We start from the raw sequence: 144,179 nt of genomic DNA on the forward strand, positions 1-144,179 counted from the left end.
TTGGATTTTGCTTCGTGTTAGCGCGTAACGGCTAATATTTGGAGAAGTGTCTTTCCACATTCACCAACGGTGTTACGTCGTTGACGGCATCGAGTGCGATAACAATGATGTTGCGACCAGCGCCTGGGCTCAAAAAGAAGTGGCGTTCTTTTGATCCTCAAAAGGGTCATCGGACGGCTGCCGGCCTATATCCGCCTTGCATCGTGCTTTTGTCCTTTTTAGCCGGGAAGTGGGGCGCCGTGCCGTGAGTTGCCACATAAGCCGCCTCACGAGGCGACAAGTGTTTACGTGGTAGCAACACCCTCCTTGAAAGAGAGAGCAGTTGCCGCCGCCAATCGCCCCGCTAAATGAGCGAGCAGTTTGTCAGACTCTTTGAGCTACTGTGGCAGCCCTTTCGATGTATGCTGATTCATATGATTTATTGATATGCCGGATTTAACGTCCCCAAACCACTATATTATGAGATACGTCATAGTGCAGTGCTTCGGAAATTTTGACCACCTGGGCTGTTTGAACGAGCTCCCAAATCTGAGCCCACGGGCATACAGCATTTTCACCTCCATCGAAAATGCAGCCACCGCAGCGGGGATTCGATCCCGCGACATGCTAGTCAGCAGCCGAGTACTTGAGCCACTAGACTGCTACGGCGAGGTTTTTTTTATTTATGCTGTTGTGAGCTTGGCACTCCTCGCCCAGCAGCACACACATGACAAGGAAAAGCCACGTTGGTGCCACATTACAGTGCAGTGACCACGCCTCCGTAGTGGTCGCGTAATTCAATGTCACCTTCGCAGGTAGTGTGTGCCCCGTGATTGGACACTGCAATATGCCTCCGTTCCCTGATCTAGGGATCTGAGCATAATAATAAGCCATTCGACTTATTTTAAGGGAGCTCATTATGTACATGGTGTAAATAAACCCTCTTTTGAGTTCACCTACCTTCTTCCTCGATGTATTCATCCTCGATATCCGGTGCCTGCAAAGGCTGGCCGCAACAACTGAATGGCAGCGTTGGGATGAGACTCAGCGACGAAGAACGACATGGACCGGAAATCAGCCGAAAACTCTAGCCTTGGAATTCGGGGCGACCGCATCAGCGTACCACGACCGCACGTAATTGGATGAGGGCCTGGCTTTGCGCTTGAGTTATATCGAGTCTATAGCCTAAACACGTTAGAAAATAGATGTGACGAACAACTGCCTAGCCACTGTGGTACTTATCTGAGCCCCAGAGCAGCATTCGGTGATTATCTGAGCTACTAGGTAAAGCAGAAAAGCTTAGACAATTCAGTAGGAAAACGTGTGTGAGTTTTGCAGTAGTTTTACCGTACGTTGCGGGAAAGCTTTGGGATGTTGAAAAGTGCAGAAGAGGGCGAAAGAAGAGGGGGAAAAACTGACAGCTTTGCCGCAAAGGCGAAGCAGTGAACGCAATAGCAACAATTTTAAAGGTCACGCGCAGAATGAAAAGCAGATATAAACGTGCCCCACGTTTCTTTACACAAAATACGAACGAAACGTACTCACAGGTGCAGATGCACGCGAATAAGGGTCCCATTTGTTGCTTCGCTGAGTCTGAAAAGTGCGCGCTTTACGCGAATGGAGACTGAAATGATTGCACGGACCTTCGTGCGCCCAGTAATTACAGCAGTATTGTTCTACGTAAACCCCTAGGCTAGTCAAGGCTTACAATCCTCCCCTCCTCGCCACCGCGAGATAAGGGCACGTGAGGGAGCGTCGCTCCCCTTGTTGAAGCTGGGCGAAGTACAGCTTGCCGTTTGAGTTTTGAAGAACGTTCTCCAGTTTAGCTCAGTGGTTAACGGCTCGCTTTTATGACGCAGAGGTCCCGCATTCGATTCCATGCACCGGAGTGCTTTTTTCTAGATTTTTTTCTTTCTTGAGTTTTCGTATATATAGATACGTATACATATACGGTGCATGACACTGACGCGGACGCCGGCGGCAAAATCCACCAGAGAGTGTTTACATAATTGCTATCTCAACAAAAGGTAGATTGATATGTGGCGTTTAACGTCCCAAGACCACCATATGATTATCAGAGACGCCGTAGTGAAGGTCTCCCAAAATTTTGACCACCTGGGGTTCTTGAACATGCATCCAAATCTGACCACACGGGCCTACAAAATTTCTCCCTCCATCGGAAATGCGGCCGCCGCAGCCGGGATTTGATCCAGCGACCTGCGGGTCAGCAGCCGAGTACCTTAGGCACTTGACCACCGCGGCGGGGCAAGCAGGTAAAAAACGGTAGAGGGGCAGTTGATCACGTGAGACTGCTTGTGTGGTTAAGCTTTTGGTCTCCGCTGTAGAATTTGCCGGGCTTCAGTTTCTCCTGACCCAGAATCGAAACTGGTAAGTTTGTGTTTTGTCACTGAAGAGCGAAAGCAGAGTAGCCGTGATAGACCTGACGAGATTGACAAGAGATAACCTGCTAAACTTGTGTTGAGATCTTTGCCTACAATTTGGCGATGGTATGCCTGCATCTCAACTCCGTTAAGTAATTCTCGAAAACAAAAGTAACCAAGAACGTATCGAGTACTGCGGGAATATGTACTTATTTGAACAGGAAAGTACACACAAAGAAAAACAGGAAGAGAGAGAGAAGGTGAAAAAAATAAACAGGAAAATGGACTACAGAGGGTGTATAAAAAGGAAAAAAACACAAAAAGACGATGCAAGTGTTAAACGAGGAGATTGTAAGACCACATCGCACGTTAGATACAAAATAGTAGAGTGGTCAATTTTCAGAGCTGTCTGAAGTCCGACAGTCTGTAGATTGAGAAAAAAAAACTATTTGTACCTAAATCATTTACACTGCGTGGGCAAGACAGCTAACAAAACCAGCGAGAGTGCTGGTGAGCAAGAGGTGCTTGTTGGAGGCTCAGAAATGCACAAAAAAAGAGTGGTGTAGACGGAAGCTGCGGTGCCGAGTGAGCAGTGCGACAAGAACACAGCTCAATTGAAGAAAAGCATTAGCCGTTTGAATGTAGTAAGCCGAACTAAACATTTGTCATCAGAGCCAAAGTGGTGTTGCATGCGTCTGAGCCTTCGGAGGAGGAGAAAAAGAAGCGTACGTTGGGCGATCACGCACACAAATTGAGGGGACCAGCTAGCCTTCCGTCGTTCCATCCAAGGCACTTTCGATGAGGCATGGGAGTGCAATGCCGCTGGCTCACTAGAAGAGGCTGAGCGAGGGCAAGCAAACATGTCACCAGCGAGGAGCTTGGTGGGGTTCGGAGGCGAAGCGATTAGGTTTCGTCATTGTTTCATTCGTTGTTGGCCAAGAAAGACCCACAGGGCATGACCACCGCGCGTTCGTCGGGAAAATAAAACGAGTAGACAGCCGTAAGCGTCAGAAGGTGGTCTCTAGTGAATTTTTTTGTAAATTTGGTTTTGAGGGGTCAAGTTTGTTTGGGCTATAATGTATTCTTTAAATACTTCAGCTACTATATAGTGTTTAGGTAACTAGTTTTATGTTTTTTATGTTCTTTAGGCGTATGTTTTAGATGAGCGCTGTTCGGTTGCGTAACGACACGCATGGTAGCGATTTTAAGGGTTGATACCTACGTAGACGTGAGTAAGAGTGACAGGAAAAGTTGATTACGAGTGGGCACGGGAAATCAAGAACGATTCTTTGAAGGTTTTGAGGGCTCAAGCAAATGTTTTTTTTTCAATTGCAATTATTTGGACACTTTCGCGTGAATTTAGCCGCCGGCATCGGCGTCATGCACCACATGTGTAAACGTATCTCTATATATGAAAACGCAAGGAAGAAAAAAAGCCCGGAAGAAAGAGTCCCACGCGCGGAATCAAACGTAATATCTCTGCGTCGGGAATGTGAGGCGTTAACTACTGAACCACGGAGGGGTACCTCCTTTAACGTTCAAATGGCAAGCTAAATATATCTACCACTCACCTCTGTTGGCGGGCGTTTTGGGGGAAAGGAAACTATCGTGTTTGCAGCATTATCAATAGGATGGTACAATAAGCGCGTGGCGACTATCATCTCTCACGCGTACTTTGGCCCGCGGAGAGGAGGGGAGTGGACGATCTCTCGCCCACCTTTATCTACCGGTGGGGAAGATCATACATCTTGGCTGGCGTTGGGCTTGCACTGGAACGATTCCCTTGTATTTACGGGGTGTACAAAGGTCACTGCAATCGCTGCATAGCCTCCGTTTGCGATAAGGGCGCGCTTTTCAGACACAGCAAAAAACAACTTGGACGTTTATTCGCGTTCATCTGTACCCTTGAGTACGTTTTGTGCGTTATTTGTGGGTGAGAAATGTGGATCACGTTTCAATCTGCTTGCCATTCTGCGCATGACCTTCCAATTTGTTGTTATCGCGTTTATTGCTTTACCTTTGTGGCAAAGCTGTGCCCAATTAGCCGGCGACTGCGCCGGCAGCCTCAAGGAAGCGAAACTGCCTTTAGAGTGACAGCGAGGCTACCCTCATTGACATTGCCGAGAGCGCCGACAGCTCTGATGACGAATACGTGACCGTCATGAGCCAGAAAGCAAAGCGGAGGATGCTCAGGGAATCCATGGACGCATCTGCTGAGAGGGCCCCGCAAAGCCCGCCGAGATACACTGTCCTATTCTTGCTTACGCAACCATCCATCAACATGAGACTACTGAACAGGCAAGCTGTCTCTTCGGAGCTCGAGGCACTGTTGCTGAACAGTATTAAGGATATCAGAGTAAATCACCGAAAAAAAGGTGTAGCAGTGGACGTCGCTCAAGCGCCAGCGTTAGATTCACTGAGCAAAGTCACCATCCTCGGCGGCATAAATGTTCACACTATCATTCCGCTAGGAAATGCAACTACAGGTGTAATATATATGACATCGATGTGACCATCTCTAACGACAATCTGCCGATTCCTATTAAGCCTGCTAATGATGGGCTCCAAATACTACAGGTGTGCCGTCCAGGAAAGTCGAGATGACTGAAGATAGACTTTAAGAGTGATTACCTGCCGACACATGTTAATGTGGGTCATTTCCGACATGCTTTGCGGCCATTTGTCCCTAAGCCACTGTCACACATGTCCCGTTAATTAGGGAGGCAATCGCCGGGCTAATTCCAAGAGCCGAAGTATCGGCCCCCCGAACCGCACCACGAAAGCGTGGACAATTTTAGAAGTGGTCCTTATTGGCGCGCCAGCAGACGCCGGTTGTGGCCCAAAGAACAAGTCAGAGCCGAGAGTTGATAAACAAACAAATTATATTCTCAATAATGGCAGATCGAAAACAATACACAAAAATGCACACTCCACAATAGTTGCATACAATATGTCACCAATCAAACGAATCAATCAACGTACTACACAATACAATCAGCCACACTTGAAACAACGGACACGGACAACAATACGAGCTACAATGCAGTCGCATGCATTGAACAAACAAGACACTTAAAGACTAAAGAGATAGAAAACCTATTCAGTCCAAAGTTCTTGGAACCAAAGTCGAGATGATACTCTTCCGAGAATCACTCACTCAAAGTCCAGCGTTGTTGTCGTTCCGCAGCCCTCGAAGTTTCTCTTCCAGGAAACCTCCCGTCTTCAATTGGCCACTCTTCAAACTTCAACTGCTTCGCCGGAACACGTCGGCTTCACACCCGCAGCTGTTGCCACGGGTCTTCGCTCGATAGCGGTAAACACACGCTCTTGCCTGTAGCCCGAGCCTTCACCCCTCAGGTGGAAATCCTCTTCATCTCCGGCTTCGTCCCTACGGACCAAAACCTTCGCCGACTACACGGCGGAATACCTACGCGCTCTGGCGCTCACTTCCGTCTCCTCCTGCTTTCTCGTCTCGGCCGCTCGATTAAATACCTTCCGCGCCATCTTCCAGAACGTTCTCCTCATTTCGTCGGCGCGATGCGCAGCGAAGGCTGGGGAGAGGCACGAGACCGTTCGACTGCCCTCCCCGGAGGATGATTCAACTCGGTCTGACCCCGCCTCTTTCGTTCTGGAAAAATCGAGCGCTTGCCCGGCCGCCGCTGTGGGGTGAGGAGGTTCATCGCTTCGCCGCTTCCGAGAGGAGAGGCGTCGCGCGCCCTGGGAGCCCTGGATGCTTGTTTTCTTTTTTTTTCTTTTGACCTCGTGGCGTTTCTCCCGCCTGTTGTCGCAAGAATTTGGCGGCGCGCTCATTTTTAGCGCTCGTTCTGTGACACTGCCCCCCACTTTAAGAATATTATCTCATAATATTCAAAACCACACAAACGAGCGCGAAAAGTCACCACACACTCAAAGACTGTAACATGGTCCGTCGCTCATGTCACGTCACATTCACAATAGATCGCTCAATACGATTGGACATTGTAATTCAATTACACAACACGGGAAAACACAACCACAAGCGCATGAGTACAACACTCCACCACACATTCTCAACAATACAAACGTACAAAGTTCTGTCTATACAACAGTTATACAACACTATACATCACATCATCGCACAGAACACTGACTCGCTCGACGTACACTTGAGACACAGGATAACAAGAACATTAACACAACATATGACACTCAGCCCTGCCAAACACATTCTGATTCCACCTCAGCACCTATCCTGTGTACTTCGAGCAGCGCTTGCGCCCCTTTTTTCGGTGCTCGCTCGATCTCTTCTTGTGTTTCCACGTTCTTTTTCGGCGAGCCCTTTCCAACGACGATATCTGAGGCGTCGTCTCAGCCATCGTTGTCTCTTCCGACACCGTTAACGAGTCATTACATTCGACGGGTCCTGTCTGTTTATTTACCCGCTTGATCATGCCTCTACATTTTGCCCGGCTGGCCAACTCCGTCTGCTTTACACTGTCGGTCGGTTGAGGTCGTGCCGACGCAAGTCCAGTTGCTCTGCCCGTGAACTCATTCAACACGATCATCTTCTCATTCGCTGTCTCTCGGGCCGCGGCTTCGCCTCGGGCTCTAGTGAGATCCGTCACGGGATGCTCCTCCACTGCATCTCGCGGCCGCTGTGTTGGCGAGGGCTCTACCTTCGGGTCTTCTCCCAAACATTCTGGATCACTTGGCCCTCGCGCCCCGTCGATGTTTTCGATGACAAGGTCATACAGGGGAGTCGTCATGCATAAAGCAGTAACCTTCCCGCTGAAGTACGGGGTTTCAACCTCAATTTCTGCTTCGGGAAGCAGCCGAACTGTACGATCAATTAGGCAAACCGGTTTCGTTCTGCCTGTCAACTCACTTTCCCGTACCAAATTTCTCCTCACGATAACAGTGGAGCTACCGGTATCTCTTAACACCGTAATCTTTTTGTCCGCAACTTTTCCAGGCAGCGCTGGCATTCCCTTCGTAACACCGGTTGGCTGTTTTGACATTACAGCACCCACAATAGGAATTTTCTCCCCGTTTTTCAACTCTACGAATCCATCAGTGACGGCATTATTATCGGATTTCGGTGCCCCTTGCACACAGGATACCTGGTGAGTTTGACTCACTCCGTTCCGACAAGCATCTGCTTTGTGCCCAGTCTGACCACACTTAAAACATTTTACTGCCGTAGGACTCGTAAAGATTGTTCGACAGTTTTTCGCGCGATGACCCACTCGGTTGCACAAAAAACATCGCGGAATGCTCTCTGGTGCACGCTTCTTTTCTTCGGGAGCCAATTTCTTCGAATCATCGGGGCACTCCTTCTTTACCTTGGCCAAATTAGTGCCACCTTGCGCTTCCAAGAATTGATCAGCCAATTCAAGCATGTCTTCAAGTGAGTCAGCCTTCCTCTCTTTTAAGTACAGTGACAGGCTTGGGTGGCAACTAGTAAGAAATTGTTCTCTAATTAGGAGCTCTCTAAGCTCATCGTACTCCTGTGCTGTCCCTGAAAGTTCAATCCATCTGTCGAAATAATGGCAAAGTCGGGCGGCATACTGCGTAGCCGTCTCACCATCAGCTGGCTTTCCTGTCCGAAATCTGTCCCGGAATCCTTCCACGGTAAATCTAAATCGCTTCAGCAAAGCAGCTTTCACCTTTGCGTAGTTGGCTGCATCGGTCGGCGTCAGCCTACCGTACACACTGAGCGCTTCACCACTCAAGCAGGTACTCAAAGCAGTTGCCCATTGCTGTTCCGGCCAATTCTGGCTCCTCGCAATCGTCTCAAATCTGTGGAGGTACGCGTCTAGGTCGTCCTTCCTTTCATCAAACGCTACGAGCAGCTTGCTTGGGTTCAAGCGGAAGCCGTGATCTTCCCGTTCGCTGCTTTCAACTCTAGCTTGGACGGGAGTTTCCCATCGCTGTTGCAAACGGAGCCGCTCGAGTTCCATCTCGTGCTGCCGCTGCCGCTCCCTTTCCTCTCTTTCTTCTTTCAGCTGTCGCTCCTTTGCCTCTCTTTCTTCCTTCAGCTGTCGCTCCCTCGCCTCTTTTTCTTCTTTCGCCCTTTCAGCTGCCAACCTCTCTCATTCCAACTTAGCTGCTTTTTCTTCCTTGGCCCTCTCTGCTGCCAACCTCTCTCTCTCCACCGCCTCTTTCTCCTTCTGGCTTACCCATTTCCGTAGTTCGGCGCCGGAAAGAACCATCTTCTCACCAAGCGCAACTAACTTTTCGAGATCCATTGTTTCTCGCAACTCGCAAATAAAACCTTGCCGCGTGCAAAAAGTATCTGCCTAAATCAGTCTATCGGAACACTCTCCTGCCCTCGTTATTGAGAACACTGAACAACACACAAAATCGTTCCGGTAGCACTATCAACAACTCGAGGCTCTTTCTCACTACTTTGGACACACTGTGCACCAAAAGGTCCTATGTCGCGGACGCCAGATTAATTGTCACACATGTCCCGTTAATTAGGGAGGCAATCGCCGGGCTAATTCCAAGAGCCGAAGTATCGGCCCCCCGAACCGCACCACGAAAGCGTGGACAATTTTAGAAGTCGTCCTTATTGGCGCGCCAGCAGACGCCAGTTGTGGCCCAAAGAACAAGTCAGAGCCGAGAGTTGATAAACAAACAAATTATATTCTCAATAATGGCAGATCGAAAACAATACACAAAAATGCACACTCCACAATAGTTGCATACAATATGTCACCAATCAAACCAATCAATCAACGTACTACACAATACAATCAGCCACACTTGAAACAACGGACACCGACAACAATACGAGCTACAATGCAGTCGCTTGCATTGAACAACCAAGACACTTAAAGACTAAAGAGATAGAAAACCTATTCAGTCCAAAGTTCTTGGAACCAAAGTCGAGATGATACTCTTCCGAGAATCACTCACTCAAAGTCCAGCGTTGTTGTCGTTCCGCAGCCCTCGAAGTTTCTCTTCCAGGAAACCTCCCGTCTTCAATTGGCCACTCTTCAAACTTCAACTGCTTCGCCGGAACACGTCGGCTTCACACCCGCAGCTGTTGCCACGGGTCTTCGCTCGATAGCGGTAAACACACGCTCTTGCCTGTAGCCCGAGCCTTCACCCCTCAGGTGGAAATCCTCTTCATCTCCGGCTTCGTCCCTACGGACCAAAACCTTCGCCGACTACACGGCGGAATCCCTACGCGCTCTGGCGCTCACTTCCGTCTCCTCCTGCTTTCTCGTCTCGGCCGCTCGATTAAATACCTTCCGCGCCACCTTCCAGAACGTTCTCCTCATTTCGTCGGCGCGATGCGCAGCGAAGGTTGGGGAGAGGCACGAGACCGTTCGACTGCCCTCCCCGGAGGATGATTCAACTCGGTCTTACCCCGCCTCTTTCGTTCTGGAAAAATCGAGCGCTTGCCCGGCCGCCGCTGTGGGGTGAGGAGGTTCATCGCTTCGCCGCTTCCGAGAGGAGAGGCGTCGCGCGCCCGGGGAGCCCTGGATGCTTGTTTTCTTTTTTTTCTTTTGACCTCGCGGCGTTTCTCCCGCCTGTTGTCGCAAGAATTTGGCGGCGCGCTCATTTTTAGCGCTCGTTCTGTGACAGCCACTCTAGTGCCGAAAGTGTCAAAAATTTGGTCATGTGAGCGCCGTCTGTGGAAATCCTACAGCATGTTCTCGTTTTTGTGTATCACACTCTGCCGACAACTGTAAGGCTCATTCCTATATTTGCCCGAATCGCCAAGGGCCCAACGACGCAACATCAAAAGAGTGTCCGAAAATAAGCCAGGAGATTTTGGTTTTGAAGAAAATGGTGAGGGACCGTTCGACTCACCGAGAAGCGGTTGCTGTCGTCAGGCGACATTGTTCTTGTCGCAGACGCTCGTCTAGAAAGCCTGCCCCCAGTATCAAGCCTTCTGTAAAGCCTCCTTTCGTTGAATCAGCCTCACCACCACCGCCGGACAGAAGGAACACGTGCACAGAGAATGCTGCCCCTGAAAAGGAGGCTCTGGAAGAAGCATGACCATCACTTCCAAGGATAACCCCTGCAGAAAACTGGAACGTGCACCGCTACACCACTTTCTGCATCTCGCCACGATGAGGTGACAGAGCGTGACCGTGAAATTTTGACGATGATCAAGTCTCTCATCAATGCCATTCGCACACTTATAGGCAACGCGAACACGCCTACAGCACTATGCGCAGTGCAAGTATTGGATGCCCTGAGTCCAGTGCTTGCCAACTTTGCATAGACAAAATGGCTCGTTCACTGTCTTCATTCCAAGACGAAGTACATAGTGCGACAGTTTTACAGGGGAATACCAGAGGACTTAAATCACGGATCTATTATTTTCTACAATATGTTTTCCGCAACAGATTTTCTATATTAGTAATATGTGAACCAAATTGGTCAAAAGCGATAAAGCTTTCAGGCTACGAAGCCTTCACATCATGGACTTGTGGTGAACCCAGCAAAGTAATTATACATATCCGCACAGATTTAACCAACATTCCACATTGGGTGCAATCCCATAACGTAAATCAATGCGTATGCCTCCGCGTTGCAAAGAAGAATTATCGGTGCATACATCTCACCGTCTGGTCAGTTCGATGGTGAAAGACAACATGACATCTTAACCGCTGCACCTGGACCCGAGATCGTAATTAGTGATTTAAATGCTCATCACTTGCTTTGGGGAAGCACAAATATTGATTCCAGAAGCCGGAAACTTGCTGAATTCGCCTCACGCTACGAGCTTAACGTTATGAATAACGGCAGTCCAACGTTTTTGCGTGGTTCGAGATATAGCAGTTGCTTGGATCTTGCATTGATGTCACGGCGATTCACCCAACAAGTGCGATGATTGACTGATATTGAGACTCACGGCAGTGATCATATTCCAGCGTATCTGAAGGTCACCGGTTTGGAAACTTCCTCCTCATCAACAAACAGAAGAGTTAATTGGACAATGTACAAGACAAAGGTGGAAGAGGCATGCGATGATAGCGCGTGCGGCCTCGAGTAGTTAATGAAAAATGTGATGGAAGAGGTTACGTGCACCTTTAAATACACAACAAAGCGTACAGAGTTTGATATAGAACTTGAACGACTACGAACGATTCTCAGGCGGGCTGAGAGGAGGTACAGGCGCACTAATTCGATTCATGACCTCAGAGACGCTATGCCCCGCCGCGGTGATCTAGTGGCTAAGGTACTCGGCTGCTGACCCGCAGGTCGCGGGTTCGAATCCCGACTGCGGCGGCTGCATTTCTGATGGAGGCGGAAATGTTGTAAGCCCGTGTACTCAGATTTGGGTGCACGTTAAAGATCCCCAGGTGGTCAAAATTTCCGGAGCCCTCCACTACGGCATCTCTCATAATCATATGCTGGTTTTGGACGTTAAGCCCCACATATCAATCAATCATCAGAGACGCTCGACGTCTGCAAAAGAAAATCCAACGTTGAATGGACAAGCTGGAAGACCATCGGTTGAAGAAATTTTGTGAATCACTCAATCCTCGCAAGCCTATGTCCCATATATGGACGGTGCGTGGCATCGGCTCTACTCCACAACAACGTCCATTCAGCACATTGGCTCTCCATCAAGGCCACCTGAAGTTGACGTTGCTGAAGATTTCTGCTTGAGGATTGCGGGCAATGTTGTTACCATGAGGGACGAAGTTCTCGGGGATGTTCCTGTAGCACAAGTTTCTGAACTGAATATGCTTTTCTCACTCGAAGAACTGGATGAAGATCTAGCCACCTGAAGACGTTCATCGTGACCTGAGCCGGACGGTATTACATACGCTGCCTTAGACCATCTTGGAAGACGCGGTCGAGACCAGCTACTAAAATGCTACAACCAGTCATGGAACGATGGTGTCGTTCCAGAACGGTGGAAATCCAGCCGCTTAAAACCAATCCTCAAGCCTGGGAAGCCGCCGCTTGATTTCGCACCATATAGGCCCATTGCGCAATCTAGCTTCGTGGGGAAAATAATGCAAAGAATGGTTCTCACACGCTTCAAGTGGTACCTTGAACGCTATAATATATTCCTAGAGGCCATGGCTGGTTTTCGAAGAGGCCGCTCTTCTATTGATGCTGTCATCTACCTCATCACCTCTGTGCAACAACAAAAATACCTTAAGCGCATCTTGGTTGCAATGTTCCTAGATGTGAAAGGTGCATACGACAACGTAACGCACGATGCCATCCTAGATGCCTTGAATAACAATGGAATAGGTGGCGAAATATTTCGATGGATTCGGAGCTACCTACAGAGGAGATACTTCTTCGTGCTTACTACGGAAGGCCGCACCGTTGATCATTACACCACTCATGGCGTTCCACAATGCGGGGTTCTCAGCCCTACGTTGTTTAACCTCACGATCATTGGCCTTGTACAAAGTCTACCTCGATCAGTCAATATCTCTACATACGCTGATGATATATGTAGCTGGGCTTCAGCAGTGACATGACCCCAGGTACGCGCACGGCTCCAAAAAGCAGCGAGAATAAGGTCGGCGTACCTCCATGCTCGAGGCCTCACTAATTCCACCGAGAAGTGCGCCTTAGTCTTTTTTACCCGCAAGCCCATGATCTATTATCCTGTTTCCATCGACAATGTGAACCTTTCGTATACGATACGTCACCGATTCTCGGGCGCCATTATCGACAAAGATCTCTCGTGGAGTGCTCACATCTCGCTCTTGAAGAAGAGGCTCAGCTCTATCACACACGTGATGAGATTTTTCGCTGGTAAAACCTGGGGCACATAAGTGTCATCTATGCTTCAGCTGTACAGAGCGCTCTTCTTGGAATATTTGCGGTATAGCACGCCCGTGCTTTCCAACGCCGGAAAAACTAACATCAGGATCCTGCAAAGCATTCAAGGCCAAGTCTTCCGCACATGCTTGGGGCTACCTCAATGCGCTAATACGTTAGCAACAATTGGTGTTGCTAAAGACCATCCGATCACGACATATATAACTGTCGACACACTCCTGGCACATATCCGTCACATAACCAGGGTGCCTCACCACAACCTTGCTAGCTTGCTACTAGAACAACCAAAGGCCGCGTTTTCCAAAGTTGTTGCGGCTAACCAGAATTCCATCGCGTGGAGATTCTCGCCCTCAACCATACCACTATCTCCAGAGAGGTGCATGAAAAGACCCACTGTGCACCTTGAAGTGCCTGGGATAGCTACAAAGGCAAACCTGTCATCTGCAGCCCTCAAGCAGATCTCATTGGACCTTTCGCATTTGTCTTTATGCTAACCAAATTCGTGTTTACATTGACGGTTCGGTCTCGGGAAGTTCAACAGGTGCCTTTGTCATACCATCTCGATTGATCACCGTCAAATTCAAAACATCACACGTCACGACATCTACGGGATCTGAGCTAGCCGTTCTTCGAGCCGCTGTGGAGATTGTTACGCAAGAATCCCCTAGTAGATGGGCCATAGTCTGCGACTCCAAAGCAGCCCTTCAATGCGTGCGAAGTCTACGACACGAAAAGTACTACCAGATGGTGTATCGTATTAATGAAATTTGTCATGGCGTCGCTGATCAAGGACACGACATTCTTTTACAATGGTTGCCGGGCCACTGTGGCATCAGTGGTAACCACCTCACCGACAATGCTGCCCGATGTGCCCATGATGAAGCGCCCACGCTGTTAATACCCTTGTGAAGAGTAGACGAGGCTAGAAAACTTCGTCACATCGCGCGTAATGCCACGCTTGCGCTCTGGAATTCTCCACTGGACTCCAATCATCGCCCTAATAACCTTAAGTCATTACTCCAAAAACCACTGCCATCCAAGATTTCTCGACGTGACGCTACAATGCTGTGCCGGCTGTGGACTGGGGTAGCGTTTACTAAGTCATTCAGCCATCGCACTGGCATGGCAGATTCATCCATGTGTGAAAGCTGCAACTGTATAGAGAATATTAAACATCTCTTGTGCCACTGTGTCCAATTTGATGAAGATCGCCGGACTCTCCAGTGTGCCTTAAAAAGACTCGATGACCGGCCATTTAATGAAGCAAAGATCTTAGGAGCCTGGTCACGCATCACCTCAGCACAGAAAGCCACACGAGCCCTCCTGAGATACTTGACAGCAACTTCATTGAGTAACCGCCTGATAAACTCGGCATTGTGTGTGTTATGTGACATGTGTCTATCCTTCTCTCTTTTTTCACTCCCCTCTCCCCTTCCCCATGTGTAGGGTAGCAGACTGGACGCATAGCCTGGTTAACCTCCCTACCTTTCCTACAATTCTTCTTTCTTCTCTCTGACGCCTTTTTGTTAATGTAGTGTTTTATTGGCATATGCCTGGTGTGGATGTAAGCAAAGTTATTTCTTTAGTATACGTGTACGTTTTAAAATAATGGTAACCGCTAGGAAGAGTTAATAAGTAGTTAATCCACTCAGGAGCAGTATATGTATGACTGCGAGCGTGTAATGTGGATGTTCTTGGTGCTGGTGCAGCACGACCGTTATTTCTTCGTCGGCACACGGGAAATTGATGACTAGCTATAGTAGAACAAAAGTTTTGGGACCAAAGGATAACGTGAAGTGAAAATACTTGTTTATGAGAATGAGGACTAGTAGACTTATAGGGGATTACTCACACTGGCACTCAGTTATATTACGGGGAGCACATAAATTTGAAGTTCATTTTCTTGAAAGCAGTTTAAAGCGCCACTCACCAGGTTTGACAATTTTGACCTGACAAGCGCAATGCGTAGACGAGGCGTTGATGATCACGTTTGCCAAAATTTGCAACGATACGCGCCGCGGAAATGGGTCAAATTTCAAGATGAACGCTGCTCCCCCTCCCCTCTGCTGGCGCATGCCTAGAGAATGAGGGCATGACGTGGGCGTATGAATGACCCTACGTACACGGCAATGCAATGATGTTGGTACTCTACGTAGACGACTATGCTCTGACGTTGTCAGTAGTATACCACGTGACATAACAAAGATTATTTAACACAACATGCATAGTTTATGTTTTTGTTGCTTTGAGGGATTAATAAAAATTGCAATAAATAATGAGGCGCAATAATAATTGTGTGCGTTTTCTTCCATTTTACCCGTGAAATGCTTATTGATTGATTTCTGGCATTTAATATTTCAAAACCACCATATGATAATGAGAGACGCCGTAGTGGAGGCCTCCGGAAATTTTGACCACCTGGGGTTTTTAACGTGCACCAAAATTTGAGCACATGGGCCTACAACATTTCCGCCTCCATCAGAAATGCAGCCGCCGCAGCCGGAATTCGAAGCCGCGACCTGCGGTTCAACAGCCGAGTACCTTAGCCACTAGACCACCGCGGCGGGGCGCCCGTGAAATGCTGTGAAATGCTACGAGATGTGGGGCTAATGTGCCAGGGTTTCGCATGCGTTCGTGTTCCCGCGCTCAGCGCATCGAGCAGACGACCGCCGTGGAATGCCCCTACGCGTTCACGCACTCATTGTGCTCACCTACTCTACCGCGTCTAAGCCAGTGTTTCCAAACGATCCAACAGAAACAGGCAGAAGACCACAAAAAAAGAAACGCTGATCAGCAAAGCAACGCTATTCGCGTGCTCGGGGGTTAGACTTGTTTGAGCACGTTATGGGCGCGTCACCTCTTGGTCAGATGCCGGAGAGGATGGGGATGAGATTTGCCTGGCGCGGAGGAGCGGCAAGGGTTTTGAGCTCGCCTCCTCTCATCCTCGTTTCGCGCAGCTTCAAAAAACCTGTTTTCTCCGCTCATGGTCACCCGATTTGAAACGTTTTTGTGGCAAAATATTCCTCATCGGACACCCAACAACTTCCACTGTCTAACTGAAATTCGGTATGGGGCCTGGTGAGTGGCCCTTTAACAGAAAGAATAATCTCGAATCGAGATTGGGAGCTTCGGCGAAAGCTCAGAGATACGTTGCGATTGCTGAATTGTGTTTAATTATACTGCTTAAGGAAGGGTGGTTAGATGATTTTCAGGCTCAATACGTCTCAGCCAGGGCAGGCCGCTGTCTCATGTCTGTAGTTGCGTGTATGCAAGACTATTCCCAGAAAGAGAGAAACGAGGCACGAGCAGGATAGTCCATGGCTGGGGGTCATCGGCAATGGCCTGAAAGATGCCACCAAACAATTACGCTTCGGGCGATCTGTATGGCTAGTCACGCTGAAGTCAAGTCTTCCGTCGTGGACGAGCTGCTGCGACCAGCATCGGGGCTTACAGGAGAGTGCCGTTCTTTTGATCCTCAAACGTGTCAACGAATGGCTGCTGGCTTACATGTGTTGTCCATTCAAGCTGGGAAGCATGGCGCTATGCCCTGAGTTGCCGTAAGCCATTTCACGTGACGACGAGAAGGGTATACGAGGTAGCAGCATCTTTCTTAGGAGAGACAGCAGCGGCAGCCGCAAATCACCCTGCTAATTCAGAGTTCGGCCAACCCTTTTGAGCTACTGCGGTGGCCCTTTTGATGTATGACCCCTCATAAAGCGGCACACACATTGCAAGTAAGAGCTACGTTGGTGCCGCATTGCAGTGCAGTGACCACGCCTCATTATTGCACGTGTACTTAACAGTCTCACCCTCGCAGGTTGTTTGTTACCCGTGAATGGACAGTGAAATATGCCCACAATTCCCAACCTAGGGATTTGGGGAGAAGGTACCCTTTATAATGAGCCACCCGGCTCATTCGAAGGGCGCTTGTCATGTACATAATTTAAAGAAAGCCTCTTTTAAGTTCACATCCCTCCTGTATTGACGTCTTCATCGCCGATCTCTGGTGCCAGCAAAGGCCGGTCACCACAACGACTAATAAATGTGCTGCAGTAAGCGGTCCAGAAACACAATGATGTTGACGGTGACTTTGGGGCCTCAATTTTGTGAAACACAGACCAGCGGGACATCGAACTCCTGTGCGCGTTCGCGCCTTAAGCTATGAACCTCTGTCTCCCGTGTTATTCATGTGAGGTGACGTATGCTTGCTTGAGTACAGGCGTAGATTATTGCATCACTCTTGTGCACGCGCTCTGCCATTTTCTGTGATTAATTGACGACACTTTGAAGAAGTGCACTGCACCAGTGTTCATTACGTGCTTGTTGCGCGTGATTCACGGTAAACTTGGTCCTAGTGTAGGTAAAAAAGTACAGCGAGCGCAACGGGAAATCACGATCGTAGCCGTTAATCGTCGCGACGGAGAAGTGTTAATCGTCGTGATGAAGAAACACTCATAATCACTACACAACCTAAGCTCTTCTGTGAGGACACTTTTCACTTTGTTGTTATACTGATGCATATGTCGGAGATCGCAGCCGTATTTTTTTATTGTCTTACTTTATCAGGTAAGTTGATGATAAGATATGCCTAACTGTCAGGCTATTGAAAGTGCAACCTGCATTGTGCTTGTGAACTTTTTCACAACATCTGTCCTCCTACGTTTCTGTGCTTTAGGGATCACCACATTACTTTGGTGTAAACCAAAATCAGAATCGGAGGGTAAGACGATCTCACGGACATTTATCGCTAGTCATGACATCAATATATATTCACAATACCTTCCGTTCATCGTGAAACCTTTTCAACCAAACGTGTGGCCCAACAAAGTTTCATACAATAATACCTAGAGAGGAATCTGGCGCTGCGATTGCTGTACCCCCACGACAATCCTTTGAATGGCTTCGAGTTGAATATTGTTCCTAGCGAACTGTTTACGTATATTTTTCTGCAGATTCAGTTTTTTTCTTGGCACAGCTTGGGTAGTTGGACATGCTGGAAGCGGTTCAAACATGGAAGCAGTACCTTTGTCGATCAAAGAGCCTGAACACCACTGGATATCTTGATGTGCTCTGATATTGGTGATTTAGAAGTTGTATCTGACAGTTTAAGAGAAGCGTCGCGCACTCCCGTCTACGCATGGATGTAGCGTGCAGCAAATAGCATCGAGGTCTTGTTTTTTTTTATAACTGCGCCTTGCCAAAACTTGTTAAAACTGACTGCAAAACAATGGCCAAACTAGTGGATGCACCATGACTCTCCGCTGACTCGACTTCACTACAAAAGGAAAGGTACGTTGTGGGCAAATCACTTGGACACACCTGGGATCGCAACATAAAAAGCGTTGTGTGTTTTTTTATTACTATACTGTCATTTCCACACATAGTTTCCGCGTATTTTCGAGGAAAAAAGAAATTGGTTTGTTTTCAAGTGCTGTAAAATATAATTCATTACATTTTGGTGCCCTAACAGGGAACGTAAGGTCAAAGTTATGCCTACCTGGGTGATGAAACTTTTTCAGGTTTCATTTCAACCTGATGACTAGGCACACGTTTTGAAATAAAGTTTACGTGGGAAAATGAGGTAACTTTCAGTAAGATACAACTACACATCACTTTCTTTTACACTCGAAAAATCAGCGTAGTAAATTTCAAGAGCCATCCACAGCCTGTACCAATAACATTATGCGGCCTGGTGTTGGCCGCTGAAGCGGCGGGACGGGCCTACATCACTTTGCGTCCCCTGTAGCACAACCACTTCTCCCGGGAGAAACTGCTTTCACCGACATTTCTACGCGGCACAGTAGGCCATAAATAACGCGTTTCGTAGCTACAAAAAACAGGTTCAATTCTGAATTGTTATTAGGAGTACCTATTGCACCACATATGTGAATAGTTTGCCTTAGAAGGGTAAATATTTCGTAAAGCATAGGCCTCAATACCCTCCATGAATGCTGTCAGTTTGAATCACCTGAAATGAAAAGGGTCACTGATTCCGTTCATGGGGATGCAATCGCCGGGCACATTCCAAAGGCTTGCGTATCGGTTCACCGAGACGCACAACGAAAGCACGCCCAATTTAAATCTAGGTTCTTTTTCTGCCCAACAACGCCAGTTGTGGTCTGAAGAGCGAGTTAAAAAGCAAGATTTTACGACACAAACAAAACATGTAATCTGAGCAAAGGCATCACACAAACTTACACACTATGCGGATGCGAATTGCCCTCACAAAATTACTTAGAAGGAATTTAAAACAACGGTAACAAGCTTACCTCGCTACAAATGCAATCTCAAGCATCATAAACAGTGCACGAACACCTAGCGGCCGCAAATATTCACACGCGTGTACTCTAAAATCCTTCGGACGTGTCTCGAACATTTCTCTTCAGGAAAACACTGAAAGGCACTCTCGCGCAAGACGTCGTCCCAGCGACACTCTTCAAAAAAAGTGCTCCAGTGGCACCATAATTCGATTCTTCAACATTGACTGACTGCACTATACGACCCACTCACGCCGCTCAAACAAGACAACTTCTTGACCAAGCTCCTCACCCGTCCTACCCAGCTACAGTTTTGATCCTTTCCGCTTTCGCGAACATTCGAAGTGATTGTAGTGCGCGTATCAACTACCTAGGCCAGGGGAAAATCTTTCGTCTCGCCGGTTCGTGCGCGAACAAGGACACCCCTAAAAGAACCCCATTTCGATTTCTCATCTCTACTGGTTGGCTGTCGCGTGTGTAGAAGATAAGGCCAAACCGGGGGCGCCATTTGATGCTCTTCTTGTTTCGTAGCACGCGCCCGTGAAGGGAACGCTTGATAGGGACGCTTAGAGGCGGTGGCAAGCGTCTCCTTCAGTGCTAGTTTGTGGCGAAACTAAGTTCTCTGCTGAGAGTAATACACATCCCTATACGCCTCTCGAAACTGTAGATCATAGGGGATTACGTTGTGTTTCAATGTAGTGTCTTTTTTTTGCGTTCGAGCTGCTCCGCGGCACACAACAGCTTCGCGGCGTCACACCCTGCCACATTCGCGCGCACCGAGGACTCGTGCTCGAACACAGGAAACATGAAGCAATCCACCTGGCACACACGATCGCACACTAAAAAATTGGCAAATCCCGCGTGAAGTGAAAATCGATAGTACGCGAAGCTCGAAGGAAGAAGGTTCATATGTAACTTTAAAATCTGCACAACCTTATGAGGCGGAGGTAATTTACGCCGTATATGACTTCCATGTCATGATTATTATGTTTGGACGTCTCATTTACCTTCGTCATCTGTTCAGGTCACAAAATGCCGAATTTGGTATATGTGGAGCCAGCGAAACCGCCACAAGTGTGCTATGAGCCTGGTACGTTGTTATATTCTTACTTGATACCAATATCATGACTATCATCTTTGATCCAGCCATATACCTTCGTCAGTAAGTGACGTCACATAGCACCAAATAAGTATATGTGCAGCTAGCGAAATGATCGTGAGTGCATCATGAGCGTGACATGTCGTCATGTCTTTACATGACAGGCATGTCATAATTACCATGTTTGGACATGTCATTTATCTTTGTCGTCTGATAGCCTCACGTAATACCAAACTTGATATATGCGAAACTAGTGAAACAGCTGCGAAATCGTCGTGAGCGTGGCATGTACTCATGTTGTTACATGACACGCATCTTATGATTATCATGTTAGCACCAGTCAGACACCTTTGTCGTGCATTCACGTCCTGTATTATCAAGTTGGGTATATGTGAAGCGACAGAAACGGCTGCGAGCGCTTTATGAGTTTAGCATGTAGTCGTGTTTTTACGTAACACCCATGTCATGATTTTCATGTTTGGACGTGTTATATACCTTCGTCATTCGTTCACATCACGTAATACCAAATTTGGTATATATGAACCTAGCGAAACGACCGCGAACGCATCGAAAGCGTCGCATGTAGTCATGTTGTTACAAGACACGTATGTCATGACTATAATGTTTGGACGTGTCAGTTACCTTCGTCGCCTGTTAGCGTCATGTCCTACCAAATTCAGGATGTGTGAAACTAGCAAAACGGCCGCGAGCGCACCACGAGTGTGGTTTGTAGTCATATTGTTACATGACACGCATCTCCTGATTGTTACGCTTGCACCAGTCACATATCTTCATCATTCATTCAGATCCCGTAACACCAAATTAGGTATATGTGAAGCTAGCGAAACGGTCAAGAGCGCATATTGAGTGTGGCATGTAGTCATGTTGTTAGATAACACGCATGTCGTGATTCTAATGCTTGAACGTGTCATTTACCTTTGTCTGTCGTTCGTGACACGTAATACCGAATTTGGTATAGACAACAGCACGCCCATCTCGCACCCAGGCGTCTTTGGCGGTATACTATCACTCCCAGAGATGCCATAATTTGTTTTTAACTGCCAAGGCGCGCCTCGCTAGCATAGCACTGAGTGGCTTTGGGAGTTTCAAAAACAAAAAAAGCGCCTGTTCACGTGGCTTTCTGGGTACCACTGTGCTGTCATCTGATGCGACAACAAACAGCGCAAGAGGAAGAGATTGCCGAGTACTACCTGTGAAGTTCACAGCGCATCGCGGGAATTGCGCGAGTTCGGTGTTTTGCGAGTGCACAGATTTCTGTCTACAACGAAAAACGCTTAGCTCCACTGCCTTCTGATATAATCGTCATTGGTAGGAAAAACTACATGCCCAGTAAAGTGTACGAGTAAGTATACTTATTGCTTACATTCAATCGTGACTCCAACTGATCCATTTTACAGCAGCGATTTGCGTGCAGTATGCCTGTAGTATGCGACACAAAAAAATTATCGTACTTACACACGCCCTTCTGTTTCCTCCGGCGATGAAGATGGCGTCACGTGACATGCCACAACTAGTGGTGTGGCAGTGTAACTACAAAGGATTTCACCAAAAGTGAAGTTCCCGGCAGAAAAACGTAGCGACATCCCGATGTTATCCCACTCCCGATGTTATCCTCTTCCAAGAACCAAACTTCCCACCTTCTTTATTAGGCTACAACAGCGCCTTGGGTGGCTCTCCTACTGTGGAAGCCCTATTTTTGAAACATGCCTAATGTCGATTTTATACCATCAGTAGTGACATCCATCAAGGAAAAATGAAAATAATTCCGCGGGGCTTAAACTGAGAAAGCTTGTTTTTACTAAATGTGTACAGTTCCCCTCGTTCGCGTACGCACTACTTTCACTGCCTTCTCATGGAATTAGGGAGTTTTGGACGGCTTTGTATGGAATGCGGGGATTTTTACGCTCTACATACAGTTTGGGGTTACGTGAAGTCACAGGCCAAAGGAACACGCTTGTGTAACAATATTTGTATCAAGAGATGCATTCTACTCTTGACCCAGAGCACCCCACTCGTATTGGGAACAGTATATCACGTGACACCGGCCCTGACCTCACCTTTGTGCACAATATGGGCCCAGTGGTAGCGCATGGTTTTCTAAAAGAGCACCTTGGCAGCTACCACTATATTGTAGTGACCATTCTACCACCTAATATTTACCGGAGGACCGAGCGGCATTTACGTATTACAGAATGGGTAAACTTCAGGGAACGTCGTCGGAACCCGCCCGAAAGGCAAAGGTACGAGCGATGGCTTCACTCTCTGACTGAATATATAGAACCGACAACGCGCACTTTGTGTACAACCACCGAAACACCTGATATTGACTTATATTTCCTTCATCTTTGGGACGCGCGGAGAGGACTGACGCGGCGATCGAACCACCAACGTCTCCATTGCAAACTAAGGAAAAGATTAGATCAAATTGCGCGAGAATGTCAAGAATATGCAGCAACTTTCACCAGAATTAACTGGCGAGGATTCTCAAACGGTAAAAAAAACATTAGGCACAGCCAAAAAATGACAGTGTGTCCACGGGGCGAATGATAAAGAGTGGAGCGAAGCTGGGTCCGCACACCACTGCCGTGCCACTTCAGCCTACCATTCTCGTACGCTGGGATCTTGTCAGCGCCGCCGCGCAGCTTAAATTCACGCTTCTGCCTCGCGTGCTCGCACATCAAGGTTTGTCTTCGAGCACGGGCCGCAGCCACTTCGCGCGCACGCCGCTCTGCAACCTTGGCAATCCGCTGACCTACTGAATGCGCGCGCGCGCCATCACGGCTCTTATTTTACTCCACCGCGCCACATAGAGTAAGGTGCCACTGACGAACACGCGATCGCCACTGTTTTTGTGGGACGTAATTACTATTTTCTCGCGTGCTCGCACATCGTGGTTGCGTCTTCGATTGATCGATATGGGCGATTTACGTCCTAGAACCACCGTAGTAATATGAAAGACACAGTAGTGGAGGGCTCCGCCAATTTCAACGAGTCGGGTTTCTTTAACGTGCACCCAAATCTGAGTACACGCACCTACATCCTTTCCGCCCCCATCGGAAACGCAGCAGCCGCAGCCGGGATTCGATCCGATGACCAGTGGGTAAGCAGCTGAGTACCTTAAGCGCTAGACCACCACGGCGGGGCATAAAAAGGGGTACCTGCCAGGGAACGAATTCCGTCTTCGAGTGCGTGCCGCCACCGCCCTACGCATACCATACTTTTTATCGGCAAACCGTGAATCGTCCGCTGGTCGCGTCCGTCCGTCACTTAACTCTCTGTCTGTTTGACGCACGGACGGACGGATGGGCACACGAGAGGACGAAAAGACTCATAGACGAACGCAAGAATGGACGGACGCATGGACGCACAAGAGGACGAACGCATGGAAGAGTGGAGCATGAACGAATGCACGAATGCGTGGACGCCGAGGTGGACGCACGGATGGACGGAAGCAAGAACGAATGGACGGCCAGAAGCACGGACGGAATGGTAGGAATTTTGAATGCTTCGCACCACACATCATCATTCACTCCATGGATATGCTGTGATTTTTAATAATTATCATTGTACAAGTAACGTCCCCTAGTATCGTACCACTGGCCTTTTTAGCGTATATGCATTGTGTTACTGCACAACTACCCCCCTCGATGGCCGGTTCAAGAACTAACGAGAGGCGGCTACATACGATTTGGACAGTGCGCTGAGCCCACGCCCTAAGGAAGTCCCAAAACATGGTCGATTGTCGATTCATCGATCCCTCTGAGACGCCCTTACCACGAACAAAAAACATTTGATCAGTTACACGTCTTAATGCTTGATTATCGGGACGACCCCTCGAGACTTCCCAGAGAGTTCGAAAAACATTTTCTTTTGACAGGCACCACACCGCATTACCCTTAGTACCCGCACGTAGGGGAAAGAAATAAATAGTTAGATGCAGATATCACAGTTGGGGAAGTACGGGTAGCGTTACAAGATCTACACCATAGCACGGCACCGGGAGCAGACCACATTTGATTCACGACACACGACACACTCGATTCACGACACAATTCTATCTTTCCCATTCTAAATCGGCGCACTTATTCTGCCAGCGAAACAGGCAAGGACGAAGATAGGACGGAGCTGTTATTTGATTGATTTCGAATTCACCACACACACCAAGCCTGGAAAGCAGGAGTTCTACCGCACAGCCACGCTTAAATCACTCAGCCAGGATTTAAGAGCTCCGATGCTGGAACTGTTGCACAGACTTTCATTCCAAACCAGTTATGCCACAATGTCTTCTAGTCTCCTTTTCATGGAGACCAGCTGGGTATTGAGACGCACTCCGCAAGACCCCAGTAAAGTTTACATGGAATACCCCAACACCATACGACGCCCATGCATTAAACTGAACTGGTTAGAGGTAATTTCCATTCTGCATCGAACCCTTTCCTGCCTGATAGTATATGTGAAACGAAAATACATGTTAAGAAAAATATTTGTGAATAACAATATCGGACGTTAACTTGTGAGGTTTGTGGTGGACAGGTATGCTAAACAAAAAAGGGAGACGTGTGCCTTGTCTCAAACACATCGCTATGAGTTTAATGAGACAATGGTGCCATAGTTATGTGCGTAAATTTGAGTGCAATAACGTCAAATTTGTGCAGTGCAATGCATTTCTCTAAAGATATGTTTAGTTAGTGTTGTATCTTGATAACTTGATATATTTTTGTAAAGACCCATAAAAGCTTCGTTTCACTTGGATTCCCACTTGCGCGTTGAATCTACCCAATTTTCATTATATGGTCACAGGAAAGCATTTTATATTGCCAATGAATTATGGAAAATTTTTGTAGACGCGCCGTCCGTTCAGTGGCATGCTTGGCCGGAAATTGTTCACTAGGTGCAGAGTGCCGTCAGAAGTTTCTTCAGCTTGTAGATGACGGAAGACTTCCAGCTGCAACAGATAAAAACCAGTGGCTCATAAAAGCTAGCATTCTAAAAACGACAGTTTTTGTATTTTTGTGAAGTATACTGTGTGTCCTTGACATTGAACTAGGATAGAAAGCATAGGTTCCTTGGTTGATCAACGTACTTTTATTGCAATTTCGCGGACATCCCCGTTTCTCGGCTTCTCAGCCATTATTTTTGAACATGAAACTAGTATGACATACAGATGCTCTTTCTTTTCGGGAGCCTGATAGAAGCATCATTTTTTTTTCAAAATAAGATTATGCAAATATGTAACATACAGCGTTACTCTCAAGCTAACATAAATAGTCACGTGCTTCTAAAATAGCTGCTTCTGGAATAACATCACTGTCGAGAGTCAAATGCACGTCGTTTAACACACAGCTTTTCTACCAAGAGCGTTTAGACAAGTAATCGTTTGCATTGTGTGGGGCACGAAATAAAGCAGTGAAATAACTGCATTGATGTTTTTCATGACTTTTACTTCTTGCATCCACGTAGCTATACAAAAGAAACGTTACACGGTAATGTGAAAACCTAAATCTAAAATGACTTGCTATTGAGTCTTACGAAACGAATGTACAACAAATAAATGCAGAAAAAAAAGCGACGGGCAGAAAATATCATACGACACACAAAATATTTACGTGTTGTTATGGCGCCTCAGATATGCGCAATGTTTTTTTTAATTGACACTCGCACAACTATGAACGCCAAAACTTGTGCAATATTGGTGGGCGCAGTGAATGGGGTTGGCTGGACGATGCCGTTTGAAGTATCGTTAGGGTGGACAAACAGACAAATGTACAGACAGACAGACAGACAGACAGACAGACAGACAGACAGACCAAAATGTTTTCGTGGAAGCTCCCCAAGAAGGACTATTGTTTAGAAAACGAATTGGCTCAAATCTACATATTATACTGTAATTATTGTCTAAAGACGAGTCTTGCATACGGAGAGAGTGAACAAAACGTTTATTTGATGCTCTGCGCAACAAAATCGGTGAATGGTATTCTGAAGGCGCTGCGTTAGAGTGACTCGAACGTGTATCAGAGGCGAACAAGCGCATCTAGGCACGTTAGACACGAGCGCCATCTGGCAGTTATCTTCGAAAACGAAGGCGTGCGCGACCGCGGAGAAAGATACACACCACTCTCGGAGGTGATAAGGTGTAGAATGCAAAGCGACGGACAGGTGCCACAACCGTGTCGTCGTAGCAAAGCGTTGGAAACACCTTCTTGAGCGTCGCGTGGCACTGTCAGCGCAGCGCGATAAGCGCTTCAGTCCTTAGAGTTACTTGTGTGTGTTTCTTCTAGTATAAATGCAGACATAGAAAACATAGACGTGTTGTTATGGCGCTTCAGATATGCGCAATATTTGCTTTTCTTTTCATTGACAATCGCACAACTATAAAGGCTAAATATTGAGCAATACTGGTGGGCGCTGCGAATAGAGTTGGCCGTTTGGTGCCGTTTGGGGTATCGTTAGGGCGGACAATAGGCAAAAGTACAGGCAGACAGACAGATAAAATTTTGCAGTCGATGGTCTCCAAGAGAGACTATCGTCTTTAAAAAGCAGCATATCCACGGAGTGAGTGATGATATGTTGCGAAGAAGGATGCCTGCGTATGAGGGATTCGCACGAGAGAGAAATCCCCGGAGGAGAGGCCAGGATGCCGTATCACGGCACAACGACGTCACGGGTTACTGTGTCGACGCGACCTATTCGCGGGGATCGTTTCTCCGACAGGCCAAACGATACCCGTGCAGCGGGGGATGTAGTGGAACTTTGGTTGGGTCTCTAGCCAGCTTTTAGCTATCTCTCCTGCAGTGCACGCGGCGGCGGTGGTTGTTCCAAATTACGCTCCGTACTTGCGTGCACCGGGATGGTAAAAAAATGAACGATGAAGCAACTTTTTAAATATGATAGTCTTTCCTGGGGACCTTCGACAGAAAATTTTTGGTCAGTCTGTCTGAGCGTATGTATGTATGTCTGTCTGTATGTCTGTATGTATGTCTGTATGTCTGTCTCTACATCTGTCTGTCCGCCCTAACGATACCTCAAACGGCAACAAACGGCCAACCCCATCCGCAGCGCCCACTAATAATGCTTAAGGTTTAGCGTTCATAGCTGTGCGATTGTCAATTAAAAAGGAAATATTGCGCATATCTGTGGCGCCACAACAATGCTTCGATGTTTTGCATGTCTGCCTTTTTACTAGAACAGGCACACACTAGTAACTCCAAGGAATGTAGCGTTTATCGCACTCTGCTGACAGTGCACCGCGATGCTCAAAAAGGGGTTTCCAATGCTTTGCTACGATGTCACGGTGGTGGCATCTGCATGTCGCTGTGCGTTCTACATCTTATCACCTCCGAGATTTGCGCGCATCTTTTTCTGCGAGCTGCATGCCTTCGTTTTCGAAGATAACTGCCAGATGGCGCTTGCGTCTAACGTGGCTCGATGCGCTCGTTCGCCAACGCTACACGCTCGAGGCAATCTAACGCAGCGCCTCCAGAATACCATACACCAATTTTCTTGCGCAGAACATCAAATAAACGTTTTCTTCACTCTCTCCAGACGCAAGACCAACGTCTTCTGACGACATTTGCGGTGTATGATGCAGATTTGGAACCATTCTTTTTTTCTTTTTCTTGAGGAAGAATAGTCTCGCTTGTGGAACATCTTTTCTGATGACTATGGTAACACAAACCTAAACATTGGTGTGTGGAAGACGATAGTCAAGCAGATGATGGAGCGCTACCTTCTCTATGAAGTGATATTTAGTCAAGTTTTACAGTGGTTATTCTGATAAGAATTGTGACATCGTCTGGTTTTGTTGTTGTTACTGGCCACACCGCGGTGGTCCAGTGACTAAGGTACTCGGCTGCTTACCCGCAGGTCACGGGATCAAATCACGGCTGCGGCGGCTCCATTTCCAATGGAGGCGGAAATGTTGTAGGCCCGTGTGCTCAAATTTCGGTGCACGTTAAAGAACGCCAGGTGGTCGAAACTTCTGGAGCCCTCCACTACAGCGTCTCTCATAATCATATGGTGGTTTTGGGACGTTAAACCCCACATATCAATCAATAAATTGTTTATTTTACTACTGCTGCTACTACTGTGTTCGTTCAGCATGATGGAGATGTCTTAAATTAGAATGAATTTTTAACGGGCCTCTTTATTCAAGATTAGATTAATATAATATTGTATAGGCAGACCTAGAATCCGAGAGCTGCTTTTTATATTCAGAATCATGACCAACTTCGCATTTTACTTTATCGGCTGCACTGATGCATCAGAATCCTAGGCTGAGTTCACGTAGTGAAGACAGAAGTTGTCTTTAATACCTTGTGCTGCGAAATTAGAATGAGACGCTTGTACAGACAATTGCCAAATATTATACGCTAGATTCCTTTCATTCTCTGTTGTTGAAATGAGAGAAATGCTATGATAGCATAATTCCTTCGTTCACAGAAAGCCAACCGACATCGAAAGATACTGAAAATCCTATCTTCTGTCTCAATAGTAGTATTTGACGAGACAAAGAGGCTGTGAGCAATTTAGTAGTCTAAAAAAAAAGAAAAGCCGTTGTCCTTGACGCTGCCCGTAAGGGCGCTTTGGGCGAGTTCATTTTAGCAAAAAAAAAAGAAAAGCTTGTGGGGGTGAGTCAAACCAAAGGTAACGCCGCGTCTGCATTCCACAAAAAAAAGACATAAGCAAGAAAGTTTGTGAAAGCAGCAAAGCGGCAGGGGAAAGGGGGCGGGGAACTGGAACTTCCCTAAAACCACATTAGCACTTTTCTCACCCAAGAAACACTAGCTCTTTCCTCCTTCTTCAGTCAAGACACAACGCAGCTTTGAACCCCCCCTCCCTCCAAGACGAAAGCATGCCTATATCTATGGCTGAGGGGTAAAAAAATACTTCAGTGCTCCAGCTCCATTGTATGGGGGAGGCTCTGGCAACGCTTATCTCCCACACCGTTTGCCTCGTCCGTGTGAGTGAGGGTCATTTGGGGGGGAGCTTATCCTCGCCTGTTGACGTCATTAGGCTCCGCCTTTATTCCTTGTGTATTTCTAACTCGTGTGAATCCCGCTGTACATCCGTCGTGCGATGTGCATCCGTCCGTCCGTCTGTGCATCCATCTGTGCGTTCGTTCAAGCGTCCGTCCGTCCGCATGATTGATTGATATGTGGGGTTTAACGTCCCGAAAACACTATATGATTATGAGAGATGCCGTAGTGGAGGGCTCCGGAAGTTTCGACCACCTGGCGTTCTTTAACGTGCACCCAAATCTGAGCACACGGGCCTACAACATTTCCGCCTCCATCCGAAATGCAGCCGCCGCAGCCGGGATTCGGACATGCGCCCTGCTGGTCAGCAGCCAAGTACCTTAGCCACTAGACCACCGCGGTGGGGCATCCGTCCGTCCACACCTCGATATCCTGCCGACGAGCACAAACTGCAGTGACCTTCTGCAGCCGACGCTCCTCGTCATCGTCATCCATGCTCCGGCATGCAGCATGATCCGGCAAGCACACTTGTGTGCCAACAATCCAGGAAAATGAAAGATAACGGGCGCGCCGGCGGAGCCCCACGCAACCCGTGCAGTAGCCAATCGGAGAGCACCTGCCCCGCCAACGCCATCTAGAGCACCTTTGTAGGCATTCATTCAGCACATCTACTTTATTCACACAAGTTCATCATCATGACTGGTCGTCATCTTCATCTGCAGTGGGAACTTGGCTTGCCTGGGTTCTGTGCCTTGGGTGTGGTCACATCAGAGTGTCTTCTGGACCTAATAAAGGTTGTCTTCACCGTTGCATCACAAGCGGTGCAGTGTGCTCTGCGATCTTCCGTCCTCTACCAGCCTGCTCTACCTCCTGGAGATCCGCTCAGGTCATCGTCTCTTTCAGGTGTACAGTAACAACCGGCGCTTCTGCGTCTACCTCCATGGCACGGGCTACCACGGCCTATCCATCGTGGATTATCCCCGCGCACCATCGTGATCCGCCCACATTCTCCGGACTTCGAGGTGAATATGTGGATGATTGGTTCAACCAGTTAAATCAAGTGAGTTCAACTAACAACTTGGATGATCCTTCCAAGCTTTGCCGCGTTTCTTTCTATATGACAGGCGTAGCGAAAACATGGTTTTTCAATCATAAAACAGACATCACAGACTGGACACATTTCAAGCAGCGATTTCGCCAAATCTTCGGCACCCCGGCGGTTCGTTCAGCCCTCGCGAAGAAGACACTGGACGCTCGCAAGCACCAATGCTGTGAGTCTTACACCTCGTACATAGAGCATGTGCTTGCTCTCTTTCATGGTGTCAGCACGTCCATGTCCGAATGAGAGAGGGTTTGGCATCCATTGAAAGGGATCGGCACGGTCACGTTCAGTGCCGTGGTCATACAAAACCCGTCCACAGTTACAGACGTGGTTGCCACGTGCCAACGCCTAGGAGAATTTGAGTCCAAATGGCTGCCGCCAGACAGCCCTGAAAACATCACCACGACCGATGCCTCATTGCGTGCTATGATCCGGGTGATTACACGGGAAGAGCTGCAATGTTTCGGCCTCTCAGTGACACCGAATCCACATGCCCCGTCCAACACTCTTCTGCGCAACGTTATCAAAACGAGTTGGCGTTCATGACCGGGTCAGCGTATGTAGACTCTCCGGTACCTCGAGTTCAGCCGACGTATGTTTAAGTCCTCGTTGGTTCACCACCCGTGGTACAATCTATGCCTGCACACTCGACACCTGTTCCGCTGGCTTCGATAACTTCGAGTGCATATAACCAGCCCTTTCAACCACCATAGGGGCCACGTCGTCCGAACTGTTATTACTGCAGCCATCGGGGCCACATTGCACGCTTCTGTCGGAAGTGTCAGTAGGACGAGCGTCGTGAATTCAACCACTACGGACGGGATGATGGGACAAGCGGGTCCCATCATCCCGCGGGTCCCATTACCCCTTCACCGCTCCACATACCCGTTGCGACCTGTCTCGCAATTCACCAACCAACGCCCGGAAAACTAACCTATGTAGCGTTTAGAGGAAAAGCTTCATCGAATAAAAAAACACAAAAAACTCCATTGCGTCTATACATTACGATATCTGTTTTAATAGAAGGTGTGCACGTCGATGCTTCAATAGACACTAGTGCTTGTTTATCTGTGATTGGTCGTTCCTTGTGCTCACGTCTGCCACCCCTTAACCACCCCTTAGGATGAACCTACACTGCTCGCTGCTCGAAGGGACACCATTAGACCAGCCGCTATGTGCACTGCTCGTGTTTTTATTGCTGGTCTTCTCCATTTTGAACAATTCGCCGTGTTGAGTTCGTGTGCCCACCAGCTTATTATAGGCTGGGATTTTCTGTCTACGGCAAACGCTTCCATCTGCTGTAGAGAAAATGTTGTTTGTATGATGGAAACTGACTATGCCATTTATGCGGAAGCAAGCCCGTTCGCTTGCTAGCTGCGGGAGATACCGAGCTACCACCTGGTCGTCAGCGAATAGTTACCATCGCTTCTAACGTGATCGACTCTAGTGACGTGTTTGTCTAACCATCTGCACGCTGTCTCGCAGGAGGTATATACCTTGTTTCAGGTCTAGTGTGGTTCCACAATGGCTCCGGACTTCTCTACGCTTGAAATCAGACATCTGAGAAAATTCTCATTTCTAAAGGCAGCACAATGGCTTGCGTTGCCGAATCCAAGCCTGTCTGTTGTGACGCTTATGCCAGCGTGCTCTGACCGTCCTTCTATCAGACGTCCATCATGCGTTTCTGTTCTCGATGCGACTATTAGTCCAGAGCTGACCTCTTCACAGACAGATAAGTTGCTAGCCTTGCTACAAAAGCATAGCAAATTGATGCCCTTTCCTCATTTCTGGTACTCTAATCGATGGTTGTCATGCATCGTATCCAGACCGATGGCACTCGCATCGTACGCCGTCGACCATATCGCGTCTTTTCATCCAAGCGTGAGGCCATTGAAAAAAAATGTAGCCGATATGCTGCAGCAGAGCATCATACGTCCCTCCACGAGTCCTTGGTTATCCCCTGTTGTTTTGGTATGAAAAATAGATGGCTCCGTGCGATTTTGCATAGACTACAGGGCACTCAATAGGATTACCCGCGAGGATGTTTGCCTCATGTCGCGCATAGACGATGCTTTGGATTCACTGCTGGGTGCCGAGTACTTCGTAAGCCTAGACCTGCGTTCGGGTTACTGGCAATTACCCATGCACGAGGACGACAAAAAAATTGTTTTCAACACCAGATGTGCTGTACGACGTTGCAACCACATTAAAGCTCGTATGTCGTCTCTGTTATTTGAAATATTCTACCAACGTATCTCCGGGAATCGCTTTGGTAAGGACCTCGACGAACATGGCAACATAGGAGAGCTCCGGGCATCTGAACGCCCTATGTCCTTCGATATTGACGTGGATGGTGTCCAATAGATTTCGCAGCGAAGAGACAACGCCTGAGGACTTTACTGCCTTGAGCGTTCAAAGGTTTGACTCTCGATGATCTTCTTGTTTTCAAAGCGGTCTTTTAGAAAGGTGATGGCGCCTTCGTACGACTGCTCCATGGCTTGAATGCTGTCGATGGCCTTCAATAACTGTCTAGTCATAAGCCTCTCCAAATAGTGGAACCGTTTGATGTTCGATAGGCTGGGGCTTTCGTGAACCGCGTGCTGAAACATATCTCAGAAAGGTTGCCACTGCGTTAGGCTTCTGTTGAAGTGAAGCAGCTCAAGTTTAGGCAGAAGAGAGCCTACAAGCCTATATATCATCTGATCGCCAAAGGCACGGCTACATGCAGGGACGATACTTTCGTTTGCGATGTTCGTTGCCGCATTGTCGCAGATCCTGGACGTCGACGCCTTCAGCTCCTTCATGTGGTGACTCCGCATCACCAGCGTAGCAGCAGCGTTGTCTTCAAACTCTGCTACGGAGGCATAATCTTTTCAGACTTGGTCGTCGGTGAAGTGTGCTTCGAGTTCTAAGCTGAGCCCCTGCAGGACTTCGTTGCATGCCTTCAGCTGGTCACGCATCACACGAAGATCCGATGAGGCGAACTGGTTGGAGTCGATCAGTTGCCGTGCTTCGTTCCCTAAAGGCGTGTACAGAGCTTGCTGAGCCGTTCGTTTGCATTTGATGCGCTTCGTATTCGTTGCGAGCGAAGTACTTGCGTCGGATCGCCTGAATGGCAGAGTCCCGAGTTTCTAAGCACCATAAAATGTAGAATAAAAGGTATCTTCACCAATACAGTGAGCGAAACAAAGGTTTATTGATTCGTTGATATAAGCATCGCGTTCAACGTCCGGCAAACGCTCGTTCCAGCGCACACCAGCCACGAGCTCCCCTTTCGAGCCCACACTTCGTTGTCCTATTCCTTGAATAACATATTCAACACCTCCCTTCCAACTTTCAGGTGACACTCCGCGTTCTGCATTATTATTGCTCACCATCACACGGTGAATCCCTCAACCTTCACGCACGCAGCAAGACCACCACAACCATTGTGGTGTGTACATCCACTGGAAGCCCTGACAAACATCCCTAGAATTCCAATAAAAAAACAATAGTCAAATGTGGTCCTAAAACAAACAACACTACTATTTCTGCCTGAGGAACACAGTGGACGCATTCACATTCACACGGATGGGTTGGTTACTTCAGCAATCTCAGCAGGCTCAGTGGTACTTTCGGAGAAAGTCGTCAAAACAAAGTTCACAATATTGTATCTGACATCATGAACAGCTGCAGAACTTTGCGCCTTCGGTGCTGCTCCGGAATTCCTAGTTAAAGAACCACCTCAGAAATGGTCAACCTCTTCCCATTCCAAAGCAGCCCTTCAGGGCATTACCTCCTCATATCGTCATGTACCGAATGAACAGATATTCGCTGATATAAAACTGCTTCACCACCGGGCTATAGAAAAGCAGCGTGGTGTAGCGAATCAACGGATGCCAGGCCACTGTGGCATCAACGAAAACAACCATGCGGATTAGGCAGTCCGATCTGCTCATGATAATGCCCCTTGTGCAGCTATTCCGTTATCAAGAACGGCTGCCGCTACACGACTACGATCACTTGCACTAGAAAGACGCTCGCTCAGTGAAATTCGATGGCATAACTATAGTCCGTCTTCATAAATTGGACCCAAATCTACAGCTATATCTTCCATCGGGTCTAACCGGAGCTGAAGAGACGCTTTTGTGCCATGTGTGGCTCGGAGTAACCTTTACGGATGCTTATTGGTTTCAATTGGAAATGGCCAGCAGCCTGACACTCTGGCTGCGCAGAAACAATTTTCTTTCTTCTATGCGAGTGTCCTTGCTTGAATGCGCCAAGAAGAAACATTCGAAAGGTCTAGATAGACTTCACAATCGCACTTGTCGGAAGAGAGTTTTAGGACACTGACCGAGACCGTCCTCAGCACACAAGGCATTGAGAGCTTCTTGCGGGCAAGTGGTCTTAGAGATTTAATAGTGTCATCGATCGCACTGTTGACCTTCTTTCCTTTTTTGCTTTAAAACGGCTGTTTTATGTCATGTTTTATTCCCCTCACCTCGTTCCCCAGCAAAGTGGAACCAGCCGGTTTGAGAACTGGCTAACTTTCCTGCCCTTACTTTTCCCTTCATCCTGCTTCTCCTCATCGACCACTGATTGCGCTGCCTCGGATGTTATGATGTCTTTCAAAACTAGTCCTTTGAGTTTCTTGCTGATAACATGTCGAAGTTAAAAAATCACAATCACTTGCACAGGCTAAGAATGCTCAGCGTTACAAACAACGCTTCTGATGGGAACAGCAAGACAGTGATGCTAGCTTGAGTGGAATGCTTCACTGAAGCCATCTGAGACGAGTAGAATGTGCAAGCTGTGCACTTGATGACAGGGCCGTTCTTCAGATACAGCTGGAAATAGGCCAGGTGTTCTTAAAAGGCTTAAACAGAGCTTTTTTATATCGAGCAGTTGTCATTTGATTTACATTACTTTTTCCCTGTTTTTCCTGTGCGAAACTTCGCAAACGCGTACTTGGACAGCTGGTTCTACTGAAGGCTACATTACTATTGGTGTGGAATATTTAAAGCACGCAGCTTTGCAGAACACCCAGCCACTCACCTGTGATTCGCTCACTTTCTCGTAGTTCTTTAGCACAGCCCAGATGACCGCCTCCGCACAAGGTGGCGTTGTGAGAGAGCCTCGGTAGAAGTAGGACAAAGACGGCTTCTGTGGTAGAAGGTCTGCAAGGGAAGCGAACTGAGACAGCCGCACTTGCCTGTCCGCTTGCTTATTCATTCGACGAATGGCTTTGATGACACTTCCCAGAGCCCGGTTGCCGCGCTTTTCGATCTGCAGCAGTGCCGATATTGAGCCTAAGAAAAAAGCTTCGTAAGAACGGTTTAATTATTAACGGACACATTCTTTCCTCCATGCTGATAATTGGACCAATATAGACATGCTTAGTAGCGTTACTTAAAAAACGTGGCGGAAAACAAAGATCTACAAGAAAAAATTACCAAAAAATTATGCCAAGAAAAAACAGAAAGAACGCCGAAATCGGCACTTCCAGCGCTGCTTGGCCTACTTTCTTTTCTGGTGTTCTTTTTGTCTTGGCTCTTCTCGATTTTAGCCTTGCACCGCATGTTTCATGTAACGAAGACTTGCCCAACATAGTGGGCTGTCGGCACTTAGCCGCGTCAAACCTCAGTGTATATAGGCAACAACAATGGTAACGAGTTGTCCTGCCAACAATGACGCGTGGCCACGTCAAATGACAGATGACGTTGTTAATAGGTCAGATTACCATATCATAATCGGCCAATCGCCGAAAAGCCTACAATAAGATCGAGACCATCAATTACTGGAAAACGGTGCGAGCAAAAGTCACACTTTGCACTGGAAGGGCGAAGCGAGTCCCAGGCACCGGCGTGGCTTAGTGGTACAATACTGGGCTAGCACGTAGCCGACCCGAGTTTGATCCCCATGGTGTGCACAGCAGTGTTTTTCATTTACTCAGTTTTTTTCTTATTTCGTGCAATAATGGTTACGGACACCTGCAGCGGCGGACAACTGCGGCGCCAGGTGTGACACGTGTTGTGATCTCACAACTGATTCCGCTGTAAAAAGGAAAACAGAGAGAGAAGATAAAAACGAAAAAGAACGACCAATAGAAAAATAGAGAATGGAGCAAAAACGCCAGGTCTTCGCGGAAGACGCAGCATGGTCACAGCGAAAGCTAGAAAAGTGGCTTTTCAGAGCATTTTTCGTTGGATAACTGCACCAGACACACTTGCTGAATACCCACAACGGTAGTAATTATATAATTTATGGGTAGTAGGCCAGCACTCGCTATGCTATCCTTCGTCATTCTCCTGATGAGCATGGTATCCCGCAAACGCTTGCAAGGCATTTTGTGGCAATTGTTGATGCAGTAACTGACGGAGATGACGAAATATGCCTGAAGTGGTTATGTGCCACAGTCATCATAGGTGATCAAGAACAAGCTTTTCTAATGGGTTTGAGCATTGAACGAACCGCTCGTTACGCTATTCACATTGTGTGACGCCTGGTTGTTTTTTTTTGCTGTTCTAAAACACTTCGTTACTGACAATAACGCGATTCCTATCGTGATATCAAGCCTGTCTAAGGAAATTTTGCGAACAAGTACGAAACACTGTCATGGCTCAGTGGTAGAAAAGTGGGCTGGCACGCAGTGGACCCGGGCGCGAGGCCCACTGCGTCCTTGGTTTTAAGTTTTTTTTTGTCCTATTTTGTGCGATACTGGTTACGGACGCCATAGGTGGCGACGGACAACTACGGCGCCACGCGTTGCCCGAGCTGTAAACAGGCAAAAAGAGTGCGAAAAAGAACAAAATACATAGTGAGAGAAAGTGTGATAATCACAAGATCAACAGGTGAAGTGCCTCAGACTGGCTGGCCGACGTTTCGATACGAAGACCAATCTTTTTCAAAGGCACCGTGTCATCCTCGGCGTGTTAGTTTTAAAGGGGTTAATGGTGACGTCATCTCTTGATGGTGGCGCATGTTCCTGTTGATTATCGCCGTCTAGAAAGCAAAATACTATCAAGCATAAGAGTGCAGTCCTTGCTTCACTTCAAGTCAGGTGGTAGTAATTCAAAAGTGTTCTCTGAGAGTGTTTCTCTACTCTCTTAGAACAATTTCGAATCGCTACCACCTGGCTTGAAGTGAAGCGAGGACTGCATTCGTCTGCTTGATGCTATTTCGCTTTTCAGACAGCGACCACGATCAGGGACACGCGCCACCACCATGAGATGACGTCACCACTAACCACTTTAAAAGTAACACGCCAAGGATGACATCACGCCTTTGAAAAAAGATAGGTCCTTCAGTTGAAACGTCGGCCAACCTGTCTGAGGCACTTCTTCTGTTCATCTTTTTATTATACCACGACGTTGTTTTCATCTGTCGGCTCCCATCAAGATTTTGGATAGTGAGAGAAGTAAAGATCAAAACACTGTGAAGAAACGCAAATAGAAATAAAAAAACAGGACTTTAGAAAAGAAATAAAAAGTTTGGATAAACATAAACCAGGTAGGATGCCGAGCTCCCCTCTTTTGTAAGGCTTGGCACTACTTGAGGTGAAGATGCCTCATTTTTACTTGTATCCTTACATACCACGCCTAATGAACTGCTCATATGTCTATTTTCAGATTGATATTCATATTCGCTTACTAAGCTGCTATAGAACCTGTCCTGCTAAGTTACGCCGTACAAAAACTCCAGGTAGTGCGTATTTTCAACTGCTTACCTTGAAAAGAACGGCAACAACTAGAAGGCCGTCAGGGTGCTCGTATGCCTCTTCTGTGCTGTCGTATAAAGTGTTGAAGTGTACCAGGTGCATCTAAAACAAGATGGACAAAGAGACAGGGAGCGTAGTTAGGCTAGCGTGAACATAGACGAAAACGAACAGGTATTCGCGATTCCAAATTAGCGCTCGACCCCTAATTGCCACGGCTGGAAACGCCCCTAACAGGTTCACCCTTGAGAGGAAATATGCTGTACCACGTTTCGCGCGTTGAGAAGCCGCTGCACAGTTCCTTCATTCTCGCCACGCCACACGCCCGAGCCCGAAAAGTTGAAAGCAGTGTCCAAGGACCATTGAATTGAGCCCCAACGCGTCAGCGTGGCGGAAAAGATGGCAACTTATTGTTCTGTCCCTTTCCAGAGGGTGCAGACAAAGCGTGACAGAGAACAGCGTAGATGAGAAAGTTGCGCATTAGAAAGAAGGTGATGGGCATTACTGTGGTGTGTTGTTTTGTTCTGAGTTATTCGTTCATGACGAGCTAGTTCTATCGGTGTGCACACAATTATTTAGCGTGTGCATTGATGTCAATATTTGGACATGTAAGCGTGGCATATAGCTCCGTTTATTTTCCGCGTATACTTGGATTCTGCGCAAGTTGTAGTGCTACCCTTTCTCAAATTCGGGTGCTGTAAATTTCCGCCCAAAAAATTCTCGATTTAGTATATGTGTGTATACAAGTGCACAAAAGCATGCGCGAATGTACATATAGAATGGGTGTACCTCAACGAGAAAGACTTCTCGCTACACTACTGTATGTTTCTTCTGCGTGAACTGCGTAGTGAAACCTGAAACATATTTATTATCCACGAACGTACGGTGTTTATGTCTGCGTTGCTCTGCGATCTCTACAGACGCGGTGCTGTGCTCTCATTGAATGCGGCGCACTGACAGTTTAAGTTCGTCAGTATGCTGTTATCACCAGCCGGTGTTCGAAGTGTACCGCCACAACAGATAGCGGGCGCAAGCTGCGTCCGCCAAGCTGGATGTCACGTAATGTTTGTGAGTGTATGTTATTAGCCATCGGAATAACCGGCAGGAGGGTTTGTCGCCCGTACCCTTCAGTGCGCCTGTACGATTCCCTTCTTTCTTTCGCCGACGCTTCACGAATGCGGGCTGTGTCTCGACATATTGTCAGAATCGGGTTTTCGTCAGCTATCTTTGTGTAAAGCAGACGCCGTGTAAAGCAGCGTCTTAAGGAATGGAAAACAAGCCTGAGACTGTGATCTCAGTTCTTCAGCAGCCACTATCGCTGGACTTTGAAAAGACGTCAGAGTGGCCGGAGTGAATCGACCTCTTCGATAATACCGCTTCACCAAAGCCCTCAACGAACGCTCCGGAGAAGCTCCAGGTTGTTGCTGTGTGAGGGCAGCCATAAGATGAGTGGATTAGGCAAGTTTGTGGCTGAAATGCCGTGGAAAGCGGAAACTGTCCGTCAAACTTTGTTGTAAGTACACTAGGTGACGCCCTTTTGAGGCTGCCAGCCTTGGAGGCCTTAGGCATTGTGAAATTTGCCGACTCGCTGACAGCAGATCAGAAGCAATATGAAGTACTTTTTCCGCACGCCGATTGTAGCCAAGGGACAATTCCACGAGAGTACACTATAAGGCTACAGCCTGGGGCTATCCCACATGCCGAAACCGTCCCGCGGAGAGTGCCGATTCCACTCATAGGCAAGTAATAAAAGAGATCGAGACACTAGTGCGCATGGGGATAATTAGAAAAGTAGACGGCCCCACTGAGTGGTGTGCCGGAATCGTGCTGGTCACGAAGCAGTCGGGAGAGCTAAGAGTGTGCGTAGAGCTCACGAAACTAAATAAGTGCGTTGTTCGTTAACGCTTTACGTTGCCTACAATAGACCAAGCTCTGGGATTTCTGGCAGGTGCTAAATGATTCTCCAAGCTTGACGCCTTCTCGGTGTTTTACCAAATTTGTCTAAGTGAGGACTCCGAAGTGCGAACTACGTTCTTGACTTCTTTCGGTGGGCACTGTTTAACCCGACTTCCATTCAGAATAACGTCCGCTCTGGAATAATTTCGGAAAAGAAAGTCCAAAATTCTATGTGGCCTGCCAGGCGTTGTCAACGTCATGGGTGATATTTTAGTGTTCGGCGAAACGAAAGCCCAACAGGATGAACGTCTAATTAAGGTTCTTTCACGCTCAGCTAGTTCCAACGTGACCCTGAAGAAATAAAAATGCGTGTTTGGTGTTAATTATGTGCGATTTCTTGGACATATTTTGAAGGGGAGCGGAATTAGGCCAGATCCAGCTAAGGTCAGTGCTATCAAAAATCTCAGCGCACCGCAAAGTGTCACCGAAGTAAGAAGCTTACTCGGCATGGCCAATTACTTGGGACTCGCCTGCCTTGTTTGGCACACACTACGGCCCCGATGCGGGCTGTTTTACGGCAAAATAGTGAATGGGTTTGGGGGTGCGACCAAAAAATTCTTAAATGACCTGAAAGAGCTAATGTGTTGCAAAGTGTATGTCCATGTATGGCGCAACGCTTCCATCAGTTCTGTCAGCGGACGCCTCCTCTTTCGGATTGGGAGCGGTTCTTTTTCAGATGCAGAAAACGGGTCAACATAGCCAATGGCTTTTGCGTCTCGCTCCCTTACAAATGCTGAGTGACGATACTACCAGGTAGAAAAAGAAGCGCTGGCACTGGCATGGGCTGCCGAAAGATTTGACGAGTACATTCATGACCTCAATGTCGTCTTTCAAACGGATCACAAGCCTTTGGTATCTCTATTGGACCAGCAGGCCATTGACGACATGCCATCCCGAATTCAACGATTCAGGCTAAGCCTTATGTGATATCTGTTCAGTGTCCAGTACGTGCCAGGTAAATCGCTTATCACAGCTGACACACTATCACATTTACCGGTGGCACTCAGAGATGGCGAAAAAACGTCGAGTGTATCAGACGTCACAGCGTATTCTAAGACATGTTTGCTGGAATTTGGAACGGGGGAAATTTTTTTTGCTCCGAAAGAAAGAGTGTCAAATGAGAGACCACATTTGCAAATGGTCGCACAGGCTGTCACAAACCAGTTGGCCCAGAAAACCCACTGTTTCTTCGTTCATGGTTCCATACTGGCACGATAGAGCGTGCCTCAACATCATTGGTGGTCTCTTGTTGAAAGAAACGAGGCTTGTAATCCCGCAACCTTTACGGGCGAAAGTGCTGCGCAAACTGCGCGATGGGCATCAGGGCATCGGTCGATGTCGCAGGGTGGCTAGAGGTTTGGTTTGGTGGCCTGGATTGAGCACCGAACTGGCCCAGTTCGTGAACCAGTGTGATGTTTGCGCACAACATGCGCCGCAACACACTGAGCCCATGATAGCGACCGTGACCCCTTCATTCTCTTGGGAGAAGGTTGGGGTGGATTTATGCGAGATCAAAGATCAGGCCTACCTTTTCGTGGTTGATTATTTTTTGCGCAACCCCGAGATTGATATTCTTCCTTCCACACAATCTGGCGTTGTAATTGAAAGACTGAAAAGCATTTTTCCAAAGCATGGAAACCCCGAGTCCGTTGTGACCGATCATGGTCCTCAGTTTGTAGCCACTGACTTTGAACACTTCGCTAGGGCTTATGGGTTCCGCCATGTCACCGCAAATCCAAGACAACCGCAGTGCAACGCGGAAGTTGAAAGAATGGTTCAGACGATTAAGCACCTCATTTTAAAGTCCAAAGACCCTTACCTCGTACTGTTGGCGACTGCCGGAGTACTTGGAGTGAGTCCTGCGGAAATACTAATGGGTAGGAGACTCAAGACAAGAGTTTCAATGCTACCTCCTCTCCAAAACCCAAGACAAAGCAGCCTGAGAGTAGCAGGGGCCACTGACCAAGAGGTCAGGAAGCGGCAGTGCCATTATTACAACCAGCGCCACCGCGCCAGGCCACTTCCCAAGTTGAAAGTAGGGGACCGGGTGTGGATGACTGACTTGAAACGCAAGGCCACAGCCCTTGCACTAACGTCGCAACCCCGTTCATACGTGGTGCGTACAGACGACGGGGTTGATCTCCGTATTGGTAGGAAGCGCAGCCACTATTACACAGAACACACAACACAATAATAATGTGATATAGTGGCTGCACTTCCTACCAAGATTGATTCATAGCAACTGGCCCAATACAATTGTTCATTGATTTCCGTAGGAACAGGAGAAGGCTTAACCGCCTACCTAGAGAACGTGCAAGCACAGAAACCTTTAAGTTTCCAGTGAATTAAGCGCAGCCAGGCGCTGCACAGTCAGTCAACGGCACTGATATTCACAGTAACCAGGGGTCACTCAACAGTAGTCCAAATGAAACGGGAAACGGGGACATTTCCGCGCAGGCGAGTGCTGCTCCATTGGATGGTAGCACAGGCGAATGCAACAGACGCAGTGCCTCGAACTGGTGACGTAGCCAATGGTGACTTTGCACGCACAGTAACGAGATACGGTATAGTGGTGAAGAAGCCCATAGGGCTTTGTAATGAGGAGTAGCTCTCTGCCGTGTTGTTCTTTTGGCGGAATTGTTTTTGTTTGTGTAATGTATATTTTTTACCTCCGTGGTGCACGTCAATGTGAAATCGGTATGTGCTGTTATCACCCGCCGGTGTTCGAAGTGTACCGCCACAACAGATAGCGTGCTCAAGCTACGTCGGCCAAGCTGTATGTCACGTTATGTTTGTGCATGTATAATATTAACCATTCGGAATAAACGGCAGGGGTTTCTTCGTCCATACCCTTCAGCGCGGCTGTATGATTCCCTTTTTGCTTGCGCCGACACTTCGCGCATGTGGGCTGTGTCTCGACAGTCAGCTCAACAAAAATTTGACGAAGTGCAAAACGCTATAGTCCCAGCTTTTGGAGCGTTCGAGTAGCGGGCGCGTCGCTTGCTTCCTTTACAACTCAGTGCAGCGCCATGTCTGTTGAAGCAGGCTTGTTCCCGAGTCGTTCATTTTCGTTCATTTATCATCATTCTCTAGAACAACCAATCACGAGTTCCTGGAAGCCAAATAAGGTTGATTAAACATGAATTTACCTTGACTATTTATGAGTTTCTTATAGTAATATTAGTTTTACCAAGGTCACACGGCTGATATTTTTGTTCGGGGACAGAGGAAGGGTCAAATACACTGTACATAAGTTTGTGCGTGCGCAGCAGGCTTGAAATGTGTGGTCTTGTGTGCTTGCTTGTGTAGATTACGTTAGCAGTGTTGTATCTTTTACAAAAAAAATAACTACATACGTTGCTCGTTACACAAACAAAAGAAATAAAACGCAGCATATTCACAGAGTGGATGACGAGTGGGGTGAAGCGCATGAGGGTTCTGTCGCTAAAACGTGAACCATCCGCAAATATCGCCCGCTACATGATCAGAGACGTCACAAACACTGTATATATTCATTCAAAAATTTTATTTTTCGGAAGTGGTAGCTACACGTCGCTACCGTTCCCTCTCATTATGGCAGCTTTATGGTCGGTGAGATGGTGGATCTGTGATGGGGCGTACTGGGATGTTTGCAAGGACAAAGTAGTGGGCAGTTTGCAAAGGTGAAACTATAAGCGGCCACGTACACAACAGATTGACACAGTGGGAGAATCTGTGGTTTTCTAATGTGCACCTGGATACAGGTACACGACCATCCTGCATTTTATATTAATACTTCTCAACAGTATTTGCTTTATGGTTGATAGATTGATATGTGGGGTTTAACGTCCCAAAACCACCATATGATTATGAGAGACGCCGTAGTGGAAGGCTCCGGAAATTTCGACCACCTGGGGTTATTTAACGTGCACCCAAATCTGAGCACACGGGCCTACGCCATTTCCGCCTCCATCGGAAATGCAGCCGCCGCAGCCGGGATTTGAACCCGCGACCTGCGGGTCAGCAGCCGAGTACCTTAGCCACTAGACCACCGCGGCGGGGAGTTGCTTTATGGTCAATGAAATGAAATGGAATGGAAGGCGTAGCGGAATGTTTGCAAGGACGAAGTAGTGGGCAGTTTGAGCAGGTGGAACAATAGGTGGTCACGTTCATACAAGGGATGGACAGACCCGCGCCTTTAGGAGCTTCTCTTCTAAAAGGAATGTGTTACTGCTCTAAGTTGCCTACAAAAAAAGGTAACGCGGTACCGTTACCGTTACTGAAAAAAAATGGCAGATCCCACGCACAGTGCGAATCGATTATATGCGAAGCACATCGTTAGGTCGTGGAGGTAGATGATGCCCTACATGACTTCCGTGGCGTGATTATCAAGTTTAGATGTGTCGTTTGCCTTCGTCATTTATTCGCGTCACGTGATACCAAATTTAGTATATGTGGAGCAAGCGAAATGGCTGCGAGCATGCTATAAGCGTGGTATGTTGTTATGTTCTCACGTGTCAAGCCTGTCAAGATTATCATGTTTGCATCAATCATAAATTTTGTCATCCATTGACGTCACGTGAAACCAAATTTGGTATATGTGGAGTTAGCAAAACGGCCGCGAGCGCATCATAAAGCACCCAATATACTCGAACGCAGAGTTTACGCGCGCGCACGCAGCCCGACGGCACTCGGTGCAAAATGCGACATGCTGAATTTCGTGCCGATGCGTTACCCAGACAACACTGCATCTCCCTGTTTTCGCAACAGAAGGACGCCGGACGTGCTGAAACGCGGCATGTGTCAAAGCAACGCAGCGCGGCGCGCGCCTGGGAGTACATGGCAGGACCGGTGCCTGCTTGGCAATGCCGGTGTGACTCGACGACGAAAACGTCGGTGAGCCCGCGCACCACGTCACGTCGAAATGTATCGGCGCCTTGACTGTGGCATGTAGTCACGTTCTCATGAGACACGCATCTCATGATTATCATGTTTACACCAGTTACAGTCCTTCGTCATCCACTGGCGTCATGTAATATGAAATTTAGCATATGTAAAGCTAGAGAAACGGCCGCGAGCGCATCATGAGTGTGGCATGTAGTCATGATAATACATGACACGCATCTCATGTTTATCATGTTTGCACCATTATCATACCTTCGTCATCCATTAACGTCCCGTAATACAAATTTTGGTATAAGTGAGGCTAGTGAAACGGCCGCCAGCGCATCATGATCGTGGCATGTAGTCATGTTCTTACATGACACTCATCTCCTCAATATCATTTTCGCATGACTCACATACCTTCTCCATCTATACATGTACCGTAATAGCAAAATCGGTATATGGAACGCTAGTGAAACGCCCACGTGTGCATCGTGAGCTTGGCACGTCATGTTGTTATATAATATGCATGTTATGATTTTGATGTTAGGGTCTGTCACTTGTGTTCGCCATGCAGTCTTGTCATACCATACCAGTTTTGCAACATGCCATGTGAACGAAACCACCGCAAGAGCTGCAGCAGCATGAAGTGTAAATTATGACATTCATGACATTCATGTCATGATTTTCATGTTTTGACTAGTCAAGTCTGTTCTTCATATATACAGTCATGTTATGCCATTCCAAGTTCGGTATCAATACAATTATTGAAACGGCTAAGAGAGCTAAAAGTCGTAGGCGGCTAGATAGATAGATCGATAGATCGATCGATAGATAGATAGATAGATAGATAGATAGATAGATAGATAGACAGATAGATAGATAGATAGATAGATAGATAGATAGATAGATAGATAGATAGATAGATAGATAGATAGATAGATAGATAGATAGACAGACAGATAGATAGATAGATAGATAGATAGATAGATAGATAGATAGATAGATAGATAGATAGATAGATAGATAGATAGATAGATAGATAGATAGATAGATAAATACGCGCAATGTCACCGAAGTTCGCTAAAAATGCTTTGAATTTAAAAAAGTAATTGACGTTAGCTCTGCCGGTACAAAGCAATGATATGTTTTAATGTATTTGTACAGCAACCTGCATTAATACTTTATATCTCGAATATATTGACACACCTCGATGGGCGCATGAAGAGGACGAGGTCGAAGCGGTCTGGCTCACGAGCAGCTCGGTCTCCGGTTTCTGGCTCTGAGCTGTACCTATCACAACCATTTCCTGTAAATAAACGCGTTCCATCGTCACAGTTGTGGTGGAAGGTGCTGGGTAAGCCAGCTACTGTCAAGCGAGACCGGAGAGCAGCCGTCTACTAACGACGGAACCGCAAGAGCACGAGCTTCGCCGCAGCCGTCGACTAGCGGGCTTGCCACCACTACCTCAAGATATGAACTTGGACGGAGACATCCAGCAGCCGGTCGCGAGGGCGCCGTCTTTCCACTACCGAGAGCCACGCACATTTACAGGAAAACCTGGCGATGACGTTGAAGAATGGCTCAGCCACTATCAACGGGTGAGCCGAGCCAATGGCTGGAATGCGGCCAGCCAGTTGTCCCACGTGGGTCTATTTCTCGACTGCAGTGCTTTAGTGTGGTTCGAGAATCACGAAGACACCTTGACAACATGGGACCAGTTTATGGAGGAGATCAAGAAGTGCTTTGGCGACCCTGCGACGAAGAAGAAACGTGCAGAGCAAATGTTGTCGCAGAGAGCTCAAGCTTATGGTGAGACATGCAGAACCTACATTGAGGAGGTACTGAAACTGTGCAAGTGTGTGGACGCCAACATGACGGAAGAGGACAAGGTGGGCCACATTCTCAAAGGAATTGCGGAAGACGTCTACCACTTCCTTATCGGCAAGGAGAGTCTTGAGTCTGTGGCCGATGTGATTGGGCACTGCCGAACGTTTGAGGCCCTGAAGACTCGCCGCATCACTACGAAGTTCGGACGCCTGGCCAATGTTACGACCGTCGCCACTGTCGATGTGTGCCAAGACTCCGTGCCTACCGACCTTTCGTCAACGATTCGCCTCATTGTACGTGAGGAACTTCGTCGTCACCTTTACGCGCCCTTGAACGCCCGAGAACCACCGTGCGATGCACCGTCCACAAGTATCAATGCTACGAGTTTCGAGGAGCGCAGCTATCCCAACCGCGGTCCTCAGCTAAGGGCTCCACCACCGACGTCTTCTTATGTAGAGCCGCCTTATGCTCCCCACAGTCGTTACGGCTACAACAGCCATCCACCTCCTTTTGCGTCTCAGTGGGAACAGAGCGCCGCGTACCCTCAACATCCAGCGACGTTCCCTATGCCCCGTGAACGGCCCGTCTGCTACCAGTGCGGTGTTCGTGGACATATCGCCCGATTTTGCCCAATGCGACGTAATCCACGTTCGACATTCCCTCAGAGATCCGCGACGTTTGCACAACGAAGCCAACGGCCTGACTACACCTACTGGCCCCCCAACCCAACTGACGAGCGGCACGCCTACCAGCCGATCAACCGGAGTGATTCGCCCGGATCTGTGCGCAGCTTAACGCCGCCCACCACCCGTCCACCTCGGTCACCATCTCCACGGCGCCGGTCACGAATTTCGTCTCCGCCACCGGGAAACTAGCCAGCGCGGCCGACGGAGGTGAGGTCGCTGGACGTACCGATTTTCATCAAAGAATGCCTCCACCAGTTTCTATGCTTCAGAATAAGGTTTAAGAGTACTGAACGCTGGGCGAGTTGGTAAATCATCACTACAAAACTGCGCGAAAAATCGACAAGCTTCGTGTGCTTGTGTGTGTGCCTTCTCTGTTTCTTGTCGATTTTTCGCGCAGTTTTGTAGTGAGAATAAGGTTCATGTACTTGTTGACGACGTTCCCACGATGGCATTGATAGACACTGGCGCAAGTGTTTCCGTGATGAGTTTAGTTTTTAAGCAACGACTGGGCCGTAAGGTTATGTTTCACTGGGACAAACCTGCCACATTTCGGGCAGTGAGCGGCGCATTCTTGCGTCCTGTCGGCGTCTGCACTGCGTCTGTTAGTGTTGCCGGTAAAACGTTCAAGGCGGAATTCACAGTACTGGCTCAATCAACGCACGACGTTATACTTGGCATAGACTTTTTGCGAGAGTGTCGTGCGACCGTGGATTGTGGAGCAGGTGAGGTTCTGTTGTCTACTCTCGCCCAGCAGCCTGATTGTGAGAAAGGTAACCTCACTGTAGCTAAAGATGTACTTCTGCCAGCGTGGTCCACGGCCAGCGTACAAGTGACCACTTCGGAAACCAACTCGAGTTTGAATTCACGTGACATAGTGATTGAGCCGTTGCCGGTAGCTTGTCTCAAGAAAAACATCTTTGTACCACGATGCATTGTATCTCTCGCAGACGAGACGGCTCAATTATGGGTGATAAACAGCTCACCCGAGTCGGTTGTACTACCGGCTGGTATGCGCCTTGCCCTGTTCGAAAAGCAGAGCAGCACCTGCATTGGAGCTTTAAGCGATCTTGAAAAGGCGGGTCCGGAGACTTCTGGTATGGAAGCTGAATTTTCAAAAATGGTTAGCAAGTCCATTTCCTCGCAGAAGCGCAAAGACCTGGTTGCACTGCTGGCGAGACATGCTAAAGTATTTGATTTTGCACGGAAGGTGCCTAGGGCTCAGATACCGACCACGCGCGCTCGTCACAAGATCGATACTGGCTCTGCTCATCCTCTCCGACAAAAGCCCTATCGCGTGTCCGTGTCCGAACGCAAAGTTATTGCTGAACAAGTTGGCGAGATGCTAGCCACTGGTGTAATTCAAGAATCGTCAAGTCCGTGGGCTGCACCTGTTATTTTGGTAAAGAAAAAAGACGGGTCCTGGAGGTTCTGTGTTGATTATCGGCGTCTCAATTCTATAACCAAGAAGGACGTGTACCCCCTCCCCCGCATTGATGACGTAATTGACTGCCTTCATTCAGCTTCCTACTTTTCTTCGGTAGACTTGCGATCCGGGTATTGGCAGATTCCCATGGATCCAGTTGATAAAGAGAAGACGGCTTTTGTAACGCCAGACGGTCTATTTGAATTTAATGTTATGCCGTTCGGCTTGTGTAATGCTCCGGCAACATTTGAACGCTATATGGATACCGTCTTGAGAGGCCTTAAATGGGAAATTTGTTTATGTTACCTGGACGATGTGGTTATTTTTGGACGAACTTTTGAGGAACATAATCATCGCCTTGACGTTGTTCTAACATGTTTGGAGAAAGCCGCCTTGACACTGAACTCAAAAAAATGTCGTTTCGGTGAACGGCAAACACTGGTTTTAGGACACCTTGTGGACAAAGCTGGTGTTAGGCCGGACCCGCAGAAAGTGGACGCCGTCAGCAAGTTCAAGCAGCCACAGTCTATCCGCGAGCTGCGAAGCTTTCTGGGCCTATGCTCTTATTTTCGCCGCTTTGTGCCTAATTTTGCTGAAAAGGCCCAGCCACTGACTGACTTGCTGCGCAAGGACGTCCCTTTCCACTGGACACCAAATTGTGAGTCAGCGTTTAAGCAACTCAAGTTCGCTCTCACTTCCGGGCCAATACTATGCCACCTCGATCCCTCTGCTTCCACGGAAATCCACACCGATGCCAGTGGAGTTGGTCTCGGCGCGGTGCTTATTCAACGACACAACAATGCTGAACACGTCGTCGCCTATGCAAGCCGGTCCCTGAGCAAGGCAGAGCGTAATTATACGGTTACCGAACTGGAGTGCCTCGCCGTCGTTTTCGCCGTACACAAGTTTCGCCCCTACATCTACGGTCGTCGTTTCTCAGTCATCACCGATCATCACTCTCTTTGCTGGTTGGTGAGCCTACGTGATCCATCTGGTCGACTTGCGCGATGGGCCATACGGTTACAAGAATTTGACTTCACGGTCCGCTACAAGAGCGGTAATCGCCACGCAGACGCTGACTGCCTGTCACGGCTTCCTCTACCAACGACCGAGTGTGAAGCTGATAATTTTGACGATTTTATCACAGCTATCGACTCTCATTTTCCTGACATCGCGGCTTTCCGGACAGCACAGCACGAGGATCATTGCTTAGATCACCTGTTTGCCTCCGCGAATGACCCTGCCAGTTCAAGCTCTTTTGTAGTTCATGACGCCGTCCTTTACAAGAAGAATTATTCTGGCCAAGGCGCCCGTCTGCTTCTGGTAGTTCCACGCACTCTACGTCCCCAAATTTTTCGGTTCTGCCATGACAACGCAACCAGTGGGCACATGGGCTTCGCCAGAACGTTTCATCGCATCCAGCAAAGGTTTTACTGGCCCAAGATGCGACGCGACACAGAAAAATACGTAGCGGGTTGCGAACAATGTCAACGTCACAAGCGTCCCACGACTACATCACCCGGACTTCTCCATCCCGTACCACCTCCTAGCTCTCCCTTCGAGATTGTTGGTGTCGACCTTCTAGGTCCGTTTCCGCGTTCAGCCAGTGCCAATCGATGGGTCATCGTGTGCGTCGACCACCTGACGCGCTACGCAGAAACTGCGGCTATACCTACTGCAACAGCCTTTCACGTGTCGCAGTTTATGCTTCGGCATATCATTCTACGTCATGGCCCTCCACGAGTCGTCATTAGCGACCGGGGACGTCAGTTCGTCGCTGACGTCGTTGAAGAGATCCTACGCCTGTCTGCCAGCCAATTCCGCCACGCAACCCCGTATCACCCCCAGACGAATGGCCTCGTAGAGCGGACCAACAGGACGCTAACGAACATGTTGTCAATTTATGTTGATGCCAAGCACAAAAACTGGGACGAAGTACTGCCCTATATCACATACGCCTACAACACCGCGAAGCACGAGACGACAGGGTACGCGCCCTTTTTCCTGCTCTACGCCCGCTCCCCTCGCAGTTGTCTCGACACCATTCTGCCTTTTACGTTAGATGTGGAAACATCGGTTGCCGAGTCACTATGCCGCGCTGAAGAAGCCCGTCGTGTCGCACGCCTTCGAACCATTGCATCTCAACAGCGCTCCAAGACCCGGTACGACGCCCACCATCACTCCGTTGCTTACACAAAGGGTGACCTGGTGTGGTTGTGGACACCTGTCCGCAAACGTGGTTTATGCCAAAAGTTTCTGGCCCGCTACTCCGGACCATTTGTAGTTATTGACCGCCTCAGTGACGTCACATACGTCATCTCCGGCGTCACAAGCAATGGTCGGCGCTCTAGCAAGACACAGCTGACACACGTCGCGCGCCTCAAGCCATATCACCACCAACCTTCCTATTGACTCGCCCAGTGGGCATCGTCTGCGAACGGGGGAAATGACACACCTCGATGGGCGCATGAAGAGGACGAGGTCGAAGCGGTCTGGCTCACGAGCAGCTCGGTCTCCGGTTTCTGGCTCTGAGCTGTACCTATCACAACCATTTCCTGTAAATAAACGCGTTCCATCGTCACAATATGTTTCTGATAAAATGTCTAATCCAAACAAGAATATTTTCAATAGTGTTATGTAAGAAATATTATTTGCACAAATATACCAGACCTTAGCATTGTTATAGGGGCTTAAAGTAGCTTGTAGAGTTACATAGATCGGCTTTTGACTATTTGTCAAATAGTGAAGCTAACGCTTGAAAAACGAGCATCAAAGATCGTTTTAGAAAGTGAATCGCGCTGTGCTCAGGGCGAATTTTCTGGTTCACTACTATCCGCAGAAAGACTCCTTGCTGGTGTGTGACACTTCATCAGATGGTTTAGGGGTAGTATTGTCGCATCGCGTTAATGGCGTGGATCTCCCGATAGCATTTTCTTCTAGAACGCTGACGTCGGCAGAACGGAATGATGTCAGATAGTGAAAGAAGCGCTGGCCTTGGTCTTTGGAATTTGCAAGTTCGGCCTATTCTTTCTGAGAAACCGTTTCACTCTGGTGACAGATTATAAGCCGCTCACAGGCCTTTTCCCTGCCAGAAAGTCCACTCCGCAGATGGCGGTAGATTGAATTAGGCGTTTACTGGTCTCACTGTCAGCTTACCCGGACAATCTAGAATACCGCGAGAGAACACACAATGGTAACGCACATACCTTTAGTAGCCAGGTGACCATGAACGTGGAAGCCAAGACGTGACCGAATGCGTACTTTACACGCAGGGTTTAGACGCAAGTGCACTTCCGCCTAATGAAACGATTGCTTTAACCCAGGAGGACAGCACACTTCGGCGAATTCGGGAGAGGAGCGAGAAGAGGTGGCCACCACTTCCTACAGGGCAGCATCAACATCTGAGGCGATACTTAACCCGCCGACATGAACTCGTCGTGTGCCTTAGTCTCGTTTACTGAGGTCATTGCGTAGTCATGCCAGAGGCAGCCAGACATGCCTTCTCAATGAGCTGCATGACACGTGTTGGCGCCATGAGCAGGCTCGCTGGTATGCTGTTCTGGTACCATGAATTAGGTAAAGATAAAGAGACTCTTGTTCGAAACTGTCTTCAGTGTGTGAAAGGTCTTATATGCATGCGGTGCTAGTACCATCACTGCGGCCTAAGACAGCGAAGCGGTGGCTTTTTGTTTGCATGGGTTTTGCAGGTACCGTTCACGGGTACCTGATTTCTGTCCTAGTTGGCGCATAAAAGTGGATAATGGCAATGCCGCTGAAAACAGCTACCAGAAACACCATTATTCACTTGCTTAGGGAAATGTTCGCTCACTTTTCTATCCCGCACTATGTGAATTCAAACAAGCACCCTCGTTTTCAAGCGCTACGATGGCAAACGTTCATGCGTGAAAATGCATAATCCACGTGAACACAGCACCGTAATACCTGCAATCAAGTAAACTAGCGGAGCAAGTGGTGTGAATATTAAAAGGGGGCATCAAGAAGAACAAGCGTGGCACATTTCAAGAAAAAAAATGTGTTGTTTGCTGTTTCGTTACAGATCTACGCCTCTCGATGGTGGCAAATCACCAGCACAGCGGCTGCTGAGATTCGAGGCCCGGACAAATTTGTCCACCTACTTTCTAGCACGGAAAGTGCCTACAGAGGCCAAGGTTGCCCGTGAAGAACCTTCGTCGGCAAAAACGCCACCACTTTTCCCACTCGGAAAGTTCATCTGGTCCCGTTAAGTTCAATAAGACCAGAGATAGCTATCAGGTATGGAAGACAACCGGATGGTGAAGGTGGAGGCCACCCTGAGAACTCAGCGTCAGCACCTCGATCAGCTGAGGGCACGGCTGCCGTCAGCCACGCCGCCAAAGAGGACATCGAGGACCAGCGCCAGTTAAGCGGAAACTCATTCGGGCACAGACGCTCGAGAAGCTAGAGCAACGTGGAGTTCCAGTCCAGCGACCCCTCAGCCACCCGTCTTGACGTCAGAAACTGGGGCGCCGTAAGCTGTTCTAACTGTACTCCACAATTCAACGTGAACAAGACGTCCTCCGGAATGACTGGGCTTTTAAAGGGGGAATAGATGGAGAATCTTTGATGAACCGCTATATTTCACATGTTTCGTAATCATTTGTGAGCAAGCCCTGATGTAGTTGGCCTTAACTTTTGTCGGAATTCACGTGGTTATATTGCCTATGAAAAGACCAAGTGCCAAGCAATAAACAGTTCAGTTCGTATTGCTACTAAGTTGCGTCATATTAGCCACAAAGCCACGCAGCGCGCAAGTGCTTGCACCTTTAGCAGAATCCCGCTACACGTTAGCAGTTGCATTCAACCACGGGATCAGTGGACAAGTTCTTCGACTTGAAGTTAATCTGATATGGTTAGAAGAGGCACGATACTTGCACGCACAACGCAACTATTTTCGCTGTTTCACCAGCGAAATGCTTTATACCTGAGGCCGTCTGCTACCAACATCCTTTCGTCTTCGACGAAGCGAAGCGATCGGACGCTACCATCAAGAAACTTTAGGTCAGCGCCAAGCGAAAGTGCCGTGTTGACTCTGTAGACACATCGTTGAACTGTAGACATCTCTGTTTTTCCACCACTGTTGCCAGTCCACAGATCGTTTTATGGAATTCGCAATAGTGCTCGTTTAACGGTGGACGAGCACATGCAGCCAAATCAGTAAAATAGTTAGCTTGTCAAAGCTGTGACAGAAGTACCTTCAATTACGAACGTTGACAGCTGCAAATGAATTTTACGTACTTCTGCACGAGCTGCACAAGTTGATGCATATCGCCCTTATTTCCACTTCGTGCCTCGCACTTGCACTGTTATGTTTATTATGTGCCTTGCCAGAAGCCGCAGTATCACTATACTACCGAGTACCTAATAGAGTGACGCTATCTGTGTCGTCACAGCGAGCATTTCTTTCGTGATGTTCGTGGCTCTGGCATTGCAATCAACGTCGCTCATATTTCAGGAAGATTTGAGGAAGTATATGTCTCATCCGCTCAGTTAATTTTGCCTTGTTTTTCACTTTTTCATTCTGGATGTAAGTGGCTGTAAATGCTCGTTTAGTTGCTCATTCGAGAGTGTGTGGAATAGAGGAACGCTGAGAAGGCCAATTTTAGGTGATACTGCAGCAGACACTTGTGAAGGTGTTTCGTCAACAATAAAGCCTGCAAGACACTAGACGCTTGGGAAGCCATCATGCATAGATACCTTAAAACAGCCGCGAAAGGCTTTGTTGAGACGGCAATTTTAATTGAGTAACAGGCGTGCGACTAAAGCAAAGGGAAGGGGACTTTCTTTTAAATAAACTCTAACGAGCTAAACAGTTTTTATGTTAGCGAATTACCCTTTCACATTTCCAAAGTCACCGCAATCCAGCGGAAAGAGGTTCCATAAGTGAAAATATGCGCAGGAAAGTAAAATGTGGGTGACAACGCCGCATGGAAGTTTTTGCAACAAACGCCGTGACGTCACAAATTTCAACGGCGTTCACTAAGGCATACGCGGCTCCTAATTGGTGTAAATGGAGCGAAATGGCTGCTGGTGGGACCAAAGATTCATCACACGAAGTTTTGTGAAATTTCATCGAGTCATTGCTGCAAATTATGTCAAATCTACTTTCAAAGTCATGACGTCAGGCCTGTTGATTACTGCGTGGAATGTAAAACTGATACTTCGACCTTGAATATATCCTCTAATAATGAATAGTAGAATAACGACATTATAGTTTCTTATGTAGACTTTATCAATCTAAAGCACTTTATTGTTTCATTGTAGTGTCCCTTCAATCATGTAAGGGGCCTCCAAGCCTACCTCATTCCTGGGTTCTGTTAGACCTGTCGCGTGATCACGTGATGTGCAGAGATATAGCTTGGTATTTCAATACTTTTTCAGGTCATGAAACTCCCTTGTCGCTGAACAGGAGAGCTTCGTATACGCCCACACTTTTTGCGCAGTGGCGCTGGCGTAGCTAGAATGGGGACGAAGAAGCCGGCTCGGCCGGCTGCTCTGCTGACCGCCATCAGGCTGCTGTGCTGGCCGCCACTGATGGCGGCCAGCAAAACAGCCGGCCGAGCGCGTAGTGTTCGTGGTCGTGCTGTTTGCGTCTCTAATTTTTGCTTTTCGGGGTCGCATAGTGTGAACAATAATGCCCAACACTTGCTGCGTGCTGAGCTGTCACTCTGCATACAATAGCCGCCGTCGGAAAAGTTTCACTGTGCTCTTTACCAGCCATCAAAGAACAACGTGACAAGCGGAAACATGCGATCCCACGACAGGACTGCCGGATTTTCATTGTTCTCAAAATACGCGCGCATGTGTGAAAAATGTATTGAAGGGTCATGGTTAGAGCCAAGCAGGTTTCTGACGATTCGGGGCCAAGTACTGCACAAGTTGTGAGCAAGATCTGCTTATCTTTTTCTCCGAAGAAGGCGGGGACTCTGCAGACGCATAGGCAGATGCACGTCATTGGAAGAGTTTCATATTTGCATTTATTGCAGAGCTGCCTTTCAGTAATTGTAATAATGATAATAAATATACTTTGCGTTTCGCATCTCAGAACCATGGTGTGATTTTAAAGAACGCCGAAGTGTAGGGCTCCGAAAATTTTCGCCATCTGGTGTGTTATTAACGTGCACTGACAAGCCACTCTACAGGGGCCTTTAAAGTTTCCCTCTATCGAAATGCCACCATTGCGGCCGGTGTCAAAACCGGAGCCTGTGACTCAGCAGCGCAGCACCGCAACCACTGCCTCACCAAGGTGCACACTTCCTTTCTGTCGACCTCAATCAAAAGAAGAAGGGAGCGGTTGCTGTGGATTTTCTACCCCAAAATCCAAAGTGAGGTTTAAAGGCCCAAAGCCACTTATTCTACGGCTCCGGGCGCCATAGTGCGAATAACTCCAGATGATTTCTACCGCCCAGTATTACTTTACGTGGAATTAAATTGCACAACACGTGGCTTCAAGCAGTGCGCCTCCTTCGATGTGCGACGGCCACGGCCGGACCAGAACCTGCGTCATTCGCTTTTCAGCACAGAAACGGAGGACCGTAATCGGTGAGACACCGCCGCAGCTATAACGAAGAAACAGATACTTGATTTATTCTCCTTATATCGTTCTGAACAGATAAAAACAACGCACATGGAATACCAAATTGGACTGTGTGCCGGTAAATGTGCCTTCTGCTGCGTGTACCCAACATGTACATATTTTGCCGCCAATATTGATTTCGTTATTCGCTATGACGTTGTATTTCCGAAACTCCATATGCTCCTAGCAAGGCAAGCTCCACGGCAATGCACATGTCACGCAAAGGCTGAGGATGCAGCATGTGAGAAACGAGTACGTGAACCGAGAAACGTGAAACAGTAGATGTAAATATTTGACTTTTGGCTCACACCCACTTTCAGTGATTAGCCTAGAATCGGGTTACTTAGAGAAAAGACATTTAGAAACTAATAAAACAACATTGTCTTGTTTTGGCTGCTGGATCATCTTCTATAACATAGCGACGAAAAAAGACTATCGAATTGATTCTTATCAAATAAACAGCAAATGAATATATAGAAGAAAATTCACTAGAGGCTATCGTGATTTTCTATGAAGCTTTGGAACAGTTCGCGCCGGTTGGTAGATGTGTTGTCGTTACCGTGAGACCTTAAGTTAGATCCCAACAAATGCAGACTTCGGTGGCGTAGCTGTCCATCACCCCCGTCAAGGTCCGGTAAGGGGTCGTGTGAACAGATTTAACATAGCGTGGTCACATAATGAAAACGCATTCGGCGTCACGCAGTGTGAAATACGTACCCACTAGGAAGTTTATTAAATATTCTCACACATGCAACACGGCTTTGTCGTACTTATTCGCAGCGAAGAGCTGCACCATCAATGAAATGTTCATACTGCTTTACACATGGGTGTAGGAGGGGGGGGGGAATCGGGGGTTCAATATCTGCCCCCCCCCAAAACTTTTCTATTTCACTAACGCATGCTCAAATACAAACACACTCACGAACATGCATAAAGCAAGGTTGAACCACCCACTTCCCCCGAAAAAATTTCTTTCTACGCCACTGGCTTCACAGATGTGTAGCTGGCAGCTCGCTTCTCCGCAGAATTATTGTGGCTAACTACCGTAGCAGCATGTTGAACAATAGCATAATTCATTTCACAAAATTGCGACCACTAATAGCGTAATGGGTACTTCGCAAACATACTTGCCAAACACGTGCGCAAGAGAAGGGGAGAAGCTGGGTTGGGGGGGGGGGGGCTGGGTAGGTGGCCACTTCTTTCCCTACTCAACTGAGCGAGGCGGCGAAAACTCAGGGACCTACATTGACAAATAGGAAGGGAAATGCTGCGAAGACCCTTGCCCCCCCCCCCCCTTCGAAGGGTAGTCCTGCGCACGTTGCCGGTACTGCTTTACAATGGAGACCTCTCTTACAGCTTGCGCTGAAACTTTGCTGTGTGTTCAATGCAGGCCTGGGGATCTTTCTTGTTTATTGACGGGCGCGTATATACTGGTCATTTCGCTTGTGACGGCTATAGCATTTCAAATGTCATATAAAAATATGTGCGACCGTTTCTGCTGTAGGGAAGTCCAAGTAAAAGTTATGACTGACCAACTTGGTTGCACAGAAATAACCACTCAAAATAGGACTATATCGCAATACTTACTTCCATAGCGAAGGATTTTCCATCTACGCGATGTTCGCTCCCTTCCGTGGACTTGTCGCCCCAGTGGAAGTGCAGCTGTTTGAATTTGTAGACGCCAGGCAAGTCATCTAGAGTTACAAATGCCTTGCTTCTTCTGGTAGGAGTGATCTTTACTGAAATAGTCAATAAAAAATGGTGGAGGAGAGGGTTTAAACTGGTCAAGAGATTGGGCGCAATAAAGACATGACTACGTAAACTCCTTTCAAGCCTCCGGCACATACAGCGTGATTTAGACAGCAAACACAAATATGTAATTTCTCAACAGCGAATAGTGAAGGACTTGTGGTTTAACATTCGCCGTTGAAAAAGTCACACCGTTATCGGAAAGGAGACCTCAGACGATGAGCTGAGCGTTGGCACGTTCTCGGTTGTCCTCCTCACTTTCTTGGAAGCTGTTTGCACCTGTTGTTTGTTGGAGAAAATAGCGTTCTATTGGTCGACAGCCGGCATAAATTAAGAGCGGTGTTTGCACCAGATGAGCTTCTCGCCGCGCCGTGCTGCCACGTGCGGTATTCTGCTAACATTGCGCAGTGAGCCACGATTGCGCAGGCAAATAACAACTGGAGGGAACGTTTGCATATCGTCGTCTGCGCTCAGATTCATGACGCGCGTTCAGTTACGTTTATTTCATCATGTCATTCCCTCTTGCATAGCTTCCAGAGTGATTTTCGTGATATGAGAAGCGAGAAAGCGCTTCAAGAACGTCACATACCTCTGTATGTCATATCATTTCAAGGACTTTGAACAATATTTATGAAAACTTGTGTCCTTCGCGAATTACTTGGACAATACTTAGGGCTTCTTTAGGCTACCTATGTGTGTACATTTTATATTCATGATACAAAAAATAACTAAGCAAACTTCAAGTGCACCTGGCTCTTCAAACCTTTCTTGATGTGAATAGTGGTGCCTTCCAGCCGATATGGAAGGGCTGTGTAATCTCCCTCTACATGGAGCTGTTATGTCTTCGCATCACAGTTGTTTGTTCAAAAAGAGTTGATTGTGTAATTTATTTTGGTAGAGTAACTGTGAAATACGCAGCTATAAAATACAAATTATTCAGTCTTTTGGCACGGCGGTGCAACATGCCTCCTAGCAGTACTTGCTGAAAAGTTTCCGGCACACTAGACGAGGTATATTTTTTTTGCAGATGCCTGTTGTTAAGGAAGCACATGATTGAAAATGGCGAAAGTATCATCTTACCAATTGTGTACCAAATAGATGCGATATGTCTGGCCATGTTTCCAACTAGAAGGACGTTGCTCAAAAGCGTTTCTCAAGAAAGCCATCATTTGTTTTTAAATGGTGATTTTCAGAAAACATCAGAAGTAAATGTCTAGTTATCGTGATTGGAGTGTTCCTCCTTGCACCGGGAACATTCGGGCGTAAAAAATTAGTGTTTTTTAGGTAATGACAAACCCTAAGTACCGACTAGTCGCGAATGGCTTTAGTTGTCTTGTACAAGTGCAGTAGATGCAGGATGTTCTATGCGAAGAGTAGTTTTTTTTTGTGGCCACAGAAAAAGAAGGATCTTTTCGAAGAACTCGCTTTTCATAGAATAGTGTATTGATCACTTAAGTGCCCAAATACCACAGATAATGCAAATAGAAAATGCAAAACATTTTTTTCTATTCTATTGCTTCTGTTTTCTCGCTGTAGGCCGCTGTAATGATGAGTTTAATGGATCGCGCGCATTTATTATTGACGCTCAAAGTAAAACACAGTGTTTGGCCTTTCAAAGCAGATATGTTCTTTGCAAAGGAGGACTCGGCGTGTTGTAACTGATTCAGCAGCATTATCTTAAAGCCGTTATATCTGAAAAGGCATTATGAAAAAATAATTATGTACAACCGCGCTATATAGTTGCTCAAGTCCACGGATGTGTTGGCTGTTTATCGTAACGTCTGTTGTGTTGCTCTAAATTTCTTATTCTATTCTGGCACTGTTATGCAGTGAGCACCCAGTTGTCTTCGGCCATGCAGAGCAGTAACTAGTGACAAAGTTTTTTTCCTTTATGTAACAAAAATAACCTCACTTTAATAGTTTGGCTTTTGACAAAATCACATGGAGCATTGTATATAGATTATTCGGACTGAAAATTAAGGTGACTGCACGCATTCTATAAGTCGATGCCATGTGAAGCATGGGTGAGTAGTGCATTTTTTCATTGCTCAGGGTAACAAGAATATCGCAATTCACTCAGAATTTCTTAAAAACTATATTTTGTATTTAGAACTTACTTGGACTGATCACTCGCCAATATTTTAGCCAACCAGACTCACTCAGACTCAATCTCACGGCTCGATCTGAGTCTGAGTCAGCCAACTCATGAATCAGTTTGCCGACCAATGCTTTGAGCCAAGCATTGCGAGGTTGCCAGACGTATTTGTGTACTGTAAGCTGCTCTGCGCACATCGCAGACCAATCAGACGCGTCCACTATACTGGCGCGCAAGGAGCATCCTATAGTCTGACGTAACGTATGTACTCATGTAAGAGCACGTTTTAGTAGTATGAAAATGATTGCGGATTTGTTCCTCCTGGATAGAAAAACCATTTATCATAGCTTTTTCAGTCATTAGAGCTTATATTTTTGCAGTTCGTCAAGTATGGAGGCTTTATTGTAATGAACAGAAGGACGCTGTTCCCTCAGAGACATCAATGGTTGGCTCGGCCAAAAGAACTTCTGCTTCTTCTCTTTTTTCGTGATGCGCCTCTCGTGCGAATCTGTCATCGTCATTACGGCATAGCTTGGCACAAGTAGGGACGTCACATTACCTCCCCTCCAGAGGGAGCATCATCTCGATGCTGACCAAGTAGCAGTGGATGTGCAATTAGGCGTTCAGCGAGCCCGCCGGTGGTCGGTGTTTTTGGGTTATAAGCTAATGTTTTTCCATGCACTGTGCCACAGAATGTACGCGCCATGTGCTGAAGCTCAGATGTCAACGCAGTTTCTTTGTCGGTTATGATGACCGCGGGAGCACTGTGTCTTAGGAGAATGTACTCAATAAATAATTGTGCCACTTCAGTTGCTGTGCCGCTCGGAATGGTCTCGGTTTCCGCGTATCTGTTGACGTAGTCAGTCGCGACCTTGATCCCCTTGTTGCCAAAAGGGCCTAAGATGTCTATTCAAAACTAGCAATGTGGACGTACGTGCGAACCAGCACGTAGGCCCACATTGCTAGTTTCTGTGTGTATGGTTATTGGTGGATCCTCATCAAAGTGAGCGACCACCGGCGGAGTTTGTATACGCTGCCGTAACTCGTTGAATGCCGCCTCTTGCTCCTCACCCCATATAAGCGTAATATCTACTCTCGTTAGGCTGGTGAGTAGAGGTGCCGTGCGCAAAGTCTGCTATAAATCGCCGGTAGCGGGCGAAGAGACCCAGGAAACGTCTGACTCCCTTTTTATCTCTGGGTCTTCCAAACTTTGCGATCACAGCAGATTTGTCCGAGTCAGGTCTAACACTTTTGTTACGAACCACATATCCCAAAAACTGAAGCTCTTCAAATCTGAAGTGGCAATTTTATGGCTTCAATCTTAGTCGTTCTGACCGTATAGCTCGAATAACTGACAACAGTCGTTTTAGGTGTTCTTCGAACGTGGCGAATAAAACAATCACGTCGTCGAAGTACACAAAACACGTTTTACATTTGAGACCGGATAGAACAGTATCTATAGGTCTTTCAAATGTGGCTGGGGCCAAGCATAACCAAAAGGGAGGACTTTGAATTCGTAAAGCCCATCAGGCGTCACGAAAGCGGTCTTCTCACGGTCACGCTCATCAACCTCTATTTGCCAACATCCACTTTTAAGATCCATTGATGAAAAGTAACGTGCATGTCATAGCCTGTCCAGAGAGTCATGAATCCATGATAAGGAATAAAAATATTTCTAACATGGTTGAGCTTACGATAATTGGTGCAGAAACACAGGCTACCGTCTTTTTTTTGACAAGCACTACAGGTTGTTCCCAAGGGTTCTTTGATGGTTGTATTACATCATCTTCCAGCATCTCAACCTGCTCCTGTATTACCTCACGTTCTTTCTGAGCCACATGATATAAGTTCTGCCAGATGGGCCTAGCTGTGTTTTTTTCCTGATGATGCGGTGTTTAATCAGCGTCGTCTCACGAACTCGTGATGTAGTGGACAAGCAGTCCTTAAACTGTTCTAGCAGCTTCATAAATATTGTTACAGCAAGCTGTGATGAAATAGTTTTATTTACAAGAGTTCAGCGATGGTTGTTCACGGTGGTGCACTGAGATCTTGCAAAGCCTCTTCGTTTTCCTTCCTTTATCTTCTCTGCCTTTGACATGTGCGTTACATACCCCCGCAAGCAGACAAAGCCCGTCGGGCGAGCTATGATGCACAAGGAGGGTAGAAAGGTTTCAGGCGAGCAATGTGATTGAGCTGCGTTCTGCTCGATCGTCGACCATTGAACAAAAGACGAGCTATTACGTAGGTGAGTGGCTAAAACGCTCCAAAACAACAAATGGGCCTGAATATCGTGACAGAAGCCTTTGACGCAATCCACGCTTGCTGTGCGGTGTTCGAAGCAACACCAAGTCATCTTTTTCGAATGATACTGGTTAGTAACGGTCGTCGTTTTGTTCCTTCGATCAACGTTGAGAGGCCAGAGGCTGAAGACGAGCGATTCGGTGGGCTTTCTCCGCGAGGCACAAGGTGTTCGATACAGAATTATCCTTGTGTAGAATGAAGGGTAAGAAATTGTCCAGAGGGCTTAGTGGCAAGCTGGCATACAACACACAGAATGGGCCAAAGTTCGTTGTTTAATGTTTCGCGGTGTTGTAGGCAGGCGTACGTGATGAAAAGCAGCACGCCACCCCAGCTCTTGTGATTGGAGGAAACGTAGATGGCAAGCATGTCGACAACGTTCTGTTTGCCCGTTTAACGAGGCCATCCGTCTGCGGATGATACGGTGTGAAATGACGGAACTGTGTCGTGAACATGCGAAGTAATTATTTAACGGCCTCAGCAGTGAACTGGCGGTCACGGTCGCTGATCATAACACGTGGTGGGCCATGGCAAAGGACCACGAAGTGGAGCAAGAAGACTTCCACGGAAGCAGTGGTGAAGAGGGAATGGCTGCGGTATCGGCATACCGAGTAAGATGATCCACGCAGACGATTATCCAACGGTTCATATTGTTATATAACGGAAATGCACCCAGAATGCCAATTCCCATTTGTTCAAGAGGTGTGCTGGGTGGTGTGGATGGCTGAAGGGGACCTGGTGTTGTGGTGGCCGGGCGCATGTGACGTTGGCACGTATGGCAGCTAGCGACGTAACACTTCGTTGTTTCGCACATCTTGGGCCAGTAAAGGCGTTCCTGTGTGCGGTGCAGCGTTCCTATGAAGCCGTAATGACTGGATGTCACATTGTCGTGAATAGCGCGTAGAACAGCGGAGCGTAGACTCTCAGGGACAACAAACAGAAAACGTGCTCCAGGTCTGCAGTAGTTAGTCTTATATAGTAACTTGTCTCGAACCGTAAAGCAACCACTGTGCTGGGAGGTACGGGCAGCGGCAAAAAGAAGATCCGGAATGAGATCGTTGAGTTGTTCTTTCTTGTAGTCGGCCGCGTCGGGGAACGTGATAGTAACAACAGCAAGGCAGTCATCAAAATTATCAGCATGACAGTAGTTGGTTGCAAGAGATATCCGGGAGAGGCAGCTCGCTTCAGCGAGACAACGGCTACTCTTGTACGACACCGTAAAGTCCTATTCCTGAGTCGCAGCGCCCAGCGTGCGAAGCGGCCAGAGGGATCACGGGAACCGACCAGCCAGCATAAAATGATTATCGGTAATTATCTTAAATGGCCTCCAGTGAAGATAACCACGGAACTTCTGCACGGCAAAACAGCTGCCAGACATTCTTGTTCCGTTAACTGGGTAATTGCGTTCAAATTTCCTCAGGCAACGGCTGGCATATGCCACGACATGCTCTACTCCACTGTGACGTTGTACAAGCACCGCTCCTACAACGATACCACTAGCGTTCGTGTGGACCTCAGTCGAGCAAGATGGATTGAAGTGACGCAACAGTGGTTCTGACGTTAGTAAAAACTTGAGAGAATGTGGCGTCACACTCTGGTGTCCAGTTGTAGGTTCCATCCTGTCGCAAGACGCTTGTCAGCAGGTGCACGATCTCAGCAAATCCTGGAACAAAACGACGGAAATATGAGTGTAGGCTACAAATGAGTGAAAATTTTGTGCAGACTGCGGCGGTTTGAAAAATATCACTGCTTCTATCTTGCGAAAATCACGCCTGACGCCATCCTTGTCGACTAAGTGGCCCTAGCACCAGAGTTTGACGTTCGACAAAGCGACATTTTTTTTTCAATTCAGAACCAGCCCAGCTTTTTCGATGCAGTCGAGAACAAGACTGAGACGGCTGTTATGTTCTTCAAACGTGCGGCCAAAGATCATAACGTCATTAAGGTAGCACATGCATATCTCCCCATTTAGACCACGTAATACTGTGTGCATAAATCTTTCAAAGGTGGCAGGAGCATTACGAAGGCCAAAAGGCATGACATTGAATTCAATGGCGCCATCCTGGTTTACAAAAGCAGTCTTTTCTTTGTCGCCGGGTTTCATGGGTATTTGCCAATAACCTTTCGCAAATGAGTTGAAAAATAGGAGGCGACGTGCAAGCGATCTATGGCGTCATCAATTCACGGTGAGATGTATACATCTTTCTTTGTCACAGTGTTTAGATGCCGGTAATCTACGTAGAGTCTCCAGGAACCATCCTTTTTTCCTTAGAAGAATTACCGGAGCTGCCTACTGGTTAGACGACTCTTGCACGACACCTTTGTTCAGCATGTCCTTTACTTGTTCGGCGATAACTTTGCGCTCAGAGTATGACACTCGGTAGGGCTTTCAGCGGATGGGGTGTGCAGAGCCGGCGTCTATTCTGTGACGAGCGCGGGACGAGGGTAACTGAAGGGGTGCATCTCTAGGCTTGAAGTCGAGAGCAGCAATATGCCGGGAAAGGACCTATACTAGTGCTTGCCGTTCTGTTGTATTGAGAGCCTTACTTATCATACCGAGTATCAGATCTTCATTATGGCGAATGTCACAAGGAGAGGAAGAGGTGGTTAGGTCCGTAACTAGTGCCGCTATCGAGCTGCATAAGGCTTCATTGAAGAAAGCTATCTTCATTCAGCGAGGCAGCACAACCGATGTGGCAGAAAAATTCAGCGCCCACAATGTTGCTACTCATTTTGTCTTGCACACAACAGAATTGGCCCAAGTATGTTCTTCTTAGAACAGTTCTTGTGCAGTGGCCCCACTACAATATAAACACAATCAGCATCAACCACTGTGGAAGAGACTCGAATAAGTGTCAAGCACCAAGGTGGTGCTATCAATTCATCAATCACAATAAGTATGTGCCAGTCTTCGCCACGGTAGAAACAAACTGTTTAATAATATTTCCCCACTACCACAGTCGACGGAAGCACCTCATTGCTCCAGGAAATCGATACCAAGAATGATGTCGTGCGAACGACTAGATAGAACCAGAAATTTGGATAAAAATACTTTCGCAGCCAATGAAACACTAGCAACACATACACCGAAAGGATGAAGCCACTCGCCGCCTACACCACGAAAGTCAATAGTATTGCTCCATGAAAACATGGCTTTGTGACCTAAGCGGTTTCTGAAGGTGAGGCTCATCACATACACAGTTTCCTCAGTGTCAACTAACGCATCGTCAGTATTCTATCTATCAACACATTCACTTCGTTTTTGAGCATAACAAAAGGCGGAGGCACAACTTGAAAAGACCGTCCAGCGACCTCAACTCAATTGACCGCGGGTGCTAGTTCCCCGGCGGCGGAGACGAAGAACAACGCTGAGGAGGCGGCGCGCGACGGGAACAGTTAGATGGTAGTGTCCAATTCGGCTCGGATGCTGGCGAATCGCTGCGTCTGGTCTCGCGTGAAAAACGGTTTCTTGGAAACAAGTCGGTCGTCCGCAGGTCACATGAAGCACCAGGTCTTGGTACCGAAGCCATGACTGGTGCACTTTGTGATGGGCGGCATTGTTGGCAGCGATTTTCGGCGATGTGGTCAGTGAAACCACATTTGTAGCACACGGGAGGGTCGCGGTTAACAATACACTACTCGCAACGAGTTCTGTGCCGCTGCTGTCGGCGAGAAAGTTTGTTATCACGCGAATAATGGGTTTCTGCGACTCTCTGGAATCTATTGTATTGGTCGTGTCACCTTGGTGGTAGGGTCGGTGCTGTCCTTGCCGCAGCAGAACGTACTCTGGCTCAGAGTCCTGACCATAAGAACGTGGCTGTCCTCGCCATGATCGAGCGTCATAGGCCGGGCCTCTATCGTAGACACGTGGCTAATACCGGGGCATGGCATCAGAATCATCGATGCCCTCCGCCACGCGTAGCGAGGGGAATACAGAAGGAAAGTTTGGCTCGTATTCTGGTGGCAGGTAGGAAGGATGAGTGCTTGGGTGGTGCACCACTTGCACGTACATGCCCAGTTCCTCACGTGCTATTTGCCGGATCGTTGACACAACGTCAAGCGGCCGGCTGTTCTCTCTACTTGCAATAGTCGTCACATTCGCTAGCCTGCCGAACTGCGGCTTGATACACCTGGTCTTCATTTGCTCAAGGAAGGAAGAAAAATAGATAAAAAAGAACGGCAGAGACGTTAACCAGCCTATAGGAAGCCGCTTTGCTACCCTGCGCTTGGGAGGGGGATGGGGAGCTGAAAGATAGAGAGCAGAGAGGGAAGAGAGATAACCACAGCACATTCGGCAACACCCACGCGCACACTCATTGTCCAGTCTTGTCTTTCATGGTGTTTGACATTGCTGTTACAGTCGCTTATTCAAGTCCTTGTCACGTAGGAATTTCAGTTGCTTAAAAGTGTGGCAACGACAAATGACCTCGGTGACAGATTTCAGTTGCTCACATGTGCGGCAACGAGGAATGACCTCGGTGAAAGATGTCAGGGTGTCTTTCACGATGAGAGAACTGTAAACATCATCGGTGATTATTTTTAAGAAGTGCCCGTCTTACTCTTCCTGAGACATTCCAGAGTCAATTATTCTACATAGCTTTATAATTTCCTCAATGTAGGTCGTGAAAGTTTTGCTTGCACTTGCACACGTTGCATTAGCGTCTGTTCTGCTCTTTTCTTCTTCGTTTTGGAGTCACCAAAACGCTCTTTGATCTTAGAAACGAATGTGTCCCACGTCGTTAGCGTTTCCTCGGGAATCTCGTACAACAACAACGTAGTATCCGTCAGCAAGAACGCGACGTACGAAAGCTGAGAAGCGGCATCCCATTTGTTGTTGGCGCTCACTCGTGTGTAATGGATGAGCCAAGCCTCGACGTCTTCATCTGGTCTGCCAGTGAAGGGACGAGCATTTCTTGGTGTTGGAGCCAGACTGCATGGTTGGTGCTGAAGTCAAGAGGGGTGGATGTTCATTTACGTTGTGGGACATGTCAGCCCAGATGGATTCGATGGAAGTGCTGCTAGGCGACGGCTTCGTCGAAGAACTTGCGGGTCAACCTCCGTCTTGGGTGTTGATTACCCAGCACGTTCACCACGAATGTTACAGCGAGTTGTGATGAAATGGTCATATTTAAAACAAAACAGGACACACTATATCACAGATGCACCCAACAACCCGCGTTACAGCATTAGGCAACACTATCTGAAAACACGAAAAATAAGAATAAATGAGGGAAAACAGTTAAAGATTTAGCAAGCACGTTCACTACTTAATCGAATATGTGAATTTCACGACGAAGGTATGAAAGCGTCAAGTGAATCATTGAAAACATTGCTCATTTCACAAAATATTGAGTTTGTCTGACAAGTCTGCTGTGTGTATTTTCAATTTCCATGTTTTAATTGCAATTTTCAGTTGTTAACTTAGGAAAATGATAATACCAATCAATGTATTATGTAACAATTTTTGTTACTGTTTGTTTGCAGACATAACGTGTTTATTCTCGCTTTTCCACTTTTTCTACACATTTTCTTTTATTTTCTTGACTATTCAATGCAATATGTGTGTACAGTAAACTTCGTATTGATTTACGCATGTACTAACGGTCGTAGGAGTAGAAGCCTTTGTCAGGCCACACGGCCTTTAGCTTCTGCTTCCTTTCTGTTTTAAACAGAATAAATAAAGTCAATTCAATTCAATTCAAAATACAAGAGGTAAGCGATGGTCATTCGCCGTAGTGCACTGCGATCTTGCCAAGTCTCTTCGTCTTCCTTCCTTTTTCTTTTCTGCCTTTCACATGATTATTACAATATATTTCAGTCGGCGTTAAACTTGGTCTGATGTCAACAGTAGGTGTCTGGGGTAGTGTAGGAGCAATCGCCTCGTCTTGCACAGTCCTAACTGTTGTCAATCTCCTCGAGGTATGCTGCAGCAAAGTCTTTACCAAACTGTCGGCGTTCATTCGTGAAGTACGTCAGTAGCACCTCTGCATGCCCATCGACTGTGGTAACAATACCACAATCGATGGCGTCACCTTGTGGCAGCGAAGCGCAGTTGCATGCTCGGCTAGTGGTTCTTCGTTATACTGCCTACCGCAGCTAAACTAAACAAGGCTGCATAATCGCGGCAGTATACACAAGTTCTCATGAATCACAAGTAAGACCCTGCGGCTTTGATGTGCGTCATGGGTGACGTCCTTGTCAGCTGAAAATGTCACCACGCTGTCTCGCATGTTGGCAATGGCGCCGTACTACATTAAGAAGTTTGTTCCTAAAATTAGTGATTTACAGCACTCTGTAGGAAGGACAAATGTGGCAAGAAAAACCGTAATCTCATTGGTGAGTCTCGCAGTGCATTCGCCTTTTAGGGTCATCAGCTGGCCTCCAGCATTCCGAATTTAAGGGCCCTTGTATTACGCTCTGATCTGACTTTCTTGAGTTTGTTGGCCAGTGGCTCACTTACAGTAGAAAAGTCAGTGCCAGTATTAAGCAAGGCTGTTACTTCTTGCCCATCAATCGTCACAGTGAGGTCGGCTGCCACAGTGCTCTCTACGTGATTTGTTTCATCAGTGACATCTGCTTTCGTCAATGTAGGGAGATTTGCGGCAGTTTGAAGACCTGCTACCCCCCCCCCCCTTGGAGGGCGCTGATTTTAGTTTCCCTGTCGTGGGCTTGGAGATCGACCTCTCGCGACGTCAGCAAAACTCCGGTGGCTTCGGGAAAAAAGCAGCCTGGCGATAGTGCGCGCATTCGCAGGCTAGAGCAGCTTTGTTGCCGGCCGGCAGGGTCGTCTTCAAAAAAAACACTGCTTTCGTCAAATTGGCGGCGAGTAGTATCAGGCAAGCTGATACAGTATTCAGCTGCCCGATACGGGCAATAACGATGAATATGTTTCGGCGCCCTACAATTCTAGCGAAAACAACGGCGATCTCTGGTTCGATATATATCGGTCTTGCACACGCCTGGCAGATTCCCGTCTGGCCCACGCTGCGATAGGGGGTGGTTGGTGGTATTGTGGCACCGGCGTGGATGACGGACGACGATCTGCGTCTGCCTAGCTGTATGCGTTCGGTTGGTAGGATAGCTCAGCAGAAAATGAACATCGTTGGCATCACTGTATGACGCTGGCTGGTAGGACATTTGTGAACGAGGTTCGGGGGAAGCGAACGCCTGACAGAGTTCGTGGCGCATGACTTTAGAGGCAACTGACCTCCGGCTTTGGTGGTGGTTGCGACAATAGTTTGTGCGTTGCGTTCTCTTTGGCAATCTCGTTACGTACAGTCTGCCAAACCAGTTGGCGTAGGCAGCTCTCATCGGATCATCTGGCCATAGTGGTGGCACCTATTGAGGCACTGGTGATGAAGCGACTGTATTTCTGGTATGGCTGCTGCAAGGCCCCTCGATTCCTGTGGCTTCCCTAATAAAGTCATCTACTTTTGTTGGAGGATTGCGCACAAGGCCAGCGAACAGGTGTGCCTCGACGCTGCGCATCAGATGGCTGAGCTTTTTAGCTTCAGGCATGTTGGGATCCGCGCGGTGGAAAAAACGCGCCTTGTCTTCAACCAACATCGCGACTCCCTCATTTGACTGTTGAATGTGCGATTCAAGAAGGCGTTGCGCGTTTTCAGGTTAGTCTGCACTCCCAAAGGTATCAACTAGCCGACGGCGAAACTCATCTCACGTTGTCAAAGTTCTCTTGCGGTTTATAAACCACGTTTTAGCGTTGTTTTCAATCGCGAGGTACACGTTGAGTAGCTGCTCGTCGTCAGAAATCCACTGGTTAAACTTTGCTACACGATCAAACTGCTCTAGCCAGTCTTCCACATTTTCGTTTTTGTAACCATGAAACGGCTCAGGAAGCCGATGGTTTTGGACTGTTACCTGTGTTGGGTTACTTGATGAGGTCATTTCTTGAACAGGGATGTCCATTTACAGAGGTGGTCTTTATAGGGACCGAATTTTGCTGTCTGGAAGAATACTCTATGATAGTGCCACACAGAACGCGTGGGTTTTATTCTGATTCAAAGCAATTTTTTTAATGCACCCAATGGAGTTCTCGCTCACTTTCAACAATGCTCACTCTGCTACAAGATATGTGATCAAGGATCTTTACCGCTATTACGTTAAAATTAGCGTGGTTTGTACTGAACAGACCGCGTGAATCACCTGCGACTCATACCCGCATTTCATGAGCTTTTTTATGCGGGTACGTACAGCACCTCACTGAAAGTGTGGGTTTCACGAAGAACTCGTCAAGCACCTCCACATGTATCTATTCTTGCCATGACCTTTTGATCGTATTCGTAATATACTAACGTCATGACGTGCGTGCGTATTTTGGTTTGTCAAGTTATGTAGAGGGCCAATTCAGGGCTCAGGCCTTGGCGGCTGGGCACTCTCGTGATAGATAGATAGATAGATAGATAGATAGATAGATAGATAGATAGACAGATAGATAGATAGATAGATAGATAGATAGATAGATAGATAGATAGATAGATAGATAGATAGATAGATAGATAGATAGATAGATAGATGGATAGATAGATAGATAGATAGATAGATAGATAGATAGATAGATAGATAGATAGATAGATAGATAGATAGATAGATAGATAGATAGATAGATAGATAGATAGATAGATAGATAGATAGATAGATAGATAGATAGATAGATAGATAGATAGATAGATAGATAGAAGCGGGGTCAAAGTACAGTTAGTGTTCTAATAAATGCTTCCCAATCGACATGACCGCGTTGCTATAATTTGCACAAAAACCACCAAACCATTCAGTGGTGACACTAGCGCAACACTTTCATTGCAATTAGTATACTACATTGCAATTAGTATATAATTGGTACCGTATATTCATTTCTTGCTCATTCGCCCCAAACATAAAAGATGACTTTTCTGGTTATGACTTGCTAAACGTGTTCGATTTTTGAAAGTTATAGTGGCAAAATATTTCTGTGTCGCGTTCGATTCTGTAGAGACGTATATTGAATGCACACTACCTTAAGCGTTCGGATGACGGATCTGAAATTTCGGTCGTTTAAAACAAGCTACAAGACGCACCACATACCTGTGTGCCCGTCATTCTCGATGACAGCCTCCCGCAAAGCTTCACGGTAGTGAAGAAAGTTTATTCGGCCCAAAGAACTCTTGAAGATGGCCGCACTTGTAGTGATATTGATTGGTGATTGGAAGGAGCCGCCACACTGATTCTTCGTGTCCATTCGCAGCCTGGGCCACTCTGAAATACCTGTTTAGAGTCACTTAGTAAGCTAGAAGCTACGACAACAGTTGAAAAATGAGAAGAGATGAATCCTTTTTGTTTCTCTTTTCTTCATAGAAAACCCCTGGGTGAATCAGAATAACCATAACTTCATTGAGCCAAAATGTGCTGTATATTGGTACTACTGATAGGAGATGACTTATTGGAAAACTTTATCAAGAGCTAATCGAAAGAATGAAACTTTTTTGACAGCAAAAGCATCATGTGCTGCGCAATAAGAAACTTGAGAGATCGCTATAGGTATGGATGGATATAATCAAGTGTTCAAATACATAATAGTAAAGAAATGTTGGGGCTTCCGTTCAAAGTTTGCGAAATAGCAGTAACATGGGTACAACTCCGTATCCGTCGACCTCCCCAAATAAGCTCTGAATTGATGAAGTTTATCCAGGTTTGTTTGTAGCAGTGTACTAGAAGTAGAAGTTTTTTCCGCAACGTGCTTTGTTTCATCGGGCTGAGCACTTCCGTTTTGCGTTTCCAGCAAGTTGTTCATTAGTTGTTCTCTTCCCCCTCCCTGCATTAAAGTCTTTGCCATTCTCTATCGGCCAGTGGTGAGTGGTGGAGTTTTCCCTATTTCAGAGGAACGTCAGTAGTTCCACGCAGGTGAGAGTCATGAATTAGCCATATACAGTTTCACTAATATATCTGTTAGATGTGGCTGGTGTCTGTTGAACATTTTTGCTAATGTACGCGTACAAACTAGAAGCTTCGGAGACGCTTAAGCTTCGCGTTCAAACTTAGAATGCGATAGCATAATTGGGCGATCCACGTACGTCACCTTTTCAAGTGGTAGCCTAGCTTCGGTTCGGGGCGCATGCCTCAACAACGCTGTAAAAAAACAAACTGTGCGAGCAACATTGGCCGTTTCAAACGATTCGATGTATTGCTTTCAGCAACTATAGTCGTTAAGTTCCCGCTACATTGTGATGCACTTATCGAAAGATGCCAATAAATGGTAGGTAAGTGGATAAGCGCAGGTATATTAAAGTAGTGGCTTTATTATACATACAAGATTAGAGCGAGCATTTTGTGGCTTTCCTTCAACTTATTTATTCCCGATACAGGAAAACACATAATAATTTTTGTAGCGTTAAGGAGCTCGTTTCACCAAAATTTCTGTATTGGTGTCGGTGCAGGTGCTGTTTGTCATTTGTAAGAAATGAGCGCAGTCTGCGAGTTAATAGTCAAGACAGGTCTAAATAAAATAAATTATAAAAGCTATCTCTCCGTTTGAGAATTGAACCCAGGCCTCCCGCGTGAAAATCAGGTGTTTTACCACAGAGTCACGCCATTTTCTGAAATTATAACGCGAAGAAGCACTATATGAACGTCATGTATTTATAGATGTACACATTATTGAAAAAAGTATATATTTACGCTACTGGTTACTCAAACAGAAAAATGGCCCCATATATGCATGTTTGACGGAAAATGTTCTCAAAACACGATAGTCTTCAGTCTGGAGAGAGTCAATAAAATATTTTTTTTTGGGGGGGGGGGGAAGGTTTGCGAGAGAAAATCAGTGAATGGGATTCTGGAGGTGCTGCGGGAGACATGAGCGTCATCTTGCGGTAATTTAGAAAAGCGAAAAACAAAAAATTGTCTTTGTTATAGTAAGCGCAATATTACAGGCCATATTTTGTAGATTTAGAGGTACGTGGCAGCACCATGATGTCCCCGCAAAGCGTACGAAACGCCTTTTCGTGCATAGCGTCTCATTGCCAGCGCAGCACAATAAACACTACAGTTGTAGAATTACTTTTGTATGCCTTTTCTAGTATAAAAAACAACAACAAAATATTATTTTGTTGATATTGTGCCTAAGATATGCGCAATATTTGCTTTTTAATGGACAACCGTATAAATATGAACGCAGAAGCCAGAGCAATATTGGTGGGCACTGGGGATGTGGTCGTACTAGAGCCGTTTCGCGTGACAAACAGACGAACAGAAGAACAGGCAGACAGAAAGACAGACAGACCTTTTTTTTAGTTGAAGTATCCTTTGAAGACTATCGTCTCTAATAGTAACGCGTTACCTACCTACGTTACCTCTAAAAAAAGGCAACGCATTGCCATTACCCAACGAAAAGTAACGGATGTTACCTCTGCCACTACTCCCAAATCATATGTTTTATACAATGTGCCTTTGCTGCAGGAATCCACAATAAGAATTTTTTTAAAATCTCTATTGTGTTTAAGGCTAAAATATTAACCCAAACAAATATAATACCAAAATGCTCATTTAACGAGAATTATTTCAACAAATGTATTGAACCTAGGCAATATTAAATAAAGATGTCTGTAGAATTACTAGTGAAGGCTACTGACTCTCCGGCACGTGCAGGATTAAGCCATTTTTTCTCACTAGGACATTTCACAAAAAACGAGATTCAATCATTCACGCTATCCACAAAGTTAACATCCCTTGACTCTCGAAAAATTTTCAGTAACACCTTTTTCTGATACAAACAGCACCTTCGGTGGAGCTTGTCGAAATCAAAACTGGTGGTCTTTGGCTTCTCATATGGTCCACTGCGCGCAAGTAGGCAGCCGCAGAGGCCTTTGCTCACGCTTTCCTTTTATTTTTATTTTTTAGAAGAGGAGAGGGGCATATTCACGTTTGTGACACCAGACGTTCCTTAGTGCGCACCTGTCGTCCTGTTTTGGCCAGCGAATATCATGGTGCGTGCCTAACCGACGCGGTCGCGCCTGAGCGCACTGTCTACGTGCAAAAGATCTATTCTGACAGCGTGCTTTTACTTGTAAAGTAGATGCACGAATCTGTAGTAGTAAAGAAATAACTTAATCAGCCTCGCTTGTTCTCGAGCCTGAAAGTAAAGCAGAGGTAGCCGTAGTGTTCGTGTGACAGCGGTATGAATGGGATTTTTTTAAAGCTGAGGGATGCCAATCAATGCACCAAGTATATTTTTTGCGCAAAAAAATTTGAACATTTAGCACGTCGCATTCTTTTTGACGCCTTTCTTCCTACCGTGGGCTCACGCCTATTCATGATGTGTGAAATTACTTTGTGGCATATTCGAATCTACTGCGCGCATACAGAACGGTTATAGTGACCATGCATGCTGTCTCCGGGATGGGCCAGGAATTCACAAAAGACGCTTAAAATAACTTTCTTCTATATACAATTCAAGTTTCATTTCTTCTGCTGCCAGGTGTTATTGATCATTTGCTGATGGATTTCATCTGCTATCAAGTGTTTCGATTTTTCAATAATTGACTGTTTGTTTCTTTTGCAATGAAATGTACTTGATTCCTTTAAACTTATTCTATTGTTTGCCGAGTTGCTTTACATGTTTTGTTTTCTTTATGTAACCAGCACAGGAGGTCCCCTTGCAGCCTAGAGCTTTGGGACCTCCTTCTGTATAACATTTTTCCTATGTATTATCTTTTATTGAATAATAAAAAATATTATCTATCTATCTATCTAAGTTGACGTTGCAGGAAATGTAAAATTTAAAGAGGTGGTCGTGCGCCAAGCTGTGCTCAACGAGTGTACTCATTTTTCACCGAAACCTTCTGCAGGCGTTTGGGAAATTCAAGCAGCTGCTTCCCCCGCGGACGAAGCGGCACAATCAGCACGTGCTAAGAGTAAACCAGACCACGCACTTTCCCTTCGGACAGCCTATCTTTTGGGCACGAAAAAGCGCAGGTGACAGCTATAAACCTGCTATAATCTGATTGTACACAAACTTGTCCGTACATTTTCTCATGACGGATTGAAAGATTTTCTCCAAGCTTTTTGGGGCAATGGCGCAACCTTCTCCGCCTTGAATCAGTGCATCTTAAGAATTTTTTTACCCCCAAATTGGCGCACACACTCAAAAAAAGTGGTGCCGCTCGTGCTTTCTTTGCCCATGCCTCGCAAGCAGTCAGCAGTCCGACGCTGCGGCAAATGACTTCGTCGAGGCGGTCTCTGGGAAAATCGCATTTACAAATAAAAAAAAATAACGGGCAACGGGACATCATACGTTACCAAAAATCTCATCGTAAATACGTTGCCCATTTCATTTCTGAAATCGTAAAGCGACGTTACTAAGTTACAGGTAACGGCATTACTTGAAACGCATTAGCACCAACACTGCATGTAATGAAGGTAGTATATTCAATGCATGAAATATTGCGAGGCAGAACTAGAGCACCACGCCGCGTATAAAAACAGGTGAAATGTAGAGCTGGTGGGTGCTTCAAAAAACACCGATTACAGAGCAGTCAGACATATTGCACCATCAACAGCAGCAAAAGAATCTGCAAATAGAGCTGCTGCGTAGGTTCGCGTGTTTCCTTACATGCAGGTAGTGGGCCTTTCGCTGAATCGCAAAAGAACTAACTATCATGCCTGCGGGTTTTTTTCTTCACTCTCGGAATCTCTGTTTTTTGTTTTTTTATAATACTGTCTTCATTATACAGCTTCTTTCCTTTTTTTGTTGTAAGCAATACTGCAGTTATCGCCCATATGAGACTATATGTTCTCTTGGCCAATCCCCCAAAGTGAGTATGATGCATGCATTCTAGGCTACAAACAAGCAAAAAAAAAACAAAGAGTCCTTAACAACTGTACTTGCAGGAGACATTTCCAGAAGATCGCAAATGACCAATGTTACACGCAGAGTGATTCCTTTCTTTATGGCACTGTTGAGGCATGCACCGAAGAGCGAAGCCAGACTAACCATTCAGAAAATAATACACCTGGGTCCCGAATATTCTATAGTGATATACTCTTGAAGGTGAAGCTCGATCATGCATCCTCAACGTTTCAGCTTTATTCTTATTGTCGTATGAGTTTTTAACGTAGATATGCCAAAGTATCGTAGCCATTTAAACATAAAAGGAATAGAAAAATAAAGTAATAGAAAAAGTGGACTCACCTTCCGTGCCATAACGCCAGGCTTCCACTGTATGAGAAACCAGAAATAGGGTTACACAAAAATATAAGATCCTTATTTTCTGGTATATAAATACCACTATTGCTCATTATGCGGGATCACCATCTAATGTAATGCGGCAACCGTAATGCGGCAACATTGAGCCCTTAATTACATGTACAATGCAGTTCTTGCATTTAGTACGGACGATGAAATAACCAAAATATCTTCAAAAAGGCGGTTGGTTTCTCTCTGGTGGTGAGCGGGGCTTTATGATAACATTATCAATTTGAAACTCTTTAGCGACTATTATTATGCATTTTTCCCCACTTTTATCAGTCGTTTCGCCACCGATTAGTAGCTGGGGCTTTGTCAAGCTGTCGTTGGACAGCTTTTTTCCCGGCCACCTTTTTTCACCGTAAATGTTTTTGTTTTTGGTGAAAATAAAGTTGTTTGATTGATCGATTGATTATTTTGGCATACTACAGCGCGAAAAACACACAGTGAACGCAACACAAACGAGGACGAAGTGCCCTCGTCGTCAACGTTAGTCTCCCATCTATTGTGTGTGTTTTTCAGTGCACTGTACTGCACCATAATTTCTTTCATTTCGTTCATTTTATAATGTAAGTACTGCAAGATGCATAACATGAGCTATTAATATGATAGAGTATTTCTTTTGCTATTATTGTATATAGAGTGCAAGCATAAAAAATGTCACACATACCGTATAGACCGAGTTGTCTCTTAAAGGACTATATTCTAAACTCACCTGCATTAAGAGCAACGATCCAGATGGTAGTCCATGTGACCACAGCCATTCGGCCTGCGACTTCCCAACCTTCGCGGACCATTCGGAAACCTGGAGTAACGCAAAATGTCTGGCCGTGGTTTGCAGTTTCAGATGTAGCTCAGCTACGAAGTTAACATATTCACCAGCCATGACCGTAAGTTGATTTCCATGACCATCGCCAAGCAACAGCTCGTTAGAACCCCAATATTGCATAAGAACACAGCGCGAGAAACTGCTTGGTCACATGCTCTAAGGTTTCATTTTCCATCTGCGGCTTTCTGAACCAAGAAAAAGGGCGAGTGGTAAGGGAGAGGTTGCAAATTACCAAAAATAAAGAAAACAAAGGCGGAAGTTTGTTCGTGGAGGTACGAGTGACACCTGCGCCGGGGTGCGCTTAAAATACAGTACTTGTGCCCTCGTGCATTAAGAATGTCAAGCGCTCAAAGCTGTCGGCCCAACGTGTCATGTCGAAGAAGCGCAACGCCCGTATACAGCTCATAAATTGCCCACAACTTCAACAACACCTCGTTATGAGCGGCTTGAATGTACATCAATGTCCAAGCAGAACCTTTGCTGACAGTGCTCATAAAGAGGCAAATTAAAAGGGAGAAGGTGTATTCCTCAAAGTACTCTGCAGGAGTTGAATTTGACAGCGTATGTTACGTTTATCGGAATGTAGCGGTCTGATTGCTGCAGCCAATAGCCGTAATTTGTCTAGATCAGAAATATATTGAAAAAAACTAAACAAAAAGTGCACGTTACCCTACGCGTACACAAACATACACAGCTGCATAAGAAATAACATATGCATACTCAAATAGAGCAAAATAAGCAGGATGCACAATGATAACTGTTTCATATACAAGTAGCACAGTTATGAAATCCCATAAAAATAACCGAGAGATAAAAGACAACAAATCGTCGGCGTTCGGTATTTAACGTACAATTTTCATATTGGGTGAAAGTTGATTCTATGAAAAAAGTGAGGCAGAGAAACGACAAGAAAAGAAATTACGGCATCTCCCCTTGAAAGGAACCATGCGTAGATGCGAAGCAGCGGACGCTAACGCTTACACTAGAGGCTATGTTGACGCTAGCTCTGACCGTGGCGCTGCGCAATAGGGAAACCTGGGGATGCGCCATGCACGCAGTGATAGACTGCTGTTTCCTACTGGAAAATGTTAATCACCACTAATGGGCAATGAGGGACAGAAAACTCCGTTTGGGCGCAGATACCTGCAGTCCTATTTTAGTCTACGCGCACGCTGTGAATTTTTATTGTTGAACAAAGCATAATAGAAATCTCCCACCGGCACGACCTTGGAGGTCAAGATACAGTGTCTATATATATGGAGTGGCCAGTGAATGGTTGTGCAGTGGGAGCAGTCAGTTTTTTTTTAATAAAAAAACTTGCTATCAGACACTGCCTGCGTTGGCTTTGTAAGGCAAGAGAGAGAGAGCTACGAATAGGGAGAGAGGGGAAGGGGACGTGCATGTGCAATGGGAGTGTTAACGCCACTGACAGCGATGCCGAAACGCACGACAAGGGGGAATGAACGTAGGAGGGGAGGGGCGCCAGAGCACAGTAAGGGTGTTCACGCCGCATACCGGGCTGAGCTCGACCTTAAAAAGATTTCATCTAGGCACTGCCTGTAAATTTATTCCTTCGGTTCGCATCACATTCAGTTCACACATTCGTAAAGAGAGCTGGCTATACGCTAAGCCTTCTCTCATCCAAATGGAATCTTTCCAAAGCTAGCGTTCACGGAAGAAATCTAAGAAAGGCCGACTGACCCACTATGACGCACGTGTGATTTGACTGTTCAGCAAGATAGTTTTGTAGGTTCAAGTTCAATAAAAACACATATAAATAAGCTGCACGGCGTCAAGTTTAGATTCCTTAAGCATTCATTAAACGCGCACTTTCCTGCTTTCACGGTCGATTCTATACATCCCAAGAATTGCCTTTGTTATTACTCCGGCAGACTGCCAAAATCTTTGTCACTGTAACGTAATCCAGCCTCCTTACAAACGTGATATCACTGAAGGGATTATATTGCATCATTGCTTTCTGTAGCGCCTTCATTAACAATGTATAGCGATACAGGGTGATCTAGCATGATGCAGCCTAATTTATAATAGCCATGAACATGACGGCGTGCGCGCGCATGTTCGCGGACGGCAGCCTGTTTTACCCTGCGTGCCAACTGCATCCCACCTACGGTGACGGCCGCGAGCGGATTGCGTGACCCACACATGCTGCAAATATAAACTACAGTGTTGTACGGTGCATAAGTAGTGAGCCATTGTTCTACTATGTGGAAAGTAGTTTTTCTAAGTACAATTGCGAATGTAAGCCCTCGCGTTCTACGATATACGTGCGTCGTGTGCCATATTTCTAGTTGGTGCGCGCATACTCCTATTGTGTGGGTTGGCTTTGCTGCATTGTGCTTTCCGTGCTCACCGCAAACAAGTGAGGCAAAAAATTTTCGCTCTAATAGAAGTGGTGAAGACGGCACTAAGACGCAAAAGGCGTCAAACAACAATGTGATGCTACGTCGTTTCTAGGCCACCTTTAGGTTACTTCTATACGAGTCCGCTAGGGGCTGCCAGACTGTTTGCAGGTTGCTTGTCAACGCAGATAAGTTCTGGTCAAACCACAAACTTTCACACAGGCGACACAGATGTCCAAATAACGGAGACTGGAAGTCGCGCTGAAACCGAGCGTCCGCACCTACCATAGACCGAGAGGGACGCCGTCTTTGGCCTACGCATTCCATCGCTTCGGAGTCGTCTCGCAGGCCCCGTTGCTTTTCCCATTCCCCCGGAACTATCTCGTCTGCCGGAGCGATGAAGCGTAGCACTGATCAATACCTGAGCTTCTGGACTCATACTCATCTATGTTCATCACCCTTAGCCGATCATACATCTTATGGGACATCAATGCGTAATCTATCGTCGGCTGTAGCCTTCCCACCTCCCATGCTATCTGCCCTTCGCACATCTCGGTACTGTTGCAAATGATGAAATCAAGCCTATCACACATAATCATTCGCATTTTTTTCTGTTCGGTCAGTATATCTATCTATATCTTCTATTTCCTCAGTCATATCTGCTACTATAATTACCTCGCACTCTTCTTCTAGTTCAATAATGTCATTTTCTATGCAGTGCACTATTTTTTAGTTTCCCTCTCTGGCTTCTGCCCCGGTCCACAACTATACAAAACCCTGGAGCGTCATCTACCCTGCCATTTTCCCTCTTAGAAATAAGTGTTCCCTGCACTGCTGATTGTCCCTTTGCCAGTCTGTATTTTATGAATAAATGCCCCAATACCGCCTCCCCCCCTTTTTCTGCTGACTTCTACTCTACCATAATATTCTCATGCGTAGTCGGGATTGCTAGGTAATTCTTCAATGTTTCAAATACGTGTTTCTACAAAGCCATATACAATCAGCTTATCCTCTCTTAGCTGTTCTTCTATCTCTTCCTACTTCAACCTATTCCTGCCACCCTGCATGTTAATATACCCTACTTTTGAATTCAGTTGGTTCTCGTGCCTACGTCGATCGCTCCCCCGGACTCTACCTCTTTATATATTTGTGCCACTTAGGGATCGTATCTGTCGATACCACCTGACAAAGAGTCCCTCTGGCTGTTTTCCTCGTTACGTGATATGCAGGACACCGAAGGGCCCACGCGCTTCACAAAAAAGCGATGGAGCGTCTTGCAAGTCGCAGGACGAGCAGTACATATTCACACAACACAATTTGATGATCGATTTCTAAAAGCAAACAAGCACAACAAAGTGCTACTACAACATACTCATCATCATCATCATCAGCCTGTCTACGTCCACTGCAGGACAAAGGCCTCTCCCATGTTCCGCCAGTTCACCCGGTTCTGTGCTTGCTGTTGCCAATTTATACCCGCAAACTTATTAATCTCATCTGCCCACCTAACCTTCTGTCTCCCCCTACCCCGCTTCCGTTCTCTGGGAATCCAGTTGGTGACCCTTAATGACCAGCGGTTATCCTGTCTACGTGCTACATGCCCGGCCCATGTCCATTTCCTCTTCTTTATTGCAGCTATGATATCCTTAACTCCCGTTTGTCCCCTAATCCACTCTGCTCTCTTCTTGTCTCTTAAGGTTACACCTACCATTTTTCTTTCCATTGCTCGCTGCGTCGTCCTCAATTTAAGTTGAACCCTCTTTGTGAGTCTCCAGGTTTCTGCTCCGTAGCTAAGTACCGGCAAGATACAGCTGTTATATACTTTCCTCTTGAGGGACAGTGGCAATCTACTTGTCATAATTTGAGAGTGCCTGCCGAATGTGCTCCACCCCATTCTTATTCTTCTAGTTACTTCAATCTCGTGGTTAGGCTCTGCGGTTATTACCTGCCCTAAGTAGACATAGTCTTTTACAACTTCAAGTGCACTATTACCTATCGCAAAGCGCTGCTCCTTTCCGAGGTTGTTGTACATTACTTTCGTTTTCTGCAGATTAATTTTAAGACCCACCTTTCTGCTCTCCTTGTCTAACTCCATAATCATGAGTTGCAATTCGTCCCCTGAGTTACTCAGCAATGCAATGTCATCGGCGAAGTGCAGGTTACTGAGGTACTCTCCATTAACTCTTATCCCTAACTGTTCCCATTCTACGCTTCTGAAAACGTCCTGTAAGCACGCAGTGAATAGCATTGGGGAGATTGTGTCCCCCTGCCTTACAGCCTTCTTTATTGGTATTCTGTTGCTTTTTTTATGAAGCACTATGGTAGCAGTTGATCCCCTGTAGATTTCTTCCAGAATACTCCAACATACTATTATGAGTTAACGACCCACACTCTAAAAAGCTTCGCCCCTAAAATTGCGGATCCGAGCAGGGTTGAAGCAGTTTGCGTATCACTCAGTCAACACACTTCATTGGGTCCTCAAGAACTACACAGTCGTATTTGTGGGCCACGCCCACGCTGGGTTCAGAAAACCATGGTCCTCCGACCGCAACGTGGGCTCTTCGAACAGCCCTTAGTTGTTTTTCGAGATCGCTGCTTCTGAGGCCTTGCTCTCATGCATTTTGTAACGCCGAACATTGCCAGGGCATGTGAGCTAGTGAGCAATATTCTTCATGGCACTCAGGGCAGCGTGGATCGATGCCCAAAGCAAGAGACTGAACCTTCTTCTCGGCGTGAAAGATCCCGGTTGTAACATTCTGAGAGTAGAAAATTGAGGTCTTGTCAGATTTGGATTTGGGAGCAGAAATTGTCTGCGCTCAAGTTGATAGTGTTTCACTATTTCGTGAATAGAGTGTAATGGGTCAGATTTATGCTCCCAATCCAGACTTTCTAGCGTACAGGGACCATCGTGGAAAGTCCGACCTCGTGCTTGGTCATGAACTAGTTCGTTCGCGTTGGAGATGCTAAGATGTACATTGATTACAATGTGCGCTGGGAACCATACAGTAGTGTGAAAGACATCACGCGGTCTTCGATTGACTGTAGCCACCGCTTCTTTCTAGATGAGACCACATAGAAAAACCCGCATGGCTCATCTGGAGTCGGTGTAGATATAAGGCTGCGAGAAGCCGTTATTAGATAGTGCGATAGCAGCTACTTCAGCCACTGCAACCGTGACATGTCTAACGAAAACTTCAGTAAGGATGGTCCCATGTGGATCAGCTACAGCAGCTACAAATGAATCTGTCTGCCTCTACTGCGCAACATCAACGTAAGTGCTCAAAGCAGTGTAGAGTAAAGAATAGCGCACCGTTAGCCCTGTTGGTGCGTTTGCTGCCACTGCACATGCGTCGTAACGTGAGCCACAATTCGCGTTCACGGCCCACCCGCAGAAAATCTGAAACAGCGTGCGGCAATCGTGGCCCGCGAGGCCCGCAATGTGCTCTGTATAGCTTTCGTGCATTTCAGTTAGTGGTAGGGGCAGAAGTTCCTAGACTTTTCCTTTGGAGTAGGAAACGCTAGTGAAAACTCATATGGCGCCTGCAACTAAAGCAATGCCTGCAACACATGCAAACGTTATTCTAAACCTCCCTAATGTTTTTGCGCGCAACGTCCATGAAGGAGCGGGCTCGAGCCTTGCGCCTAACCACATATTTTGCATGTGCATTCCTTGGTAAATGGCTAACCTGAAAGGTCTCCCTAATGGTGTGAGAGAGCATGGTGGCAATAAAGTAGATGGCCAAGGGGGCCAGTCCTGGGTACTGTAGGCGTGGCAAGAAGGTGTTCTACCACACAAACACGTGCGCACTTAGAAATGCACTAATATTTAACGGCCCTTGCTCGGAAATGCAGTGCAAAATTACGTTCTTGATTTACAACACACGTGTCCTGTTTATGGGCTTCAAAATACAACATGTAATCACAGTAATGCGTCGTGCATGCGTGCATTACCATCGGCCGTCAAAAATTGTGGTTATCAAAATGACTTTGTGGTTTGAAGCCGGCCACCCTTCACGAAAGGTACACACGTTACTACGCATATTTTTTTAAGACACTCGGTGGGTGCATAGTGATGTCGAAAACCTTTCACGCGCACAAGTGCTCGATGTTTAAAGCATGCTACCCATTGCAGAGGATGCAGCCGTATGCGAAATCTTCCTTGACACAAGCAATTTTCAACTCGGTACGCAATGGAGACAGGATATTGCTATCGAGTTCAACTCTTAGAAGCGAACCTTAACAATCGCCTAATCTATTTTTACTTACCTGCTGACGTTTCACACGTCATAGCGAAAAAGAACATTTAGAAATTTCATTCAGAAAACTAGGAATCGCTTTAAATTCTACGAATATCCTGTTCGTTGTGGCGTCATCTATCGACCACAGCAAGAGCTTCTTAGCCGATCTACCTTTCTTGGCGAGCGCCATTCATCTGAGGTCATCATTACCATTATCCTCAGCTGCAACGTCGGCATACAGTGGTCTGCGGATTTCTTCGACATACAGGAAGTATAACTTCTTAGGTTATTCTGAATCAAAATATGGTTGCAATTCACACTTATTCATTTCACTTATCAGTTCAGTACTTACTTTATTGGTATGTAACCTTTTGATTGTCTAATTTTTACATTTCAATGATCACCGTTGAATTTATTCTCGTTTATAAAATTCCTATTTCCTTTTGTACATTATATCAACGGCCAGTTTAATAGCAAATCACCCATAGAGGGTACGAACCAAACATAGGTACAATCAAACAAGCAAACAAGGCAGCTCCGTAATTCTCTCAGGATTGCCACCGCTAGTGTGAAGCTGCCTCGATTTTCCAACCCTAAGTCAGCGATTTTGACACAGAGACCTCTCCTACGACATTCATTACCAGAACTTTTTTGCTCTCGGACAAGAGATCACACATGTATCAGACGGAGCCGCTCTGCTGTTGTATATAGCAGCAATAGAGAGTGTTCTAGTACGCAAACTTTTTTCTTTCCGAGTTTTACTTCATTCGCGTGGCTGTGATGGTACCTCTATGAAGAGTAAATTCATTTCAATATCCTTGCAGAGCAAATTTCGGCGAGCTGTATTTTTTTTCGCTACAACAACGTACCGCTCAAGACACAAAAACGTGAACGGCGGCATGAAGCCAATTCTAGTGATTAAAGTCTAATAATTTTACATGCGCGACCCGCGATTTTCTACCTGCCGAAGAGCTGCACCCGAATGCAGTAAGAAACGCCGCACGTTTCATGACGGGCGCATCGCATGCGCGACGCGCTGTTTCTGCGGAATCCTCCGCGTCGCAGACAGCATAGCACGATGCCATGAAGAACAATTGGTCCACGGCGGCACTATTTGTAATAGCGTCCTCGTGACCACCTAGAGTACCGCGAAGGGCGCGCAGAGCCACTGACACGGCCAGCTCCTCGGCGGCTTCTGAGGCGTTAGGCGTCACTAGGCCGAGAAGAGCCCGTGCTATTAGCCTTCCAGCTCCCCCGTAGTTTAGCGCTGGATGCAGCTGGGTGTGAAAAAAGGGGTAAGAGAAGAACAGTGGCTCCGCTGTCAAGTTTCGCTCCCAATGCCAGGAGCCACTTGGCATGACGCCGTCAGCTCTGAGGATGTCGTAGAGTCCAGACGACGTCAGCTCGAGCCTCGCCTTTCTGAACGCCAGCCATTCGGAGAAGAACGAGGACTGCGGGCCTGGCAGGACGTCCAGCTGTACCGACGCGTCAGATGGGACAATAATGTCGGTTGACGAAGCCACGTCGGGTGCAATCAAGGCCAATAGGTCGCGTGTGAAATTCGCACCTACGTGTGGTTTAGTAAGTACACTGAACCAAGCGAGTCCCGTCATCCGGTCCACCTCGCGCAGGCAGCGTTTCGTCATCTTAGCTGGCATAAAATAAAGTGGACGGTCGCGTGTGGTGGCGTTCCTGTCGTCGACCATCCAGCCTATTTCCACGAATACGCTATAGGCGATATATTCCGCCACGTCATCTTGCCTGCGACTCGCAAATTCCAGCAGGCTATTCAATGTGCCGAGGAGCCTCGTGCTCTGCACGCGGACGAAGGTATTTTTTGAGATGTTCACTACCATAGGTGCGGCGACAAGGAGCGCATCAAGCCATGCTTGAACAGGAGCAGTTGGCGTAAAGGTTTCTGCCACTGTTTCTAGGCGCATGTCCAGTGGCCCCATTTCGAGAACTGCCTCTGAATTCTTCACAAGCTCGCTCACCACCGCGTCCGTTGAAGACTTGCGTGCCACAGCTGCGGCAATTTCCTCTTCCGGCAGACCTAGAATTCGAAATGCCGCCTCAACGCCGGCTTTGTATTTTTTGCTCTTCCCAATCTTCCGGAGCACATCCACCCGTTTCTCCAGATCAATACTGCGGGCAATGTAGACCCTAGTCGAAGTGTTTTCGTGCGCGTCAACTGTCAACTGGAACCACACGTGGATGTCCCAGTTTAGAGACAGGTCTACTAGTGTAGTGAGCACCGCGTGAAGGCTGCTGCGCCACTGATTGGGCAAAACACCATGGTCCTTGAGGAACGATCTCAGTTCAGTTGGGTTGCGTCTGCCACGTAGGCAGGATCTGACCAGGCCAACAACTCTGTCGAAGACGTCCTCTGGACTCGCGGACTGCGTGGAGTTCCAGGCGAGAGTGGACTGCATCGCCTCCCTCCGAAGTCTCATCTGGGCCATCTCACGCACAGACGGAACGGCGGAACCCCGTCGCCAGCGACCACACACGAATTCGTACAGGCTGCGGCAGGGATTACGGTACACGTTTAGAGACGCCTGGAGCTCCCAGGCGTATCGCTGGCAAGCGTGGCTGTCGCACACTGCGCGTAATGTCGACAGCAGCTCGTGGCCGTGCACCAAGACAGGGTTGTGGCGAGCGGTGAGCATCTCGTCAGCCAGGGTCATGAACTTGATCAACATGGCGGCTCCCAGTAGGATGGCGAGAAACGTGGCCGCCTTCCGAACACCTCTGAGCAGCATGAAGGAATAGTTCACCACCCGGTCCAACAGCCGCTGACGTGGCTGCAAGGTTTAAGTAGATGCATACTGTTATGGGCGACGCAAGTATAGTAAGGACACGGAAAAACGCGAGCTCTAGCTTCGAACTGAATTCATTGGCAATAATCGGCCGCCTTCTATACCCTCATTAAAGTAACTTCAAGTTTAGAGAGGGCGAAGGACATTTTCCCCGAATGTTTATGAAAATGACGGTGCCGCTAGAACAGCACGTTGTTACATACAGCGCATTGATTGAACTGATAAACGATTATAAATATACACTTTTTACAGCTACAGCTGTTATGAGATCACAGCAGTGGCTGATTTCACGGCCGCAGTTTTACGCCATCGCGGCTGGTATTCGTAAACGCCATTATGAGAAATGATAAAAAAGTAAATAAAAATTATATATACAAGATCGTATCGGATTGCAACCCCAGCACTCTGCGTGGCAGTGGAGAATTTCGCCAGAGGGGCATTCCAGTTTCCTTCCTTTATTGCTTGTTTTGGAATGTAAAAAATGCAAAAAAATTGCTATTTACTGTACAAATATTGGTTACTACTTGCTAGGACAACAACCACCTAATGAAAGCGCAACAGTAAATTCGATGCATGTATCTGATGTAGCAGTGAAGCTGTGTGTATCTCATACAGCGATGAGGTCTTTGTCTATTCGTATACCATATTGTTACCGTTTGAACCAGTTTCGGACGTGCTATAGTATTGAGACTTATCTAATTTCAACCCATATATCAAGCAATTGTCATTCCCTCGCACTGTGAAACGGAGCACTTGATCAAGAAGCGAAACAAAGATATTTTCTTAACTCACAATGCAGGCTGCAATTTGACACTGCAGATGTGAGCATTTGAGTATGACATCGCAGGTATGTCACTTGGCCACTCTTTGTTTTTCGACTCCGGAGTTCATTACTCAACAGCCTAATGAGGGAAAGAAGAGAATATTAAGGGCTAGTTTCTTTATTTGAAAGAACGTTTATAAAACCCAGCGGATAATGATGTCAGAAACTATATAGTGAGGTAATTCTACTTGTTTAGGTGTATTACAGTCATTTTGATGTAAACTGAAAGAAGTAAGGCGAATGAAAAGGAAACTTTGCACTGCTGCGACCGAACTTGCAAAGGTATTTCCTGGTTTTCATCAATATGTTGTAACAGGCATTTTTTTTTTTGCTTTTACAGTGAAAGTTGTTACGAGATCACAATCGGCGCACGCGCGGGACCGTAGTTGTCCCCCGCCACTAGTGTCCGTAACCACATTGCAGAAATTTAGAGAAAAATAATTAGTACCATTAACACAGTTGGGCTCGAACCCGGGTTCACTAGGTGCGAGCCCAACAGTCTACCACTGAGCCACGCCGATGCTTTAGCCTTCATGACAATCTTGCCTTAGGCTGGCTTGATGTCGGGAAAGCGATCACATGAATACGACCTATAAAGCGTTTAAAACACCAATACAACAACCAGTCGTCGCACAGTGGGAATATCGTAACGAGTGGTTTGTCCAATGCTCCAACTTATTACAAAAGCTTGTTCATCTATGAACTGAGGCGCATACCCACTTCAGGCATAATTCGTCATCGTTGTCAGTCACTGAATGAACAATTGGCACTAAATTCCTAAAATTTTTATTATTAATGGCGAAGTGGGTATCAAGCAAGTGTACATGTGGCAGTTACCCAATGAGTGTTTAGAAAAAAGCACTCAAAGAACGTTCTTGTAGCTTTCGCTGTGACGGTGCTGCGCCTTCCATGCAGGCTTGGCGTTTGTATAGTCACTAACAACAACTATACCTGTTTTAAATAAATGTAAAAATTATTGTTCTTGGCAAGCTTCAACTACATTGTTTTCATAAACCCCTGGTTCAACCCTTACGCACCTAAAGTGAACACCAAGACCATGCAACAATTTTCTTTTTGAAGGATCCAGATCATGACCCGTGAAAAATTCCACAGTATCTGCCTGCGACTACGCGTGGCCTTCGTGATACGGTACATTACAGTAAGAAATGAAATTTCATTCATGCGAAAAGCATAAACTAGGCTTGAAACGATTGCTACTGGCCCCCTGTTTATCAACTGGAGTAACACAACATGCACGAACGTAACATTAATTCATGATCTGGCTATGCCATCCCACCCTTATCCGCCAAGCTGATGTCCTTCCAGGTAGCCAGATTTCGGTGACTCCCGAGCTGGAAGCTCGGTCGTGCCTACTTAACGGTCTCAAAGCCAGCGGCAACTATAGACGTCAAACTCTGTAGTTTTGTGGACACGCAGCGCCATCTATCGACGCAGTTTTTAGTAGTGCAAAGCCCGACTCTCTTGCACAGTTTGCTGCGCACCCAGGTGCAACTTATTAGGTGTGCTTGCACATTGAACACTTAGAAAAAGTGCTACGAATTTCCGTCCGCTAGTCGAACGCGTCATCTAACCACCATAAAATGATTGCGGGTTCACTTGCGCAAACGACGGTGAGAACAAGAGCAGATGCAACAGCTCCGCGCTCTACAAAAACTACCCCACTGGACGCTACTCTTGCGTTGCAAATTGCCACGGACGTAAAGGACTTAAACTTTGCTGATTTCTGCAGCTTTCACGAAGCAGAACGGCGAGAACGCTGGATACAAACCGTCGAGAACGTGTTGTGTAAGCGAATTACTCGCACGCGTTCTCCACACCCGCTAGCATAAGGAAGTGTGATAATGTAGGTGATATAACAACGCGCCCGATTATTACCAGGAAGAACCGTGGTAACTTTGATTTTGAAGTTTAACACAGCATGTGATCATGGTGCGCGCTGTGCAACAGTAAACAGGTTAGGCTCGCGATAAACATAGCACACTCCGTGACCCCCGATAATCGAAAGTGATCACCTCCACATAGAATCACAAACGCAGGGCTTTGTAATATCTAAATAAATTCTGTCTTTAACTACGAAATGCGACCACTTACGTCATTCAGGTAAATCACAAAAGGATCGTGACAACAATCAATTTTTGTTTTTGTTTTTGCCGTTTCCCTTCGCGTGGGCCGGAGGTATCTCTGGAGTTGGCGAAGTGCCGGAGGTATCGTTGTTCACGGCGAAAGCGGACGCGCGTGTATCCCTATTTTGCAGTATATAGAAACGGAAGACAACCATCAATTCAACACTATAGCAACAGTTCAACGCACAGGAAGCGAGATCGATACATAATGCAACTGCAAAGATGAAAATCGCGTCAGGGCCATTGGGACCCAATAAAACTAGCTTCGTACCATTGGTCGTGAGATATATGGCTCGTGTACGTACTGCATCGCTTTAACATCGTGTGTATGGCGAAGTTAAACGCATTTAGGCGTCGAAGAACGGAGATCGGAGGGCTTGTCTCGAACTTGATGTGGTGGGATGCTCACGCGCACTTGAATTGCAGCACACCGAAATAACAGGGACATCTTTTGCGTTGTATCCGCAGTTCGCTTTGATGAGCTTCCTACTTTTCTGAAACAAGGTGGGATTGACAGAAGAAGCTTGCCAAGTCCTTGATGTTTAAGAAACCGTGCCTCAAAACTGACGAAACAGGAGGGGCTATGCAAATTCGATTGTGGGCAGTTTTTTTTTTGCACTACCCATTTACGGCCGGTGCGTCGATGGGGGCGCTGGTGGCGGAGTTTTTCACAGCACTGCCTGGGCAGAGTCTGACGCCCATTTTCTGATTTTTATAGCAGAGGTTCGACCATTCTTTCAAGGTCACGGCAAAACCAGCTGCACCCAAAGGCCTGCGCAAATCTATCTGGCTAGATTTCGAGGTAAAAATTGTTGTAAATCCAATCAGAGGGCCACTTGTTTATGGGTTTGCGGCGGCACTGGTAGTTTAACCGAGAACCAACTGCATAGGAGAGGGACAGTGTGCCATTTCGTTATCGCTACGGAGTCGAAATGTAGGGTTGGTAATTTGGTAACACTGCCGTAGCTAAGGGAGGGAAGGCCTAACCACTTACGAAATTTCCTAATTTTTCATGCGTAGATAGTAAGCAAACATTTAGAGCTCACTCAGACTCACTCATCAAACAGACCTCGTAATTTGATTTCACTCTGACTCACAATCATCCAAGTTTTTCTCAACCAGACTCACTCGTACTCAGACTCGCCAAAATATTACTCATCCGGACGGACAGAGACTTGCACTCATTCGTCGATCTGAATCTGGTTGAGTTTGAGTAAGTCGACTCAGGAGCCAGTTTGCTGGTCATGATAAATGTATGCACACGCACGCATTCAGGCCAAGCTCACACACAAGGATGCGTAAAGGCGGTATAAGCCCCCTTCCCCTGTTTCTTCCACCGAAAAAAAAATGCCAGGCATGTGCAGAAGGCGCACCACAGTCACTGCATAAGCTCGTCAGATCCTTTTCAAAACACTCAATGGGTAACTACTGCAAGCACACTTTCTTGGCACCAACTAGGGCATTAATAATAAACTTCTGGGTAGAGGCTGGCATTCGTTATAGTATTATTAGTCATTCTTCTGAGAAGCGTGGTATCTGCTAAATACTTGCAAGGAATTTTATGCCAATAGTTATTGCAGTGGCTGACGACGTTAAGGAATTATGGATGAAGTGGGTAGGCGCCACAGGTACTATGGAAACAAGAACAAGTATTTGTAATGGGTGGAAGCATTGGACGGCCCACTGGTTGTTCTTTCGTTGTGTTGAAACGCTTTATAAGTCGTAATAATGCGATTGCTTTCCTGAAATCAAGCCTACTGAAGGCAAGTTTGCCAACAAGTCACAAGCACCAGCCTAGCTTTGTGGTACAATACTAGGCTGACACCAAGCGAACTCGGGTTGGTGCTCCACTGTGCCTTTAGTGTTAGGTTTTCTAGCAAGTCGCAAGCAACGGCGTAGCTCAGTGGTATATAACTAATCTGGCACCCAGCAGACTTGGGTTTCGAGCCCCACGGTACCTTTAGTGCTAGTTTTTTTCCCCGATTTCGCGCAATGTTGTTACGGACACCGGCAGTGAAGGCGGCGGCGGCGGACTACTGCACGTGACCCCAACTGTGATCTCATAACAGCTTTCGCTGTAAAAAAAGTTCTAGCAAGGTCACCGGTTGGTAACGTAGCCGAGAGACGATACTGACCTGCTGGTGGGCCGCTTCGTCGTCGGGCTGTTGGTCGAGGCGAGCCAAGTTGCGCCTTGAGCGGACGACGGCAACCTGCGGTGCTCCCGGCTCACGGTCGCCATCACCGCGTCCTCGATCAGAGCCTGGTCGGAAAGAAAACTCAACTGATGCCATGACGCAGCACTGCTTGAACGGTAGCTTGTCCAGTGATGTGGCTGTACCCTCTACAATGTATGAAGAAGATAATGTGAAAAAAGAAGAAATTTCTGTAGTAATGAAAGGGTAGTTCAATGGATTTCTTACTGCTCAAGCCATTTGTGCTCAAGTCTAAGCTTTCTCATATACCAATAAATATAGGTATTTATACAAAAACAGCTGCTTAATATTGTTCGCTTATTTGTATGAGAAAAAGCAACCCCCTAAGTTGACTGAATTAGAAGAAACACTGTCGAGAGCTTTAGAGGCCTGCCTGTCTTAATGATGACGATGATCCTCGTGGTTTGATTGGCACCTACCCACTCTGAGAAATCGGCCTAAAGTCAGGTGAATCATAATGTCTGAATCTTTTTAATCACTAATGTATATCTAAGAGACAATCACAACGAAGTGTTAATTATAATGAATCCTAATATGAGCTTAGATCACGTCGAGTAGCGTCCAAATGTAATTTAACCAAGATGGCATAATGCCATAACATCAGCGGTTAATGGAATAAATAAATCATTATGACGCACATGTGAACTTATAAATAGCACTGCACATGTTTCTGGCTGAGTGCCCCAGCGCGAACGCCTCAAACGATAACAGCAGAGACGAAGGAATTGACAGAGCAAGCTGCCGCTTTAAAGTTTCTGTACGTCGTCTTCTGGTCCAACTTCGCAGGCGGGTGATGCCAGGGCTACCGATTTACTTTCCGAATTTAGTCACGCTCTACAATTAGTGCAAACAATGAAACAGGGCGTTTAACAGGCATTTTTTAATCGAACAATGAACGCATGAGCGGATCTTCCCAAGTTATATTTATAAAGAAGTCACCTTGTGTCTGAATTCAGTTATGACGTTAAAAATGCTCACTTTTTTGTGGTGCCTACATATGTTTTACACCACACTATAATAAAAGATGCATAACCGTTGATATTTGGAAAAGTTAACCTTTATTACTTCAGCGTTGGCATGGGTTCTATTCATATTGACTCGTTAGTTTCCTGGGGGCAATTTTTCTGTTTCACGTTGGAGCCTTCAGTTCACCGTAGTAACCATTTAAGGTACTTTTGATGTTTCCAAACTCCTCGCCTCGCCTACGTGAAGCAGTTGGCCTCGTGCGGTACAAACCAGCACGACGCTGCAGTTCACCTTTACGCCAAGTACTGGCGAGTCACCTGACAGAGTGGGCCGAAGTTGTGATTGACCTGCGTAGTGGTCGGCTTTTAGACGATTTCTTTCGATAAAGATGTTAATAGCTTATGAGCACTCAAATGTAGGCCATAAATATTACTTATGAGAAGGGATGGGCAACCTGTGGTCTTCGTGGATGCAATGTGTGGCCCACCTCTTTGGGATTGTGACTCAGCGCTTGGAACATTGGTATTTTGCATGGTATACATCCTGGCCCCAGCTTTACATTTTAGTGTTATTTCTTTCAAAATAAACAGAAGAGTGTGTTGTAACAGTGGAACTGGTAAATCTTTTAAATAGCTCATTGTTCTCCTTATTTCATGGTAAGTATCCTCTATTATTCTATTTTTCTTTAGTCTTTCGAACGTTATTCGCATCATTGTCATGTAGGGCAGCATACACACTTGTGATGAATACACCTCGACCACTATGCCTCAGCGCATGCACCGTTTCCTGGCAGAGAGGTCATGCTCCAGTCAATGGACGGAAGATCAAACTCTTCAGTAATAGTCAGTTTTTTTCTGGATAGTTTTAGAAGGTCCTCACACAGTTCACTCAAAAAGACACCGCTAGCATTTGGTGGTCAATAAACAGGGCAAGAAAAAAACGTCATTACGCGAAATAATTTCTTTAGGATCAAGCTTTCATAATCACTGATCTGTTCCGCCCCCGTTACGTTGATACCCTGCTTTACGTTGATTGATCATTTTTATTCGCGGATTCCTGCGCAACCAAGGCATTCTGCTTTAAAAGACAGCAACCACTTATATGCATCAACCATCCTCGAAATTCACCGCCGAGTAGCTAACCATTAGTGTTGCCTAAGTAGGCTTCTCAAAGGGGCGCATAGACTTGGTAAGTGCACGGACTTCCGCGTACGAAACAGCTGTGGGAAAGAGGGTCGCTGCGGAGTACGGATACTCGCACGTGGCAATTTTCGACGGCACTCTACTCCCCAAGATCGTCCTTTCCACGTCGTCTTCGCTACTGGTACACAGAGAGACACCATCTGCTCGAACGCGCAATGCCAGATCACAAAGGAAAAGTCGCCATCGTAACCAGTAGGTTCTTGGAACATGTATTTTGCCAATATTTTAACTGGTCCTGTTCGTCCCCTAACCTCTGCTGGTTTATTTTACTATGCCATTTATACTACAGTATATATAGCAGAGTATACGCTTGTATTCTCGTCTGGGGAACAACTACGACTACTAACTTTCAGAAACTACAAGTACTTCAAAGGAGAGCTTCGCGCTGCATTCATGGTTACTGCGGCAGTCCCCAGGATCTTCCAACTTCGCCATTGTTTCATCACTATGCTTTGCTTAAAGTGGGTCACGTCTATTTTTTGTCTGTTGCTGCATATTAAAGTCAATCATTTACATACTCAAAGCAGTACTTTGACTAATTATACATACCACTTTCAAAAACAAAGCCCTCGAGTCCCTCAGACGCGTAATAACTATGGCAAACAAATAATAACTGATCTGGTTACGCTGGCTATGAATAAAATGTCTACAAATGTTAACTTTTATGTTTCAATGAAAATATTGAAAAAGGAAATAAAGAAGCATTTACTCGACTCTCTTCTCTTTTAGGTATAAAGTTTTCACTGCTATATGCTTAAAAACACTTTATTTTGTCGTACTTGCAAGTGTAGCTTATTTATCTATTTATTATGTCATGTATGCAGTTACATTGTTTTTCTAACTGTATCCAGACTGTACATTAGAGCCGAGGCCTTTGTCAGGCACCCCAGCCTTTAGTCCTTGCTGTCTCCTTTGTATGAAAGGAAAATAAACTTCAACTTCACTTCAGTATGTACGTATACTCTAGAATTGTACGTGTACCAGACGCACAGTCTTTCGTTTTGTCGGGGAGACCCAAGTGGGTGACTCTTTTTTAGTTTTTCTATTCGGGTTCTTTTTTGGGCACACCAATTGAACCTGTGGATAGTTGTCCTGTTTTTTTTTTCATTTTTAGGGCATGGGGGTGGAAAGGAGACATTTAACTTTTTTCAAGAGTATTTGTGTCAGACTCTGTACAAAACCAACGGCCTGAAGCTCTGAAGTGGTTTGTCATTGCCACTATAAGTCACCATTTTAACACATGTTGCTAAAAATGCGATATATTTATTTCATTTTGTTTTAATAAGTATGCTTACTCGACCCGAATACACCGAACGGCTCTTTTCTTATTGCATGGCCCGGTGTACTGTAATGCTGCTGGTGACCTCAATTTTTCGTTTTCATTTACTTTGCTAGTGTGACAGTGTTTTAGAAATACCATATCATCAATGTATCTGACGAGCTGTAGAAAAAATTACTCAGTCAAGGTGCGATGCAGTGAATTGAACATTTTTTTTCAACAACATAGTTTCCGCGAAGATGCTTTAAGGAGTCTTGTGTCAGAAGATAAGAAATAGTCATACGTTGGTATTATTTCAAATGCGAATGGCGATAAAAAGAAACTACCAAAATTACTACCCATCTTAGCGTGGAATTTCCTTCGAGGAATCCGCTGAACATGTATATTACGCTGACTACCAGCAGAATAAGCTAGCAATAACAGTCGGTCGCTTATTATTCACATATGCTGTGCAAAGCTGAATTCTGTGTGTTCTCGCGTTGCGTGGCGCAAGTTGTACACAAGGAAACGATTCGTCAAGAGGAAGATGTCAGCTCGCGGAGTACAGTGCGTGCGAGCTCGTCCCTGCTATCGGTTCCGCCTCGTGCGAATGAGTGGCATGGGAAGGGTGAAAGCGAGCGTGTGTAGAGCTTCTAAAGAATTGCAGTGCTGTTTATAATGCGGCAGCTCGCGCTGTGAGCGCCTGTTAAGATGACCCATTTTCGACGCCTTCGGCTCATGATAAATGCAGTCTCCTCGCAATTTCACGCAAACCATCTTCCCAAGACGCAACCGGCAAATCCTTGGCGTTGGCGCAGGTTGAAAGCAACTAGCGGAAATCATTCGTCGGAGCCTGCTGCCAAACGAAGCGGCAGAGCAGAGGCTCAGCGCCGACGACATTATAACTCTGCCCCTCTCCCATTCCGCATTACCGAGTATCGTATTCACGGGTGAACGTTTGCTACACCCTTGGCGTATACACTCTAAAAAAATATCGAGTAAAAAGGCTGTCTTTTTGTCCCACAACAATAATTCTCAACAAGCTTGCGTGCGCTTCCTTTCTTCAAAACTCGGCGCTGGCCACTTTCCTATCGAGAACGCAATGCAGCCCTGATAATGGGCATGTCGATCTTGACCGGATTGTACCAGGCGCGGGGCGATAGCACAAGAATGGAACGCAATATAGATGACGATTATTGTTGTGGGACAAAAAGACACCCTTTTTACTCGCTTTTTTTTAGAGTGTATCTGCGGAAGTTCATGCAAAGTGTTCCTTTTTTAATTTTTTTTGCGAAATGCGACTAGTTGTTTCCCCTTTGCTCTTGAGGCCTGCTACATGTGGAAAAAAAAATTTTGCAACGACCTTGCACAAGCCTGAAATTAAACGAGCTGTTTGCAGTATATGATGCCGCAATCAACAACAGAAAGCCAACAAGACAAAGCCTTCATTTTGCACAAGTGCAGCGTTCTTCCGCAGAAAAACTTATTTTTCATCTCAACCTTGCATGTTCAAAAGCCTATAATGTGACTGTGTCAGTGGGCCCGTAACAAATTGTTAGGAGCAGGACGTCGAATGTAATTGTTCATATATATTATCCACGTTGACGGTATCTTAATTCACTAGTGATGGACCTTTTATGTCACACGTCGCAGTTAAAAACCTAGTACCAAGTCACTTTATAAGTTCTATTCTGAGCATTTAAGCTTGAGTGTTGGTGAGTGGAAATCGTGAATGTAACGAAGAGCTTTCACGTGCGTGCATATGAAGAAGATGAACAAGGGCTGTTTTCAGCAGGCGAGCTTGTCGAAACAGTGTAACAGCAAGAAAACCTAAGGTATTTTGATTCCCTTTATTTAGGCAGTCAGTCGAATACCTTTAAAGTGCCTTGTTTTTTCGCGCTTTTGTCGTTAACGACAACCGTATCGATGAGCTTGAGAACAAAATTGCTTCCCACCAGTCACGCAGTCTCCGCCAACTAATACTAGTTTCCATTGTCAAATGTCTGATTGAATTCCATCTGGTTCGACAAAAACATGGGACAATAAAGTAAGTACGCCGACTAAGGAGAATTGAAGAAAATATTTCAAGGGACGCTCCAGCTCCTGCACGGGAGCCTCGTTAGCAAACAATCCTTACGAAAGCTTCTATTGAAAAAGCGAAGAGAAGTTATTGAACAATGACAACAGGTGGCATCAAAAATACATGATGGTTCAATTTAAATACCGTTGAGGAAAATGTTGACCAAAATTGAAAATTGACCCACTACTTTCATTTGAAAAGCCATCAATAAACTCGATATAGATACTTTGGAAAAAATACTTCCTCAATGGTATTACAATAGCAATGAGTCAATGGACATTTTTATTGTAATGTGCTAAACAGATATATTGTCGACAAATTATTGAAGCAAGTAAATTTCTATTGCGGAATCATTGATGATCAATATTGTCAATCGTTCGATCATAGTCCAACAATGAAAAATCAACAGTTATTTTTATAGGGGAACGCTCGCGTGCGGGAGCCTAACGTCTTCTTAAAAATGTTCTGCAGTTTGTCTCGGTCGGGTTGCTTATTTTACTGCATAATATTCTGATCATTATGAGGGAGAAAAACGAGTGGGTGCACCCCTCCCCCACAGACACAAGCACCCGTCAGAATGTACATAAAAAAGGTGGACCTCCCCCCTCCCCCTCTTTCGCTCAAAAGCAAGCTTCCGATGGGGTTCTGTCACCCCTGTGAGGCCGCCCAGCTGCAGCCGAATCGTAGCGTAACGTAAAGCGCCACATTGACCATTGTCACCAGCCTCAATCTCCGGTAACGGGTGCTTTTTCATTTGGCCCTGCAGAAACACGACTACTATTGTTGTCTTATCGTAGGCACGGCTCTCTACATTGCGCTTCGAACGCTTCCTTCATTCCTGATTCATGGCTGCATAGTCCAGAGGGATGGTGCAAGCTTGCTGACGCGACTGCCGTTCCTTGTCTGTCTTTTTGTCAAGGCCAGTATTACAGAGTCCACGGCAAAGATCGACCGGGAGGAAAAAAAACTTTGCTGAAGAGAAAAAGCCCTACAAGGATACCGGCCCGGGTTCATGCCACGCGGATGTTTTGTGCGGTGAGGCGTTTCCTTCTCACCGCTGTCCGGGCCCGCTGATTGATTGATTGATATGTGCGGTTTAACGTCCCAAAACCACCATTTGATTATGAGAGACGCCGTAGTGAAGGGCTCCGGAAATTTCGACCACCTGGGGTTCTTTAACGTGCACCCAAATCTGAGCACACAGGCCTACAATATTTCCGCCTCCATCGGAAATGCAGCCACCGCAGCCGGGATTTGAACCCGCGACCTGCGGGCCTGCAGCCGAGTTCCTTAGCCACTAGACCACCATGGCGGGGTGTCCGGGCCCGCTGGATTGCCCACAGTTGGTCCTGCAGATCTGAGCTAGTCCGCCCACTAGGACATCGCTCCTCGAGAAGGTCTGGTCCTATAGGGTCCTCTAGGTATATTACCGTTACCTGTGTGCATTGCCATAGAATATGTGCCATATATGCGTGTTTATGCTTACAGAGGTTACAGCATGTTTTGTGTATTGTCTGGAATTTACTCTGTTCAGGTGCACTGGACTTGATATATTCTGTTTCGAATTTCTCGCCAATCTATCTCTCGAGATGTGTCTATCTGTTTGTGTGGTGGGAGATATTCTTCTCATTCTTGCTCATAGTGTGTCAATAAGTCGTGGTCTCTCTCTGTCGTTTTGTATCGCACATTCGTTTGTCGTCTTCTCTATCGTCCCCATCGCATCCACAGTGGTCGTCCCCCCTTTTGTGGTTTGTGATGGATTTAAAGTGCTGGGCCGTCTCTGTCCGAGCCATTTAGGGGTGGGTCTGGCGTGGTTCGGTGGGCCTTCTCATTTAGGTTAGGAAGAATGGTCGTGTCTTCGTTCTTCAATTTCCCCTTGTGTACCGGGATCCACTTGATGTTTTAAAGTACTGCTTTGTGCGCACGTGTTGGCGGCGAGCCTTGTAGAATTCGGACTCGTTCCATCTGCCGCTCCGACTTTCTTTTTTTTATGTGGTGTTTAACGGGAAAAGTAGGGAAACGTGAGCCCCGTAACTCTCTGCATCAGGTGCGAAACCTCAACAGTAGTGGTAAGGAGGAATAAAAGGGATCGGATTAATAGGTATATATCTAGACAGAAGAAGGAGAGAGCGAGGTGCAGGGAGAGCGAGCGCTGGAAGTAAAGAGAAGATAGGAAAGATGAACACGGTCGCAGGAGCCCGAGGACGGGGCACCACTCGACGAGAGCTCTTGTCGACGTCAGAAGATGGCGTATAGGGTGAGCCCAGTCGGCCAGAGCTGCGCTGTCGTCGGGGATCGGTGTCAGGAGGTGGCGTAGGGCGAGCGCAGTCGGTCAGAGCTGTGCTGACATCGGAGATCGTGAGGGCACAACCGGTCAGCACGAAATCCAGCGAGCGAGACCCCGCTCTGACGAACACACCCTCAACGTCACTTGCTAATAGTTGACAGGCACGCATGGGTGGGAGTTTCGCATACGTAACGGAGCAACTCAAAGTTACCCAAGTAGTGAATGGAAGCTGTTTTAGTCATGTTTCAGAGACAAGAAAAATTTGACGAAAACAGTGTCGCAAGCCTCTGAAAAACGGCAGCTGATAACAAGAATCAGCGCGAATGAACGAAAGACAAGATGGACTCTGGCAAGGTGGCCTCCTTACGTTTTTTTTTCTGATTTCCTCAATAATGAATTATGCTATTGCCCAGCAGTTCTTTATTTGCCAGCGGAGTCCCAGAGACGGTAAAACCATCGTAATCCGCACATCTATCTGAATTTAGCAAATCCGCAACTCTACAGCTCTTATTCTCCCTCCCTTTTTCTTTTTCTTTATTTCATATGCTATGTTTGTTCAAACAACCATGTGATGATGACACCCACTATGGTACCTTAAGCAGTAAGGTGTTGCGTTGCAAAGTTTGGGGTTGTGGGTTTGATTCCAGTCATGGTCATTTCGCTTCGATGGGCGTGAAATACACAGAATACTCTTTTATTGTCTGTTCAATTTAGGGAAATAACTCCAGCTGGTCAATAATACCACGTTCCTTTTATAATAAAGAACTGTGACAGTCAGGACTGTTATTTGAAACCAGGTAAAAGCGTAGGCCTAGGCAGCGAAAGCAGCGATAACGTCCGGCGCGAACGTCTCGTGCTTAGCACTGACGTTGTGTTTTCCGAGCTATGCATGACCCACTACATTCATCACTACATACTTCTTCCTCGCTGAAGACGGAGCCAAATAGGTGTTCTAAGGTGTCGTGAGAACAAGTCATTCGTGATACGGTATGAGACGACCCACGTGTACGATTTCGCGTCCTCGGCGACGCAGGTCCGGAGTAGGCCTGAGGGGTTTGATGAGGTAGTTGACAGTGGAAGTTTTCTGTATGACACGGTAAGGCTCAAGGTACCTGCTGACGAACTTTGTAGATGTACCAGGAGCAGCAGTGGGAGGAATCCACAACCAAACAAGACAGTTGGGTAAAAACTGGTAGTGGGACCATCCATCGTCATGACGAAATTTTAGTAGCCCTTGTATGATAAGGGCGCGAGCTAATTGTCGACATTCTTCCTCATACCGAGTGGCTTCGGAAACTGGTGTGTCTTTGGATGAGTCGGGTCGGTAGGGGAGAATGTTGTGGATTGGAGATGATGGCTTTCGACCATAGAGTAAAAAGAAGGGAGAGAAGCCTGTCGTCGCTTGAGGTGCCGTGTTGTAAGAGTACGTTACGTACGCTTGCAACAGTTGGTGTGGTCGGAAGCGACATACATAGAAAGCATGTCGCGAAGAGTGCGGTTGAAACGTTCAGTCAAGCCGTTTGTTTGTGGCCGATATGCGGAAGTACAGCGGTAAATCACATGGCATTCAGCAAGAAGTTCTTGAATAACATTCGCAAGAAAGACGCGGCCTCGGTCGCTCAGAAGTTCACGTGGAGCGCCGTGACGCAGAACAGAACGTTGCCAGGAAAATGCAACGTCACGTGCCGTCACGGCTGGTAGAGCGGCTGTTTCTGCATATTTCGTGAGATGGTCGACCGCTAAAATAAGCCAGCGATTCCCAGCTAATGTATATGACAGAGGACGATCAAGGTTTATTCCAACGCAGTCGAATGGTTACACTGGGCACGGTAACAGCTGGATTGGTGCAGGAGGACGGCTAGGAATGTGCTTGAGGCGTTGGCACTCTGCGCAAGATTAAATGTACTTTTGAAGGAATGTGTACATGCCGCGCCAATAAAACTGGAAACGTAGCCTGGCGTAGGTTTTAAACAAACCGGCGTGTGCACACTGCGGATCGGCATGGAAATCAGCACATATGCTGGCACGGAGATGCCTGAATATGACGAGTAGTCATTCGCAGCCGTCAAAGTGGTAGTTGCGGCGATAAAGTATTCCATCACGGATGGCGAAGTGAGAGGCTTGTCGGTGTAGCACTCGAGATGGCGGGTGGGCGAGTGTTTCAGAGAGGTAATCGATCAGAGACGCAATCCAAGAATCTTTGCGCTGCTCCGCTGCCATGTCGAAGGGTACTGATTGTTGAAATAAGTTGTCTTGGATGGAGACACTCGCAATATCAGCAGAAACAGGCGAACGCAAAAGAGCATCGGCATCAGCATGCTTTTGGCCTTAGCGATAAATGACACGGATGTCGTACTCTTGGAGCCGTAAAGCCCACTTTGCAAAGCGTCCGGAGGGATCCTTCAGGGAGGATAACCAGCAGAGCGCGTGGTGATCGGTAACAACATTGAAAGGGTGGCCGTACAGATAAGGCCAAAATTTGGTAATGGCCCAGATGATCGCTTGGCATTCTTTCTTAGTTTCCGAATAATTTGCTTCTGTGCTTGTAAGAGTGCGGCTCACGTACGAAACAACATATTCTTGGTAACCAGGCTTTCGTTGGGCGAGTACAGCGCCAAGACCGACACCGCTAGCATTCGTGTGGATTTCTGTGGGAGCACTTGAATCGAAATATCGCAATATGGGTTGTGGTGTTAGCAGTTCACGGAGCTTCGCAATAGTAATGTCGCAGGCTGGAGACCGCGCAGATAGACTGCGGTCTCTCTTAAATAGGTCTGTCAGAGGTGCTATGATCGAGGCGAAATCTCGGTCGAAGCGGTGGAAGTATGAGCAAAGCCCAATGAAACTACGCGGCTCTATCAGAGACGCGGGCCTCGGGAACTCTGTAACAGCACGTAGCTTATTTGTCCGAGAATGGTCCGCTTGCGTGCTTCAAAGTGACACTCCATCAAGTTTAGTTCGAGGCCAGCTGCAGAAAGGCAGCGTAGAACCTGTTCCAAGCAACGAAGGTGCGTTGGAAAATTGGGCGAGAATACCACCACATCATCTAAGTAGCACAAACACGTGTTGTATTTGAGGCCTCGTAAGATAGCGTCCATCATGTGTTTATATGTTGCCGGCGCATTGCATAGGCCAAACGGCATCACGTTAAATTTGTATAAGCCATCTGGTGTAACAAAGGCAGTTTTTGGTCTATCATCCAGATTTATGGGCACTTGCCAATACCCAGAGCATAGATCAAGGGAGCAAAAGAACTCTGCGTCTTGTAAAGAGTCAAGGGCGTCATCGATCCGAGGCAAAGAATAAACATCCTGTCGTGTTATTTTGTTTAGGCGACAATAATCTACGCAAAATCGTATTGTGCCATCCTTCTTTTTAATAAAAACTACCGGCGATGCCCAAGGACTGTTTGACAGTTGAACAACGCCGGGCTTTAGCATGTCACCTACTTGTTCAAAGATGACAGGGCGTTTAGTCAGTGAAACACGGTACGGTCGCTGCCACAGTAGTGGGTGATTTCCTGTGTCAATCTGGTGGCATACAGTGAATGTTTGACCTAAGATAGCACTGTGCCTGTCAAAAGATGACCGAAAATTGTCAAGTAGGCTTGAAAGCTCACACCTCTGTTGTGGGTTTAGCTCTTCGTCAATCACACGGTTGAAAATATTGGCAGTGGAAGGGCCATTCCCGGAACTACAGGAGAGGGTGCTGACTTCCGATGATCCATCAGGAACGTCAAATGTAGCGATAATTTCAAATGACTTGACTGAGCCGATAAATTCACCCCGAAGCAGCGTAATCATGAATGGGAAAGGATTCCCCATAGGCACGTCGGTCGCACCACCTTGAAGAGTAACGAGAGCAGTTGGGAGCGGTGATAGGTGGCGATGAACGAAAGCGGCGGAAGGCGTGAAGAATGCGGCAGCGTCGACGACGGCGGAACATGACACAAGTGCGAAGACAGTAGACACAAGCGCGAAGACACAAGCGCGAGGAGGGATCTGAGTGTCGTCACTAATGACCAACTTCACGTAGGAAGGGCGATCATCCACAGGTAGAGCATCACCAAGAAGATAAAAGACAACTTCGGCATGGGCGCAATCAATGAAGGCTTGGTGATGGGAGAGAAAATCCCAGCCTAAAATGATGTCATGAGAACGGTGCGGGAGTACTACGAACTGCACTGTGTAAGGCGCTCTTTACAAGTCTGGCGGTACACTCCGCCACAGGCTGCACAGGCTGTGCAGTGGCAGTATGAAGAAACGAACCCAAGAAAGGCGTTGTCGCTTTTTGAATTGCACGACAAACTTTTTCGTAAATGACAGAAATGGCCGCACCAGTATCAATAAGGGCAAGAACAGGTACATCTTCAAGAACGGCATTAATCGCAATCGGCGGCGAACGAAGAGGGCTTATACTTTGCAACCAGGACGCAATTATTGCCTCACGAACTGCGTCATTTAGTTTTCTGCGTCGATTGTAGGCGGGCGTCGGCGCATCGGGAAGGGTGAGCGACGACGCGGAGAAGAAGATCGGCGATCAGAAGTTGGTCGTAGGCATGGTCGAGGAGGGTGCAATTCGGGGTCAGGAGTGTAGGGAAATGTGTGGTCGTAATCATACGAACGCGGGTTCTCACGTGAATGGAGCGGGCGGTGGCGGCAAAGACGTGCGACGTGTCCGGGTAGACCACACGAAAAGCAGATCGGTCGGTTGGTGGCAGTGCGCCATAGATTAGGGACTCGGTGGACTGGAGGTCGTGGCGGCTGTGTGGTATAAATAGGAGCAGGCAGTGTAGGCAGCGCTCGGAACGTGTGGGGTTGTGGTCATGCTCCTGCTTCGGCATACGTCAATGGCGCATTGACTGGTGGCACTAGCTGTGGAGGAAGGACCTCAGACACTTGGTCACGTATAATAGACCGCAGTGTAGGGCAAAGCGGTGCACTGCGCTCCAATAGGCTAAAGATGAGCGACAGTTGGCGGGCAACTTTTTCGCGTACAAAATCTTTTGTCTGCGAGAGGAGGACGGATCTTCCGAGAGAGTCAAGCCGGACATCAATTCTTGATGTAGGACAGCACAGCGGGTGACGAGACGTTGCCGGCGGAGCTCATAATAGCTCTGGCAGAGCTCGGTAACTTGAGCGACAGTAGCCGGGCTTTTTGAAATGAGCATCCGGAATGCGTCCTCGTCGATACCTTGAAAATATAAATATGCTTGATGCACTCCACCTCTGTCATGTTCCCATTGACGCATTTGCACAAGTTAATGACTTCTTCTATGTAACTGGTGAAATTCTCACGAGGCAGTTAAGATATTGACTGAAGGCGCTGCTCCGCACGAAGTTTGTGAACAGCAGAAAGACCGAAGACTTTGCTGAACTTTGTCTCTAATGCTGTCCAGGTTAGAACGTCGGTCTCATGGTTTCGAAGCCACAAGTGGGCAATTCCACTGAGGTAAATGTCGATGGTGGCCAGTCTCGTGGCTTCGTCCCGTTTGTTCAAGACACTCACGAATTCGTAGGTAGCCAGCCAGTCGTCGACATCGTGATCGTACGTGCCGCTGAACATGGGAGGGTCCCGCTGACGGACCGCGCCGAATCTCACGATGGCATGGGGAGCCATAGGCGGAGGGCTTGTGGCAGATGCAGTGGTCATAGCGGCAGGTCGAGTTCGGCTTCGGAACTCTAGGATTGCGAGAAGACCAAGCAAACTCCACCAAATATAATAAAAAATTTTGCCAGTCAGAACTGTTATTTGAAACCAGGTAGGAGCGTAGGCCTAGCCAGCGAAATCAGCGATAACGTCCGGCGTGAGTGTCTCGTGCTTAGCATTGACGATGTGTTTTCCGAGCTATGCATTACCCACTACATTCATCATTACAATTTCTGCGAATTTTGTTATCGCCCCGTTACACTATGTTCAGCGCAATCTGCATCTACGGTGTTAGGGAAGCTTCGAGGCAGTAGTAGATCCTTTTCTTAAGATTATGCCCACTTCGTGAACCGTTCAGATTATTCTGGGATTTACGTCACCGTGGTGCTAGCGATAACGCTAGAATGTTTGATGGCAAGTGTATAAATGCCGACATGCTTCACCACTTGTCAGTTGATTGACGGCTGACGCCCTACTTGCCTCCATACGTGCTAGCTTATTGCTGTGGTCTGCATTTCCTTTCACGTGGCCACAAGTTCGGTCCGAATAAACAGTTTATTATTCGACCTGCAGCCTGCTTCTTTCGTTCACGTCACGACCCCGTGACATCTGGTGGAGGTGCTTCCCATCCATGTATCGAATACCTCTGTCCAGTCGAGAGCCAAGCCCAAACCATGAACCAATCATCCCCACCAACCTCGACCTGCCAGCGAACCACCGGGGACAAGGGCTGCCTCTGGAGTACGGGGCTCTACCCGATAACAGTCGCAAGCCGAGGGCCACCACCAGAACTGCGGCAACTATGACAGCCCCTGTACCAACGTCCGCCATGGTCGTGATACAAGAGCAAAAGGAGCCGTCCATCTTTCACGGATCATCTTTTGAAGAACCGGAAACTTGGCTCGAGACGTATGACCGAGTGTCAACCTTGAACCAGTTCGACCCAAATGAAAAGCTACGTCGCGTCTACTTCTACCTAGAAGACTCGGCGAGAGCCTGTTCCGAGAATAGGGAGTCAGCTCTTCGCTCTTGGGATCTCTTTCGCGGCGCATTCTTGGAAACTTTCACGACTGTCGCCCGCAAAGAAAGGGCCACTGCTTTGCTGGAGACCCGGTTAACGCTACCAAACAAGAATTTCACCATCTACACGGAAGAGACTACGAAACTGTTTCGGCACGCCGATCCTGCCATGGCTGAGGAGAAGAAGCACCGCTTTCTCATGCGGGGTGTGAAGCAAGAGTTGTTTGCGGGAGTTCTTCGCAGCCCGCCGAAGACTGTTGACGAATTTCTCACCGAAGCCGCGACAATCGAGAAGGCTCTTGAAATTCACACGAGGCAGTATGACCGTCACTCTTCAACAGCCAACTACGCCAAAGCCCAAGCCCAGGTCAACACGGACGACCTGTGCGAGACAATCCCACAGATTGGGCGAGAGGAGCTACGCAGCCTGTTGCCTTCGTCGCAGCCCAAAGTGAATGGGATTGCTGACACCGTCCATGAAGAAGTTCCGTGAAGAAGTTGGAGTTTCCGAAGCTACGCAGCCTCAGCCGCAAACGATGAGTTACGCGACTGCAACCCGACGCTACGCTCTCCTTCACGCCCACGTCAAGTGGTGGCACCGTCGCAGTTCCGGGCACCTATGCTGAGACAAGGGCCCTGCCAAAAGGCACTGCCACCAAGGCAGCAGAATTCTCCAAGAACATCGTCCTTCGTCACTTTGCTCCATAGGTACTCATCCCTCACAGAGGTATGGCCTTTACGGCGAACCTAACTCGGGCGATCCTGAGGTACAGCCAGACAAGTCAGCGCTGGACCACTGCCTACCATCCACAGACCAATGGCCTCACGGAGCGTCTTAATAAGACCATCACCGCTATGCTGGCCATTTACGTGAACGTCATGCTTAAGACGTGCGATGAAATCTTTCCGTACGTCGATGAAATCTTTCCGATGGCATTACGAACTTTCGACGGCGTCGTGCTCGCCCTTAAGTCGACCCTGACGTGCGCTAAAGCGATTTTATGCGTGAACCTGAGGACTGTATTTTGTTGCTGTGCTTTTAGTGCTTGTACAGTCGAGTGCATAATTTTTGAGACCACGGGAGCACGAGCCCTGACGCGTCGCTGCGCCTTCTAGCGGCTGCACGGCTCTGCCCGGGAGTGCGTACTGCGCACGCTCGTCCCATATCACCCGGCAGCCTGCCCTTTCGCTCGTTTCAACGGCGCGCATCTCGAAACGATGCGGACGGTGCAAGGTGTTACTTCTGTAGTCACTGTGAAGACAATGAAAAAAGCCGAGCGCTAATGTGACGGCAGCACATCATTTGCTGGTTTCGGCGTGCTGCACATAGTGTATGTCACTCTTAGGCGATCCGCCGTGTGATCACAATTTGAATGTCGAGTTAGGCAATCAATAAGCTCAGCCAGCAGTGTTGCCTTTTGCACTCTCATTAGCTGAAGTAATGCACGTAGTAATACTTGGTCCAAATATCATGTGTCTATGAACATTCATGAAACCACCAAACGTCCAAGAGCTGCAGAAAAGAGCCGAGGAAGAAAGGTGAAAACAAACTCGGTTTATTAAGGCCAGTGCGGTGGCGCAGTGGTTTCGATGCTCTGCTGCTGACCCGAAAGAGGCATCTTCAAGTCTATTCGCGCATGCCGTATTTCGATAGAGGAGCAATACTTGAAACTTGTATACTGAGTGCACGTTAAAGAACCCCGAGTGAGCTAACATTCCCAAAACGTTACTTTGGTGTAGCTCTATTTCATATATATATATATATATATATAATAAAATATATTTCTTTCTCTATATTGTGGTTCTGCCACGTCGAGAGCCCACACATATTATTGGTAGGAGTCGAGCCTCCACCCAAAAGTTTCTAGTATTCGAATTTCAGATATTCATGTGTCGTCTTCTACTACTCGAACCATAAACCCCGATAGAAGTCAACCCCTAATTGGATGTATTACACCACATTAAGACAAGTAAGCGTGAATTAATGCGGATTGAGACTTGCAAGAGATGTCATTGGCTTTCACTTTCGAGTCTTTTTATATTTGGGGTCTGGGACTGCTTTTTTTTCGGAAACCAGAGAAAATCACGAAGGTTGAAAGGGGCGTCACCGCCATACAGGAGGAGTGGGAAGCGCTTCGTTCACGCCCCGAGATCTTCGCGGTTTTTTATTTACCTTGGTGACTGACCACCAACCGTTGCTGGGCCTGTTGAGTTCAGACAGGCAGACGCCCACAATGGCCGCTGCCCGGATCCAACGCTGGGCGCTTCAGCTGCGGGCCTACCGGTACCAGCTGCAGTACGCCCCAGGACGACAGATGCTGAATGCTGATGCCTTAAGCCGCCTGCCGCTGCAAACTACGGAAACTGACGAAGGCGGTGAGCCGCCCGAATATGTACTCTCGCTAAACCACCTGAACAACAGTGTCGTGACAACGCGTGAGCTGAAGGCTTTCACCGCTTCGGATCCTGTCCTGGCAGAAGTCAAACGGTGCATATTGCATGGGTGGCCCAGACACGCCAAAGGGCTGGCAAGGGACATACTGCCATTTTTTTACCGTAAGCTAGAGCTATCCGTTGCACATGACCTTGTTTATTGGGGCAATAGGGTCATAATACCAGCCGAAGCAAGAGTGCAAGTGCTGCAGCTTTTACATGAGACTCACCACGGTTCGCCGGCAATGAAATCTGTCGCGCGCTCTTTGTTTTGGTGGCCAGGCCTAGACAGAAATATTGAAGAGGTGTCTACTCAGTGACAGAACTGTGTTCAAAATTTGCCAATGCCAACCACGGCGCCCGTTGTCAAGTGGCCGGCAACCGGCAAAAGGTGGTCCCGCATTCACATTGACTACGCGGGGCCGATCGGCGGAAAAATGATACTCGTCATAGTTGACGCCCACACGAAATGGCTCGAAGTCGTACCTCTGTCACATGCTTCAACGGAAACCACCATTAACTGCTTACGTGCCATTTTCAGCAGGTTTGGGGTACCACGCACAATCGTGTCCGACAACGGAACTCAGTTTTCCAGCTATGATTTTGAGGAGTTCGTAGCAAACAACAACATAGTGCACCACCGATGTGCGCCCTACCACCCCCAGTCTAATGGTGCAGCGGAAAGGGCAGTGCGTACTATAAAAGATGGCCTTCGAAAAATGAGGAGAGGAAAGCTAGAGGAGAATCTGATACGCTTGCTGTTTAACTATCGGAGGACGCCACAAAAGTGCGGTAAATCCCCAGTATAATGGCTCTTGGGTTACCAAATACGCTCACGGCTGGACACATGTTTTCCTCCAGCCCTTACAGGATCAAAAGAAGGCCAAGAGGACTGGCTGCCGCTACCAGGAAGTGACGTATACGCCCGCAATTATGGTGCGGGGAGCAAATGGACGTCTGGCAATGTGAAGGCGACGTCTGGAGCGAGAATGGTGACCGTGAACACTCCGGACGGGGTCGTCCAGCGGCATGTTGATCAACTTCGCCCGCGACAGGACTCGCCACCAGTAACAACTGCCACAAGTCCCAGCAAGTCAGACCAAGCAACGGAACCATCGCCTCCGGAAGCGGTAAGCTCGAATGCTAGCATGTCTTCTCGGCTCATCCCTAATGATGCTGGTTCTGCATCACCGAAGATCACGGCCGTCCCGATGAGTACCGGTGTCGCCCAACAAGCCCTCAGGCGTTCAACAAGAGAACGCAAGACAGTACAACGCTTTGAATTCTAAGGGGGAAGGAATGTTGGGTCTTCGCGGTTTCTGTGTGTGTGTGTGCGCGCGCACCTGTTGACGCCTCAGCTGGCCGCCTGCACCACATCGGACTTTTTCTACTACCACGTGCGCATCGTTATCTGGCTAACACTACGCTGCCTATAAATACGTTATACACTTTTGAATAAACTTTCTTTTCATTCTGCTGACTACGTTGACACATTGCTGATCCGGCGCTGCTATGCGCACACCAGGGATATGCTACAAATTCGATGCACTCCTGTGGCACAAGTGATTGCCGCCGATGGGGGTTTGATAAAATACTGAAAGTAGTAATCTTTCGTGAATTGCAGTTATAGCTATCGTTTTTTTTTCTGGTCTATGAGTATAAACTGTTCATTTATCGCGTTTCCTGGCTACTGATTCTGGACGCGCGATATTCAGTGATTTACTGCATACCACTGAACGGGCGATATTCGCACCAAGAAATGGCGCTGGCATAACGTCTTCGAGGGACAGCACAAAATTCAACACTGCAAGATGAGCATATCACGTAACTCCGTTTAAGAAAAGCTGAGAAACTGCACGTTTTCCGCGCTGCATCAAGGAAGAAAGCGTATTGCATGGCGCGCTCGAGCTATGCTATTACATTAGAGGCATTGTCGCCGCTATACTACCGTGTACTCAGATTTGGGTGCACGTTAAAGAACCACAGGTGGTCGAAATTTCCGAAGCCCTCCCCTACGGCGTCTCTCATAGTCATCAGTGATTTTGGGACGTTAAACCGCACATATCAATCAATCAAACCGCTATACTACCGCTCGGGAGTACCGGTGCTTGCACAGCGACTGCAGAAGTGGCACCTCTCACCGTCCGCATCGTTTCGAGATGCGCGCCGTTGAAACGAGCGAAAGGGCAGGCTTCCGGGTGATATGGGACGAGCATGCGCAGTACGCGCTCCCGGACAGAGCCGTGCAGCCGCCAGAAGGCGCAGCGACGCGCATCTGCACGCGCATCTGCACGCGCTCCCGTGGTCTCTAAAATTATGCACTCGTCTGTACCTATTGTTTTTTTTCATTGTACTTTACTGTTTTGTTACAGCATCGGGATGGTGCCTTCTTTAAAAGGGGGCAATGCCACGTTCCTTTCTTCAAATTTTATTATCGTCCCGTTACACTACGTTCAGTACAAACCGCGTCTACGATGTTCAAGAAGCTTCACGGCTGTAGTAGATTGTTTTGTTAAGATAACGCCCACTTTGTGAACATTACAGATCATTCTAGAACCTACTTCGCCACTAGTGATAACGCTTGAATATTTGATGGCAATAGTATGAATGCCCACACGCTTCGCCACTTGTCAGTTCATCGGTGGCCGACGCCCTGCTCATCGCTATCTGTGCCAGCTTCTTGCTGTGCTCAGACTTTCCTTTTACGTGGCCACAAGTTCAGCCCGATGAAATGGTTTATTATTCGACCTGCAGCCGGCTTCCTTCGTTCATGTCACGACCCCGTGACAATATTTCCAGGGCCCTCCTCTACGGTGTGGCTGATATATTACCCCAATTCGGCATTTAAATCCCAACCATAGTTATATGACCTTTCTATGATTATGGAAAAAAAAGGAATATAGACGCTTGCGAGGACAAATTCATGAAGCAGGACGTGGGCCCTTGAGCCGACGTTTTGACAAGTGCGTTGGTTGTTTTCAAGGCTTCAAATGATTTTCTTTTAGATGCGGAAGCATCTTATACTCGCGCCTTGTAGTGCGCCGTCCGCACCGCTTCTCGAACATTCGACAGCTGACGCGCGCGCATGCGCCGTCGCGCCGTCGCCCACCATCTGTGCCGCGCGCGCTTCTCCTTCGAGAACATTCGACAGCTGACAGCGCATGCGCCGTCGCGCCGTCGCCATCTGTGCCGCGCGCGCGCTTCTCCTTCGAGAACATTCGACAGCTGACAGCGCACGCGCCGTCGCGCTTTATATATACTCAAGCTCGGCGCTCGCTCGCTCAGTTGCCGCTCGTCCGTTGGTTTGTACGGCGCGTCGACGTCCGAAGTCGCTGTGAAATGAATGCCAACGAATCCACAAACACAATGATCGACGTCCCTTCGACCAGCGCCGCCCTTTCGCATACGTGTGTACGTGTTCACTCATTTAACACCCCCTCCTACAACCACGTTAACAAATTTAGCCATCGACCCAAGTAAGTCGCACTTTAACACCCCGATAACCAATTATATGCTCCGCATCCTCCTCAGTGTTCCCCCTAGGGAAGCTGCGGGCAATTTTTTTACTGGTGAGCGTTTCGCTTAATACCAGTTGTCAGAAGGAAGCACCACTAAAAATTGCTAAGTTAGAAAATTTTAGGTGAGAGAATTAACATTATTTCGGTTTCTGTTGTGTGCTTACTATAACCCATACACTCAAATGCAGATTTTGAAACGTTTACACCGGCTGGCGGAAGTGTACTAAACTTGTGAATAAGGTATGGCTCTGCATTGATTCTCTCTTAGGGGCCAGAAGTTTGACTAAAGGATTTATCGCTTGAGGTCATCGTAGTTGGAACCTGCTACATTAAAATTCTCTGCCACTGACGTCGGCAATTTTTTGGCCGTGTCTGCGTGGTGTCTAATTAATGTAACGCTAACAAGCTGTCCCGTTTCGTCACTGTACCATTTGCTCGAATATGAACATTTGATTATGTAGAAAATGTTTGAACGAATTCAGATAAAGAATTATTTTATATGGCGTGCGTAATCACTTTGCTGATATAATTTGACAAATGTATGTGTGTGGGGGGGGGAGTTAACGTCCCAAAGCGACCATATGATTATCAGAGATGCCGTAGGGGAGGGCTTTGAAATGTCTACCACCAAGGGTTCTTTACCGTCACCCAAATCTGAGCTCACAAGTATACATCATTTCCGCCTCGATAAGTAATCACTTACGGTAGTTTTAGGTCTAACGTCATCTCGAAGGTTATAGCGCGAGAACAAAACGACGACACAGAGACAAGAAGGACACGAACTCTGTGTCGTTTTGTTCTCGCGCTATAACTATCGTCATGCCATACCAACTAGCCCAAGCAGCCACACATCTTGAAGGTGTTCGAACGTATTACTTCTTAACAAAAAGTTTTACGGTGTCCGTGAAATTTCTATTGCAGCATTACACAACCCTAGCCATTTCGGGAAACACTTTACTAAGTCGCTCGTTGCTAGTTAATAATGAATAGTACTTAAGGAAGATGTTATTTATGGTTGGAAGTACATTAGAGTATTTGGTTTTAAATGACAACGGCTGGTTGGGCTGCGCTACAAGGCTTTTTTAGCCAGCGTTAATTTTTTTTGTTGCGTGCTTCGTTGCAGACCTTGTTCGGCGCGTCGTGCGGGTGATTTCTTCCAAACAATGTTTTCTTTAGGCTGTCGAAGTGGTGAATGTAGACACCGTCGTTACTAGAAATCCGCCTTATACCCTCGCCAGTCTGACAATTACACCATCTTGATCCTCTGTGCCTCCATCTCCGCGCGCTTAGACTCGAGCCTGGAAGCAAGAGAAGCTTCTGATGATTTGTGTATGCGTTGCACAACGAAGCTGTCCATAAAAGTGATGACAAATGTGTTTTCGTTATGAAAGTTAAAAGGGCACTGTGCACCTGGTCACCCTTTAAAGCACAACCTCCTGGGAAGAAGCAATCCTCAAAAATCGCGCATTTAAGTCCAATTCGTCCATAGTCCTTTTTGGGTAGTGCTCGCTGTACAAAGAATGTAGGGCACTCTAAAATGACGCCACATCCTTCTCACAAAATCGTCTGTGAAATCAGACGGTGCCACTCCGGTTTCTCGGGCTCTCCGGATCTTGTGCGGTGTTGGGGCTCGGGGGTTGTGAAGATCCCACCACTCCTACAGTTCTTTGGGACCAGGTCCGGCCGGTCTTGTCTGATATGTGGCCCTTTTCGCAGGACCCATTCTTTGTAGTGATGAAATGTACTGTTGGTGCATTGCCAGACTGGTGGAGGTTTATTTACATCTCACGACAATATGTACGAAAAATAAGAGGGAGGAGAAGATAAAAAGAAAACGTTATTGTACAACAGTCTTCGGTTTATATAATCAGCCGACGGACAACTCTGAGGCAACGGCTGTTCATTAGAGTTATTTAATCGTATCAGTTGCGAAACTCCCTTAGGCTCCTGTATCAAAATCCGGGACACGTGATTGACTCGCGATTCGGAAGTGAGCCGATTGTCGGGCCACCTGTTGATCAGCACACACACTATTTAACGCATTATTTATGTTTTGTATTATTCTTAAGTGGCGCGACAGTCAGCTAACTCCCGAATAAATGGGCCAACCGCCTGTCCGGGTTTTGGAACGCCGTTTCGCAACTGGCATAATATGCGCCACTCTGTGTGTCCGCAGCTCCCACAAACCAGACAGCTCAATGATCCGGCGGCGGGGAGGAGAGTGTGACAGGGTGGAGTGAGAGAGAAGAATGTCGTTGACCTCCAGTCACTGATCCGGGACGACTTCCCAATGGCTTTTTACATGCATTGGTAATCGTACTCCCTGAGCCTTCATTTGAGTGACGCCTCAGCTGTCCAACACATTTGACAGGGTTCGGCAGAATTAGTTAAGTGTGCATTCTTTTTCGCACGTCCCCCAAAAGAACCACAGCTTTTAAAAAAATATATTGAGAAGCATCTTCGATGTCATTCAGCCTGTGGCGCCGATTTCGTGAAACAAGGTGGTGGGACGTCACAATTCAGTTCCATTGTTTGAAGAAGCGCTTTTCGCGATAGTTTGCTCACTTGACGAGTTCATGAACGTCTTCAGTGACAAACCAACAGTGTCCACCATTCATCGCCTCCTTCGGCGAATCTCTTCGCCCAACTTTTTTATAAGCCTCGCTCTCAGCGAGACATTCCTAGGCCTCACACTACACTAGTCTCTAAAGATGCAAAGCCCATGAATTGACATGAGCATCGCCTTGAAGCAGGTTGATTTGGTGCTGACTGAGCTAGAAGAGGTGAAAAATAACGCGAAGGCAGAATTCCGCAAAATATTTTGTCGAAGTCAAGACAGAACGGTGGAGTTCGGAGTAGAGGGTGGGTTCCACGGAAAGCAGGAACGCAGAGATACCAGGCAAACTACGATTGTAGGTCTGCTGAGAAGTACTACAGCATATTTTTGTTCATTCCGTATCGAGAGGACCAGAAAGCTTTCCTCAAAAGGCGATTAAGAAACCATCGCAAAACACTGAAGAATTTCCACTTTGTGTTGCAAACACGCCTTCAAATGCAAATTTGAATCCGTGCAGCCGGCCTTCGGTTTTCACGTGAAAGATATTACAACAGATCATACCTTTACACTGAAAGGTGAATGGGAAATTCGAAAAACTAAATGGCAAGTCAAGCAAGAGGACGAATTTCTTCACTTTGTGACGGAAGGTTTAGCTGAATGCGACTCAATTCCTCTTCCCGAACATTCAATACTCCACAATATATCGGCAACCTTGCCGCTCAGTACAACTGTAATGAGTGTGAACCTGCGTTCTGCAGCAGTTAACTGCTGCAGAACGCAGGTTTGCAACACTGAAAATCGTGAAAACGTATTTGAGGAAACAGATGGCTGAGGAGCGGCTTCATGGTCTGACCCCAATGTAAATTCACTGGATACCAGTCCGCTTTGACAAAGTTATCGCTGTGCTTATGGGGAAACCGGAACGCATGAAAATTGTGGCGTGAACCGCTGTCTTAGGCCAGGCTGCGTAATCATTTTCTTTATTTTTCACCAATCTTTAGTATATTGTTGCGCATGCCTGGAAAGAAAACGAAGATGGGTGAACATGCTGGCTGCCCCAAACTGGAGGAAAAAGGAAGACGACGGCGCTGCGATCATCAACCTGTTGGGCACTTCGGCGCTTCTCTTCGTGACCAAAATAAATGGCCCCTTCAGCCATACGCGTCCTGCTCCTCCTTGTGCGTGCGGAGTAAGACAAAATGACGAGATCTTCACTACCAGGACTTCACCACAGCCGCCGCCTGGCCGGACTCCCGCCTGCGCCGATCGTAATGGCCCAAGATCAGCCATCTAACGCCTCAAGGCGAACTCTAATGGGTTCTGTGTCCTACTATCGAGTTCCACCAACCTTGGAAGGAAAATCTGGAGAGAATGTCGATGGGTGACTCGTTCACTACAAGCGAGTCAGCAATACAACGGCTGGGATGCCACCGCTCAGCTCAGCAATGCGGTCTACTGCCTTGCGGATACTGCGATCGTATGGTACGAAAACCGCGATGATGCACTGACGACGTAGGACGTTTTTGTTGTGGAGCTGAAAGCGTGTTTTAGCGACTCGATCGTCAAAAGGAAGCGGGCTGAGCAGACATGGTCTCAACGCGCGCAGCTTCCAGGTGAGACATCTACCACGTATGTATAGAATGTGCTGAAGCTCTGCAATGTGGGCAATGATCAGATGTCCAATGAAGACAAAGTAGAACATTTGCTGAAGGCCATAACCGAATATGTTTATATTTTTCTCATCGGAAAAGAGCACCTGAGCTCGGTGTCCGACGTCATTCGGCATTGCCGAACTTTCGAACAGCTGAAACTGCGCAGGATTGCCCCAAAGTACGGCCGGCTCACATATGTTTCAACGCTTGCTAGCATCGACTCGAGCTCCTGCCCAGACCTGTCCTCGACAATTCGACAGATTGTTCGCGAAGAACTTTTTCCCTATAGAGAACAGACACATTCAGCAGTTGATCACCATTCTGTAGACGACCAACATTCGGTATATGTGCCACGTGAGGCTGTGACTGTGCCGCCGCCTTCTACGACCCCTTGGCAATTGATAGTTAGTGCAGCAGCTGTTGAGTACAGCGCACCCCCACAGCCAAGAAGAGCACCACGCTTGCCTGGTCCTCGCCATGACCGGCGCCCTCAGCATCCGCCTTCTTTGCGACGCCCGGTCTATCCCTATGATATACGGGACGAACCAACCCACGACGCCAGAGAAGATGATGTTCGATTCGTCGACGAACAAACAGAGTTTCGACCTCTCACGGCTTGCTACTTCTGTGGTATCTCAGGACATATTTCACAATTTTGCAACCGTCGACGTGTAGCCCCACAGTATGGCCACCCACCACGCTTTGCACGGCTTTCCAAACGACTTCGTGACGACCCGTGAGCAACGTACTGTGGCCCACCACAACACTCCACACGATCGTCTGATTGACCGCACGACGACTCTAGGGCAACACACCCGCTGCCTCGTGAAGACTACTCGACACGCAGATTCCGGAACCACGCCTCTACATCTGACAGGAGCTTGATGCCTCCACTGCCTCGTGTTCCCCGTTCTCCTTCGCCGCGGCGTCGCAACACGTGTCCTTTGCCACAGGAAAACTAGCAAGCGCAGCTGATGGAGGGGAAGTCGCCGGAGACGTGCTAATATCAGAAATACCTCCTTTGTTGATGCTCAAGAACAAAGTACGTGTTTTTGTTGACTATGTGCCTATGATGGCTTTGGTGGATACGGGGCCAACAATTTCTGTCATGAGTGCGTGTTTTGAAACTTCGAAGTTTTGCGAAGTGAGTGGTGAGGCACTGCACCCTGTTGGTGTGTCAAGCTGACGTGTTTCACGGAGGCCGCGTTATCCCAACGGAGTTCGTGATTATTCCGCAGGCGACACATGATGTTATTTTGGGTATGGACTCTTTGAGTGTGGGTGGTGAGACTGTCGACTGCCGCACAAAGACAATATTCTTAAGTGATCACGGTCTACCAGCACTCTTGAAAAACTCTGTGGATGGTGAGACGTCATTGTGTGTCTTTGGCGACACTACCATACCACCGTTTTCAACCGTTCGTGTTGGTTTATGTTAGTTCGTGTTGGTTGGTATCCCACACTGTGTGTTGTCGATCAGACGTGGACGCGCTGGTTTGTGGACTGCCGATTGCTCCACAGAGCCCGTGATGTTACCAGATGGTCTAAAGTTAGCCGTCGTCAGCGGACAACATGATGCCTTCCTGGTGACCGAGCTTAGAGATGCGCCGGCAGAGCATCGTAGTCACAGTTTAGAAACGGCTCTTCTGTCAATGGCGAATAGGTCCCTGAGCACAAGTGAACGCCGAATTTTGGTGATTGTACTTTCGAAGCACGTCTCTGCAATCAACTTTGTGCAGAAAGACAAAGCGCCCTTAATCTCTGCTTCTCGGACATGTCACACCATCAACACAAGTTTGGCCAATCCAATTAGACAAAAGCCTACCGTGTTTCGCTATATAAGCGGCGGATGATTATTGAACAGGTGGACGAAATGAGTCAAAACGAAGCCATTCAAGAGTCGGTGAGTCCATGGGCAGCTCCAGTAATTTTTGTTAAAAAGAAAGATGGACCCTGGAGATTTTGCGTCGATTATCACCGATTGAATGTCGTAACAAAAAAAAGACGTGTGCCCACTTCCACGTATTGATGATGCCATAGACTTTTTACGTTCGGCCTCTTTTCCTTTGTAGACTTAAGATCGGGCTACTGGCAAATTCCCATGCATCCTGAAAATAAAGAAAAGACAGCCTTTGTAACCCCTGACGGCCTTTTTGAATTCAATGTGATGCTATTTGGACTGCGCAACGCACTGGCGATGTTTGAGTGATTTATGGACGATGTTCTTCGTGGCTTGAAGTGGAGCATTTGCATGTGCTATCTCGACGACGTCGTCATCTTTGGCCGTACCTTCAGCGAACACTATTTACGTCAGGATACTGTACTAACTTGCATGAGAAACGCTGGCCTTGTTCTTAACTCAAATAAATGCCACTTCGGAGACCGACAAACTTTTGTTCTCGGACGCCTAGTCGATCAGGATGGCATCCGTCCAGATCCCCAGAAGACAGCAACCGTTGAGACGTTGAGCACGCTGCGTTCTGTTAAAGAGCTCCACAGTTTTCTTGGGCTTTGTTTCTATTTTCTCCGCTTTATACCTAACTTTGCCAACATCGCGTATCCGCTGACATGTTTGCGACGGAGGAATATTCTCTTCGAGTGAATGCTAGATTGCGATTCCTCTTTTCGTCAATTGAATTTTCTCCTGACGTCGCGGCCTGGTCTTCAACACTTCAACCCATCAGCTCCAACAGAACTGCACACGGATGCCAGCGGCATAGGAATCAGTGCCGTCCTAGTTCAACGTTATGGTAACCGCGAGCATGTGATCGCATACGCAAGTCACTCCTTGAGTAGGCTCGAGCAGATTTACACTGTCACAAAACAAGAATGCCTCGCGGTAGTATTTTTGATTCAGCGGTTTCGGTCTTACTTATATGGACGCTTTTTTACAGTCGTCACCGACCACCACTCATTGTGTTGGCTCGTCAACCTTCGGTACCCTTGCGGCCGTCTAGCGCGCTGGGCACTTCAGCTCCAAGAGTGTAACTTCATAGTCTCGTACAAAAGTGGTCGATGTCACGCCGACGCAGATTGCCTTTCGCGCATGCCGCTGAGCACTACAGAGTGTGACGCCGATGACATCGACCACCTCGTATCTTCTGTGTCACCAAAGTTTCCCGACCTCAGTACTTTCAAAGATGAACAGCGGAAGGACACCAGGCTATCAGCGCTCTGCACAGCTCCTACGGCATGTCATGTCTGTGCACGCAACGGACTCCTGTTTACTGCAGTGAAAGCTTACTGCAGTGAAAAATTTGCTTGCCATCGCTGATTAACTGGCCTCTTGTGAATCATTCCACTTTGTTTTCATTTTGTGCAAATAGTTAGGCACCTTCTATTTTCATCGGGTTACTTTCTTTCTATTTGCATTGAAAGGCTCTCTCTTGAATAATTAGGCCATGCCCTTTCCCGCGAAAAAAATTATGGCTACGTGCATGATTTAAAGTGTTCTCTAACGTGTTCTAACCACTTTGCCACATTTTTGTTCGTTTTTCCCATACATACGTTTTGTATGCATTTGATGAAATCTTTTATGGTCTAATTTATAAAATAAGTTAATTGTTCTTAACTTGAATCACGACTCTCTCACGTATATACGTTCTCAAACTGCTTCCTCAAGACACGTGGGGCGCATATCTGTATACGACGGATAGCGGTACGCGGGTAAATGCACCACATGTGATTGATATTTTGTATATACTCATGAAAGGCGAGAACAAACATTGGTAATGTGAACGCGATAGCGTTAAGAAAAAAGGCTGACAGGAGCGCGCACCAGATGAATGCAAAGAATGCACATCAGAGTCTCAGCATAAAATCGAACCGAAGCAATTTACGCGTCAATCGACTATTCTAGCATAGAGCCGCAAAGGTTTCGTAACTGCTCTTGAAAAAGCCCTCAATGTTCACGAAATGTCACTTGTGTTTGCTGTGCTGGCTACATATATTTATAAACATTGCATAAGGACTCCTTTGAATGAGCCGTCACGTAGGGCTAAAATAAATCGTAGCAAGTCGCCATCCACAAAGTATTTGTGCGGCACTATAAACGTCTACCGTCCAAGCGAGCACAAGCGCTGCATATAAGCTTACTTCTTCTGGTGTTGCTATACCCACGGTGCTGTCGGTATTCCTAAGTAAATGTAAATAGCTGGTTGTATAAAATATGTGACTGTTCGACATACGCCTCAGTTTATAAACTAGGGCGTATGTTTAGCATAATTTTGTAACGTTTCACTCATTGGAAAAATGACTCCACACTCACCTGTCCCTTCGCCTGCTTCGCATAATATTGACTTCCGTAGTGCGTGCGACATGATAAAGTTGTCATTGGTGTAAGAAGACAAATATTATAAAAAATTAATGACAATTTTCAGAGTCTTGCGCCCCAAAGTCTCTAAATGATCATGAGAGACACCGTGAAAGAGGGCTCCGGAAATTTTGACCATCTCGTGTTCTTTGAAGCCCACTGGCATCGCACAGTACACTGGCCTCTGACATTTTGACACCCTAAAATTACAATTGCTGCGGTCAAAATTGAACCCAAGACATTCGGTTGAGCAACTAAGCACCATTACCTCTGTTTCACTGCTGTACACTGTTGGAAAAAGGAGTAAGTTTATGGAAGAGTTATGATGAAATCGACTATGCATTGTACAGATCACAAAAACGGAACAATACTCATACTCGTTCAACAGCTAAAAGATGGCGTGACACGTAATGAGCTCGGCCATGTGCGAGCGTGGCGCCTCACCGCAAATACGCGATATTTACATGCCCTTATGAAGATTTCTTTTAAGCTTGCGTTACTTTTCTCGTGGCAGGTGCCTCTTCAGGTATCGGAGAAGAAACTGCTCTGTATTTCGCCTCCCTCGGTTGCTGGCTCACGTTGACAGCGAGGAACAAGCAGGCTTTAGAAAGAGGGGCCAAGGAATGATGCAAGAAGGGGATTCCTTGTGACAAGGTGGGCGTAGTGTTTTGTTGTTGTTGTTGTGGTTGTTGTTGTTGTTGTTGTTTTTCGCGCTTAAAAACGATGTTCATTCCCACTTTGTGGATGGTTACACTGTCATTTTCAATGAAAATGTGGGGTTTCATCTTGAACGAATATTAGCGCGACAAAAACAGGAACAGGAATAGAAAAGGAAAACTACAGCGCTGTTCGTTTCTATTCCCGTCCCGTTCTTGTTGTGCTAATAATCCATTCAAGATGGAAACACAGCAACTCGTTCATTCTGATGAAATTGCGTGGACTTGAAATCAAGTTATACAGTGCTAAGCTATATGTGTCATAAAAATCAATGATCAAACCTGTTTCAAGTACATGTTATGTAGTGAATTATCATTCTAAGAGAAACCAATGTAAGAATATATTCGTAAGTCAGAGCCGACAGCAGATTCATTCACGGTGGGCGGAGTCCCAAGTCTAGGATGTGGTGAGCCTGAATTGGCAGCTTTGTACTGTTCCCCAGACGCCACTGGTCGTCAAGGCTTAAAAAATGGTTCAGTGTAGTCAGTAGTCATAGCGACGCTGCACTGTTGCTGGCGATGGTGGTCCGTTTCTTAATGGTGCTAGAGAAAGCAATCATCATCATTGCAGCGCTGTTCCTGAGCATGGTAATACATTTATTGTAAACTTCATTTTGCCTCAGTAGATTACCGCGTCATCCTGGCTGTGTAGGTTAGTATGAAAACCTAGTCATTTATTACTGTATTCCTCAGGAACTATATTACGTTAGGAGTGTGTTTCAAACACAGAAGTTTATTTCGTATTAGTAACAGCAGTTCAGGTGAGTACAACTGTCCTGTGTAACAAGCTTATTTCAGGAAGACGTACAGACAAGAGAGCATAGGCACAATGTACATTACGGCACTGCAATGCTATCACAAATTTCTGCATAAAACAAAGAAAATGTAACACAAAAAGCTGTAAGTTTCAATAGAATCAAGTAGTATTTGTGAAGAAAAGCAACAATTTTTTTGCCTGTGGCTTTTAAACGGGAATAACGGAAATTCAACATTCCCATTCCTCACCCAGAAAAATCGCGTATCCCACCTTCTGATGAAGGCTTCTTCACACTACGTTTCTGTTTGGTAAAGCACATGATCATTTTAATTTCTGTAACACTATGATTAAAACTCATGTCCTGGATGTGTTCCTGTTGCGTGCGCCGGCACAGCCCAGTTCTATTGGCGGGGACCAAAACTTCGCGAGTCGCTCGCAGATCTTCAATACTTCTCTGTCTGTATATAGTCAAATATTTCAAATATATGTTCTTCTGGACTGTAAATATACTCCATCCCAAGAGCTTTATGAGCCTCTCTTTCATCTGACAGCTAGAAAAACATATTTTACTACTTTCCGTATTGCTCTTCCCGCTTCGCTGATGGAGAGTGATAAATGAAGTATTGATTGGAAAGCCCTTCGGTTGCAACACAAGCTCCCACTAACGAAATTTTCAAACCAACTAAAAAGGTGTGTACTAAATGACCGTTATCATCGAAGAATATGCCTTAGTGGTCAGTATATATTAAAGACTATGTCGCTACCACTGCATGATTTAGGTGAACATGCACTACAAAAGCGCTGCGCGCTGTTGCACGTTACATTAGTGTGCAACAGGTATTACTTTTTCTGGATGTGGCAAGCGTGAAAATGCAGGCAGTCAATATCACCCTAATAGCACCACCTACAAGAACGAACAGTGTCTCAAACTACGAGTGTGTGCTTTCGAGTTATGTGACTACTTTATTTGCCCAACAATCACGGCTGTTCTTTAAAAGTGTTTCCCGTTCTTCGCTCCCGTACGTACTCGCTCAGTCCATGATGACAACCGGCTTCAGATTTGCGCATTCAAGACCGGACCAAGAAAGACACTCACACGCCCACTCCCATTTCCCACACTCGCTGAGCTACCGTATTTACTCGACTGCAACTCGATCACAGGCGTAACACGAGAGGTGACTTTCAGTGCGTACAGGAAGAAAATAGATATTAAAATGAGTGATATTTTGGTACTTTGTCGTAGTGTGGTTGTGAAATTTCGGAAGTGAAAATCTCAAAAAATAAAAAGCTCTCGTTGCAATCAAGTAAATACAGTAGTTTGTTAGTTTTGCGTGTTTATTGGTGTTCTCGTCTTGCATTTGTACTTGTTTTTTGGGTATTACTAGCAGCGAACGACACGTAATATACAATGTGCTGCTCAGTCAATGCCTTGTGCACGCGAAGAATGTGAGTGTATCATGGCAAAGGCGTTGACTAACTCGCGTCGACTGACTCTGATAGCTTCAAAAACCGTTGTTTGGACATGCTATATCGTTATGCCAGCGTAATAACTGCAACGATTTTATGTCCTGTCGCAGAAAGAATTAATCTACATTTCAGTAGAGACTACATTGATCTACAATTCAGGAGAGCACAGATCAGCAGACTTTATTCACAAGCAATCAATTCACAAGCAATCAAAGATGCTGCGTGAGTGTGTTGCAAAAGCCACGCGAGTCTATAAGGAAGAAGAGTGACCGAAAAGGAGGGGCCACTAAGTGCAGGCAAATGTTGGGGGCTCTGCTTAAGCATGATGAATTGCGATGCCACGAGTACATGTGCGGAGGCTGCCGGTGTACGTCACTCGCCACCGTGCGTGAACGACAACATCCTTGCGGGCAATCGCTAAAGCTCCTTCTTTAACGCTAGTCGGGAGGATGAATTGCTGGGAGTGGAACAAATACATGAAGACGAAATACGTGGTAGATAGAAGACGAGAAGAAAGGGCGAACGATGCCTAAGGTTCTTCCGCCTTTGTCTCACGATTCCTTTTCCGTATATTTTACTTCCGCCTGTTCTAAATGCGATGCATTTTTTGCGTACTGCAGGCACTTTTGCCGTCTATCTATCTATCTATCTATCTATCTATCTATCTATCTATCTATCTATCTATCTATCTATCTATCTATCTATCTATCTATCTATCCATCCATCCATCCATCCATTCATCCATCCATCCATCCATCCTCTCTATCTATCTATCTATCTATCTATCTATCTATCTATCTATCTATCTATCTATCTATCTATCTATCTATCTATCTATCTATCTATCTATCTATCTATCTATGGATCTATCTATCCATCCATCCATCCATCCATCCTATCTATCTATCTATCTATCTATCTATCTATCTATCTATCTATCTATCTATCTATCTATCTATCTATCTATCTTGCTAACTATCTATCTATTTTTGTTTATTTACCTAGCCGCCTACGTCTGGATTCTCTCGTGATGACCCCCGTGACTTGGGGTCAACCAAAATAATATGGGTAGGTAGGATGGTTCGACGAATATGATGCGCTGATCAAGACATGAATATTGTGGTAATGCCGTTGCGCACGTCGTCAAACCCTTTCCACCAAATTGATGGCATATACCCGCCGTCAGGCATGAGCCACAGGTGTGCACCTATGTGTCACAGATGATTGACAGATTATTTGCACCCAGGATTGGCGAGTACACACATTGGTAGTTTTAACAAAAAATATATCACATCATCAGCGTTGACGCGAATAATGCTAATAATAAATATCAGTGGCCAAGTTGAAACCGAACCCAAGCATTCTGCATGGCAATCAGGTATTCTACCACAGAGTCATGCTAGGTCTCGTACTTTTTCGTGGAAATACAATATTCAGGTGTAATGACGGTGAAACATCGATTGTTGTTGCAATGCTGGCTATCTAATTTTGTAAGCATTACATATGTACTCCTGTATTACAGCGATTTCGTGGTTTAACGTTAATTGAAGTTAAAAACAATTCATTTGAGTTTATTTGTCTAGCACTGTCCAGGGCTACCATCCTCGTGAGCACAAGCATTGCTTATATGCTCACCGCTTTTCGTGTGGCCAATACTTATGTTCTTGTTGGCATCGTTGCGCAAGGTCAAAGAACTGGTTATGCCACTGTTCAGAACATATGCCACTGTTCAACATATGTCTGTGTGTACAAGATTCGTACAATAATTTAGTGTCATTAAGCGTGTCACCCAAAAAAAGTTGCAACAATTTCCCTTTCGTTCGCATGCTTTCCAAGGTACGTGTGATCTGCCGAGCTTTTCGGCAAACTAGATGCGAATTTTTTTTGTATATACATATGCCACGCATCGGTTTGTTATAGCTGATGTTGATGGCAGCGGTGCCTTAAACTATAGAACTGTCGTGTTGAAATATTTTCTTCCTAATGCATAAAAAATTAAAAGACAATTAACGACAGTTCCGCAAGGCTTCTATTTTATTTTTTGAAGAATTATTCTTTCGCGCTATGGGGTGAACTATACAGTTAATATCGATTATGTGCAGGTGATAGTTGTACCTGGCAACATATCAATGAATATGGAGGTGGCTGCGGGGGTGTATGTGACTGTGAAGCACTTTGGAAAAATCGACATTCTGGTGAGTGGAAAGCTGGTCAATACTGGGGATGCTGGTACCAATGCTTACTAAGGAAGCTTGAGCTGTACCCTCAAGGTGAATCCAAACAACATCGCAAACAAGACCACTATTGATGCCATCAGTGAAGCTGCATCAAATATTATCATTCAGTGAATGACAAGTAGCGCACAAATATATTTCACCCAATAAATAAAAAGAAAACTTCGCAGACAAGACGACGGAGATGTTATTTTGAAGTTGACGCAGACAAAGCTATACTAATAGAGTGTCTGAATGCCACTTTATTTCCCACTTGCACGCTAGATTTGGCCACTAACACACACACACAAAACACACACACACACGCACACGCACGCACGCACACACACACACACACACACACACACACACAAGCACACAAACACACACACACGAAACATTCACTCGCAGTTACAATATTGCTCAGTGTGTATTCTGAGCCGAGCTCTCTCGCTGTTCTAATTTCAACAAGTTGAGACAAATACTTCTGCTGCGGCGGCGCGCACCTCTGGATCAGGATGTCAGAGCCCTTGAGCCTCTGCTTGTGCAGCTGGTTAATTGTTTATCCACGCTACAAACTGATTGACTTATATGTGAGGTTTAACGTCCCAAAACTACCATATGAATATGAGAGACGCCGTAGTGGAGGGCTCCGGAAATTTGAACCACCTTGGGTTCTTTAATGTGCGCCCAAATCTGAGCACACCGGCCTACAACAATTCCGCCTCCATCGGAAATGTAGCCGCCGCAGCCGGAATACGATTCAGCGAGTGGCGGGTCAGCAGCCAAGTGCCTCATCCACTAGAACACCGCGGTGGGGCACGCTACGAACTAAATCCGTCATTTCTGCGGTGGACGGCGCGTCACTTGATCCCACGTCACGGATTTGAACCATCTATCTCCGCGTCTGTGGACGTCACTGACAAAATATTCCAATCTATATAAGTCGCATACAGATTTTCGGCAGTTAAATATACCTGACTATGGAGCACAGGCATAGTGAATGTCCTAAGTTACAGTGTCCGTGATTACAGCGCTGACACTGAGGTGTAAAGTCTGGGTCTCTTCCACGTACGTTTTCGTCTGTATAGTTATCTAAGTTTGACCGCTTGCGCTTCATTAAACTCAGGGTGTAAAAGCGGTAAAACTCTGCGCCGTTCTTTAGGACCTGATTAGATCTCGTGAAGCAAAACCGATGGACTATTGAAGCCCATTTAACCTCTTTCACTCCCTCTCTGTGAGGGCCGCAGTCACTACGGCGAGTCACTGATTCGTGCGCTAGTTGGTCAGCCCAATTGTCAGCGTTGCCAGTTGGGAGGGAGATATGTTACCCACGTGGGCTGGGAAGCATATGGTCTATTTCTTTCAAGTGGGCTATTAGTAATAATCAAAGTGTTTTTCGCATCCAACCACACAATGATTTATTGCATCATGTTAACATAATAGGATCCCATCCTTTTTGAGAACATACGTCTCGTGACTTATTGTTTGATGAATTCATTCGTTATAAAACTGGCAAAGTAGCAAGTAATTTTTAATGGCTAACTATAACACACTGTTACTGACTTAGCGACGTCTTCTGTATCACAGCTGACAAAAGCGTGAGAAATCGCCCATCAAGATAGCGTGGCACAAAAGCCAATGTTACCGCAAGTCCCCCACAAAATCCAATAAATATGGCTCTGAACACCTCAGCACCATAAATACAGTGTTACTAAACAGCTTGATCTTCTCATAGTGTCGACCCACACTACTGGTTTTACTAAAACAAATTTCTAGAGCTTTTTCTTACCAAGCCAGCACGAGGAAATAAGCGGTGATTGAATCCGGAAACAAATGCAAGGTATCTCAAAGCTTGACGGTTTTCAAGTTGTCTTCGAAAAGGAGCCTTCGAACGTGATACTTTAAAAATCGCACTTAGTAGGCTTCAGTGTGATAGACAAAAATATTCACTGGAATGCTTTCTGAGCGGAGGTACTATTCAGAGCTCAGTTCAACGTGATTCAGTTTTGTTCATTGAAATAGAAAATGAGAACAGTAACTTCATTCGAGCGTGTGAATTAAGTGAAAACTGGCTAAAACAAGCTAGGCATTTCACTTCTTGGCGAGTAAGATGGGCAGTAGAAGAAAGAAAAGTACCATAGTAAAAGCACGTACACTTGTATTTGAATGTTTATATTCACCACAGATTAACAACGCTGGCATCGCAATGTTGGGCACAGTAGATGACACTTCCGAGGAAAGCTTCAACCGTGTTTGGAACACCAACTTTCGTGGTCCATTCTGCATGATCAAGAACGCTCTTCCCTACCTGCGCAAAACGAAACGTATGAACTTTACTCCGGATTTGGGTGGTCTAGCTTGCACTCGCAAATGCGTGCTGCCATTACCCCTGGCATTTTTATCCGTTTCGTGGCTCTCTGTTCCATCGGAGGTAGCGACTGTCACATGAAGCCGAGTTGTTGGCTTACGGCAAAGAGAAACATGGACGAAAAGACTACAATGACGAGCATACAATTCACGCGACGCTTGAGAAAGCCGATGCACTGGGCCAATCGGCCTCGCGGCTACGCTATCGCCCCCAAATAATAATACGGTCAAATAGTGATAATTACTCCATAATACGGCACGAGAATGGTGGCGTCATCCATTTAAAAATTGAAACGCCCCTTTTCGTGCACAGTAAACTGCATAAATGACCATTGCATCTTTCTTAAAAGTAGTTTAGATAAGCATCACTCTATTCCCGTTCGTTCATAATACGTGATAACGCCTGGTTATAATTAAAACTTGTTGAATTTGACTGTCTGAAACTGCTACATCTAGCGCGTCTTTAAAGTATTGTAATGGAAACAATAACAAAGTTTCAAGATGTCAGAACTTTGGGGGTTTCAGCTTTCCTGACCCAGCTTTTTCTCTGGAGTATGTAATTATAACCCTATGCCCCCTGCTTGTGGGCGCGAAGAAGGAGAAGGAATAAACTTTATTATTCAGAAAGGGGAAGAGGAATGGGTGAAGCTAAGTTTTACAGGGGCTAAGCTGGGGTACAAGGGGCCGCAACACTAACAGACCACTCCTCCAGCTTGGCCTGTTTACGCAAATTCGGGCTCCTTAAAGACTACTCCCAGGCTTCCTGTCAGGGATATGGCTGCAGGAGCTTCTCGGGGGGGGGGATGTGGGGCAACCCCATAATACTTGGTCGTCTCCTGCTTGTGCTAAGCCGCCGTTATTCTACTTGTGTAGCTTTACATCTTTCATTATGCGGACAGCCTCCTAGGGCTGAGTATACAATGAGTGTGAGCCTTTCGCAGTGCAGTTGCTTGAGCCCGGTTTACCGCTTCATCTGGGGGGGGATAAAGCCTTTGTTCTTGGTGCCCGCTGAGCCGGCCTCCGCAGCTGAGTGCCAGGTAATTCGGATTCGGTTCCTGGGACCGCAACTCCTGGTCTGGTGTATGCTCCCTTAAGCTGTCTGGAGAGTGGCCTCACTTCCCGGGTTTCCACAGTGGCCCAAAAACCAAATCAGCTTGCTTTCTTGTTGAGGTTGTGCTACTCCTTGCAATGCCGTTATATTTGTATATCCGGCAGCATATGCTTTGACAGCCGACATCGACTCTTATACAATATATTTCGTGCCCTCAATTGTAGATCCAACAGCAATCGCTGTTTCTGCTGCTTCAGTTGTGGAGCCGAGTTGAATGGTTTCTGTCCGCAATGTTTGTCGATAGAAATCAACTGCCACAATAACATAATTCATCCCGCCTGCGTGATTAACGTTCGCATGTATACGCTGCTGCTTTGTTATCCAGTGCTTTTTAGAGTCCCTCCACCCAATCTTGCCGACGCCTTGTTTTAGACTACCCATGCTTTTTGGGAGTGGTAGAATTGTATTCTTAGCTCTGATTTTGTGTGGTATTTTAGGCCTAAGTGTGGGTCCAGTTAGCGGTTTTAGGTTTAAGAGCTTACAGACGCCATGTCCCTGTCGAGTGCGGAGTAGTCTTCATCATTGGGAGGGTCGCTGTGCTTCAAATATTTCGCTTACGGTGTTATGTACACCTAGTCCTAAGAGTTTGTCGTTGCTGACCCAAGTGGGTAATCCTAAGGCCGCTCTGTGAACTAACCTAATTAATATATTGGCTTTATTCATTGCGTCGCTCCTGAGGTACAAGAAGAGACATATGCACGCTATATCAGAAATTCAGAAGCCTGCACTAACTTGTAGGCTTCTCTTTCTTGTAGCCCTTGCTTCCGTCTGCTTATTCTTCTCAGGAGCCCGATGACTTGTCGCGATGTGGCTTCCAGTCTTTTGAGGGTCTCCCGGACGAGCCATTATAGAGGCGAAGGTCATTTTACTTTACCCTTGTCCTGCGTCAGGCGTAACCGGCAGTATCATACGAACAGACAAACAGATAGACAGACAGACGGACGAACGGATGGAAGCATTGACGGATGGACGAATGAACGAACAGACTGTTGCGTGGATGGACAGACAGACGCACACAGAGACAGACGCACATACAGACAATCACACAGATAGACGGGCAGACGAATGGGCAGACGCTTCTCCTCACGCATCATCATTCACTCCGTGGATGTGCTGTGATTTTTTTTCTTCAAAGAGTAGGCAGACTACTCCTAAAGCGGTTACTTTGAAACTGTTTATTTACCGTGATGTTGAATGTGTACCTGATAGATGGTTGGTAGTTTAGTCGCTATAAAAAGCTCTGATTTGGCTTGCGAACATTGAAGTCCCTTCAGTGCAGTGAAGATTTGCACAGTGTCGTTTGCTAATTGCAGAGCTTTCTTGACATCACCTGGGCTTCCTGTCTTCGTACAAATTGCCACGTTGTCTTCATATATTGCGTGGCAAATATATGGACTTTTTCAACTTTTCTGGCAGTTTCCTCATCGTCCATATAGCTGTATTTATATTGTAGGAGCACATACTATCAATAAAAATTATTTTTAGGCTACATGCAATTAGTTTTCATACATCTTCATTTCTTTTGTCGGTGCTCAGGAGAGCTAAGCTCATGGTCGATATTTTAAAATGGCATTTCTCTTTGCCAATGTTAATGAGAACAATTTCATTGTTATTGACAAGTTCATTCACATTGAATTTTGTTCTCATTAATATTGTTTCTACCAAAAAACGAGCCCTTAAAGTTATGCTTTTTTGGCTTGATTTGTTTTCGTGTGACAGCATGCAAGTAAAATGACAGTTATTGTGATTCCTTGTGAACGACACATTTTCCGTGTGACAGACATTAGCACCTGGTCATCTGCAGAAGTTGTATTCATTCTGGAAAAGGGCGGACAGCGGTGACTGACAACACAGACTAGCCTGCGTTATTCTTTTGTACTATACATGTCACTGTGCATTCATTTATAACTTTATAGAGCTCGGATTTCCTGCTGAAAATGTGACAACTGTAGAGTTTCCACATTTTCGCAACAATTCATATGCCTTTCACACACTATTGCACATTTTCGTAAGCACCTTACAAAATCTGTATATTTCCGTAAAACCTTACATTCTGCATTTTCCTTATGAAAGCTTCTGTACACTCCATACACTTTCTTTATCCTTCCATATCTTCTATAATGAACTCTCCGTATGCTCCATAAGTTTCCTTATCTTTCCGTATTTTCCATAAAACTCACTCCATCCACGCCATAAAACTTCCTTATCCTTCCATATACTCCATAAAAAGCCTTCCATATATGCCATACATTTTCCTTATCTTTCCGTATACTCCATAAAGAGCTTTCCGTATACGCCATACAATTTCATTATCCTTCCTTATACTCCATAAGAAGCTTTCCGTAAATGCCGTACAACTTCCGTATAATGCCATAAAACTCCATATTTTTTCCATATGTAGCATAAGGAAATGTTACGGAGTCCATATATTTTCCGTAAGATTTCATACGGAACGTTTCAGTAGGGCAGTTAAAAAAGAAGGGTGACAACAGTACGCCGTCTGGTGTACCTGATGCTCCACGTTTTATTACCGGACTTTTGATCTCATCAAATTACAAATTGGCAGTTTAGTCTTTTAGAAAGTTCAAAATATAGTTATATGTTCGCACTCCCTCATTCATCACAGCGAGAATAGGTAAAACTGGATTGTGGGTTACCTGATCAAAAGCTTTTTGAACATCTAATACTAGTATCTCGTGGCGGCACCAGGTATGCCTGGGTCCATGATGTTTTTTTTATTATCTACGTAGTGTCTTGAGCGGACGTACCTTACCTAAAGCCGAATATGGTTGCGAGGAAGAGTTGATGTTCTTCTTCGTGTTCATGAAGCCTGGACAAGATAACGTGTTCGATTGCCTTTACCAAGCATGAAGTCAGAGATATTGGCCTCAAATTTCTTAGCACATATTTCTTCCCTGGAGAAAAGATAAAAATGACTTTGGCTTTTTTAGGGTACTCGGGATGTTTCCAGTGTGCATTATGTCGTTGTAGACTTGATAAGACTTCGAATTGATTAATCAGTCAAGTTTCTCGGTATCTTGGTTGTAACACCTTCTTTTCCCATATCCGAGGTTGTCTTCAGATTTGCGATCGCTGCCCTGACTTCAGATTTGGTAATGTATGCATCTAGTTTTCGTTGTGGGCCCCTTTGTACGCGTGACAGGTGGCTTTGTTCTCTTCCAAGTTCAGGTATCTTCATGTTAGTATATCTTTATGACGTCATCTATGCATTTGAATTTCTGCGCCAGCATTTGCATGCGTCTTTCTGCAGCTCCTTTAGTATTGTCTGGCTCCAACAGGTGCTTTCCGAGTGACCACGCATTTTGGAGCTGAGCTGTCCATTCATCCTGTCCCAGACATCCATCCATCACATTGAACTTAGTTAACTGGAGTATATCTCTATTTGGTTATCTACTTCTGCGAACTGTAGAGAGAGTGAGAATTTATTAGAAGGCAGAGAGGTCGGCCTGAGCTAGTTCGCTCTAGCCTGCTACTCTACACAGGGAATAAGGGAAAGGGGAAAGAAAGAGGGATGAAGGGTGATGATGGGGACAAGAAGAGGTGGTGCGTATGTACAGTAGCCACTTTGTATAGTACCCTGCAGTCTAGTTTCTAGTCCAGTGCTTTTTATAAAGTCTAGAACAGCCTTTGTAGCAGTTTTTGACACTGTTTGGTCGCTCATTGCTGATAATATGTGGCTTTCACTTAATGGTGTTCGTCCAATGCTTGCCAACGTTGCAGTTAGCATTTCTCTTTGTGCCACGTATAATGCAGTCACAAAATATGTGAGCTATCGTTTCGCGCACTTGGCAGCGTTCACAATTTGGGCTGTCCGCACGGCCGATTAGGTGGGTGTAGTGACGAGTGAAGGCGACGCCCAGGCGAATCCGATGTAGTATATTAGCATGTCTTCGGCTGATTTTATCTGGAAGACGAAAAGTCATACTGGGGTCTGTTTCCCGCAGGCGCTTGTTCCGGTGATCTGGTAGCAACCAGTAATTGGCAGCGCATTCGCGCATGAGTGATCTCAACAATGTGTTGACGTCACCTCGCGAGTAGGGTACTTTGACGTACATAGGAGCGTTGTATATTGCCGCTCTTGTTTCGCTATCGGCTGTTTCGTTGCCAACCAGGCCGCAGTGTCCAGGAATCCATTGTAGTGTAATCATGTGACCGCCCCTGTGTATTAGGTCAAATGCTTGGACGATTCCTAACGTTAACTCGTAAAATTGGCCTCTTCTTAAGCAAGAATGGATAGCTTGAAGCGCTGATTTCGAATCAGACAGAATCGTCCATTTACGCGGTGCTTGGTCGTTCACAAATTTTATGGCTTCTTGTAAAGCAACAAGTTCTGCAGCTGTCGAAGATGACCTGTGATCTAATTTGTACTGTCGGGAAATACCGAGTTGAGGGATCACGAAGGCTGCAGCTGAGGCGGATGAAGTTACGGATCCATCGGTGTAAATGTGCACAGAGTCGCTGTATCGGTCATCTAAATGTGCCAAGGTGAGTTGCTTGAGGGCAATATAAGAAACACGCGACTTAGACGAAATTCCACGTATGTGAAGGCACACCAGCGGTTTAGTCAATGTCCATGGAGGCACTGCAGGGATTACGGCAGGTGCAAAGCCTGACGGGATCATGTGCCTATGCGTATCGAGGCATCGCGAATAGGTACAGCCTGGTTGGTCCACTTGTAACGAAGATAACGGGTGCTGTGCATGTCGGGTCAGCAGACGAAGGTGCACTCGAAGAGGCTCACAGGACATGTAAACCTGTACAGGGTAGGTGCGTGACTCCTCTATAGTGCCAGAAGTAGATGTTCACCGTGGCAGGCCAAGGCATATTCTCAGTGCTCGTGCTTGAAGGCTCTCTAAAGTACGAAGGCACGTTGCCCGCATGCTGGAAAGCACAGGTGAGCTGTACCTTATATAGCCCACAAACAATGCCTTGTATAACTGCAGAAGACTTTTCTCCGAAGGGCCCCATCTCAGTCCTGCTATAACACGAAGAACATACACAAAACTGATTAGTTTGTTTCTCAGCACAGTCACATGCTTTGACCAGGACAGGTTGTGATAAATGACGACCCCTAAATGGCGGTGGTGCTTAACCACGGGAATCACTGCTCCGTGAGCGAAGATTGGGTACCGCGACATTGATTTCTTCGTAAATGCCAATGCAGCACATTTTGCTATTGAAAATTCCAGGCCCTGACGACGTAAGTACTTAGATGTTATTGATGTGCCTTGTTGTAGCCTTGATCGCAGTTGTGGTCGCGTTGCTGCAGATGGCCATATGCATATGTCGTCCGCATACGCACTGATTCTGACAACGTCGGGAAGCTCAGCTTCAAGGCCAATGAGTGTTATGTTAAAAAGCATGGGGCTCAGGACGGCGCCTTGCGGAACTCCGCGGCTTACGAGGTGCCTGGCCGTGTCACCGTCAGATGTCGACATAAAAATGGTACGTCCTCTGAGGTAGCTCCCTATCCATGCGTGTAGTCGGCCACCTACGCCGATGTCTTCAAGTGCGTCAAGAATGGCCTCATGATAGACGCTATCGTACGCGCCCTTTATATCTAAGAAAATGGCCCCTACCAATCTCCGACGTTGTCTTTCCTTTTCAACAGAAGAAACTAGATCTACAACACCATCTATAGATGATCGACCTCTACGGAAGCCATTTATAAAATGTGGTAAGCCGACATTATTCTCCAGCAGCCATTCCAATCTTGCCAGCACCATGCGTTCCATCACCTTACCGATGCAACTGGCTAGGGCAATGGGTCTATAAGAAGACAACTCGTGTGAACACTTGCCTGGTTTCAGTAAGGCCACTATGCGGCTGCACTTCCAACTCTCTGGTACTGTCGCTGTTTCCCACGTAGAGTTGTAGAACGACAAGAGAGCCTGTAGTTTGAGGTTTCGGTTAGGTGTCTTTTTAAGCCATTATGCTTGCAATGTTTGCTGTTTCTCCAACAAGTTGAACCTGGCTTGGGAGAATGTTTTTCTGCCGGGACTTCTGTAGTGGCTAATTTTGTATATTCAAGCAGTACTCGCACCCACTCATCGATAGTTTTGATTTTGTCCACTGCTTTGCAGGTTGCGTTTGTACCTATAGTCGGGTACAAAATTGAATAAGGAAGGCAGGAGAGGCCCCGCACAGATGACCGAAGCGAAGCAGCTAAATAGTTCCGCGACTAAAAAACTAGTCCCGATCAAAAAATTGTGTCTGCCTCTAAAACGCGTATTTTTCGGTATAAATCAGATTTGTGTATCGTGACGAGTGCTTTGGTAAAACTGTAATGATGTAAATTCTACACCACATGCCAGATTGCGATAACTCCGTGCCTTCTACAACAATGTGCGTCGTCTGCTATGGAGCAAGATTGACGGCACCGGGCGTGTAATTGTAAAGCAGTCATTGGTTCCATAGCAAAAGATTTGTATGTACTTTTTGTGTGTTTTAACAAACTTTTTTAAGTTGCGAACCTGCGATCTCGTGAGTTTGCGCACGTCAGCACACGGCATTCCATGCCAAAGTTATTCAATTATAGGAGTTGCGAAACTGCGTTCCGAAATCTGAACACGCAGTTGGTCCAACTTTTCGGGAGTTAGATGGCGTTCGCGCCACCTGGGAGCGGCAACACAAAGCACAAATAATTCAAATAATAGTGGGCGGGATGATCAACATGTAGCACGACAACCTGCTCACTCGTACATAAATCTAACTCAATTGTTTGAGTTAGAGCTTGCTAAGGTAACAGTCACAGTCAAATCAACCGGGAAAAGCAGACACAAACCCAAAAGCTGGTGGGATGAGGAAATTAAGGAAGCCATTAAGGGAGCCATTAAGGAAGGTAAGGAAGTTAAGGGAGTCATTAGGGGAACACAGGTATGCCAAACAAAGGGGTGAGCTGGAAGATGATGTCAAAAGAAAATGGGAAACTTTTCGAGCTGCAGAAGCGAAACGTCCGATTTGATCAGTGAAAAGATTAGAAGAAAGGGGGCCCAATGAATGGCGGAAGTAAACAAAAAGGATAGAAAGGCAGCACCAAAGTTTTGGAACCATCTCGATTCTCTGTGTAATAGGACAAGCATGAAGCATAGGTTTATAACTACAGTTCAAGGGGTCAGACTAGAAGCGGATGAGGCAATGGAATATATAAAAACGACGATGACAGAAAAAATGAGCACCAAGAAAGCGCTGCGTGCACCGTACCAGATGAGGATGGACCTATTAGCTTAGTGGCTCCACTGGGACAACGAGAGTGGGAAAGGGCAGAAAAAGAGTTCCAATAGCACATCAACAGGCCCTGACGGCATCCCTATCATGATAATAAAGATACTGGGACCAAACTCTAAGCAAACATTAGGAGAGGCAGCGAGCAAAAGAATAACGGATGATGAAGCTCGCAATGAGTGGAAACTAAGCAGAATGAGCATGTTGTTTGAAGGAAAGAGGGACAAAGCTGATATAAACAACTACCATTCTATAACAGTGACATCATTAGTATACAGGCTGGTGATGCAGATAGTAAAAGAAAGACTACAGACATGGGTAGAGAATGAGGGGGTGCTTGCAGAACTACAAAATGCATTACGTAAACGAAGAAGGTTAGAGGACAATCTGTTTTTTTTTTTTGATGTAGTGTATTGAAATAACGGAAAAAGAACACAGGCTCCTGTAGCTGGCATTCCTAGATATCAAGGGTTAGTACGAATCAAGAAGGCTTGTGGGGAATACTGCACACACTAGATGTGGAAGATGGAATAACTAATCTTCTAAAAGATAGCTAATAAAATAACGAGGTAGTTATCAATCGGGAAGAACGGGTATCTGAACCTAGAGAGATACAACACGGGCTTCGACAGGGATGTCCATTTCACCTTTGATACTTATGTTGTATCTCCAGGGAATAGAAGCCAAACTAGAAGGAAGTCGACTCGGATTCAGCCTCTCTTTTGACAAGCGAGGAAAACACATTGAACATACATTACCAGCATTGATGTATACAGGTGATATAGTATTATTAGCCGACAACAAGGAAGATCTGCAGGGATTGATAGACATCTGTGGTAGAAGGAGATAGGTTAAATTTCAAGTTCAGCAGGGAAAAATCAGCACTCACGATTTTTGAATATAACAAAGGCGGTGAGAATAAGATGCAGGAAGTCACACTTGAAATAGTGAATAAATACAAATATTTGGGCGTATGGATAAATAACGGGTCTGAGTACCTAAAGCAGCACGCCAGATACGTAAAACTTAGGGCACCAGGAATGCAGCGGTAATGGAAAATAGGGCACTGTGGAACTACAATAGGTATGACGTTGCAAGAGGGATTTTGAAAGGTTTCTTGGTCCCGGGTTTGACGTTCGGCAATGCGGTCTTGTGCATGAAATCAGAAGTTCAAGCAAGACTGGAAATTGAACGACGTGGCATAGGTAAACTTGCTTTGGGATCACACGGGAGTACCTCAAATTGGGTGGTACAGGTAGACATATGATGGACATCGTTTGAGTGCAGGGCAGCTAGCAGCAAGACAGAATTTGAGGAGCGATTGAAAAAACGGGAGAGGAGCGTTGGACTAAGAAAACATGACGAATGTTGATACTAAATGGAGGAAACGAACTCGAAAATTGTGAAGCAAGTATTTAGATAATATCAGCATACCAAGGAAAAAAGAAATATTGGCTAAGAATATCATGAAGGAAACAGAAAGGGTCATGTGGAAGATGGGAATGCTTACAAAATCATCACTGGAGACCTACCGAACTTTTAAGCAGGAAATTACGAGGAAAAATATTGATACACAACAGCCGGCACAGCCTTGCTGCAAGAAAGAGAAATACGACGTTGGCTGCTGGTTGTTGATGAACTGTGACCATCTTGTTCGCCGAGAATGGTTCATCGTATACAATTTATTAAATAAATTACTCGTAACATTATTGGTGGATGCGGACGGCTCCCGTACTTCGATGGAGACGCGCAGCGGTCACAACACCGGGGACTCTTCGACTACTTCAACTGCCAGTGCCTCATCACCACCGGCTTCTCGAGCCGAGTCGACAACCTACGTCACCCTGCCAACCCTGGAGGATCCTGGCACTTTCTCCTCTGACGGTAACATTGACGTTGACTCCTAACTGCACCGGTACGAGCGGGTCAGTGCTACCCACCGCTGGGATCCCACGCTCATGCTCGCCAATGTTGTGTTCTACCTCGACGGCACGCTGCGGACATGGTTTGAAACCAATGAAGCTGAAATCACAAGCTGGAATCTTTTGAAATCGAAGGTCCATGACCTTTTCAGCAATTCATCTGGTCTTGCCACTCGCGCCCAGGCGCCTACTGAATCGTACGTCTCATACATTCTTCACGTCTTGGTGCATTGTAGCAAGGTCGACCAGCGAATGTCAGAAGACGAAAAAGTTAATCACGTCCTCAAAGGGATTGCTGACGATGCCTTCAACCTGTTGGTCTTTAATAATGTCCCGAGCATCGACACGATCCTGACAGAATGCCGCCGTGTAGAAGAGGCTAAAGCCCGCCGCGTCACCCACACCATCACGCGCCTGCCGAACACAGCTGCTACATCCTCTTGCAATGACGCTGTCAGCCCCGTACCCCGATGTGACAACCTCACCCGCATCATTCATCACGAGGTCGAGGCAGCTGAACCAGTAGCTACTCCATTTTCAACGCCCGATCCTTCACCGACTACTATCTCACTCATACAAGCCGTCGTTCGTCAAGAATTATTGAACGTCGGCCTACACCCCGTTCAACCAGTCTATTCTGCCGAGCCTTTTTATCATCGTCCCTCCGATCCTTGATTTGGTTCCAACTACTCTCGACAGCGCAATTTGTCCGAATGGCGTACACTGGACGAGCAGCCTATATGCTTCAACTGCCGACGTGGCGGTCATATTGTTCGCCACTATCGCAATCACTGGGCTCCACCGGCACACTATGGCCCTCCTACCAATGCCACTTCTGTCCACCAGTCGTCTTCAGCATTTGTTTTTGATTCCCCTATGCCGGCCACATCCTCTGATTCTGCCACACCTCTGAGGAGACCTCGCTACGCCCGCTCACCATCCCCTGTTCGCCGTCAACCTCTCCGACCTATTCGCAACGCCCCCAACCAGAAAACTAGGCAGTGCAGCTTTTGGGGGTGAAGCCGCGTTGACGACGACCTTCGCAAGAAATCCTCGTGTAACATTACCGACCATCCGGAAACTCTTAAACGTTACTTTAGACAATCTACCTGTGCGCGCTTTAATTGATACCGGTGCGCATGTGTCCATAATGAGAGCTGCTGTTCATCGCCGCCTAAAGAAAGTTATCACACTCGCCTTGAACCGAGCTGTTCAATTCGCCGATGGGGGAACTATCCCCATTATTGGCATGTGCTCTGCCCGTGTGACTATCGCCGATAGAAGCACTGCTGTTCTTTTCACCGTTATAAAACATTGCAATCATGAAGTAATTCTAGGCATGCATTTTCTAACCGCTCACTCGGTCCTTATAGAATGTTCAGCCAGCTGTCTTGACCTTGAAATGCCTCTAGTTTCTGAACTGTTCAACCCGCCCAAAAGCCGCATTTGTTGCATTGATTTCGCACGCCTTCCGCCTAACTGCGTCACACATATCGACCTGTTCTCTACGACACCTGTACCTGACGGTAATTACATGGTGGCACCGATTCATGCCGTGATGCTTACGCATGGCGTCGCTGTTCCGCACACCATTTTGACAATTGTTAAAAACCGCACATGCCTTCCTATTGTCAATTTTGCCCTCACTACCCAAATTCTTCCACAAAGTCCCCCTGGCCGAAATTACTGCCCTACAAGACCATACGGTTGAACCCTTCAGAGTGGATGTTGCTGCACCTCAGCCAATGAACCAACTCTACCACGTTCATCGAACGTCAACGTTTATTATTTATTTATTTATTTATTTATTTGTAAAAGCGTCAGGGTACATTTGTACATGATAGAGAGGAGGGCCAGAAATACAGATGAACAACAAAATAACTACAGGATTATGTAAACACATTTAACATGAAGATAAATATAATGATGAAGTTTTGCGTGCAAGGAGTGTATTTTATTAAAAGACAACTGAACTAGAGCCACAAAGAATGCACTAAACAGTCAATAGCACTTCCACCGATTAGTACAGTTCACGATTCTGAGTTTATTATTGCATTGTTAAATCGAGTTGGGTCGGTAATGCTTACTAATGATACAGGTTGGTTATTCCAATCTATTGACGTCTTAGGGAGGAATAATGGTGAATATGCTAGGGTTTTGTGACTAGGTACGCTTACCTTGTACACGTGATCATGGCGAGCAGAATGATACGATGCCGGGTGAATCCAAAGTGAGCGAAGGAAAGGATTGTGGTGATATATTTTATGAAATAATGAGATTCGCGAGTTTTTTCTGTGAATAGAGAGTAATGGAATGAGAAGTGTACTCTTTATTAATGAAACACTAACGGAGCGATGATAATTACTTTGAATGAAACGAACAGCGCGACTTTGTACCAATTTTATTTCGTTAATTATAGTGACATGATGTGGATCCCAGATGGAGGAGCTGTATTTCAGTTTGTGGCCGACGTAGTTTATATATAGCAGTCGTTTTAATTGTATAGGTGCAAACGAAAAGTTTCTTTTCAAATATCCTAATGAGCGGTTAGCTTTTGATGTTATGTATTTTATGTGGTGCTTCCAAGAGAGGTCGTTGGTAATGTGAATGCCAAGATAACGGCAGGTGCTAACAGATTGAAGGGGGCAGGCATTTAGTGCATAAGCAGGGCAGATTGTGTTAGATCGAGAAATGCGCATCGATTTACATTTGTTAATGTTGAGTTCCATGTACCATGTGAGGCACCACTTATATATGTTATTCAAGTCGGATTGAAGTGTTGTTCCGTCAGAGGCATCTGTTATTTTGCGATATACAACGCAGTCATCTGCAAATAAGCAAATTTTTCAGGAAATGTTGTCGGGTATATTATTAATGTAGACTAAATATAAAAGGGGACCGAGGACGGACCCTTGAGGAACACCTGATTCAACAGGATCCAAATCAGGTGTAAAGTCATTCGCAACCACAAATTGAGAACGGGAAGAAAGGAAACTTTCTTCCCATTCTCAATGAAAGGAAACCAAATGGTACCATCAGACCTCGCTCCTGATCAAGCGGAAACCCTTCGTTACGTCCTGGAGTTCTATAGTGACATTTTCGACTTCGCCAGCACGGCCTTAAGCCGATTGAGGGTTGTTACTCATCGCATCAACACTGGTGACGCGAGCTCTATTCACCGACGTCCATACCGAGTTTCCGCGTCCGAGCGTACAGTCATAGAACAGGAAGTGAAAAAGATGCTTGCAAAAGACATACTTCAGCCCTCTTGTAGCCCCTGGGCTTTTCCTGTCGTCCTGATCAGAAAGAAGGATGGAACATGGCGCTTTTGTGTAGATTATAGGCATCTCAACAAAATTACGAAGAAAGATGTTTACGCGTTGCCTAGAATTGACGATGCCTTAGACTGCCTTTACGGTGCTAAGTATTTTTCTACTATCAACCTTCGATCTGGCTATTGACTGATCGCTGTGGAGGAAATGGACCGTGAGAAGACCGCATTTGTCACTCCTGACGGTCTTTATCACTTCAAAGTTATGCCCTATGGTCTCTTTAATGCACCGGCCACATTCGAAAGAATGATGGACTCATTGCTCCAAGGGTGTAAATGGCTACCCAGCTTATGTTATTTAGGCGCGTTATCGTTTCCTCGCCCTCATTCGACTCCCACCTCGGGCGTCTATTGGCGAATCTTGAAGTTTTTTGTCGAGCCGGACTTCAAGTGACCTCATGGTAATGCCACTTTGCTCGTCGTCAAATATCCGTACTTGGCCACAACGTCGATGCCGCAGGAGTCCGCTCGGATTCCGAGAAAATTCGTGCCGTCACGGACTTCCCTGTTCTGAAGTCAACAAAGAACGTTCGCAGTTTTGTGGGCTTGTGCTCCTACGTTCGACTGTTTGATAAGGACTTCGCGATCATTGCACGCCCACTCACAAACCTCCTGAATAACGACACCCCGTTTTTCTGAGGCGCTGATCAAGCCTCATCTTTTTTTCCAGCTCACGATGCTCCTTACAGCACCGCCGATTTTAGCTCATTTCGACCCATCAGCTACAACCGAGGTTTGCACTGACGTTGGTGGGCACGGCATAGGGGCAATGCTATTGCGACACCTACGCGGGAATGATCATCTTATAGCATATATGCAAACCGACTGCTATCCACCGTCGAGCGCAGCTATTCAATCACGGAGCGTGAGTGTCTCACTCTTGTGTGGGTAGTCACAAAGTTTCGCCCATACTTATACAGGCGTCCATTCCGGATAGTCACCGAACACCACGCGCTCTGCTAGCTGGCCTCACTCAAGAATCCCACAGGACGCATCGCTCGTTGGTTTCTACGATTACAAGAATACACGTTCACCGTAACGTACAAAACAGGGCGGTCACATCAAAATGCGGATTGTTTATCACGCTACCCTGTGGAAGAATCTGCCCATACTGACACCTTTCCATACCTTCTGTCTGTGACGCAGCTACTCAACCTTGGCCATGAACAACGCCGGGATGCTTCCCTGCGAACCATCATTGACAAGCTTGAGCCGATGCCTCGCGGCGCATCTATACAATTATTCCTGGTTGAAGACGGGATCCTGTATCGCCGCAACCTCGATCCATATGGCCATAACTTGCTCCCCGTCATTCCAGCCCATCTTCGTGCGACTGTCCTCAACCAACTTCACGACGCGCCTTTGGTGAGCCCCTTGGGCGTCTTTCGCACATACAACCGTGTGACGTCGTCGTTTCTTTTGCCCTGGTCTTGCCCGCTCTGTTCGACGCTACGTCGCTGCTTGTGAGCCCTACCAGCGCCGCAAAAAGCCATCTTCCCTACCAGCTGGATTCCTTCAGCCGATCGACATTCCAACTGAACCTTTTTTTCGAGTTGGCCTCGACCTGCTTGTCCGATTCCCGATCTCCAGCTCAGGCAACAAATGAATTGCTGTCGCCACAGACTATGCGGCACGGTGCGCTATCACACGAGTACTTCCGACAAGTTGCACAACCGA

General features: G+C 46.7%; 1 protein-coding gene across 1 annotated transcript; it reads right to left on the reverse strand.

Annotated features, from left to right (window-relative positions):
* Positions 1-25,054: 25,054 nt before the first annotated feature.
* LOC142803488 (carbonic anhydrase 7-like) lies at positions 25,055-78,001 on the reverse strand. Its single transcript, XM_075888603.1, has 7 exons — positions 77,726-78,001; positions 76,957-76,983; positions 71,856-72,035; positions 58,220-58,371; positions 38,275-38,367; positions 35,604-35,834; positions 25,055-25,437 (listed from the first exon to the last, which is right to left on the reverse strand). The coding sequence occupies exons 1-7, from the start codon at positions 77,805-77,807 to the stop codon at positions 25,318-25,320; spliced, it is 885 nt and encodes a 294-aa protein (XP_075744718.1). The 5' UTR covers positions 77,808-78,001; the 3' UTR covers positions 25,055-25,317.
* Between the last annotated feature and the right edge of the window lie 66,178 nt (positions 78,002-144,179).

Source organism: Rhipicephalus microplus, chromosome 3 (assembly GCF_043290135.1).
Source record: "Rhipicephalus microplus isolate Deutch F79 chromosome 3, USDA_Rmic, whole genome shotgun sequence".
Classification (NCBI taxonomy): Eukaryota; Metazoa; Arthropoda; class Arachnida; order Ixodida; family Ixodidae; genus Rhipicephalus; species Rhipicephalus microplus.

Excerpts from the sequence above, each read along its gene's own strand:
- LOC142803488 (XM_075888603.1), bottom strand. The coding sequence starts at position 77,807 with ATGGTCCGCGAAGGTTGGGAAGTCGCAGGCCGAATGGCTGTGGTCACA. Across the intron at positions 72,036-76,956 it reads CTGGCGTTATGGCACGGAAG|GTATTTCAGAGTGGCCCAGG; the intron begins GTGAGTCCACTT and ends GACTCTAAACAG. Across the intron at positions 58,372-71,855 it reads CGAGAATGACGGGCACACAG|TAAAGATCACTCCTACCAGA; the intron begins GTATGTGGTGCG and ends TGACTATTTCAG.